This window comes from Ovis aries, chromosome 1, assembly GCF_016772045.2.
Source record: "Ovis aries strain OAR_USU_Benz2616 breed Rambouillet chromosome 1, ARS-UI_Ramb_v3.0, whole genome shotgun sequence".
Taxonomy (NCBI): Eukaryota; Metazoa; Chordata; class Mammalia; order Artiodactyla; family Bovidae; genus Ovis; species Ovis aries.
This window is the reverse complement of record NC_056054.1, coordinates 61,508,626-61,652,804: the sequence shown is the minus strand read 5'-3', so window position 1 is coordinate 61,652,804 and position 144,179 is coordinate 61,508,626. Positions and strand designations below refer to the sequence as shown.

Below are 144,179 nucleotides of genomic sequence, written 5' to 3'. Positions count from 1 at the left end.
TGCACCAAATAAAAAAAATAATAATTGAAATGAAAGGAGTGCTGTACAAATTCTTAACCATTCTAGAACTGCAGCAGTTACTGGGACCAACAGTCAAACTCCTATCTCTTGAAAGCAATCAGAAAGGCATTTAATCATCCAGAAGCTGAAAAGCAGTTTGTCAGAGAGGGTTCTTTGATGTCAGCGCTGACAACACAGAACTCAACCTGCTGATATTGTCTAGGCCCAGGGCCTGGCGGAATAATTACAGTGAGGCTCCCTGGATAATGATGGGGTAAGAGGTTTTCTAGGCACAGGCAGAGTAGTAATGGAAACCTTAACTTTCAAAATGACATTTTTTTTTTTTTAACTTAAAGTATGTCACCTGGGGAAATGAAAAGCCTTTAGCAATTTTAGCTTGATTTGAAATCCAGAGATTTGCCCTAGGTTCTGAATGCCTGGAAAAAGAATGCATTTGCATCCTTAAATTTCTTGATCTGCAGTTCCTAAAGAACCTTTCATCAGAATGGACTGTGCAGAGAATTCATACCGCACTGGCACTTCCTCAGGCTTCATCCTTGACTTGGTTCCCCCATTCTTTTCTGGTCAAGCCATCCTAAACTTGTGTTTGCAGCTGTCACTGAGACACACACACTCCAGTCCTGGCTTCTCTCCAGAGCTCTAAACACGTATTTTTGTCTGCTTGCTGAATACCTCTCATCCAAAAGGTGCCTTAGACTCGGCATATTCCTTATCAAAACATCAAGTGGATCACATTCTCCCCACCACAAGCAGCACCTCCCTCATTTGCTGTACTTTTTTTTTTTTTTTTTTTAAGATTTACTTATTTATTTGGCTGCACCAGGTCTTGGTTGCAGCATGCAGGATCTACTTCCCTGACCAGGGATCGAACCCCAGCTGCCTGCATTGGGAGTGCAAGTCTTAGCCACTGGGCCACTAGGGAAGTCCCAGTACTCCTTTCTTTATTTTGGTTAGCTGCATTGTCATTTACCAAATTGCTGGACCATAAACCCTGGTGTCATCCTAAGCCCCATCTTTTCCTTCACTGCCATCTCCCAGTGGTCACCAAGGTCTGTCCTCATCTACCCCACCCTGGCTCTTCCATCCTCATTTTCCCATTTCCCTGTCCTGCCCCTCACCTGGACCAGGGCAGCTGCTTTTTAACTGGCTTCTGGCTCACAGTATCACCTCGCCAGAACCCATCCACACATTGAGATCTCTGTAAAAAACAGCTCCATTTCTCTCTCTCTCCTGCTTAAGCTTAGCTGGTGCCCTTGTTGCCAGAGGATAAAGCCCAAGGTACTATTTGTGTCATATCAGGCCTTTCCTATCTCACACTCATCCGTCCTGATGTCCTCCTGGGACATCCTCCACCATGCATCCCATTGGGAAGATGATAGACAACCCTCTGATTTATGCCCTCTCCTTCATCTTGATTAAAAGTAACAATTATTGATCATATTTTCAAGTCTTTTGTGTTAGATGTGGCCCAGTGACAAGTGGAATGAAAGCAAAAGTATCATGAGAGAATTTTCAAAAACTTTTCCAGGAAGACACTGATGAGCATTCTTTGCCCCATTTCTTTTGTACCCCTCTCCAGCCTACAGCAGAGAAGGCAATGGCACCCCACTCCAGTACTCTTGTCTGGAAAATCCATGGACGGAGGAGCCTGGTGGGCTGCAGTCCATGGGGTCGCTAGGAGTCGGACACGACTGAGAGACTTCACTTTCACTTTCGTGCATTGGAGAAGGAAATGACAACCCACTCCAGTGTTCTTGCTTGGAGAATCCCAGGGACAGGGGAGCCTGGTGGGCTGCCATCCCTGGGGTCGCACAGAGTTGGACAAGACTGAAACGACTTAGCAGCAGCAGCAGCCACCCTACAGCCTGGAACACAGGTGTGATGGATTCCATCCTGGACCATGAAGACTAGGGGCATACCTCAGGGAAGGAAGAACAGCAAGTTGCACGGTGCCATGGAGCAGAACTGCCAGAGCCCTGACTACCGGCCTCTGGAATTTTCTGCCAGAAATAAACTTATAACATGGTTATGCCATTGTTATTGTCCCATTCTGCTGAACCTAATCCTAACTGACCTAGAACTTGGTACCCGATAGGGGATGCTGTAGGTAACTCCATGCGTGTCCTTTTCTTTCTTTTGCTCCAGAGGGAACTCAAGAAGCCAGCCAACTCCCCAGTGTCTAAATTCTTCACCCCTGCCATAAAGGTTTATTGCTATAGCCACTTCGCCTTCCAACATTTGGGTTTCCATAGATAATTTCTTTTCTCTAAGTGACCACAGAGGTAAATCTGGAGAAAAACAAAAGTATCTGTGTTCTGCTACTGCAGACAGCAGGCGGTGAGTTTTACAGGTGTATCTAGTTAGCAGAGTCACATCCAGAACCACAGCTTCAAGGCATTCTGGAAATACGAAATTTCTAGTTCGCTGGAGCAGGCGGTGCACTGGGAAGGGATGTGGAAGGAGAGTCCAGACCATTTCTTCTGCATATGCTCCTCCACCCAGCCCCCACGGGACAGCTCTTCTGCAGCAGGCTTGCCAAGACCTGCCTACCTTCTTCACGTAATTTTTGCTTTTCCTTCTGCTTTGAATCTTGTCTCTTTCCCCCTCGCTCACTCTTCTGTCTGTGAGTTTATGCCTAGCTCTTAGCCCTAGCAGAGCAAATCCATCCTGCCTGCCGCAGGAGGTGTGCAGGACTTGAAGTAATCCATGGTCATCGTCCGTAAGTGAAATATATTCCTGGCTCACCCCTCCTTCTTCTCCGCCAAAAGGTGAGCTTCTCCAGGGCCAAAATAGAAACAGCTGTCACATCTGCGCCCTCGTCTGCCTCCTACTTCTGTCTCAGTCTGGCACAGGCACTGAGGAAATATTTGTTGAACTGGTGAACATTGACAGTGGCTCCAAGCCAAGCCAGCTCCTTTCAGATCACAGGGTTAAGAGTAGAACCACCTGTGTGCAAATCTACCAGGTCCCAGCTGGAGGCATATTATGCAAGGTCTCTGTGCCTTAGTCTCCTTCTCTGTGACGTGAGTCCCAATAACACCTGCAGGGTGTTGGGAGGATTAAATGACAGCCCCTGAAAAGCACATGGCACCATACCCAGCACGCAGATGGAGCTCAGATGCCAGCTAGTATCATTTTGTGGGTGTCCTTTTGCACACTCTTCACTTTCCCTGTTTTTCTCCTCTCTCATACTTTGCTCGTCAATAACACTTTGACTCAAAGAGCATTTTCTGAGTGCCAGCACAAGCAGTCACAGCCTTGGGGAGCTTGCTGGCTTTTAGCAACGCAGACACATCCACCATGAGCTGCAACAAAGCATGGCACTTGAATGATAGAAGCTGTCACCAGTTTCCAGGGAGGCACAGGGGAGAGAGGCAGTCATGGTGGGCAGAGGTGGGGAGGGCTGGTTAGGGAACAACATACAGAGGTGGGGGTGATTCTTTAAATGACACTTAAAAGAGGAGAGGAGGCTTCTGAAGGCTAGAGAGAACAGCATGTGTAAAGGCAGGGAGGTGTCCAACACACACACTGGGGAACTGCTGGTAAAACTAGAACAATGGTTCTCACACTTGAGGTTGTATCAGGATCTCCTGGAAGCCCGGATAAACTGCAGATTGCTGGTGCCCTCTCTCAGAGTAGGGTAGAGCCTGAGCTCTTGCATGTCTAAAAGTTCCCAAGTGGTACTCATATTGCTGATCCAGGACCACACTCTGAGAGCACTGGGGCAAGGGGGCAGAACAGAATGGGGGTGTTGGGAGCAGGAAATCACGGAAAAGAGATCTGGGCTTCACAGGCTAGCTCAGGAGTTCAAATTTCATAAACAACAATGATAACAATGGGCTTCCCGGGTGGTTCGAGTGGTAAAGACCCTGCCTGCTAATGCAGGTAGATATAAGAGATCCAGGTTCGATCCCTGGGTTGAGAAGAACCCTTGGAGAAGGAAATGGCAACCCACTCCTGTATTCTTGCCTGGAGAATCCCACTGACAGAGAGCCTGGTGTGCTAGAGTCCAAGGATCACAAAGAGTCGGACACAACTGAAGCGACTTAGCACGCACGAATGCACACTGAAAGCAATGCTTAAAGAGAAAAGCCTACAATCAGCTCTCTGTGGCGTGAGTGGATGTAGAGGGCCCATGACTCCAGAAGGGAAGACATGTAGGGGGTGGAATTCGGGTGAGCTGTGGGTGGTCTGTGACCAGTTGGGCACAGATCCCCATCCTGTACTGAGTCCCCAGCCTCTAGCCCGAGCTCTCTTCCTGGGCTGCCCCCTGATCCTGAACACAGAGAAAAAAGCGTCTCTCTTATCTCCAGGGTCAAAACTTCTGGTCCTGCCTTCAGTCCATTCACCTTCTCCATTGGATGCATCCTCTTCCGATATCTTCAGCCGTTTTCTCTGCACACCTCTTCCTGTCGGGCAGAGTTTAAGTCAAACCATCAAACATGTGGTGCTGCCGGTCACACTGCTCAGCTGCTCCTTTTGACTGCTACTATTAATGTAATTTTTAAAAATGCCAATATTTCTGAACGAATGATCATCACCTGCCCAATTTCCTCACACCCAGTATGTGCCCTCTGAGTCTCAATCTGCGCCAGTGTAAGCAATGAGAGAGCACCTAGCTTTTCTTAATTGCTTTAATTGTATCACTCCTATTTCTACCAAAATATCCGAAGAGCTCCAATAAAAATAGTTAATGTTGAAAATGCCACAATAGGCTTTAATTTTTAACCCCCCAAGCAACTTCCACAAAACAACTTCTGAACAGTGGTGGAGGACACCAGGCACCCAGAAAGGCAGCCCATTCTCTTCAAAAGGAAGTAGGACAAAATATAAAAGACAAAAAGAGAGGCAAAAGAGTTAGGGATGGAGACCTGTCCTGGGGAGGGAATCGTGAAGAAGTTTCCACACACAGTAGGAAACCCTCTCATAGGCGGGTCTGTGGGGAGTTTTGGAATCTCTGAAGGCAACATAACCAGGAGAAAAAGACAACACACAGAATAGTGCCTAACCACAAGTGCAGAAAGAGAACTTCCCAGCGAAAGTTCTAGCCTAACAACCAATGCAGCCTGGCCTGATTACAACACAAAGGATTGAGCAAATACCAATGCAGAGCCAGCCGGCTGCATACCGACCCCTCCCTGCCCAGAAGCAGAGAGGCAGGCTATAATCTCAGTTCCAGAGATGGCATCTTCCACCAAACTGTGAGCAGGTTTCCAGCTGCTAACCACGTCTTCCTAAGATCATGGTTGGTAGACATATGCCAGGAGGGTTGCAGCCTGAGACCAGCTCTCCAGAGGAGACATACGGCACACCTGAGATGGTGCTCTCACCAAACACCTGGTCACCAGGGAAGGGCGCAAAATGCATACCCAACCCACAGAGACTGAGCCAGGACTGTGTCTGAGTGTCTCCTGTGGAGGTACGGGTCAGCAGTGGCCTGGCGCAGGGGCTCAGGGTGTAGCAGACCTGGGTATGGCATAAGCCCTCTTGGAGGTCGCCATTAACCCCACCACAGAACCACCAGAACTTACACAGAACCGGGGAAACAGACTCTTCAGGTCATGCACACCATGACCCAGGAGAAAGGAGCAGTGACCCCACAAGAAACTGACGCATACATGTCCGTGAGCGTCCAGGAGTCTCTGGAGCAGGCATGGGTCTGCGGTATTCGGCTTCAGGGTCGGGCACTGAGCGCAGCAGTGCGTGCATGGACCCTTTAAAGAAGGTCGCCACTATCTTCATTGCCTCCACCACAGTTTGGCCTCCAGGTCAAGCAACAGGGAGGGAACACAGCCCCACCCATCAACAGAAAATTGCATTTAAGATTTATTGAACCTGGCCCTGCCCATCAGAACAAGACCCAGTTTCCCCCTCAGTCAGTCTCTACCAGCAGGAAGCTTCCATAAGCCTCTTATCCTTATCCATCAGAGGGCAGACAGAATGAAAGTCACAATCACGGAAAACTAACCAAACTGATCACATGGACCACAACCTTGTCTAGCTCAATGAAACTATGAGCCATGCTGCGTAGGGTCACCCAAGACAGACAGGTCATGGCAGAGAGTTCTGACAAAACCACTTCAGTATTCTTGCCTTGAGAACCCCATGAACAGTATGAAAAGGCAAAAAGGTATGACACTGAAAGATGAACTCCCCAGGTCGGTTGGTGCCCAATATGCTACTGGAGAAGAGTGGAGAAGTAATCCCAGAAAGAATGAAAAGATGGAGCCAAAACAAAACAACACCTAGTTGTGGATGTGACTGGAGAAAAGTAAAGTCCAATGCTGTAATGAGCAATATTGCGTAGGAACATAAATCAAGGCAAATTGGAAGTGGTCAAACAGGAGATGGCAAGAGTGAACATTGACATTTTAGGGATAAATGAACTAAAATGGACTGGAATGGGTGGATTTAACTCAGATGACCGTTATATCTACCACTGTGGGCAAGAATAAATTAGAAGAAATGGAATACCCATCACAGTCAACAGAAGAGTCCAAAAGGCAGTACTTGGATGAAATCTCAAAAATGACAGAATGATCTCAATGTTTGTTGCCAAGGCAAATCATTCAGTATCACAGTAATCCAGGTCTATGCCCTGACCAGTAATGCTGAGGAAGCTGAAGTTGAATGGTTCTATGAAGACCTACAAGACCTTCTAGAACTAACAGCCCCAAATTATGTCCTCTTCATTACATGGGATGGGAATGCAAAAGTGGGAAGTCAAGAGAGACATGGAATAACTGGCAAATTTGACCTTGGAGTACAAAAAAAACAAAAACAAAACAGGACAAAGGCTAACAGAATTTTGCCAAGAGAATGCAATGGTCATAGCAAACATGCTCTTCCAACAACACAAGGGAAGACTATACACATGGTCATCACCAGATGGTCAATAATAAAATCAGATTGATTGTATTCTTTGCAGACAAAGATGGAGAAGCTCTATAGAGTCAGCAAAAACAAGACTGGGAGCTGACTGTGGCTCAGATCATGAACTCCTTATTGCCAAATTCAGACTGAAATTGAAGAAAGTAGGGAAAACCACTAGACCATTCAGGTATGACCTAAATCAAATCCCTTACGATTATACAGTGGCAGTGAGAAATAGATTCAAAGGATTAGATCTGATAGACAGAGAGCCTGAAGAACTATGGACGGAGGTTCATGACATTGTACAGGAGGCAGTGATCAAGACCATCTCCAAGAAAAAGAAATGCAAAAAGCAAAATGGTTGTCTGAAGAAGCCTTACAAATAGCTGAGAAAAGAAGAGACGCTAAGGGCAAAGGAGAAAAGGAAAGATATACCCATTTGAATGCAGAGTTCCAAAGAATAGCAAGGAGAGTTAAGAAAGCTTTCCTTAGAGATCCATGCAAATAAATAGAGGAAAACAATAGAATGGGAAAGACTAGAGATCTCTTCAAGAAAATTAGAGATACCAAGGGAACATTTCATGTAAAGATTAGCACAATAAAGTACAGAAATGGTCTGGACCTAACAGAAGCAGAAGATATTAAGAAGAGGTGGCAAGAATACACAGAAGAACTGTATAAAAAAGACCTTCATGACCCAGATAACAATGATGGTGTGATTACTCACCTAGAGCCAGACATTCTGGAATGCAAAGTTAAAAGTCGTCCTTAGGAAGTATCACTATGAACAAAGCTAGTGGAGGTGATGGAATTCCAGTTGAGATCTTTCAATTCCTAAAAGATGATGCTGTGAAAGTGCTGCACTCAATATGCTAGCAAATGTGGAAAACTCAGCAGTGGCCACAGGACTGGAAGAGGTCAGTTTTCATTCCAGTCCCAAAGAAAGGCAATGCCAAAGAATGCTCAGACTACCACACAATTTCACTTATGTCACATGCTGGTAAAGTAAGGCTCAAAATTCTCCAAGCCAGGCTTCAACAGTACATGAGCTGTGAACTTCCAGGTGTTCAAGCTGGATTTAGAAGAGGCAGAGTAACCAGAGATCAAATTGCCAACATTCGTTGGATCATTGAAAAAGCAAGAGAGTCCCAGAAAAACATCTATTTCTGCTTTATTGACTATGGCAAAGCCTTTGACTGTGTGGATCACAATAAACTGTGGAAAATTCTTAAAGAGATGGGAATATTAGATCACCTGACCTGCCACCTGAGAAATCTGTACGCACGTCAATAAGCAATAGTTAGAACTGAACATGGAACAACAGACTGGTTCCAGATCAGGAAAGGAGTATGTCAAGGCTGTATATTGTCACCCTGCTAATTTAACTTATATGCAGAGTACATCATGAGAAATGCTGGGCTGGATGAAGCACAAGCTGGAATCAAGATTGTCAGGAGAAATATCAATAACCTCAGATATGCAGATGACACCACACTTATGGCAGAAAGCGAAGAGGAACTAAAAAGCCTTTTGATGAAAGTGAAAGAGGAGAGTGAAAAAGTTGGCTTAAAGCTCAACATTCAGAAAACTAAGATCATGGCATCCGGTCCCATCAGTTCATGGCAAATAGATGGGGAAACCATGAAAACAGTGAGAGATTTAATTTTGGGGGGCTCCAAAATCATTGCAGATGGTGACTGCAGGCATGAAATTAAAAGACGCTTGCTCTTTGGAAGAAAAGCTATGACCAACCTAGACAATATTTTAAAAAGGAGAAACATTACTTTACTATGAAAGTCCGTCTAGTCAAAACTATGGTTTTCCAATAGTCATGTATGGATGTGATAGTTGGCTTATAAAGAAAGGTGAGCACTGAAGAATCGATGCTTTTGAACTATGGTGTTGGAGAAGACTCTTGAGAGTCCCTTGGACTGTAAGGAGATCCAACCAGTCCATCCTAAAGGAAATCAGTCCTGAATATTCATTGGAAGGACTGATGCTGAAGCTGAAACTCCAATACGTTGGCCACCTGATGCGAAGAACCGATTCATTGGAAAAGACTCTGATGCTGGGAAAGATTGAAGGCAGGAAGCAAAGGGGAGGACAGAGGTTGAGATGGTTGGATGGCATCACTGACACAATGGACATGAGTTTGAGGAGGCTCTGGGAGTTGGTGATGGACAGGGAAACCTGGCATGCCGCAGTCCATGGGGTCGCAAAGGGTCGGACTCGACTGAGGGACTGAACTGAACTGAAGTGAAGCCTTTAACTTTCCTACTTAAGACAGCTTACAGGAAATCTGCGTGATAGGAATATATTGTGAATGTTCCTAAGTTACGAACAACATAATCCAATTTGTTTATATTGATGGAGTCAAAAAAATATTGAGATTTATGTGAAGTTTAATTCCATAGAGACATGTCTTATGCTCTCCTGGTCTGTCTAGAGCTATGCTCCTTAGAAACAGGATATTTCCCTACCTTTGTACTAATTACTGTAAGAAGTGTCCATGAATTGTCCATCACTTGTTTCTACCTTTTAAAATTTTTAAAGAATTGAGATAAAAATGGTACCTAATGGTTCCTGGACTGAAGGGTCACATGGCAGTTCTCTTTCATCTGGGATGTTATATCTGTTGTTTACATCTGTGTCTCTTTTGCTATCTCACATATAGGGTCATTGTTACCATCTTTCTAAGTTGCATATATATGCATTAATATACTGTATTGGTGCTTTTCTTTCTGACTTACTTCACTGTGTATAATAGGCTCCAGTTTCATCCACCTCATTAGAACTGATTCAAATGTATTCTTTTTAATGGCTGAGTAATACCCCATAGCAAAGCCTATTCTCAAAGTTTCTTTATTTAAATGTTGTAAACAAACATGGAACATCCATTGCACTTGGTTCAGATGTAGAAGAGGGGTTGGTTTACTTCCTACAGGCAGTTTTCTGAGTATTGCTTAGTGACAGAGAGCTCACACTTCTGTTTGAACTTCTCCCTTTCTCCTGGACCATTTATATATTTGCTACAAATCCTTAATATCATATAGTCTTTTCACAGGTACTTTCCAATGGTGAGGGAGTTGAAATAGCTCCAAAATAAATTTCTAACTCAGGCAGGGTGCCTTTTACAATATCAATAGTCAGAAGAGCTAGGAAATTCTAGAAACAGAGAGGCCATTTCTTTTATTTATTTGATTTAATTGGAGGTTAATTACTTTACAATACTGTAGTGGTTTTTGCCATACATCGACATGAATCAGCCATAGGTGTACATGTGTTCCCCATCCTGAACCCCCCTCCTACATCCCTCCTCATCCCATCCCTCAGCATCATCCCAGTGCACAAGCCCTGAGTACCTTGTGTCATGCATTGAACCTGGATTGATGATCTGTTTCACATATGATAATATACATGTTTCAATGCTATTCTCTCAACTCATCCTACCCTCTCCTTCTCCCACAGAAGTCCAAAAGTCTGTTCTTTACATCTGTGTCTCTTTTGCTATCTTGCATATAGGGTCATTGTTACCATCTTTCTAAATTCCATACATATGCGTTAGTATACTGTATTGGTGTTTTTCTTTCTGGCTTACTTCACTCTGTATAATAGGCTCCAGTTTCATCCACTTCATTAGAACTGATTCAAATGTATTCTTGTTAATGGCTGAGTAATACTCCATCGTGTATATGTACCACAGCTTTCTTATCCATTCATCTGCCATTGGACATCTAGGTTGCTTCCATGTCCTGGCTGTTATAAACAGTGCTGCGATGAACATTGGGGTACACGTGTCTCTTTCAATTTTGGTTTCCTCAGTGTGTATATAGCAGTGGGATTGCTGGGTCACATGGCAGTTCTATTTCCAGTTTTTGAGAGGCCCATTTCTTATCAGTAAGTTTGCTCTTCTTCAAAAGTTTCTTCTCCACTTTATTCCCACTGTGACTTTGCAAAAAAATCACAGCTTTCTCAACTTCACTGGGAGCAAAACTAGGGCTTTAATTTTTCTTATCAATGGGAACACCAGCAATTCTTCCATCATTATCAGAATCTTCTGAGGTTAAAGGCTGCTCTCTTTTTAAAGCAAGCAACTTCTTTTAAATGTAGTTCCAGGTCCATTTATTTGATTTGATTGGAGGCATAGGGCAGAAAGCCTGGCATCTCAGTTCCCATGCTCCCTTCCCCTAAATCCCTGCAGAGCTGGAAGAGACTCATCCTATGTGTGCAGGCAGAGCCACACTGTCACATTTCTGAAGGAGCCCAAGACTTCCAGTAATATGGAGCTGGGGAGGGGCAGGGAAAGGAGAGGGAGAGGGGCAAGGAAAGGCTTATTTAACTTATATGCAGAGTACATCATGAGAAATGCTGGGCTGGATTAAGCACAAGCTGGAATCAAGATTGCCGGGAGAAATATCAATAACCTCAGAGATGCAGATGACACCACCCTTATGGCAGAAAGTGAAGAAAAACTAGAGGGCCTCTTGATGAAAGTGAAAGAGGAGAGTGAAAAAGTTGGCTTAAAGCTCAACATTCAGAAAACTACGATCATGGCATCTGGTCTCATCATGTCATGGCAAATAGATGGGGAAATAGTGGAAACAGTAGCTGACTTTATTTTGGGGGGCTCCAAAATCACTGCAGATGGTGATTGTAGCCATGAATTTAAAAGAGGCTTACTCCTTGAAGGAAAGTTATGACCAACCTAGACAGCATATTAAAAAGCAGAGACATTACTTTGTCAACAAAGGTCCATCTAGTCAAGGCTATGGTTTTTCTAGTGGCCATGAATGGATGTGAGAGTTGGACTATAAAGAAAGCTGAGCACCGATGAATTGATGCTTTTGAACTGTGGTGTTGGAGAAGACTCTTGAGGGTCCCTTGGACTGGAAAGAGATCCAACCAGTCCATCCTAAAGGAAATCAGTCCTGGGTGTTCATTGGAAGGACTGATGTTGAAGCTGAAACTCTAATACTTTGCCACCTGATGTGAAGAGCTGACTCATTGGAAAAGACCCTGATGCTGGGGAAAATTGAGGGCAGGAGGAGAAGGGGATGACAGAGGATGAGATGGTTGGATGGCATCACCGACTCAATGGGCGTGGGTTTGGGTGGACTCTGGGAGTTGGTGATGGACAGGGAGGCCTGGCATGCCGCAGTTCACGGGGTTGCAGAGATGGACATGACTGAGCGACTGAACTGACTGAACTGATAGTTTTGTAGAACTGGAGTGGTAGGGAATTGTGGAGGATTCTACGGTGAGTGAAGGTCTATAATGACCTGGAGTTCTTCAGGTATGACATCATGGAATTGTTCTCTAGCTCTCTGAGAGTTAGCCCAAGGTTAGCCCATTATAGGCTCTGGCACCGGACAGCTACTGGATAAACATTTATAGGATGAGTGAATAGACACACTGCTAGAATGAACTAAACATAAATACTAAGGATATTCTTTATATTTTCTTTCAAACATTTTGATCTGAAAAATGTATTAGCTATTTCCCACAATCTTGTCTCCAGATTGTCTCCCCAAACTGAGGAACATGATGGTTACTGGCCCAAAGGCCCTTTTATACCATCAGCAAAGGGGACTGCTATGACAAGATCCAATCTCTCTGCCACTGTGAAAGTTTAGCACACCAATAGGAAGGCTGGAAACATTTAGACCCCTGAAAATAAGTCAAACACTGTTATATTCTGAGGGCTCTCTACACGTTGCATGTAACAGTCAAGAAAACAGTCTATGAACTGCAGAGGTGGGTGTGGATGCTGCCCAGTGCTTGCTGACCTTCCTCCCACCCGTCAGATGGAGATGATCAGATGACAAAGGGACTGTCAGAATTTCTCAAGTTTGTCCATCAGAAACGCCATCCAGAAAGACCAAATTGGATAGTGCACTGGGCAACTGTAAACAAGACCAAGGAACTCAGTCCTTGCCCAGAGAAGGTTGTAAAGACAGCAGGACTGTGAACACGAGTCATCTCCTAGCCTACACTCGGGGGTGGGGGTTGGGGGTTGGGTCCCAGGATGAGAGTTCTCAGGTCCCTTCCCCAGATCAGTACCCCAGGGGGCATGGCACTCAGTATGCACTCTCCGTAATCAATGTCATATTGTTTTAATCAGTGGTTTTCAAACTGTGTTCTACACAGTCTGAGATGTTCTGCTCAGGAACCATGGGAGGGATGAAGTGTCAGCAAAAAATCAAACATCCCCTCTTCTAAATTGAACAGCCCTACTTTTTGTTTTTAAATTGATAATGTATGTTAGGTTTCTACTCTTCTGCATGCTAAGTCATTTCAGCTGTGTCAGACTCTGTGCAATCCTATGGACTGTAGCCCACCAGGATCCTCTGTCCATGGGGATTCTCCAAGCAAGATTACTGGAATGGGTTGCCATGTCCTTATCCAGGGGATCTTCCTAACCCAAGGATCTAACCCACGTCTCTTACGTCTCATGCATTGGCAGGCAGGTTCTTTACCACTAACACTATTGGTAATTCTCCATTCTTCAAATAACAATGATAGCTCATGAGGCCAAAGATTAGGGTTATGATTTTTCCAACAAGGAACCCTGATTCCTTCCTATAGGCACTTAACACACACTCATTCAATTGAAGAGGCACTGCCTTCTTTAAACTTCATTTCCAAATTGAAATGTTCAAGACTGAGTTTCCATTCCTGTGACTCACTGCAGCAAAACTGAAAAGAACCTGAAGTCAGCCCATGTCTTCCTGCTGTTGTTCACCCAAATCAGCACCTGCTGTTTATCAAACACCTAGCTCATGGTAAGCACTCTGTACTTGTTGAATGAATAAATGATTAAATGAATGATGCATGGTCCTGTACAAGTTACTTGCCCTTATCTGTAAAATAAGCCTAGGTTCACTTTTTTTGCAGTGTATAGTAAAGAGATAACGAAAGAAGATGGGTTGTTTATCACATAGTAGGATTAACAAATATTCATTTTTATTTTCTTCTCCTTCAGTTAAACAGTTGACCTTATTCTCTTTGATCCTCTTTTCCCACGAGGAAATCACTTAATATGAAATATGGCAGAAATAATTGATGGGCCAACCACATCTGATTTCCATATACAGGGTAGAAGGCATACCCTTCAGCCTTCTGTCTATAGAGAACGTGGCCGGATGTCAATGAAATTAATAAATATATTTAAATACAAGTTTGGGCTATGTAAGATCTTTGTTTACTTTGATAATGGAAAGTCATCATGTGATACCAGAGCAATAAAGAAATTTAATTACTTTTCTCTATTAAAAAATAGATGATGAAGACTTTACAACATATAGATGAGAATAACAGGCAGGAATCCATAAAGATGTTTTACATAGTTACCTAGAATTTGTCCTTCTGACTCAAAGATCTACCTGAGAGACCTTAGATAATATTTAGAAACAATTTTCAGGTAAGATTAAATGCAGGTAAAACTAGATTTAGGTTATATTATTAAAACCTGATCAAGGATTCTTGTAATGGGCCATGATGAGATAAATTAACAGAATTCTGCAGCCATGGAGGCTCTTATTATTGCACATTAGAATTCTCTAAGAGATCCCCCAAATACCCATAAGTATCAGAGTTTACCTAAAATAAATGTTGTAAGCTTCCTGCTAGCCCCAATATGCACTCTACTAAATATGGCTTTTCCTGTACTGATAACATTAGCTGTTAGTTAATTCTAAAGGATAGAAACCAAGTCAGTGTTTAGGGTATGAACTGAGGGATGGATTAGTGATTCAAGTCCTTCTCCAGTCAGATATGACTGAGTGACTGAGCGCGTGCGCGCGCGCGCGCATACACACACACACACACACACACATACACACACACACACTTGAAGCAGAATGAAGTCCACATCAAATTCAGAACGGAGATTTTGTGTTTCCCAAACAGGGTTATACGTCCACCACAGTCTGTAAGGGCTCCTCATTCCCACATAAGGGAATGTTTTAGGTCCAAGGCACACTCTTCGACAGCTATGCGAGTGTCCACAAGTGTCGCAAACTGTGCATGATTTCCTTTCCCAACATTATCTATCTCTTGCTAGTTGTGTTGCTCAAATTATTAAACTTTGTTGAGTTCAGTTTCCTCATCTATAAAATAGGAGATAATAATGACAATAAGAATACTTACATTGTAGGGTTTACAGATTAAATAAGATAATGAACATTAAAAAAAAAAAAAGAAAAACAAAATAAACCGTCCAGCTTTGTGCCTGGAACATAAGTGCTCAGTAAATGTTGTCCAAAAGTCAAGAAACTGAACTTTAGTCTACCATATTCCTCAGGTGAAAAGGAAATACAGACAGTATTTATGTATTAATATCAGTGCCTTTTATGTTTTAGACATGGGCCTTCCCTGATAGCTCAGTTGGTAAAGAATCCACCTGCAATGCAGGAGACCCCAGTTCGATTTCTGGCTTGGGAAGATCTGCTGGAGAAGGGATGGGCTCCCCAATCCAGTATTCCTGGGCTTCCCTTGTGGGGAAAGAAAGCTGGTAAAGAATCTGCCTGCAATGTGGGAGACCTGGGTTCAATTCCTGGGTTGGGAAGAGACTCTAGAGAAGGAAACGGCCATCCACGCCAATATTCTGCCCTAGAGAATTCCATGGTCTGTATAGTCCATGGGGTAGCAAAGTCAGACACAACTGAGGAACTTACAATTCCTAAATACTAGAAATTCAGAGATGAATAAGAAGCATTGTCTCTGCTCTCATGGATTTTATATTTTGATAGGAAAGATGAAGCAGTAAAGAAATAAACATACAATATTAGGATTGATGAGTTCTTTGAAGGAAAACAAAACCATGTAAGAAAGTGAGGAAGAATAGTTTAGAGAAGCTGGTCAGGACAGATTTGGGGAGGTGACAGATGAGCAGAGACTTGACGCATGTGATGGAAAAAGCCATGAGAAGCTTGCATAAGAGTGTTCCAGACAGCAAACTCAGATGTTCTGAAGCAAGAACAAGGTTGAGATGTCAAAGACTAGAAAGAAGGCCACCTGAGTTAGCAAATGAAGATTGAAGGTCAATGACAGGCAGAAGGCAGAGTTCTAGGGCATTAGAGGCCCTGATAAGGACTTTGGATTTAACTTGGAATGGATTATAAGATCTGATTTACAATTTTGAAAGATAATTTTGCCTGCTTTAGAGGGAATAGAAACAAAAGGAGGTATATATGTATATGTTTATTATCTCACATATATATTATATTGGCTACCTTGGTAGTTCGGTGGTAAAGAATCCACCTGCAAATACAGGAGACATCAGTTCAGTCCCTTAATCCAGAAGATCCCCTGGAGAAGGAAATGGCAACCCACTCCAGGATTCTTGCCTGAGAAATCCCATGGCTGGAAGAGCCTGCCTGGCTATAGTATATGGGGTCACAAAAATTTGAACACGACTTAGCAACCAAACAGTGACAACAGTAAATACAATATACATAATCTACTTATATTAAAGTGTTTTGTAAATAGTAACATAGCATAATAATTATTTATACTGTTGCTATTAATGATCATTATATCTTATTAATATAAATATGATAAAAAATAACTGAAAGTGTCATTTTTAATAATCCATATTAAAGAGGCTTTGGGGTATCTGGCTATTATTCACTTGCTAGATAATTTAAATGGGCCTTATTTCCTACCCTATAATTCTGCTAATAATCACCATGGTAAGATAAACCTTATAAAGATAATCAATGACCCTATCAAATAAATCTGGGCTAAATGACGCTAATCATTCTGCATATGATTACATTGCTTTGTTTTACCCCATTTCAATGCTTTCCCCATTCCAATGCTTTCCAGAATGACTCTGCTTGCCTTTAGAATTCTTTAAATTGCTTCCCTTTATATTCCATTTCCTGGTGCCACTAGTAGTAAAGAACCCGCCTGACAATGCAGGAGATGCAAGAGGTGCAGGTTCAGTCTCTGGGTTGGGAAGATCCCCTGGAGAAGGGCATGCAACCCACCCCAGTATTCATACCTTGGAAATCCTATGGACGGAGGAGCCTGGTGGCCTACAGTCCATGGGGTCGTAAAGAGTCAGACACAACAGAAGTGACTTTGCATGCACATTCTATTTTAGTTTTCGTTCAGTTCAGTTCAGTCGCTCAGTCGTGTCCGACTCTTTGAGACCCCATGGACTGCAGCACGCCAGGCCTCCTTATCCATCGCCAACTCCCAGAGTCCACCCAAACCCATGTCCATCGAGTCAGTGATGCCATTGAACCCTCTCATCCTCTGTTGTCCCCTTCTCCTCCTGCCTTCAATCTTTCCCAGCATCAGGGTCTTTTCCAGTGAGTCAGTTCTTCACATCAAGTGGCAGTCATATTGGAGATTCAGCTTCAACATCAGTCCTTCAATGTACATTCAGGACTGATTTCCTTTAGGATGGACTGCTTGGATCTCCTTCCAGTCCAAGGGACCTTGAAGAGTCTTCTCCAACACCACAGTTCAAAAGCATCAATTCATCGGTGCTCAGCTTTCTTTATAGACCAACTCTCACATCCATACATGTCCACTGGAAAAACCATAGCCTTGACTAGATGGACCTTTGTTGGCAAAGTAATGTCTCTGCTTTTCAATATGATGTCTGCTGTTGCCGCTGCTGCTAAATTACTTCAGTCGTGTCCGACTCTGTACGACCCCATAGATGGCAGCCCACCAGGCTCCCGCGTCCCTGGGATTTTCCAGGCAAGAACACTGGAGTGGGTTGCCATTTCCTTCTCCAATGCATGAAAGTGAAAAGTGAAAGCAAAGCCGCTTAGTCGTGTCCAACTCGCAGCGACCCCAGAGACTGTAGCCTACCAGGCTCCTCTGTCCATGGGATTTTCCAGGCAAGAGTACTGGAGTGGGTTGCCATTGCCCTCTCTGAATGTCTAGGTTGGTCATAACTTTTCTTCCAAGGAGTAAGTGTCTTTTTATTTCATGGCTGCAGTCACCATCTGCAGTGATTTTGGAGCCCCCCCAAAAATAAAAGTCTGCCACTGATTCCACTGTTTCTCAATCTATTTGCCATGAAGTGATGGGACCAGATGCCATGATCTTTGTTTTCTGACTGTTAAGCTTTAAGCCCACTTTTTCACTCTCCTCTTTCATTGAGAGGCTCTTTAGTTTTTCTTCACTTTCTGCCATAAAGGTGATGTCATCTGCATATCTGAGGTTATTGATATTTCTCCCAGAAATCTTGATTCCAGCTTGTGTTTCTTCCAACCCAGCGTTTCTCATGATGTACTCTGCATAGAAGTTAAATAAGCAGGGTGACAATATACAGCCTTGATGTACTCCTTTTCCTATTTGGAACCAGTCTGTTGTTCCGTGGCCAGTTCTAACTGTTGCTTCCTGACCTGCATACAGGTTTCTCAAGAGGCAGGTCAAGCGGTCTGGTATTCCCATCTCTTTCAGAATTTTCCACAGTTTATTGTGATCTACCCAGTCAAAGGCTTTGCCATAGTCAATAAGGCAGAAGTAGATGTTTTTCTGGAACTCTCTTGCTTTTTCCATGATCCAGTGGATGTTGGCAATTTGATCTCTGGTTCCTCTGCCTTCTCTAAATCCAGCTTGAACAACTGGAAGTTCACAGTTCACATACTGTTGAAGCCTGGCATGGAGAATTTTGAGCATTACTTTGCTAGCGTGTGAGATGAGTGCAATTGTGTGGTAGTCTGAGCATTCTTTGGCATTGCCTTTCTTTGGGATTGGAATGAAAACTGACTTTTTCCAGTCCTGTGGCCACTGCTGAGTTTTCCAAATTTGCTGGCATATTGAGTGCAGCACTTTCACAGCATCATCTTTTAGGATTTGAAGGAGCTCAACTGGAATTCCATCACCTCCACTAGCTTTGTTCATAGTGATACTTCCTAAGGCCCACTTGACTTCACATTCCTGGATGTCTGGCTCTAGGTGAGTGTGAGTGATCACACCATCGTGATTATCTGTGTCATGAAGATCGTTTTTGTATAGTTCTTCTGTGTATTCTTGCTACCTCTTCTTACTATCTTCTGCTTCTGTTAGTTTTTGTTAGATGGTATTTAATGAGGCTTCACTTTTGATTATCAACAGGACAATATTTTAAAATTTTACTTGATCTGTGATGTATTGGTCTCTGTTTTTCCACTTTAAATTACAGCAGTGTAGACTTCTATTTTATCCAGACATATTATATTTCTTATTTATTTGCCTTAGTTACAAGATTCTACCAGAGACCTACCAATTAAAATTCACATTGCCCCCCCAAATATAAGACAGGTCTTATTCCTCAAGTGAATTCTAATTCTGAAAGGAACACATTTTCGCCTGATGAAGAAAGCAAACCGTGGCTGGGAATAGACATGAGATTGAAGGAATATAAATTAATGCCATTGCTGTCTAGTTCTTGTTCATGCCAGAAGAGCACATGGAACTTTTTTTTTGTGCTGGAAAGGAATATGAAGAGGAAAAAAAAAAAAGCAGCTGCAAGTCAGAATTGGATAAATTATTTTATTCTGAATTTTCAAGTAGTAAAAATAACCTTAAAATTGGTTTGAAACAAAACCAGTATGATATAACATAAGAAAATAGTTTTATTGCCTAGTAAAGGGCAACTGGGCTTCCCTGGTGACTTGGTGGTGAGAAATCTGCCTGCCAGTGCAGGAGAGGAAGGCTCAATCCCTGGGTCAGGAAGATCCCCTGGAGAAGGAAATGGCAACCACTCCAGTATTCTTGCCTGGGAAATCCCATGGACAGAGGAGACTGGTGGGCTACAGTCTAGGGGATCACAAAAGAGTCAGACGCAACTTAGCAACTAAATAACAACAAAGGTCAACCATGAATTATAAGCTGTTTTCTTCAGGTTTGATCTTATAGCAGGTAAATTATTTTCAAGGAGTAAGTCTTCATTCAAAATAAGGGATAACACACTCAAAGTTTTAAAAACAACCACTTCCCCAACATGTATGTCAAGGCTGTATATTGTCAACCTGTTTATTTAACTTCTATGCAGAGTACATCATGCAAAATGTTAGTCTGGATGAATCACAAGCTGGAATCAAGATTGCTGGGAGAAATGTCAGCAATTTCAGATATGCAGATATGTACTCTAACAGCAGAAAGTGAAGACAAATTAAAGAGTCTCTTGATGAGGGTGAAAGAAGAGAGTGAAAAACCTGGCTTAAAACTTAACATTCAGAAAACTAAGATCATAACATCTAGCCCCATCACTTCATGGCAAATATGGGGAAAAGCGCAAACAGTGACAAGATTTTATTTTCTTGGGCTTGTCACTGCAGATGGTGACTATAGCCATGAAATTAAAAGATGCTTGCTCCTTGGAAGAAAAGCTATGACAAACCTAGACAGCATATTAAAAAGCAGAGACATCACTTTGCCAACAAAAGTTTCTATAGTCACAGCTATGGTTTTTCCAGTAGTCATGTACAGATGTAAGAGTTGCACCATAAAGAAGGCTGAGCGCTGAAAAATTGATGCTTTTGAACTGTGGAGAAGACTCTTGAGAGTCCCTTGGGCAGCAAGGAGATCAAACCAGTAAGTTCTGAAGGAAATCATCCAGCATATTCATTGGAAGAACTGATGCTGAAGCGCCAATACTTTGGCCACCTGATGGGAAGTGGAAGTGAAGTGGAAGAGAAGTCGCTCAGTCGTGTCTGACTCTTTGTGACCCACAGGGACTGTAGCCTACCAGGCTCCTCTGTTGGTGGGATTCTCCAGGCAAGAGTACTGGAGTGGGCTGCCATTTCCTTCTCCAGGAGATCTTCCCAACCCAGGGATCGGACCCGGGTCTCCCGCATTGCAGGCAGATGCTTTACCATTTGAGCTACCAGGGAAGACTCACCTGATGGGAAGAGCTGACTTATTAGAAAAGACTTTGATGCTGGGAAAAGTGAAAGTGAAAGTGAAGTCTCTCAGTCATGTCCGACTCTTTGCGACCCCATGGACTGTAGCCTACCAGGCTCCTCTGTCCATGGGATTCTCTAGGCAAGAGTACTGGAGTGGATTGCCATTTTCTTCTCCAGGAGATCTTCCCGACCCAGGGATAGAACCCGGGTCTCCAGCATTGTAGACAGATGCTTTACTGTCTGAGCCACCGGAGCTAATCCTGGGAAAGATCAAAGGCAAAAAGAGAAGGAGGCGACAGAGGGTGAGATGGTTAGATGGCATCAATGACTCAATGGACATGAATTTGAGCAAACTCCAGAAGATAGTGGAGGACATGGAAGCCTGGCGTGCTGCAGTCCATGTGGTCACAGAGAGTCAGACACGACTGAGCAACTAAATAACAACTCCCATATGTACACATAAACTGTGTCAGAGAAATATTTGCAGACCGTCAGAAGAATTTTTGTAAACGATTTTGTGTCCTATCGTCTTTTTCAAATTTACCCTGTTTGCTTCAGGATTCAAAAATGAAAGCCCTGGAAAGCAAGGAGAGAGGCAAAAGCAGTAGTTGCAACAGGAGCTAAAGCAGCAGCAGCTGCAGTGATATCTCAAGCTCTGACAGAAGCAGCAGTGGCCACCCTGACAGCAGCCCCCACAGCGAAGCACATGCACCCACCACAGCAGCAGCCACGCAAGCAGTGAAAGCGTGTCCTCCAGGGCAGCACGGTAGGGGAAGCTGAGAGTGTACCTTTGTCCAACGAAGATAGGCAGGTGGCATTTGAGTGAAAGACCCTTTAACAGTACCAAGGGTTAAAAAGGTGGTTTGTCAAATTTACATTCCTATCAACATAAGTATACAAACTCTTAATGAGTAATAAGCAATTGAGATATAATGCAGAGTATACTGAATATAGATAACAATATTGTGCTATTATGATGTAATGTCATAAATACTGCTTCAATGACAATCATATTACAATACATATGTATCAAAATAACATGGTCACACCTTCAGTTTATAAAATATAACATGTCAATTAGTTTTAAAAATAAAAGATGGTTTTTCAAGGTTAAGTTGCCTGGTAGCTTTCAAATTTTATTTTTTAAGCACTGAAAGCATTTTATTTTATTTTTTTAAGTTTAATTTTATTTTTACTTTTTTTTAAATTTTACTTTACAATACTGTATTGGTTTTGCCATACATCAACATGAATCCACCACATGTGTACATGAGTTCCCAATCCTGAACCCTCCTCCCCAAAATATCTGCTGTTTCTTAACATAATAAAGACATAACAGGGAATATTAGAATACAATTTTTCTAGTTAAACTATTTTTATTATAGAGCCCAATGTACTGGTTGAAAACATGAGAAAAATAGTCTCATTCTAACAGCCCATGATTATGTCACTGAACTTTTTCATTGTGGAAGAACATGCCAAGTCTATTACCATTACCAATATGATTAAGTCTTATCATTATTACAACTGCTTGTTAAAAATGCAGAATCGTATTCTTTCCTTTGTCTTTTATTAAAAACAAAGATCTAACTATCTTTTTGAATGACTGGAAAAATTCATAGTATGTGTAAATTCTGATGCTGAAAAGAAAAATCATATTCCAAATCCACAATAGCTAAAGATGCAGAGTTTTGCTCAGTCATAAATGTTAGCATCAATGTTTTCAACCTTGAGTTGCCAGTATTCCCCAAACCAACTTTTATACTAAGAGAAAATCAACTTTCCTGAGTAACATTAGTTTAGCTAATATAACAAGGTCCTTTATTTATTACTATGAACTCATGAAAACTGTCTCACACACTGACAGGATGTATCCAGCATAATTGATGGGGGCACCATCAATTTACAGAAAACACACACTGAGAGAGAGATCAAGCATCCTTGTAGTGAGATGGGTACAGTAGCCTGCCTCAAGTCTTGTGATCTTTAAAAATCTCCCTGGACACTTGGGGTCACTACTAGCAAGGGACCTCTACTTACTCTCATGGAGAGGCAGAGTTGGCAGGCAAGTGGCTACTGCCCCAACCCTGGCCTTGGCCTTGCTGATGCCTCAGCCTGACTTCTTCAGCTACCCAAAGTAACAGCTTCAGAGGGGCCAACTCCTGCAAAGCAAATCCAGGAATGACTAAGGCATAATCTACAGTATGCGCTTTTTCTTTCTGTCTACCTTTCACTAGCAGTGAGGACAAGTGAAGCCCCCAGGGCTGCATAACTGGTAAAGACATAGGCCTGGGAATAGAAGCTGGGGCTTTTGATGCTGTCTGAAATAAAAAGCTCTGAAAAGCCAGCATTGATACCAGTGGAATCATAGTGGTGGCCAGGTTCAATACGCTAAGGAAGGAAGCGGTAACCCCCTACAAAATGAAGTGTCGTTTGTCTGGTCCTGATTTATGGGAACAGATGTTTCTGGCTATAGAAACATGTGGAGCGTATTGAAGCATCACAGCTTTTTTCGGCCACCATTATACTATCGTGTGCAGAGTACCGAAATGCAGTTTTTCTTAGTAAAATTGCCACCACGACCAGTCCCACCGTGGTCACCATCACCATCATTACAGTCTGTATGACCATTAAAGAAAATTTCTAATATTTAACAACCAACCACAGTATAGCAGAGTCCCATTCTGTACCTGGAGCTCCATAGTAGAAATGGCCATTGTAAGGTGTATCAGTAGAGTTATGAGTTGAATTGTTGAACTGTGTTTCCTTGATATTCAGAGTTTGAAGACCTCAGAAAGGTACCTCATTTGGACAGTCCTTATCAGGTTAAAATGAAATCATTAGCCTTGGTTCTAATCCAATGTGACTGACGTCTTCATAAAATGGGGACACTTGGAGACAGACTGGCACCCAGGGAGAACCCTATTAGAATATAAAGATGATCACCTGTAAGCCAAGAGGAGAGGCCAGGAAGAGATATTTTTCTCACAGCCCCTCAGCAGGAACCGTCCTGCCAATAGCTTGATTTCAGACTCCTTGCCTCTACAACTATGAGAAAAGTAATTTCTGCTGTTTAAGCCACTTGGTTTGTGGTATTTTGTTTTGGCAGCCTTAACAAATGAGTACAGATGCCAAGTGAAATATTGTGTGTGTCTCTCCAATCTGTGGGCTGCAGCAAAAATTCATAAAGCTGAGATATCCACAGACCATGCAAAGACGGCCTCGCCTTGCTTCTCAGTGCAACCTCTGGTGTGTTGACATAAGGACACTCAGCCTTTGTTGGTCTCCATACCTGGTAGCTGGGAAGTGAACACATTTTCAGTGGTTGTCCATGCATGCAGACAAAAGCTGTGTTTACAGATTATCAATTTGTTTTCTAAATCTCCTGAACTGGAGAACATCAGGACGCATTGCCTCTGAGTATTCAGGATGGACTGTCTCAAATAAGATACAATTTCGAGGGATGAATATGAAGCCCTTTCTCAGTTGAACAAATTGACTGCATGGGTAAAGACAAAGGACACCTGGTTGAAAATGCTTTTTGTCAAACAGACATAGCAAGGGGTTTTAATTGACCATGAATATATTGTGAGCCAAGAGGGATACTACTGTCCAGAAAGTTAAGAAATCACTAACATCCAGAAAGCCTTGTCATTCCAGCTCATAGGAGGAAATATTTCTGCTCTATGCAAAACTGGCGAGATTCTGCCTGAACTGGAATATACAGATTAGCTTTGTATCACATCCTTAAATCTCATTAAAAAAAAAAAACAAACTGTGGGTGGGGTGGTTAAAAAAAAGATGTTATATGAACAGTTGATGGAACTTGGTTAATTTAATGTAGAAAAGGAAATTTGGAGATGCAGAGGAGGAAGAAATATTTGTTGTCAATCTTCAAATACATAAAGGGTACCATATGAAAAAAGAATCAGTTGTTCTGGAGTTTCCCAAGAGAAAGAACCGGTACCAATTAGGGTAATGGTAGACAATTTTCAGCTCAAGATTGAGAAACCATGTGTAATTATGTCCTTAAGATAGGATGGGCTATTTAGGGGACTGATAAGCTTGTTTTACTGGAACATACAAGAAAAGGCTGAGCACCACTTCCTATAGGAGGGAAGATGGATGCAATGTGGGACTTTGAGACCTGCTATTCAAGGATGTGGTCAGGATGGCCTGTGGGTGGAAATTCAGGAAACCATCTGGCCCAGGCTGCTAACTCTTGAGGTGGTGTCCTAGGCTATGCCACCCTAATGGTGACTGTCTTCTCCATTCCCCCAAAACCACCTACAAAATTGCTAATGTAAATAACCGTTGACCAAATTAGTGTTGCTGGTGGTTGCTGAAAATGACCCCAGTATGCTGAGTTTCTATATCTAAACTGATGGATCCTGCTCAAAGGTAGTGAGGGATGGGGTTCCCAGACACCTCATCAACCTGAGCCTGTTCTTCCCATTTGTAAGATGGAGACTGCACAACATCATTGTCAGATATTGTGGATATTGGAGCTACACTAAGTTCAAATCCTAGCTCCATGCCTTACCAGCTGTATGAATCTATTAGTTAATCCCTGATGCCCCTTTGTCTATAAACTACAGATGACAGTAGTTGAATCTATCTCATAAATTGTTTTAGAAATTAAATAAGCAGAGAGATGTTACGTATTTTGAACAGGGTCCACTTCTATCTATTTTATATTTCAATTTTAACCTATCTGCCCCCAGGCTGACATCTGTATTAAGATGTTTACTCCAACTAGTCTCTGAAATGATTTTAAAACATGGAAATGCCAACTATATTCAAACCTGAGGTGTCATCTCACCAAACTATAATTGATCCTTGAAAAATAAATCAGATTTTAGATGAAAAACCACCTGAGTGCTCAAGTTCCAATTAAAAGTGTCTACTGAGGCAAACTACAAGCTAAGCTCTATAGTTGTAGTTCTAGATTCTAGTTCTAGTTGTGGTCCCTAGATTAGCTGTATTAGCATCTTCTGGCGCCTAAGTCCATTTGGTGTGCTGTCACAAAAACTACACGGACTGGATGACTTGCATGCATGCTAAGCTGCTTCAGTCATGTCTACTCTGTGCAACCCGACAGACTGTAGCCAATCAGGTTCCTCTGTCCGTGGGACTCTCCAGGCAAGAATTTTGGAGTGGGTTGCCATTTCCTTCTCCCTGGATTGCTTAAACAACATTTATTTCTTATGGTTCTGGAGACTGCAAAATCCAAGATCAAGGCACTGGTAGATGCAGTCTTGAGGACCCACTTCTTGGTTCATAGAGAGCCATCTTCTCATTATGTCCTCATATGGCAGAAGGAAAATGAGAGTTTTCTGTAGTCCTTTCTATAAGGGCACTAATTCCATTCATGAGGGCTCTACCCACATGACCTAATTGCTTCCTAAAAGTCCTGATATCTCATTGTGGGTTAAGATTCAACTTATGACTTTCTGGAGAGAGATGGAGAAGGAAATGGCAACCCACTCCAGTTTTCTTGCCTGGAGAATTCCATGGACGAGGATCCTGGTGGGCCACAGTCCATGGAGTCACAAAGACTCAGACATGACTGAGTGACTAACACACGCTTTTGGAAAGACACAAACTTTCAGTTCATTGCACCTGGGAACCTTTTAGAAAAGCAAATTTGCTGGCCCCACCTTGGACCTATATAATCAGAGATTCTAAGTGTGGGTCCAGTGATCTTGTTAACAAGTCCTACACGTAATTTCATGCCCACTAAAGTTTGAGTTTCAATTCAGTAGATCTAAGATGAGGCCCAAGAATGTGCATTTCTAACTGGTTCCCAGGTGATGCTGATGCATCAACCACACTTTGGAAACCATTGCTCTCTAAGCTCTGGTTCCCTTTTGGAAGACCTGAGACTGACACATATGAAATAATTACAGATCACTTACATCTCCCAAATTGTGTGCTGCTGATTGAGTGGAGCAAGAGGAAAGAATGCAAAGATGCATGCAATTGAAGTGAATTCATGCAATGCAGTGAAGCCAGGAGGCTGAATGGAGAGTCTTGTAAGCAGAGGCTCACATGTGGAACAAGTGGTGACCACCTGGCCAGAAAGAAGGGCAGATAAAAGGGAAATATCAGCTAGTCTGGATTAGTAAGATCATGGAGAAATTCGGTAGTTAGGCAGAGAAATCTGGACTTAATTCAGGAGTCCACGCTGTCTCTTAAGCAGGAAAAGGACAAATGGCTTCAGGGTATTATAAAACAAAGAATGTTAACCCACATCCAGTTCTACAGTGATTATCCCTAGCCCCTGCATTTGCTGATCCTAAGAATTAAGAACCAAGACAGACCTCTTCCATAATTAGATGTATATTTCAGGAAGAATTTTGATAGGCCCAGATTTTTTGCACTTTCCCATATATACATGCAAAAACCCTGAAATCATTAACTGAGATATCTGTTCCCTGTGACTGGCAGTAATCTTTTATCATGTAAGCTTGACTGTATGTCCCCTCAAGCCAAAAAATTACGTATATAGTAGCTTTGCCCCTATGCCTTTGGGGCAATTTTTTCAGAGCTTTGGTTGTCATCTGGGATATTGTCCTTGGTAAGACTCTGAACAAAACTTAAATTCACATCTCTATGTTCTGCATTTTTCTTTCAATCTACAGTATTAGAAAGGTGAGTCTAGGCGAATTTAAGGAAGAAAAGCCTGGAATGGAGGTTGCAGCTGGTAAGTTTGAAGGTAGAATGATGTAGCTATTAGAACTTACTGCAATCAGATGGCCAGATAGCCAGGAACTGAACCCTGCCTTTATTTCTTACAATAAATTGTTTTTTGGGCAAGTCAATCTATACATCTTAGTTTTATCATCTGTAAAATAGGGCTGAGAATCACCCCTGTCTTACTTGACCATTACTATGATCTAAGAGTGAGGATTTGAAATAGGTTGATAACACATAATAGAGAGGAAATGTGAAACAGACAAACTTCTCTCATAGCTTTGAGTCCACAAGAAAGAATGATTTCACAGTACCAAGAATCACAAAGGGACTTCAAGATGAGGAAAATAAATCTGATTTCCTTTCAGAAAAAATATTTCAAACTAAGCTTTCCAAATCGATGCAAAGTAGACCTGTAATCATTTATATTTGTTTCTAATTAGCTCGAGTATTGTCCTGTTTTGAGAGAGCTGGATTGAGATAATCTTTTTGATAATATTTTGTTTATGGAAAAGGAATTTGCATGATTTTCAATTTTACTGGCATCCAGGGAGTTTGAAATAAATTTAAATTCGTATGCTTTAATTAGTGTTTTAATTGTTATTATAAGCTTTGTAGTATTTGATTTTCTTCATAGTCATAAAGAGAATTTGTATGTCTATTGATGTTTAAAAAGGAGAATCCCTAAGACACAAAATATTATTAAGAATGTTCTTTTCTTCTTATACTTATAGCATAAGGTACTTATATAAAGTAATCTAGACCACAATGGTGAGGATCTGGTGGAAACTATTGATCCTTACACATCATGTTTCTGTAGTAGAATGCAGTGCTCTACATGAATCTCTAACCTCCAAGTTCAGATGATTGGACCACTGACTTTAAACTTACTTCATTTTTTACTTGCTGTTGTTTAGTCACTAAGCCGCATATGACTCTTTGGCAACAGTACCCCATCAGGCTCCTCTGTCCATGGGATTTCCCAGGGAAGGATACTGAAGTGTGTTGCCATTTCCTTCTCCAGGGGATCTTCCTGACCCAGGAATCAAACCTGAGTCTGAGGGAAGGCCCTGGTGGCTCAGTGGTAAACAATCCCTCTGCCAATGCAGGAGACGTGGGTCATTATAATTGCCAAAACCCATAGAATGTATAGCACCAAGAATAAACCCTAATGCAAGTTGGGTGATAATGATGTGTTAATGTTCCTTAGGTTCAGTGATTGTAACAAATGTACCAGTCTGGTATCTCTGGTATAGGATGTTGATATTTGTGTAGGGGAAGGAGGTTATGCAGACCTCAGCACTTTCTGCTCAAATTTTCTGCGAACATAAACATGCTCTAGAAGTGTTATATTCTTTAAATGTTTGTATTTTGCTTTTATTTTTTAATATAAAATGAGTATTTTAGAATAAAAAGTTTAGAAACAAAAATAATAATTTAAAAATTTAACAATGGCTTTAATCTACCTTTAAAAATATAGGCTCTTTAGTTCTTCACTTTCTGCCATAAGGGTGGTGTCATCTGCATATCTGAGGTTATTGATATTTCTCCTGGCAATCTTGATTCCAGCTTGTGCTTCATTCAGCCCAGCATTTCTCATGATGTACTCTGCATATAAGTTATATTAGCAGGGTGACAATATGTAGCCTTGATGGACTCCTTTCCCTATTTGGAACCAGTCTGTTGTTCCATGTCCAGTTCTAACTGTTGCTTCCTGATCTCCCATACAGATTTCTCAAGAGGCAGGTCAGGTGGTCTGGTATTCCCATCTCTTTCAGAATTTTCCACAGTTTGTTGTGATCTACATAATCAAAGGCTTTGGCATAGTCAATAAAGCAGAAGCAGCTGTTTTTCTGGACTCTTTTGTTTTTTCGATGACCCAACAGATGTTGGCAATTTGATCTCTGATTCCTCTGCCTTTTCTAAATCCAGTTTGAACATATGGAAGTTCATGGTTCACGTACTGTTGAAGCCTGGGTTGGAGAATTTTGAAGAAGAGCTAAAGAATCTCTTAATGAAAGTGAAAGAGGAGAGTGAAAAAATTGGCTTAAAACTCAACATTCAGAAAACTAAGATCATGGCATCTGTTCCCATCACTTCATGGCAAATAGATGGGGAAAACAGTGACAGACTTTATTTTCTTGGGCTCCAAAATCACTGCAGATGGTGACTACAGCCATGAAATTAAAAGACGCTTGCTCCTGGGAAGAAAAGTTATGACCAATGTAGACAGTATATTAAAAAGCAGAGACATTGACAGCAAATGTCCATCTAGTCAAAGCTATGGTTTTTCCAGTAGCCATGTATAGATGTGAGAGTTGGACTATAAAGAAAGCTGAGCACCAAAGAATTGATGCTTTTTTTTTTTTTTTCCCAGAATTGATGCTTTTGAACCATGGTATTGGAGAAGACTCTTGAGGGTCCCTTGGACTGCAAGGAGATCCAACCAGTCCACCCTAAAGGAAATCAGTCCTGAATATTCATTGGAAGGACTGATGCTCCAATACTTTGGCCACCTGATGCTAAGAACTGACTCATTTGAAAAGACCCTGATGCTGGGAAAGATTGAACGCAAGAGGAGAAGGGGACAACAGAGGATGAGATGGTTGGATGGCATCACTGACTCAATGGACGTGAGTTTGAGTAAACTCCAGGAGTTGGTGATGGACAGGGAGGCCTGGTGTGCTGCAGTCCATGGTGTCACAAAGAGTTGGACATGACTGAGAGACTGAATTGAACTGAACTGAAAAATATAGTTATGCATGCTATGTCACTTCAGTTGTGTCTTACTCTTTGTGATCTTATGGATGGCAGCCCACTAGGCTCCTCTGTCCATGGGATTCTCCAGGCAAAATTATTGGAGTGGGTTGCCATGACCTCCTCCAGGGGATCTTCCTGACCGAGGGATCAAATCCGTGTCTCCTATACGGGAGGGCAGGTTCTTTACCACTAGCACAACCTCTCTCTCTACATATACACATTTGTATGTATTTGTACTAAATCGCTTCAGTTGTGTCTGACTATGAGACTGTATGCACTGTAGCCCACCAGGCTCCTCTGTTCATGGAATTCTGCAGGCAAGAATACTGGAGTGGGTTACCATTTCTTCCTCCAGGGATATATGTGTGTGTGTGCGCACATATATATGTATATATGTGTATATATTTCATCTGTTCTGAGTATGACTTACTGCACTTATTTTTGAATATTTAAAATTATTATTCTCAACAGAACAGAAATTATGTGAAAAATCTTGATTATAATAGCATGACTCTGCTGAAATAAATATAAGATAAATTTAATGGAATAATAAAAAAACAGAAAATCCAAACAAATCATTAGTATCTTTGTAATAATAATTAAGCGCAATCATCTCAACAGTTTCTTGATATTCAGTCATTAAAAACTACAACCTTACACATACACACACACTCATGTACATAGATACATTTATTTAGTCACTCTGAAATGTATTTTTCAAGGTAGAGAACAGCTTGTCAACTTGGCTAGAAGTTTAGAATATCCTAGCCTTGGAAGTTTAGCCTTAGAATATTTAGACTTGGAGGAGGGTGAGGCCCAGAATCCAGGTCTGAGGTGGACAGGAAGGTTCAGGTGTGGCTTCTGGGGTCTTGGCTTGGAGCTGGATGGAGGCTGGTGACAGGGTTTTGCTCTGGCTGTGCAGCGGGGACTGTCATTTCAGCTAGGCGTTGGTATACCATTCTGTGGGCTTAAAAATGCCGCCAGCATCTTCCTTCCCCTCCCTTCAGCTAAGGGCATTTTCGCTGCATTTCTTGGCAGGTTTTCCAGAGCTTCTCCCCTGAGAACCTTCTTGGGCTTGTGTGGGAGGTGGGATAGTGCGGAGCTAAAGCTGATTCCAGGAACCCAACTTGTAAAAGTGGGGTGTGGCACTCTGTAACAGGAGCTTGTGCTAGGGGGTGTTTTGCGCTTTATAAACAATAAGGAGTACTTTTAAAATCTATGCTGTGTATCAGCTCTGAAGTATTCAGAAGAGGTATTAAGTCCGTTTAGTGACCTTCAATCACTCTTGGCCAAGAGAGCTTAACGAGTTCACCCAAAGTCACACATGGCTGGCTTGCTATAGAGCTGCATCAGGGCCCATCCTTTGAAATAACACTGACATTTAGTTTCATACTTTAGGCCATTTGGAAAAAGTAAGTTGGAGTTAGATCGTTGAAAAACAGCAGATTTAGGACTGTTAGGCAAAACTAGCCACTGGTTCCCCCCTCCCCCTTCCTTTAACAGATTTGCCCATTAAAAAAAGATCTGTTGCATTCATTTCATAAACTGCAGGAATCTCATGCCTGTGGCACGAGGCAGGTAAAGTGAACAGGTAAGACGTTGAGTATGGGAAGGAATGGGAGATCATAGGGAACGTGTAAAGAGACAACTTGAGCAGATTCTCAAATCCAGCCTGCTTTTCCCCCAGTTGAATATAGGCCCACTGTAGCCAAAGGTTCCACTTCGTAAGAGAAGCCAGAAATCTGGATTTTCTCTCTAATATGGCATTTCCCAAAGTTTTAAAATGCAGGCCAAATGAATTGTGCGTGTGTGTGACTCTAGGATGCACCTCCTGTGAAAGCAGATGGTGTGGTTCTATTCCCACCCCTGTTTCTTTAACCAGCTTTTAAACGAAATATGGGCAGAAACGTTACAAAATCTGCTTAGGCAAAAGACTTTGAGCTTTAAATTTTCCATTTTTTTCTTCCCATCTGCTATTTCAAGAAAGCTATTTCTAGCAACATTACAACAGTGCTCTAGATTGGGGCATTTTTGTTTCACAAGCCACTGAGCTAAACTTCTTTACCCAGACACCTGGCTCTAAAGGACATTTCAGCTCAGTAGTGTAATAGAAGTCAAATTATATGTCAGATCATCGATGTGGTCTGACGATAGGCAATTTCCATTTAGAAATACACAAACTATTTTCCTTACTTGGAGGGTTCACTGAGGAGTCTCATTCTTACAATATTTGAATTGTATTGTTTTCAAGCCAAATGACTGAGAAATTTAGTCATTTCATACTATTCAAAACTGCAGTCACCCTAACATACAAAGTTGGGGCTTCATACATCTTCACGTCATGACAACACAAGAGTAAATGAAGTCTCTTGTGATCAGTTTGGGAGCCACAATTACTGTGGTTAAAACAAGCAAACAAAAAATTCTGTGTGCCAAAATAACCTGAACAAGAGTTCCAGAAAAACATCTACTTCTGCTTTATTGACTATGCCAAAGCCTTTGACTGTGTGGATCACAACAAACTGTGGAAAATTCTTAAAGAGATGGGAATACCAGACCACCTGACCTGCCTCCTGAGAAATCTGTATGCAGGTCAGGAAGCAGCAGTTAGAGCTGGACATGGAACAACAGATTGGTTCCAAATAGGGAAAGGAGTATGTCAAGGCTGTATATTGTCACCCTACTAATTTAACTTATATGCAGAGTACATCATGAGAAATGCTGGGCTGAATGAAGCACAAGTTGGAATCAAGATTGCTGGGAGAAATATCAATAACCTCAGATATGCAGATGACACCACCCTTATGGCAGAAAGTGAAGAAGAACTAAAGAACCTCTTGATGAAAGTGAAAGAGGAGAGTGAAAAAGTTGGCTTAAAATTCAACATTCAGAAAACTACGATCATGGCATCTGGTCCCATCACTTCACGGCAAGTAGATGGGGAGACAATGGAAATAGTGGCAGACTTTATTTTTGGGGAGGCTCCAAAATCACTGCAGATGGTGACTGCAGCCATGAAATTAAAAGACGCTTACTCCTTGGAAGGAAAGTTATGACCAACCTAGACAGCATATTAGAAAGCAGAGACATTACTTTGCCAACAAAGGTCCATCCAGTCAAAGCTATGGTTTTTCCAGTAGTCATATATGGATGTGAGAGTTGAACTATAAAGAAAGCTGAGCACTGAAGAATTGATGCTTTTGAACTGTGATATTGGAGAAGACCCTTGAGAGTCCCTTGGACTGCAAGGAGATCCAACCAGTCCATCCTAAAGGAAATCGGTCCTGAATATTCATTGGAAGGACTGATGCTGAAGCTGAAACTCCAATACTTTGGCCACCTGATGAAGAACTGACTCACTGGAAGAGACCCTGATGTTGGGAAGGATTGAAAGTGGGAAGAGAAGGGGACATCAGAGGATGAGATGGTTGGATGGCATCACTGATGGACATGAGTTTATTCAAACTCAATGGACATGAGTTTACTCAAACTCAATGGACATGAGTTTGAGTAAACTCCGGAAGTTGGTGATGGACAGGGAGGCCTGGTGTGCTGCAGACCATCGTGTCGCAAAGAGTCGAACATGACTGAGTGACTGACCTGAACTGAGATAATGTGAATTCTGATATGGAAGTTGTTAATTTAAGGCATAGGCCCCCTCTCAAAAATTATGGATAACATTAAGCAATGTTTTCTTTAATTTTTCACCAAGCACATCATAAAAATTTGAATATTCTTTGATCTTCTCAGAATGTTAACTCCATAATATTCTATGACAAATGTGTTACTAATAAGAATGCAAAAATATTGTATTACTAATAACAAGAATGCCAAGCATTTACTAACACTACCAAAAGATATTGATATGAACTGTCAGATTGTATCCTCCTAGCAACTTGTGAATTAAAATTTAGTGTCCTTAATTTTGTAGGGAAAAAATGAGATCCTGATCTGTAGAAAATCTATATTGAGAATTCCAGTCTTTTAGTTTTGCCCTCATTTCATTTGCCTTCCTGTTGGAAAATAAAATTTCTAGAAAAGGAAATCAGACTTCATGTGCGTGGATTTCCATTTGTGCCCTTGCCCTGGGGCCTGCAAATGTCAGGGGAGGCTCTGGAGATGTCAGGAGGCCTGTGGAGTTGGAAACTATCTTTCCACAATAAGGAGAAAATCTACTTTTAACTGGAGAAGGAAATAGCAACCCACTCCAGTACTCTTGCCTGGAGAATCCCATGGACAGAGGAGCCTGGCGGGATGCAGTCCTTGGTGTCGCAAGAGTCGGACTTAGTCGACTTAGTGACTAAACCACCACCAGCACTACCTGATAACAGAACAAACTCAGAGAAAAGCAGAGCCAAGAAAGGGAGAATGAGACTGAGAACTATTGATACAATTAACATTTCTGGGTCCTGAAAATCTCCCCGGAAACATTTAGTTCCTTGACATAATAAATTCCTACTTTGTGCTGAGGTCGAGTTTTCTGTCCTTGGTATCAAGTGACATGACTCATATGAAATCCCTCTTGAGTTTTGGTTCAGGAAAATGAAATATTTTCACATATATAGTTAGCAATGAGAGTGACTAGATAGCAGCATAAGGAGAATGGAAAGGAACTGAACTGAGGAGGTTTTGGAAAATGGGCTTGAGTGAACAGTGGCAGGGAAAGAGATATTACAAATGCCATTCCAGGAATGTAAATATGAATAATCACTTCTGAGCCTTATACCCGAGAGCAACCTAGTGGTCCACAGATAAACTAAAAAAGGTTCACATAATTTGTATGAACATGTATATGCTCTTTTCTGGAGAGAGAGTTCATAGCTATTCACAGATCCTCAAAACCAAAACAGAACTGTGAACTCCCATAATAAGAAATACTCTCATAATAAGTATTTCTTATTAATATCATCTTCCTACTAAATGGAGATGGTTTCTGAAATAGGGGTGAGATGTAAAATAAAAAAGGTTTATTTTAGTCTATAAAATCACTAATCATGGTAGTGACTCTCAAATTACTTGCTACAACCTACATTATAATCACGTGGGGTTGTTGTTTCAAAATTCATGTTCATGGCCTCCATACAGACTCAGTGAAGCAGAAATTCTGAGTGCAGGGCCTAGGATACTCCATTTGAAATGTATGATATGTCAATATTTTGAAATGTTACATGACTTTTCCATTTGATTGATAATTTGGCAGAATTTTAAGCAGAAATCCTCTTCCTTCAGAATTTCAAATGCAATGTTTCACTGTCTTTGAGCTTTGTGTTGCTATTGAGAAGTCTGAGGAGCTTCTGATTCTTGATACTTTGTGACTTTCTCTCTCTCTGGAAGCTCATAGGATCTGTATCTTGCCCTTCTGAAAACTCCTGTCCTTCATTCTTGGAGTTGATGATTTCTTCACATCTGGACTACTCTTTCAATATTCTTTTTTTTTTTTGGAAGAGTATTTTTGTACTTTGCTCAGACATTCTAATTTTTTCCTAATTTCTGTGATTTTTCTAATTTTCATGAACTCTATTCCCATGCCCCTTAAAAAAAAAATTGCATCCTTTTGCAGTTTTCATCTTCTGTTACCTTACTGGGGATATTACTGAGAGGTGTCTTTTTTTTTTTTTTTTTTTTTTAGTATCCCCCAGACAATGCTTGTTTCCTCCATATTCCTTTTTCTATTGTTTGTTTTATATTATTTAATTGTTTTATTTGTTCTCAGTGATTAAAAGTAAGAGATAAGAAGTAAAAAGAGAGGGAGCTCTGAGTGGGTGACTGATATTTTTGACTTTGAATTTCAAAAGGATGATCTCAGGGTATTTCTAATATCTTCAGTCAGGCACAAAGTTAGTTATATCCCTCTTAGATTAGGCTTAGGGTTAGTGGTACCCAAGCACCTACCAAAGAATTCATCCTCCCAGAGAATTAAACCTCCAAACTTCATCCTGGGTGGGAGAAGGGCAGTTGCCCAGACATAAGGCTAGAGAAAGGATCTATAGATCTAACTGCTTCTCAAGAGACTCTCATTTAATTCCCTGCATTTTCTGACATCCTAACCTCCATCCCCCCTTCATCTCTAATTTCTGAGGCACCTCTTGCAGTTCCAGTGATAGGGACAGAGTGAAAGGAGAAAGTAGATGATTAAACAGTTAATGCCACTAGGGGATTGTAAGTAGAAAAAATATGGGAGACCCTTGTTAAGTTAATGATTACTCAAGAGAGCAGGTTTGCTTAACCACAAAACCAAGCAGTCTTGCTTAGCAACAAAACCATGCAACAGACACATGAGACATGCCCCAAAACAATAAAACAATGGGGGCATGAGACCTGCGCAGTGAGCTCAGTAAATTAATGATCCCTGCACATGTTCTCTGCACACATACACACAAATGATAATTTGGGGACCACAATGGCAACCCACTCCAGTACTCTTGCCTGGAAAATCCCATGGACGGAGGAGCCTGGTAGGCTGCAGTCCATGGGGTTGCTGAGAGTTGGTCACGACTGAGCGACTTCACTTTACCTTTTCACTTTCATACATTGGAGAAGGAAATGGCAACTCACTCCAGTGTTCTTGCGTGGAGAATCCCAGGGACGGGAGAGCCTGGTGGGCTGTTGTCTCTGGGGTCGCAGAGTCGGATACGACTGAAGTGACGCAGCAGCAGCGGCAGCAGCTTGACTATTTAGGGATGAGAAAACTCCCCTGCTCAACCTGGAAGAGGAGCTGATGGAAGCAGGACACCTACTCAGGAAAGACAAAGAAAATCTTCTCCTCCCTACCTTTCCTTTGATTATAAAGCTGTAGTCCAGTAAGTTCTTGGGACTGTAGCACCCCCTTGCCCACCCACTTGAAAACATCACAGCATCTTGTTCTAATAAATCACTTCTTATCTATTACTTTGCCTCTCGATGAATTCTTTTCTGCACTGAGAATAAAGAGCTACGGTACCAGAGCTCTTTGGAGCCCCAGAAGCAACACCCAAATTGTTTCCCTGAGAACTTTTGAAGATTCTGTGAATTAGGTTGTTTCTCAGGTGCCTGCACTGTCGGGAGTTGGGGGTACTTAGGCCTCATATTTGTGCTTTCAAGCTTCCAAGATGTTGCTGTTATCTCCCTGCCCTTTTGGGTTCAGGTTTTTACTGGAGTTTAGGCATGGAAGGAAGTGAAATTAGAGTCCATATTGAAACTACCATCTTAATTCAACAGATACCCATATCTTTAAAATCTTTGGGCCATTCCTACCAGGTACTACAGTCATCCCTTCCAAGGCACCCTACTTCTCCATTTCGAGGGTTCCCAACAGTTTTAGACTCCACAAGGAAGGTACATACAACTATGACATAGACCCAAAGAGAGGCACAAAAATGGTAGGTGATATACATTTGAGCCAATGCTCTGCAGAGCACCAAGGCCCTGGCTGCCTGGGCTCGGTGTGTGTTTTGCCATAGTTTTATGTCTGTGTAAGTTTTGAAGGATTCATTAACAAAAGAAACCACTCGTCACACACAATAAACTTTCCATATTTAATAGAAGAATATTCAATGCGATTTCAATATACAGTCATTAAAAAAGAGAAACAGAAAACAGAGAAACAGAAAAAGTAACAGCACATCCTCTGGGAAATCTCATGGACAGAAAAGCCTGGTGGGCTACAGTCTATGGTGTCAGAAAGAGTCGGACACAAACTAGCAACTAAAACAACAACAGTACATCCATCACCAAATTGGGCTGTCCAACTTCCAGATTAAACAGTGCTAGGAAAAATCCCTTATTAACAGCAATCTGGAGTCCCAATGAGGAAAAAATCCTGGGCAGTGGGTCTACCCCATGGATGAGACTTCAGACTGTAGTTTTGGGGACTCCCGCTTACACTAAAAAAATACAGCTCTGGTTTTACTATAATGTTTGCAATGCTGGGTTTTTTTTCCACCTTTTTTTTTGTTTGTTTGTTTTTGAATTCCTCATATCATAGTTTATTTGCTGAAATTCCCAGTACAGAAATTAAGGCAAGAAGACAATGCTACTCTTAAACTCCCATACCATGTACAAAGTTTCCCAGAGAAATAGCACTTGAGACCTCGGACCAATACTGGCCAGGGGCTATTTTAGGTTCTTCGGTTCTCTCAAAGCAACAACTTAAAAATAACCATAGTTTGTTCTTAAAAAGAACTCTAGGAAGCTGCAACCTTTGAATACAGTAGCAGTCTAATAGGAAGAGATCCTATACTGTGGCAATAGCAGCTAGGCTTTGAGAAACTAAACTGGATCGTTGTATCTAAAATCCGCCTTTTAAGTCATAAGATTTTCCAGATACCGGGGGTCTGACGAGGTCTCCAGAGGCTCTGAGAAAATCGAAGATCCACTCCCTCTCTTATCTAAAGCACGGTCGCTTGACTGGCTGATAGGAATTCGTGTGTTTGAGACAAACACCTAGCCCAAGCGGGGTTAGAAGGCAGTCGGAAACCTCCTCTCCTGCTTCTAAAGCCTGCCTTCACGAGGCGCTTGTTGTTCGGTCGCCCAGTCGTGTCCGACTCTGCGACCCCAAGGACTGCAGAACGCCAGGCCTCCCTGTTCCTCACGCTCAACATCTCCCAGAGTTTGCCCAAGTTGGTCTGCAGGGCGCCGGAGGCTTGAAAACTTCAGATCTCCAGGGCTTAGAGACCGCAGCCTCCCCACCCAGCCCCGCCCCGCCTCCCCCCTCCCCTCCATAAAGCAGGCCCCAGCTGGGAACCCTAAGGTACCGTTGTCTGGTGAGCCGCTAGGATGGCACGGCTGCAGCTAGCGGGGAGCCGGCGCCTCGTTCCCTTGCCCCACCGGGCGCCCAGACTCGCTCCGCTGCTGCTGCCGCTGCTGCTGGCGCTGCCCGACGGGGCGAGGGCGGACTGCCCGTGCAAGGTCCCAGCGCTGTGCCGTCCCATCACCCATCGCCCCGACTTCGAGGTCAGTGGCATCCCTCTCCCCTGACCCTCCGGGTCTGGTCCTCAGAGGGCCCCAGAAAGACTTACAGTAGAAGAAAGGAGCCGGAAACAGAGGTGTTGAGGGTAGGGGGGCGGAACTAAATTTGCTCGCGCAGGACCTTTCTGTTCACGGATTTCCTTGAGGAAATTTGGGCTCAAAGGGGTTGAGTAACTCCTCCCAGGTCTCACAGTTAAGTATTCCAACCCAGGTCTGAATCCAAGCCCCTTGCATCAGCCTGCCGTGTCTCTCCTGAGGTACTCTAGCCAAACAAGGTGGCTTGCAAGGAAATAACTCCCTAAGTAGCAAGACTCATTGGTTTCCAAGAGGATGAGGATGAGTTTGAAAGAATCAGCACTGCCACCGTCCAGTGAAAGACTGAACGGTGCTCCTTACTCTGCTTTTCTATACCTGACACCCAAGAAGGGGGATAAAAATAGGTCTTTAATTTTCCAAATCATACCTAAAATATGTATATTCTTTTCTTAAAATCCTTTCCCTCGGGATAATTTCTCAAAAGGGCTTCAAGTCCTTTCATGATTTAACCCTGACTACCTCTCTCTGGTTCTTCATTGTTGTCTTTCTCCAAATTCTAGGTGTCAGCCAAACAGAACACCAGGCTCTGTGCCTCCAGGCGCTTGCCACTGTTTCTTCCTAGCTTACCCTCCCCTGCTTTCCAGACCCTGCTAATTTCTTCTGCCACCAATTAATTGGGACCCGTATATGTAATTCACTCTTGTACTCTCAGTGTCTGCCAGTGCCTGGCATATGATTGATGATTAAGTAATGTTTCTTTGGCTGGTCAGAATGGTATTCTTCCTGGTTTAAGTGAGGGTGCTTATTCCTGTTGTTCTGGCAGGTCTTTGTATTTGATGTTGGACATAAAACTTGGAAACATTATGACTGGTCACAGATTACAACTGTGGTACTTTTTTCAAATTATGACCCAGAACTCATGTGCCATGCTCATGCAAAGGGAGCCAGAGCAGTGCTGAGAGGTGAGTTACAGCTCCAACCAGGTGGGTCTAGCCAACCAGCAGGTGTAGCCGCGCCATCTGCCATCTCCAGGTTCCAAAAATGTTCATGTTTGTATGTTTAGCACCCTAAAATTAATCTTACTGCTTAATTCATTTTTCAGGTAGAGATATTTTTAAAGCATCAAGTAAACCACCATACGATTTGGGCAAAATATTGAGTCCTAATTAGCATGATGACCTTTAACTAGCCATAGCCCACAATCTCTGTTTTTAATCTGAGAATATTACTAATTATTCATAATGGTTATTTAAAGATCAGTGACATGATTTTCTGTGATTTTGATGTATTATTTCTTCATCTGGAAAACTTAAATTTGAGGCTGAGTATTCAAAAATTATGAGATGTTTTAAAGACATTTGGATCTCTTTGGAGTGGGTTTGTGAAATATATTTTATTAAAATGTGGAAAGCATGTATGTGCAAAAGATGTATATTTCTTCCATAGGAGATGTATCTGTAAAGGATATCATTAATGCTACTTTCAGAGCATCCTGGATAGCTCAACAAGTTAAGCTGGCCAAAACACAATATCTGGATGGAATTAATCTAGACATAGAGCAAGATGTTGCTCATTCATCACCTGAATATTATGCATTAACTGCTTTAGTCAAAGAAACCACAGACTCTTTCCATCGTGAAATTGAAGGATCACAGGTGAAAATTCATTTGCTGTTTTTTGGAAACCCCTTGTTTTTCCTCTCAAAATTCATTAAGGTAGAATCTCAGTTTTACTGAGTAGAAAGAGTTTCAGCACATCCTAAAAAATTTTCTGGAACTTTTGAGGTTCTTAACTAAAAGAGTTTTGTAAAATTTTAAGGTGCCAAACCTGTTCTTTATTCACATAAGGCTACAACACTGGAACTGCCCCACCCGCTTGCCTTGCAGCATGGTTAGATACAGCAGAAAGGCAGAGGAAGGACTCAGCTGGCCAGGCCCTGCTTTCATCAGTTCAGGACAGAAACGGCTTTTGCCTAAGAGTAGAGATAGTTCTGGAGAAGTGTCTCACTTGCTCCATGGACTCTGAATTACTTTGCGAAGCACCCATGGCCAAGTGAGACTCAAACTCTAATTCTAGGAACTGTATTTTTATCAAGAGTGATAGGTGGGTGCTTCTGGTCTAGTTGGTCAACATGAATTTGAGAAGCACTAGGAAGATAATAGACAACATAAAAATTGATATCTCTGTGACTGTATGCAAGTCAAGAAGGTTTGTCAGTGTGGAATTCAGTTTTCCAGACAAGTACACTTTAGATCAAGAATAGCAAATACCTGGTATGCAGGTCACCATACTCTTCTCACAGATTTTGGCCTCAGAAATTTTTCCTTCATTCTCTAGATTGCTTTGTTAATAGGGTAGAATCAATGCGAGGGAACTTATTTGCTAGTCCTGATTAAACTATAGTGAAAGAACGAAAAGGAAGAGACTGAGCAAAGACTTGGCAGTATGAATGTCTATTTCCATGGGCAAGTAGAACAATTTGGGCTACTATGTCAAGTTCATATTAGGTAAGTCAGTGGGAAGTACGGTTGTCAAGCTGAGCCAGATTGTCACACTGAACATCCAGGATGTCACACTGAAGAGTATGCATTTGATTCTATATGTAATGGGTAAAGTGTGTAGAAGGTATCTGGGGAAGATTATTTATGGTAGTATGTAAAATTGTCTAGAGGAGACTTATAAGGACTAACCCAGTAATCCAACAACTTAGAATTTATGGTTTGAATAGGGATGATGGTGTAACCCTAACCAGAGAAGGCAATGGCAACCCACTCCAATAGTCTTGCCTGGAAAATCCCATGGACGGTGGAGCCTGGTAGGCTGTACTCCATGGGATCACTAAGAGTCAGACACGACTGAGTGACTTCACTTTCACTTTTCACTTTCATGTACTGGAGAAGGAAATGGCAACCCGCTCCAGTGTTCTTGCTTGGAGAATCACAGGGACAGGGGAGCCTGGTGGGCCTCCGTCTCTGGGGTCACACAGAGTCGGACATGACTGAAGCAACTTAGCAGCAGTAGCAGCATAACCCTAATGCTCAGAAAGTGTTCACTGAATTAGTGGATAAATGAAAAGGAAGGGGCAGAACAATTGTGAGAGGCTACCTGAAAGAAAATGTGAGATTAGTTATAGGATGAGAGAGAAAGAGAGTCAGAAAAAGCCCCAAAGTCCTTAAACCGGTGAGCAGGAAAAAAAAAAAAAAAGAGCCCCTGGAAGGAGAAATGAATTTTGGGGAAAAGATGATAATTTAGGATTGTAGAATTTGTCCTTACAGAATTAAAGAACTAGAAGGGCTCTTGAAGAATTCTTTCTACACTTTCACTGTTATAGTTGGAAAACAGACCACATATTTAAAATGAAATAATCTAGTTATATGAGAGCCAACATAAGAATCAGTCTTTGATTTCTTTTCTAATACACTAACACTACCTGCTAAAAACAGTATGAGACTCACCATGACAGGAAACCCAGTGAAAATATTCTCACTGCTCAGAAGAGAGGCAAGGACTTGCAAAATGAATTTAAAATTTACCTGCTTAGAGGCAGTCACTTTCTCTATCACCTTATTATACTTCCATTTTGTAAGAGGAGAGAGTGAAAAAATGAACTTGCACGATATTTTAAAGAATTTTTAAATTTGAATTCTTTCAGTGTGTTTTTTACTCTCTAGTTGCTTATGGATCCTATCATGACCCTATTGTGATTACATAAATTTTCTTCAATCAGTTGAGTTGCCAGTCTGTAGGCATTTGAGTTTGAAACTCCTCTTCTACAGTGTGCCTGCTCCTGGTCATTGTACAAGTCCAAATATTTCCCGGTCCAAATATATGTTCATTATCTATCTATCTATCTATATATATATCTATATACACGTCCAAAATATTGTCCAAAACACATGTCTGGGTCAGTCCATGCAGGCAAAAAACACATTTCTTAGAATTGTTCTCATTCTGTACATGTCAAACTCTATGTTCATACACCTAAGTGGTTCTTTTTGGGGATAATATGAAGCAAGAGAATATATAATCAATAAAACATCTGCTGTAATATGCATATTTGATCATGTTACATAAAATGGTTTTTCTACAGGTAACCTTTGATGTACCTTGGGGTCCAAACTGCGTAGGTGCAAGGTGCTATAACTATACCGGAATTGCAGATGCCTGTGACTTTCTCTTTGTGATGTCTTATGACGAACGATGTCTGGCCTGTTCACAATGTATTGCAGGAGCCAATTCTCCCTATATTCAGACACTAACTGGTAAGAAATCACAAAGTGATCATTTATCAGTAATAGTAATTCTATAACCTCAAACATTAAGATATGTTTTAGTATTTCTAAGTCATTTGTATATGTTTTCCATTTGTAACACTTTCTTAAAACATAAAAACCTCTTAATTTGAGAGCTTTAAATTTTATAAAAAGTTTCAACATTTTCAATTACTTCTTCTAAAAGTCTTGTCAGATAGGCATAATAAATTAACCCCCCATTATAGATGAGACGAAGGGTGTTAAGATCTCATGATTGCATGACTGTTAGGTAGTGTCTGGTTGGGATTCAAGCAGGTGTTCTAACTACAAGTCACAGCTCTTTTCAGAAAGTTACTCAAAGAAGATGTTTGCTTATTTAGAATTTGACGGAACTTTTTTGTTGAAATAACCAATGTTAAATAATTTAATAGCAAAGGTAGCTATAATGTAACTATTGTACATGATTGATAGGATTGGTTTTTACCTTATTTGGCATTTACTTTTAGTACCCATGTTACATTGATAATTACATTCCTATTAAGAGTACTTCTGGTATGTCATTCATATGACATGGACTTTGCATTATCCTTTCCGAAGTTTGCGTTGATTTGTATACCATCAACCAATTGAATAAAAGATTGGTTGTTAACTTTCAGACTTAAGTGAGATTTTCTGGCATAGTTGGCACCGATTTAACTATTACATAATAAATAAAAATTCCTTTATATTTCATATAGAGGTAAAATCATAGGACCTGGCCTCATTTTATCATGTCCTAATTGTCTGGATGGGTTTCCCAGGTGGCTCAGTGTTAAAGAACCCACCTGCCAATGCAGGAGACCCTAGGTCAGTCCCTGGGTCAGGAAGATCCCCTGGAGAAGGAAATGGCAACCCACTACAGTATTCTTTCCTGGGAAATCTCATGGACAGAGGAGCCAGGAGGGCTATAGTCAGTGGGGTCGCAGAGAGTTAGACATGACTTAGTGACTAAACAACAATTTTTCTGAATAGACTAGTTTGATCATAAGCATATCCTATTTAAAATTTGAAAAAAATGTGTTATAATACAAAATAATTATTTAACCCAGTGTTTGCAAGCTGCATTTATGAAAGATATGATAATTATGTATATCAATAAAAGATTCATTATCAAGTATGTTTGCGAAATGATGCATACTCCATCTCTCTCTTGGATATTGAACAGTACATGGTAACTTTAAATAGACTCTGAAAAACGGCAAATTACTCAACTCATCCTAGCTAATCTTGGAACATGTCTTTGTGGGAAAACATATTTTGCAGCATGGGTAAGAAAGGAATTGATAGGACCATGGATTTATTCATTTTTCTCTGTTTCCTATCTATAGATTATCTGCTACCGAGTGAGATAGGGTAGCTGTAATTCATGTTTATAGTTCAGTCTCTCAGTCGTGTCTAACTCTTTGTGACCCCATGAACCGCAGCGCACCAGGCCTCCCTGTCCATCACCAACTGCTGGAATCTACCCAAACCCATGTCCATTGAGTTGATGATGCCATCCAACCATCTCATCCTCTGTTGTCCCCTTCTCCTCCTGCCCTCAATCTTTCCCAGCATCAAGGTCTTTTCAAATCAGTAAGCTTTTCGCATCAGGTGGCCAAAGTGTTGGAGTTTCAGCTTCAATATCAGTCCTTCCAATGAACACCCAGGACTGGTCTCCTTTAGAATACTGATAAAACGTGAAACACTTGTGCATTCAAGAAGCAGTTTTGAGACCCCTGCCAGAAAGTTCGACTTATACAACTTTTTTAAAGCTTTAAAATCTAAGATATCAAATCTGTGCCTTAGTAGTTAATAGACACAATTAACATGCTTTCCTGAAATGTGCCAGTGTTCTTAAAATAAACTTTGTGAATTTTTTGCTTCAATTTGATTTTGATTATTTCGAATGTTTTCTATTAATTTGCATGCTGCAATTAAAAGAGCTGCATGCCGAAAATAAAAGATTCTGTAACATGCCACAACTAACGATCCTGCATATCACAATGAAGACTCAGTGCAGCCAAATAAATAAATATTTTATAAAACAAATGACTTAGAAAGTGATACAAAATTTATAGATTTTAAGGGATGACTTTTATAGTATATTAGAGAAACACTGTAGTGTCTTGAATAAATGTACCCGTTTTTACAAACTTGGATTCTGAGTGGTTACATAGTTTGTATGAACACATTAGTAGATATATGAAGAGAAAAATAATATGCTTGTTCTGTTCCTATCTGATCAGGATATGATGACTTCATCAAGATTGGAATTAACCCTAAGAAACTTGTAATGGGTATTCCCTGGTATGGTTATGATTATACCTGCCAAAATCTATCAGTGGTAAGAACAGATCATTTCTTATATAATTTTTTCCTCTTTCTATTATATTTTTAGAGCTTGGTTTGTTTCCTCTATATAAACTTTACTATATTTAGAGTTTAGAAACTTCTCTCTATAGAATACATATACTTTATGGAGAACTTCTTTAATATAGTTTGAGACTAAATAAATAATTAAATCCCATACAAGCGTGTGAATATTTCTATATTTCTATTTAATATTAAAATTTAACTTTAATTTGTATAGTCAGATTATCTATTTATAGTTTATATTTCATGTATAATAATTTTTTATAATTTTGGATTTGACTCTGAAGATTTGCGTAATTGATAATCTATAACATGAACATTTTTGTGTTTATAGGATCATGTTTGTACCACTGCAAAATACCCTTGTAGAGATGCTGTACATCGTCAAGTGACCTATCAAACAATTATGAAGCAAGTAAATAGTTCTACTTCTGGAAGACTGTGGGATAAAAATCAGCAGTCTCCTTATTATCACTATAAAGTAAGACTATCCACAAGTTACAAATGTTTATTAGTTTTCATAATTGCATGTTTTCATAATTACATATTTGATAGTAAGGTTTTCTTCTATCAGTTTTCTTCCAGGATACAACATACAGACTGCTGTTTACATGAGTAGACTTGTGTTTGAATCTGTGTAATCAGGAACTTGACTTCCCTTGTGAGCAATTCAAGTTATGCTAATAGTGGAACAGATTTTAGATGATATAATAAAAACATGTATAGCACAAACAATTTTCTTAGGAGTTGACAACTGTAAATGATGTCTGTGGCTTTTGAAAGGACTTTGGACCAAAATAGGTTACTTGCTCTGAAAATCTCCATTTCAAAGCAGCCTCGTGATTCTTATGAGGCTGTAATATTGGAAGAAATGAGACTGAGACTAGGAGACGCATCATCATGCACTTTACAATGGAAAATTGCATCATTCCAAATTTATCGCAGAGTTCAAACTGTGATATTAAATAAACTATAAACAATATTAAAAATTAGAGGCTGAAAAATATTACAAACAGAAACTTGAGGAAACAGTAAATGACTAATAATTCTGTCAGGTAGTTTTTGATAAACAGGAATTGCCATACTGAAGGGATAAAAAAAGTTATATTATCCATAGTTTACCTTTAACATAATAAAAACTTTTCCATACCTCATAAATTTTTAAATACAAACCATCTTTGAATTTGCCTTAGATTATGTTATTAAAGGAACCCTAAAATGATATGATGAATGTTAATTCCAGCAAGAATGTATATATATATTTTCTGATAGTCTGATACCCATTTATAAAAAATGACTACATATATACATATTTAATAAATTATAATTGATGTACATGTACTGCCTGTATATCATTTATGTAGAAAGTTTTAGTGTAGAGCTTTTTAAACTTTAGAATCTAGACTCTAAAGTATAAACTTATTAATTAAACTTGGGTATATTGTGATCCTTCTCCTCCTTAAGGAGAAGGATGAGATAGTTGGATGGCATCACCGACTCGATGGACATGGGTTTGGATGGACTCCAGGAGTTGGTGATGGACAGGGAGGCCTGGCGTGCTGCGGTTCATGGGGTTGCAGAGTCGGACACGACTGAGCGACTGAACTGAACTGAACTGAACTGAATATTGTGATCCTGTCTTTACCAAACAGTATTTATAGAATTTTGTTCTGGGAACTGTTAATAATACATAGACACACACACACACATACACGCATACATACACGTGAGTGGTTACTAGTGGGAAGAGCAGGGAGAAGGCAATATAGGAGGTAGGGAAGTGGGAGGAACAAATTGTTGGGTATAAGATAGTCTCAAGGATGTATTGTACAGCACAAGGAATATAGCCAATATTGGAAAGTAACCTTCAAAATTGTGTAATTTTAAATTTTAAAGGTCAAATTAAATTCTAAAAGAATTTACTAAAAAAAACCACACACACACACACATACACACACACAAATACACACACACGCCATAGCCAAATATATCTGGAAAACACTACATACTGAAGTCTCTCTTGAAAATGTATAATGTATAACATAATATTCAAGGGTTTGAGATGTACTATAGTACATAACGGAGAAGGCAATGGCACCCCACTCCAATGCTCTTGCCTGGAAAATCCCATGGACGGAGGAGCCTGGTGGGCTGTAGTCCATGGGATTGCTAAGAGTTGGACATGACTGAGTGACTTCGCTTTCAGTTTTCACTTTCATGCATTGGAGAAGGAAATGGCAACCCACTCCAGTGTTCTTACCTGGAGAATCCCAGGGACGCGGGAGCCCGGTGGGCTGCCATCTATGGCGTTGCACAGAGTTGGACATGACTGAAGCGACTTAGCAGCAGCAGCATAGTACATAAAGTCATTTAATTGTTTAATATAGAACCTTGTTTCCCAACACTCTTAGAAACTTGCAGGGGAACAGTTTTTCATGGACATCAGTTTGGTAAATGGCTTATTTAACTAATTATATATACTTTGGAAATACATATTTTAAAATAAATAGTTTACCCTATGATGTACAGTTTTTTTGTAATTCCTTATTTTTTTCCTTAATGCATAATAAGACATATTCTTAAGATTTTAGAACTGAGGAAACATCTTGATGAGCCTTAAAAACCATTCATTTAATGGCACTTCAGACAACCATCTAGCTATAACCAACTTATTCTCCTTCATTCTTTGTAAAATTCCATAGCAACGCAAATCAAGTTTCTGTTTTAATTGAAGAGAATCACTGTGCTTTCTAATGCTGTCTCAGCAATAGCAGCTTCCTCTTGCAGTCAGTATTCTTGGAGGCATATATTCCTTAACCAGGCATATGTCAAACTTACATATACCGAGTTTTTCATCCTTTGATCCTTCACTATTTGAGGTATTTGAAATTTTTAATATATCAAAAAGACTCAAAGTACTATTGGGTTGGCCAGAAATTTCATTCTGATTTTGTAAGCTAGCATGGAAAAAAGCTAAACGAACTTTTTGGCCAACCCAATAGAATGATGATAAAATTCAAAGGGATATGTCTTTGGGGCAATATGTCTTTGCCTCTTCCACTAAAAAAATAAATCTTTTTATATTTAGGGACAAGGTTTGCAAGTTACCTCTTAATATTGAATCACAATTGATACTAGAGCATGTATGCCTTTTTCTAAACATTTTAAATAATGGGATATAAGATATAGAATGAGATACACTTATATGTAATGAATCTGCTATACTTATATATTCATGGCTTATTCATTTACCAAGTGACTACTATCCTTTGAAGCAGTCATCTTAGGAGATGATTCTAATTCTCATGGTGCTAGCATCAATAACAATATTACTGATATTCACTGAGAATTGCCTTTAAAGAGTTCCCCAGATGTATATAAAAATTAGTAAATTATTTTAAATCTCAGATCGTTCTATTTTTTACTTCCTATCTTTTCCCCCTCCTTTACCCTTTTGCTTAATTCTGCTCCTTTCCTCTTTCTTTTATCCTTTATCCATAGCTATATACCTTCTAAAAGAGACTATGGTTAGTGCTAGATAGAGGCAAGTGGTAGTGGGGAAAAGGACTTTTAAGGGTGGAAAGTAAGCATAAGACCAATTTCTAGTTTGTAGTTCTGAATCAGGTGTGTGCCTAAGTCACCCATGGGGTCCAGACCCACAGGCTCTTAGACTCAATTCTGTAAGACCTTGAAAAGGAGATATTTTCTTCATCCATTGCCATTACCTTTTGATCTGTTTCACCATAAACAAAGACACCTGTTAAGCTTCTAACTAGGTACATTCCCAGGAACTGTAAGTGAATGCAAAAAAAAAGTGTATAAGTTGGTTTTAGAGGGCAAAAGCAATGATCTTTCTTAATCTTGACTGTGTATCAGAATCACCTAATGGAACATTAAAACATAACACAAAGAAACAAATATATGTTACAGCACCAGGCCTGGAAGATTTTGACTCAATGGTTTTCATGTGGTGTGGGTCCTAGGAATCTGTTTTTAAAAGTCCTCACAAATGATTCAGATGTGAACAGCACATCTTGGTTGATAATCACCAAATCAGAGCAAGGAAGGAATCTTAGGACATGAGGAGGATTTTAAATAGGATATATTGGGAGGCTCATTTGTGTAATCTCTAGTGTTATAAAAGTGCTACAGGCAATGATATCTAGAAAGTATCACATATAGAATGATGGCCTGTATTATGCGTGTCCTGAAAGTTTTATTATTTCACTTGTATCCTATTTGAATCATTGGATTTAAGAAACACTTTTTCCTCTTATTGTGCGGACTGTTTTCAAGTTACATTTTAATTTATCTGCACAGGATCAGGCTGGCCATTTCCATCAAGTGTGGTATGATGACGCTCAGAGCATTTCTCTAAAGGCATCATATGTACAAAAACATGACTTACTCGGCATTGGCATGTGGCATGCAAACTGCCTTGACTACTCTGGAGATGCTATAGCAAAACAGCAAACTAAGGAAATGTGGAAAGCCTTAAAACCAAACCTGTGACCAGAGATGAACATCTTTTGTTAAACTATGAAGATTTAGAAAAATGATCTGTTTAAATCTATCTAGTTTCTGGAAGAGATTAAAAAATTTAGACCTTTTTCATGTTCTTATATATTTTAGTTATTAGTATTCTCAAAAACAGATAAAGAACAAAGAAATGCTTTGATTGTTTGAAATTGAAAAATACCTATGTATATCTTCTGTGTACAACAACATAAAGGTAAAGATAAGAAGCAAGTCAACGTACCATGTCAAATATTCCCCTGTAAGAAGTTTAATACTATAGCTGGGAACAATTGCTTTCAGAATTTTATTATGCTAAAACTTTGAATGATAATAAATGATATTAAAATATATACTTACAAATCAGTGACAGTTTTTAAAATATGTATAATTTGAAGTGGAAATTGCTTAGGGATAGATTTTTAAAAATTTAGTCTGGGAATCTGTTTTATACTTTTTTCAATAAATTTTAAACCTGCAATTTTGTATCTTTAGGTTAATCAAATTGATGCAAATAATTTTTCTGCATCCTGATTCCTTATAACACTCATGTTCTCTGAGTCACTTGAATGAAATTCACTTAAGTCTCCAAAGGGGGGAAAAATGAATATAAAAGATCAAAATACTTAGAAAATACAAGAAGGTAACTTAACAGTAAGTTTTGAATTAGTAGGTTAGATATATCTAATATTTACCAACTAAAATTTTTTGAGGTTATATCTGAAATGTTTACAAAAAACTTGATGTTGAACCCAGTTCTGTTCATTGTCATTTACCCTTCCAAGTTATTAATATTCCTTCACTGATGGACATCTATATATCCTGGTTAGTTTTGTTTGCATAGTTAAATTTTTTCAATTTCTATATCTGTGTTTTGATTATCTAAAGACATTTGTTTCTTAACTGTTGTTTTCTTCCTAAAACAGAAATTTTGTGCAAAGAAATGTACAGGGGTCTATGTTTCCTTTCTCAAGCCAATTTAGAATATTGTGTTGCATTTATATTAATTCCTATAAATTCTTAGATTAAAAATCTGCACTCTTAAACTCTGGATTTAGATAAATCCTGCCTTCCCTGTGCATTCTGCTCTCTTCAAATTGGGATAAATGATGGTTGAGTCTTCTGTTATGAGAATAATTCATTTCCTACTTGCATGATTGTTTATGGCAAAGTAAAACCAATCATTTTCCATAGTATTTTCTGATTACTGTTGTCTTTGTATTTTCAAAATAAATTTAAAAGATTTAAATTCTCAGTACTAATCTCTGTCATAGCTGTGAATGCAAGTTAGACTCATATTTATTAAAATAAATAATTTTTGATTTTACAGTCATACTAGGTATTATATTTTAAGACTATTTAAAAGTGAAGATGATAAAATATAGTACTATAAAATAAAATGTAATACATTTGAAACCTTAAAAAAATAGCCATAACCACCATTTTGCTTTTTTACACCTATATTTCCTGAAACACTGTATAATAGCCACAAGAAAAGCGAAAAGATGTAACACTTATAATTTATATGAAACAAGGAGAACTATGGTTAAATAAATATGTTCAAGTAAGTAAATAAAAATTAATTTTTGGCCATACCACAATGCATGTGGGATCTTAATTCCTAGACGAGAGATTGAACCTGCACTCCTTGTAATGGAAATGTGGAGTCTTAATCACTGGATTTTGACCAATAAAAGTTTTAAATTAACATACCTAATTGAGATTGAAAAGTTGTATTAAGTTTCTTCTGTGCCAGTTCAGCTTTCAATGTGCGTAAGTCTGAAATTGCTTGTTTTCTCATCTATAAAAAAGAATTCTTTCAAAACTGAACTTCCATCTTTTCTAAAATTATATAATTGTCATATAAATAAGGGTTTTTGAAATAGCTTTTTCATGTCTTCCCTCATTTGCTTTCAGTGCGTTTGCTTGCACTGGATTACTGTGGTAAATGTATAGTTCATAAGTCCTTTTGAGTAAGCATGCTTATCTACTGCTAGTTATGCTACCAAATAATTTCACTTATTAGTATATAAGCATGATAAAAATAAATGGTTCTAAAAAACTAGAGTGAGAAAGAATTTTATCTTTCATTTATTTCAATATCTTCTCAATGTGTAAAGAAAATGGTAAAAGCAAAAAACCTCTGACTCCTAAAGAAATTACAAAAAAACTTAATTTCCTGACCTTAGAAACTGAGCAAGTACTTAAGAAATATAACAGTGTGGTAAGCACTCTTTTAAGTGCATTAACCCCTTAGATTCTTCCAGAAATTTAATTGCAGCAGATACTGTTATTTCTCCTCATTTTACAGCTTAAGAAACTGAAATGCCTAGAAGTTAAGTAAATTGCTAAGGTATAAAACCGGAAAGTGGCACAGCCAGAATTCAAACTTAGACCATCTGCTACCAGAACTTGCCATTCTGAGTATTATCTGTGGACCAGCAGCATCAGCATCACCTGGGAGTCTGTTAGTGCTGAAGATTTTCAGGCTTCCTCCAGAGATCTGTTGAATCAGATCCTGCTAGTTTTAACAGGATCTCCAGGTGAGATAACATCGAACTTTGAGAAGCAGATTGTGCTATATTATTTGAATATGATTGCAACAGTCAAAAAGGTTTTCTGTTCCTTAGATCTGAATCTTATGTGTAGATACATAAATTCTTATAATGTATCTTATAATGTCTGCTATGTGACAGTTAGGCCCTATGGTTAATATAGGATTTTTTCCACCTGCAGCCTGTAAGCTGAAAACATGGTTCTCTTCTTTACATGTCTTTCCTGTTTTTTCACTATAATTCTAATTTGGGTTCAAACCATTTATATGTAATATTATTAGGCTAAAATATACAAAAAATGGTAAGAACTAATGTGTATGCTTTCCAGAAGAAAAGGGCATTGAAGAAGTTGTAATTGAAGGCCTTGATGGGTCTTCTACCCATCCAGCTATCGTTAAGTGGACAAGTTTTACGCTTGATTTCTCTCCTTTTTCTGAATACACAGGAGTTTTCATTCATTGAATGAACTTTTTTTTTTTTTTAGTGTATACTGTATAAAGATGTCAAATAACTCCTTTTTTTTGTTTGTTTAAAATTGTCCTTTACCTTTTTCCTCTCCTGTAGTTTTAAGCTCCTCAGTGCTGAGCCAGAGTTTAGTCTAGAGAATGCTGCTAGTGAGAAGAATCTAGAACAGTGCTGTCCAGTAGAGTAGCCACTTGCCACATGTAAATATTTAACCTGAAAGTAACTAAAATTAAATCTAAAATTCAATTCCTCAGTCACACAACAATCTATATATCAAGTGTTCAATCAACATCCTTATGTGGCTAGTGGCTACCTTATCAGACAGTGCAGGTCTTAAACATTTCCACTACCACAGAAAGTTGTATTGGACAGTGCTAATTCTCGACAGGGGTCATTATTCTCTGTCATAAATCTATTTCTGATAAAGAGGTGAACTGAGAGCACTCATATAACATTGTATATATATCTATGAAAATAACCAGAGTAAATGAGATAATTACCCAAGAGAGGAGAAAACATTAAAATTAAATGGGAGCTCAGAGAGCTCAATGGTTTGTCAGACTTAGGTATGAATGACGCTAATGTATGAAAATTACTTCTTTAAAAATATTTTATGGAAACTCTGTACTGATTCATGGGCTTCCCTGATGGCTCAAGAGGTAAAGAATCTGGCTGCAATGTCTCCTGGTTCTGACAGGAGACATGGGTCTGATCCCTGGGTCATGAAGATCCGCTGGAGAAGGAAATGGCAACCCACTCCAGTAGCCTTGCCTGGAAAATCCCATGGACAGAGGAACCTGGCGAGCTACAGTCCATGGGATCACAAAGAGTCAGACAGGACTGAGCACATGATGGGTGGATGGGGTACTGATTCACAAGGTTCTTTTACTTTATTTCTTACTGAAATTTTACTAAGTTTTGCTTTGGCCTTGTTAGGAATCTTTTCACTGGATTTCATTATTATTCTTGTACTTTTTTCATTCATGCTTTTTTGTTAAGGTAACAATTTTAAGACAGCCCTTACTACCTTTACCCTATTGATAAACAAAGTTAAAACACCAAAGTAGTTTATTTCAAGATAAATGTTATAATCTTATTAGGGGAATTTCAAAGTACCTTAATTTCTATTATGAGTTTCATTTTGTCAGTATCCAGTTTTCTCTTAAGTTGATCAATAGCATGTTGTACTTCAGTGATCTGGATGATAAGGTAATTCTGTATGGGACATATAAAGATGTCTTTGTTTAGTATAACATCTACCTTTTAAATTTTTAATTCTTTGTCAATATAGACAACAAAAGGATCAAATATCAAAAGAGCATATCATGAGAATAACCTATTCCATAAAATAAGCTTGTTCCTTTGCAGTAAATTATTGAGCTGTTTAAATTGCTGCTGCTAAGTTGCTTCAGTTGTGTCCAACTCTGTGCGACCCCAGAGACAGCAGCCCACCAGGCTCCCCGGTCCCTGGGATTCTCCAGGCAAGAACACTGGAGTGGGTTGGCATTTCCTTCTCCAATGCTTGAAAGTGAAAAGTGAAAGTGGAGTTGCTCAGTCGTGTTCGACTCCTAGCGACCCCATAGACTGCAGCCTACCAGGCTCCTCCATCCATGGGATTTTCCAGGCAAGAGTACTGGAGTGGGATACCATTGCCTTCTCCAGAGTTGTTTAAATTATTGAGTTGTTAATTTCTTATGCTTTAGGGATCACTTTCCTTTATGTTCTACTACCATTTTCATGTATTATAAAAATAAAGAGGTATTTGTAAAATTTACCATTAAATTAGTACCATAGAATCCAACAACTATTACTATAAGATGAATATACTAGGTTTAAGATACTTAGCAAGACTTCAGAAATTGGCATCATGGTTTATCAGTGGAATCATAATAGAATCACATTAAAATATTTAATAATGAAATATTATATTTTATAAGAAAATCTGTTAATATGAGAAAACCTGTTTTAGTTAAGTAAAGGTTACTTAAGTAACCTTTTGGTTACTTTTGTTCAGAAAAGTTTGTGAGTTGTTATTGTTCATTGTTCAGTTGTTAGTTGTGTCTGATACTTTATGACCCCATGGGCTGTTGCACGCCAGGCTTCCCTGTCCTTCACCATCTCCTGGAGCTTGTTTAAACTCATGTCTGTTAAGTTGGTGCTGCCATTCAACCATCTAGTCCTTGTCGTCCCCTTCTCCTGCTGTCACTCTTTCCCAGCATCAGGGCCTTTTCCAATGAGTCAGTTCTTCCCATCAGGCGGCCAAAGCATTGGAGCTTCAGCTTCATCATCGGTCCTTCCAGTGAATATTCAGGATTGATTTCCTTTAGGATGGACTGGTTGGATCTCCTTGCAGTCCAAGGGACTCTCAAGAATCTTCATCAACATGACAGTTCAGAAGCATCAATTCTTCGGCGCTCAGCCTTCTCCATGGTCCAACTCTCACATCCATACATGACTATTGGAAAAACCATGAGATGGTTTGGTCACTAAGTCATGTCCAAGTCTTGCAACCCCATGGAATGTAGCCTGCCAGGCTCCTCTGTCCATGGGATTCTCCAGGCAAGAATACTGGAGTGGGTTGCCATTTCCTTCCGCAGGGAATCTTCCTGACACAGGAATCAAACCCAGGTCTCCTGCATCGCAGGTAGATTCTTTATGAACTGAACTACGAGAGGAAAACCATATCTCTGATTATACAGACCTTTGTTGGCAAAGTAATGTCTCTGCTTTTAAATATGCTCTATACGTTTGTCATAGCTTTTCTTCCAAGGAGCAAGTGTTTTTTAATTTCATGGCTGCAGTCACAGTCTGCAGTGATTTTGGAGCCCAAGAAAATAAAGGCTGTCACTGTTTCCATTGTTTCCCCATCTATTTGCCATGAAGTGATGGGACTGGATGCCATGAACCTAATTTTCTGAATGTTGAGTTTTAATCCAGCTTTTTCACTCTCATTTTTCACCTTCATCAAAAGTCTCTTTAGTTCCTCTTTGCTTTCTGCCATAAGGGTGGTGTCATCTGCATATCTGAGGTTATTGATATTTCTCCCAGCAATCTTGATTCCAGCTTGTACTTCATCCAGCCCGGCATTTTGCATGTCATCTGTATATAAGTTAAATAAGCAGGGTGACTGTATACAGCCTTGATGTACCCTTTCCCAATTTGGAACGAGTCCTTTGGTTCTAACTTGCTTCTTGACCTGCATACAGATTTCTCAGGAGGCAGGTAAGGTGGTCTGTCTGGTATTCCCTTCTCTTTAAGAATTTTCCACTTTGTTGTGATCCACACAGTATAGTCAATAAAGCAGAAGTAGATGTTTTTCTGGAACTCTCTTGCTTTTTCTCTGATCCAGCGGATGTTGGCAATTTGATCTCTGGTTCCTCTGCCTTTTCTAAATCCAGCTTGAACTGGATTTTCAACTGGATTTTCTGGAAATTCTCAGTTCACATACTGTTGAAGCCTAGCTTGGAGAATTTTGACCATTACTTTGCTAGTGTGTGAGATGAGTGTAATTGTGCAGTAGTTTGAGCATTCTTTGGCATTGCCTTTCTTTGGGATTGGAATGAAAACTGACTTTTCCAGTCCTGTGGTCACTGCTGAGTTTTCCAAATTTGCTGGCATATCGAGTGCAGCACTTTCACAGCATCATCTTTTAGGATTTGAAATAGCTCAGCTGGAATTCCATCACCTCCTCCACCAGCTTTGTTCGTAGTGATGCTTCTTAAGGCCCACTTGACTTCTCACTCCAGGATGTCTGGCTCTAGGTGAATGATCACACCATCATGGCTATCTTGGTCATTAAGATCTTTTTTGTATAGTTCTTCTGTGTATTCTTGCCACCTCTTCTTAATATATTCTGCTTCTGATGGGTCCATACCATTTCTGTCCTTTATTGTACTCATCTTTGCATGAATTGTTCCCTTGGTATCTCTAATTTTCTTGAAGAGATCCCTAGTCTTTCCTATTCTATTGTTTTCCTCTTATTTCTCTGCACTGACCACTGAGGAAGGCTTTCTTATCTCTCCTTGCTATTCTTTGTGAGGTGTAACTATCTGGAAAGAAATAATTTAAGCTGCTTTCATGAAAAGGCCATTATCATATATTCAACTTGAGAAAACAGTAACATAAAAAGTTTCTATGATGCTTTAAAAAAGTATCAGCTAATGTGGAGAAAACTTTATTTAAAACTATTTGGATTTTACATTAAATTGACCTAAAATGGTAAACTTTTACTCATAGAGTAGATTGGTGGTTGGCGGAAGCAGAAGGTGCAGGTTGGGAGAAATGTGTGACAGTGGTCAAAAGTTACAAACTTGTAGATATAAGATCTACGAGTTCTAGGGATGTAATATACAGCACAGGGGCTTTCCTGGAGGCTCAGACAGTATAGAATCTGCCTGCAATGCAAGAGACCTGGGCTCGATCCCTGGGTTGGGAAGATCCCCGGGAGAAGGGAATGGCCACCCACTCTAGTATTCTTGCCTGGAGAATCCCCACGGACAGAGGAGCCTGGCAGGCTGCAGTCCATAGGGTTGCAAAGAGTCAGGCATGACTGAAGTGACTTAGCAGTCACACACAACATAAACTGAACATATTTAATAGTACCTTAGAGTCTGTGATGTTTGCAAGATTCTTTGGTCTCATCTTGATCTCCCTGACTTCAAGTTGCATGAGCAATTTTTTATAGTAAAGTTCCAAATCTTCTCGAAGTTTTGTTAAAACTTCTTCCAATGATGCTGTAACTTTCTTTGTTTCAAAGCACCGTTTTTTCCAAACACCACAGGCTTTAAAAAAACAAAACAAAACAAAACTACCAACAACAAAAAAAACACAAATGCTATAGTTTCATTCAACTTTTCAATCTGGAAAGGACCCTGGAGTAATTCAAATCATTCCTGTCTCATATGCTGAGGAAATTAGAGTTAAAAGCAAAATGTTTATTGAATTAAAAGGCCTACAAATATAGTAAAATACACTTAAATCCAGGAACCAAAATCAAGTTCTTCAAGCTTGTACTTTTTTTTAGAAAATCTTTCTTCAAAATACTACCTATAACAAAATGTATATATTTTTGATTACTTTTATCCATAATCTGATTTGAATTCAAACAAAAAGGCAAAATATATATTTTGAGATCTTCCTTATTTTTCAGCCCCAAAATGACTTGTTTTGTGAAATCAGTTGATTCTAATTCATCATTTATCAAAATTATTCCCAATATATCCCCAAACTTCTGTAGGGCAGAATTTCTTAAACATGACTTCTAGTTGAGAAAATTAGAAATTAAACTCTGTCAGTTTAAGGAATCACTTTGACACTAATGAGATTCAAAATATAAACTTAATTGGAACACAAACTGCATGCTAGTATATCAGAAAATGCTTATATTTCCTTTTTTAAGATTATCATGAAAACACCTTAAAAGTCTATATTATAATGTGATTTAAAGAAAAATAAAAAACTACATGGACCTTTAACTCAAGATTTTAACAATTCATCTCAGCCCTGTATCTAACCCTACAGCAAGTTCTACTGGTACCACTCCCAAAATCCTTTGCGCATCTCCCACATTCTCCCTTCTTCAGTGCTGCATTCCTAGGCAGTCTGCTATCATCTTTTGAAAAATGTAATTTTATTTTTTTTTCATTTCTTTTTTTTTTAACTTTACAATACTATATTGGTTTTGCCATACATCAACATGAATCTGCCACGGGTGTACACGTGTTCCCAATCCTGAACCAACCTCCCACCTCCCTCCCCATACCATCTCTCTGGGTCATCCCAGTGCACCAGCCCCAAGCATCCTGTATCCTGTATCGAACCTAGACTGGTGATTTGCTTCTTATATGATATTATACATGTTTCAATGCCATTCTCCCAAATCATCCCACCCTCTCCCTCTCCCACAGAGTGCAAAAGACTGTTCTATACATCTGTGTCTCTTTTGCTCTCTCGCATATAGGGTTATTGTTACCATCTTTCTAAATTCCATATATATGTTTTAGTATACTGTATTGGTGTTTTTCTTTCTTGCTTACTTTACTCTGTATAATAGGCTCCAGTTTCATCCATCTCATTAGAATGATTTAAATGTATTCTTTTTAATGGCTGAGTAATATTCCATTGTGTATATGTACCACAGCTTTCTTATCCATTCATCTGCTGATGGACATCTAGGTTGCTTCCGTGTCCTGGCTATTATAAACAGTGCTGCGATGAACATTGGGGTACACGTATCTCTTTCCATTCTGGTTTCCTTGGTGTGTATGCCCTGCAGTTTTATAAGGAATCTCCACACTGTTCTCCATAGTGGCTGTACTAGTTTGCATTCCCACAAACAGTGTAAGAGGGTTCCCTTTTCTCCACACCCCCTCCATCATTTATTGCTTGTAGACTTTTGGATCACAGCCATTCTGACTGGTATGAAATGGTACATCATTGTGGTTTTGATTTGCATTTCTCTGATAATGAGTGATGTTCTAATGGCCTCTCTTCTTCCATTCTTGCCCCTCTACAGGCTATTCCATCTTTCTAAAACATCTTTGCTGCTACTGCTGTTGCTAAGTTGCTTCAGTCGTGTCTGACTCTGTGCGACCTCATAGATGGCAGCCCTCTAGGCTTCTCTGTCCCTAGGATTCTCCAGGCAAGAACACTGGAGTGGGTTGCCATTTCCTTCTCCAATGCATGAAAGTGAAAAGTGAAAGTGAAGTCATTCAGTCATGCCCAACTCTTAGCGACCCCATGGAATGCAGCCTTCCAGGCTCCTCCTTCCATGGGATTTTCCAGCCAAGAGTATTGGAGTGGGTTGCCATTGCCTTCTCCAAAAACATTTTTAAAATACTTTAAAAATCACCTAAATCCAAAGGTTAAAAATCCTCTGATGTCTTCCCGTATTACTTGTAACAAAATCCTACTTCTGCAACTGGCCTGTTCCTTCCTGACCTTTTGATTTTCTCCCTCTACATTCTTTCTTACTGATGACACTCCAGCCACACTGGTCTTGGTTCAGGTCCTTAATTCTGAAAGCTTATTTCTATCTCTATATCTTGACTTTTAGTATTCCTCCTGTTTGGACTCTTTTCCCCCTATCTTTTTACATGCTTGTTGTTGTTTAGCTGCCAAGTCATGTCCAACTCTTTTTGCAATCCCATGGACTGTAGGCCACCATGATCCTCTGTCCATGGGATTTCCCAGGCAAGAATGCTGGAGGGGGTTGGGTTGCCATTTTCTTCTCCAGGAGATCTTCCCAACCCAAGAATTGAACCTGTGTCTCCTGCATTGGCAGGTGGATTCTTTACCACTGAGCCACCAGGGAAGCTCCTTCACATGTTTATCATTTTATTAATCAAACCTTAATGATATCTCCTCAGAGAAGCCTTCCTTGAAAAGCCTAGCTAAACCATCTCTCCTGCCCCACCACTCTTTACTCTTTGAATTTACTTTTAGCTCTCATCAGTAGCTGATGAGACCACCAGCTATTTGTTTATTGTCTGTATCCTCCAATTAGAGCCAACCCCTTGAAGGCAGGGCCATGTTTGTCTTGTTTATTGCTGTATCCTCAGCATTTAAAACAGTGCTGAGAACTGAGGTGCATAGTAGGCTCAATCAAAATATTTGATGGCTGATAGAAAGATTTTATCTTGAAACATTCCTGTTGAAATAGAAAGTAAGTGATAATTCCCATTTTATAAATAGATAGAGTGAGGCACAAAGAGGAGAAATAACTTGTATAAGTAAGTGATTATTCTGGTATCAGGTCCTGGTCCTGTGATTTCTAATTCATTGCTCAAATCTGTCTGATAAAATTGCTCTTTTTTTCACTATAACATGGCCAAATAATTGCCACCTCTTCTGGGGTAACACTTTAATATTATGAGGTAAAACATTCAGAAATACCTCCTGACATGTCAGATCTAGTACTAGAGCAATAATTTTGCTGTAAACTGAGAGATTCAAGGGATTAGATCTGATACACAAAGCACCTGAAGAACTATGAACAGAGGTTTGTTAACATTGTACAGGAGGCAGTGATCAAAACCATTCCCAAGAAAAAGAAAGGTAAAATGTTTGTCTGAGGAGGTCTTACAAATTGAGAAAAGAAGAGAAGGGAAAGGCAATGGAGAAAAGGAAAGATATATCCATCTGAATGCAGAGTTCCAAAGAATAGCAAGGAGAGATAAGAAAGCCTTCCTAAGTGATCAATGCAAAGAAATAGAAGAAAACAACAGAATGGGAAAGAGTAGCGATCTCTTCAAGAAAATTAGAGACACTAAGGGAACATTTCATGCAAAGATGGGCACAATAAGGGACAGAAACAATATGGACCTAATGGAAGCAGAAGATATTAAGAAGAGGTGGCAAGAATACATAGAAGAACTATACAAAAAAGATCTTAATGACCCAGATAACCATGATGGTGTGATCACTCACTGAGAGCCATACCCCAAATTCCTGTTGGCTACTTATTTTACATATGGTAATATAAGTTTCCATGTTACTCTTTCCATACATCTCATCCTCTTCTCCCCTCTCCCCATGTCCATAAGTCTATTCTCTATGTCTGTTTCTCCATTGCTGTCCTGTAAATAAATTCTTCAGAACCGTTTTTATAGATTTCATATGTGTGCATTAGAATATAATATTTATCTTTCTCTTTCTGACTCATTTCACTCTGTATAATAGGTTCTAAGTTCATCTACCTCTTCAGAACTGACTCAAATGTGTTCCTTTCTATGACTGAGTAATATTCCATTGTGTATATGTACCACAACTTCTTTATCCAGTCATCTGTTGATGGGCATCAAGGTTGCTTTGGTGTTCTAGCTATTGTAAATAGTGCTGCAATGAACAATGGGATACATGTATTTTTCAACCCGGGTTTCCTCAGGGCATATGCCTAGGAGTGGGATTGCTGGGTCATATGGTGGTTTTATTTCTAGTTTTTAAAGGAATCTCCATATCGTCTTCCACAGTGGCTGTATCGATCTATATTCCCACCAACAGTGCAAGAGCATTAAAAATTCAATTATTTTTAAAAACTGACATTTATTTATTAATTTTAACAGTCATGTATTAAATAAGTGTTTATTAAGTGCCTACTGAACTTAGTCACTGTTCTAGGGGCTGGGGAGATAGTAATAAGCCAACAAAGTCTTGTCCCTGCCCTCAAAGTGTTTATGGTCCAGTGGAGGAATGCTGATCAAGTTAAGCAGTAGTGATACATCCTGATAACTGCTATGATAAAGGAATTACAGATTCTATGCATGGGAGTACAGATGAAAAACACCTAAATTAAATGGAAGAGATCAAGAAAGGCCTCCAGGAAAAGTGGTAGATGTACTGGAATCTGAGCTTTCCTGGTGGCTCAGTCAGTAAAGAATTTGCCGTTTGATCCTTGGGTCAGGAAGATCCATTTTCCTTCCCTGGAGAAGGAAATGGCAACCCACTCCAGTATTGTTGCTGGAACAGTCCCATGGACAGTGGAGCCTGCCAGGCTACAGTTTATGAGGTCACAAGAGTCAGACACGACTTAGTGGCTAAACTACCACCCACCATGCTAGAATCTGAAGTGTGCTTCCTCTTGGCACCATGCCTTCAGTCTTTTCCCTCTGCCATCTAAATCTTATTTTCTCCTTCTATTCCTTTCTTCAGAGTTCCTGGTTATTTCCTACTAATCATTCAATCCCAGCTTAGATATCACTCTCGAAGCCTTCTTTGAGTCCCTTAGTCTCCCCTAGATGCTCCATTTTTTTGGTATGTCTGTCTGTCTGCTTTGCTAAATTGAATGAATGGGTGAATCAATGAGAGAAATGAGGTAAGAAAAATAGTTTCCTTGCAATAATTAGAAACAGATTTGTTAGAACTTATAGAAATGAAAAAATGAGAAAGGGTGGAGGAAGCATAGGATGATTTGAGAGATGTTAAATAATTTGAGAGGCTTACATTTTCAGTTGTATTAGAAGATAAAAAGGGTAAAAGGTATATATGGAATTAACTGCCTTTCTGTTCAGTTCAGTCACTCAGTCATGTCCAAATATTTGCCACCCCATGGACTGTAGCATGCCAAGCTTCCTTGTCCATCACCAACTCCTGGAGCTTGCTCAAACTCATGTCCATCCAATTGGTGATGCCATCCAACCATCTCATCCTCTGTTGTCCCCTTCTCCTCTTGCGTTCAATCTTTCCCAGCATCAGGGTCTTTTCCAATGAGTCAGTTCTTCCCATCAGGTGGCCAAAGTATTGGAGCTTCAGCTGTAGCATCAGTCCTTCCAATGAATGTTCAGGATTGACTTCCTTTAGCATTAACTGGTTTGATCTCCTTGCAGTCCAAGGGACTCTCAAGAATCTTCTCCAACACCATAGTGCAAAAACATCAATTCTTTGGTGCTCAGCTTTCTTTATAGTCCAACTCTCACATCCATACCTGACTACTGAAAAAACCATAGCTTTGGCTAGATGGACCTTTGTTGGCAAAGTAATGTCTCTGCTTTTCAATATGCTGTCTAGGTTGGACATAGTTTTTCTTCCAACGAGCAAGCGTCGTTTAATTTCATGGTCGCAGTCATCATCTGCAGTGATTTTGAAGTGAAGTGAAGTGAAGTCGCTCAGTCATGTCCCACTCTTTGTGACCCCATGGACTGTAGCCTACCAGGCTCCTCCCTCCATGGGATTCTCCAGGCAAGAGTACTGGAGTGGGTTGCCATTTCCTTCTCCAAGGGATCTTCCTGACCCAGGGATCGAACCTGGGTCTCCAGCATTCCAGCCAGATGCTTTAACCTCTGAGCCAATGCTGCTCTGAGCCAATGCTGCTGCAGTGATTTTAGAGCCCCCCCAAATACTCTGTCACTGTTTCCATTGTTTCCCCATCTATTTGCCATGAAGTGATGGGACTGGATGCCATGAACTTAGTTTTCCGAATGTTGAGTTTTAAGACAGTTTTTTCACTTTCCTCTTTCACTTTCATCAAGTGGCTATTTATTCCTCTTTGCTTTCTGCCATAAGGGTGGTATCATCTGCATATATAATATTATTGATATTTCTCCCTGCAATCTTGATTCCAGCTTGTTCTTCATCCAGCCCAGCATTTTGCATGATATACTCTGTGTGTAAGTTAAATTAGCAGGGTGTCAATATACAGCCTTGACTTACTCTTTTCCCAATCTGGAACCAATCCACTGTTCCATGTACAGTTCTACCTATTGACCTGCACACAGATTTCTCAGGAGGCAGGTCAGGTGGTATTCCTATCTCTAAGAATTTTCCACAGTTTGTTGTGATCCACACAGTCAAAGGCTTTGCCACAGTCAATGAAGCAGAAGTAGATGTTTTTCTGAAATTCTCTTGCCTTTTCTATGATCCAATGGATGTTGGCAATTTGATCTCTGGTTTCTCTGCCTTTTCTAAATCCAGCTTGAACATCTGGAAGTTCTTGGTTCACGCACTGTTGAAGTTTAGCTTGGAGAATTTTGAGCATTACTTTGCTAGTGTGGGAGATGAGTGCAATTGTAAGGTAGTTTGAGCATTCTTTGGCATTTCCTCTCTTAGGGATTGGAATGAAAACTGACCTTTTCCAGTCCTGTGGCCACTGCTGAGTTTTCCACATTTGCTGGCATATTGGGTGCAGCACTTTCACAGCCTCATCTTTTAGGATTTGAAATAGCTCAGCTGGAATTCCGTCACCTCCTCCACTAGCTTTGTTTGGAGAGATACTTTCTAAGGTCCACTTGACTTTGGACTCCTGTATGGTCTCAGGAAACTCAAGTAGGGGCTCTCAACCTATGGGGGTGGGGAAATGGGGAGGGAGATGGGAGGGAAGGGAGGTGATATATGTATACCTATGGCTGACTGATGTTGAGATCTGACAGAAAACAATGAAGTTAGATAAAGCAGTTATCCTTCAATAAAAAAATAAATTAAAATAAAAAATAATTGAATTTTAATAAAAAGCATGTTGCATTTAGTGTATAAAATAGTCAAACAATGATTTCATCTTTCCTATAGTGAATCGATATCAATAGTATACCATTTAAACTATAACAGTAAAACAGTAAATATCATCTTGTGATTTATTCTGTAAAATAAATCATAGGCACATAATTTACAGGCATAAATTCTGTAAACCTTGAGTTTCCTTTATAGAGATAACAGATATGTAATAAATTTTACCATGATAGCACTTTAATTTGCCTTGTTCCAATAGCCTTTCAGCTTTTTTGATTAGTTCTTCTCTAATTCTTTCCAGATATCTTCTTTCTTCCTCTACTTGTTTCATTTGTTCAATAATCTTCTCCCCTAATAGATTATAAGCCATACTCATAAATACCTAAAAGCCAAAAGATGGGTAAAGTCCTAAAATATAGAATATAAAACTAAAAAATGCTTAAAACAGCAAGTATAAATTTTAACCCAAACTCTGTTTTCCTACCTGTAGTATAGTGATTTGCTCTGTGGAAAACACTAAAGAGTCATTTCAGTATTTATAGGAGATTTATATATATATATATATATAAACAATACAGTATGTTTCTTTTGCATTTATACATATATGTATAAAAACTAGGTAGGCTCCCTGGTGGCTCAGAGGGTAAAGCGTCTGCCTACAATGCAGGAGACCTGGGTTCAATCTCTGGGTCAGGAAGATCCCGTGGAGAAGGAAATGTAACCCACTCCAGTACTCTCGCCTGAAAAATCCCGTGGACAGAGAAGCCTGGTAGGCTACAGTCCATGGGGTTGCAAAGAGTCGGACACGACTGAGCAACTTCACATAGAAACTAGGTAAAGCTTGTGTAGTTATATCTCTTGATTTAATTCTTTAAGTAAATTTAACTTGGGTCCAAAGTTATCGTACTTAAATCTTACATGCCATGCCAAGTCACTTCAGTCGTGTCCGACTCTGTGCAACCCCATAGACAGCAGCCCACCAGGCTCCCCGTCCCTGGGACTGTTCAGGCAAGAACCCTGGAGTGGGTTGCCATTTCCTTCTCCAATGCATGAAAGTGAAAAGTGAAAGTGAAGTCGTTCAGTCGTGTCCGACCCTTAGCAACCCCATGGACTGCAGCCTACCAGGCTCCTCCGTCCATGGGATTTTCCAGGCAAGAGTACTGGAGTGGGGTGCCATTGCCTTCTCCGTAAATCTTACATAGAAAAATGTATATTTTTGAATATATTTTTTAAAAGTAGAAATAATACTAGTGACACACATACGCAGTAATCAACATAACAATCATATACTTTAAAATAATTTAACTTTGTGTGGTAAAATATACATAATTTACCATTTTAATCATATTTAAATGTACAGTTTAATGGCACTATGTGCATTCATAATATTTTGCAAGCATCACCACCCCTTCATCTCCAAAACTGTATCTTTCCAAACTAAAACTGTACACATTAAACAATTAACTCCTCATTAACAGTATTTAACTTTACCTCATAGAATCATCTGTACTTATAGTATCATCATACTTACTCTCAATCTGTGATAAAGGTATATCAGTTATTCCTGGAGAAAGAGCAGGTTGACAAGGAAGTGAAGGAAAATCAATAAGATCTGGTATGGGGATGTATTCTGTTTTACCTAGCTGTAAGCAAACATGAAAATCAGCAAGATCTGGTAGGATGACACATTATTTTTCATCTATTTGTAAGCATCTGATAATGCCAACAGTAATGCATTTTTTTACCTATAAGGTGATGAACTCCAAAATCTATCTTTGTAACTATAGACCCTCTCTAGTGCTCCATTTTCTCCATTCCACTATTACTTGGACATTATACCACAGGAGCTTCAAACTAAAAATTTACAAAGAAGAAAAAAAAAGGAATTCATATTCCTTTCTAAGCATGATTTCCTTTCAAGATTTCTGATTTCAATTATTTGTTATGACATCTTTTAAATGTTTCTCAGATGGCTATTGAATTTTTTTTTCTTAAGCCAATTTTGACCATTTATATTTGCTTAGAAAATTGGACATCCTAGCATATTTTCAAATTTTAGCATACATTATATTCTCATAAATTTTATCACCTCTGTATTTGTGTTACATTGCCTTCATTTCACCTAATTTTTGTGTTTCTATCCTTTTGTGATAAACTACCTCAAGCCTTACCAATGTTTATGTTTCTGCCACTACCACTTTGTAGATCTTGATCTCTTTTCAATTCTACTAGGCTGTTTACTTCTGTAACTTAATAGTTTCTACTTCTATCTTCATTAAGAAACCCTTATCCCTACTTTGTTTTATTATTTTTTCTTTGTTTTATTGTTTTGTTATTTTTATTGCATTTTATTTTGTTAACTTATAAGGTCAGATTCCCACAGGATAATGGCAACCATCTAAATTAGAATCTCTTCACACATGCTTTCAACTACTATAAAAAGAAAGCAAATATAATCACCCATAACTTATGTCTGCAGTGTAACTAGGACACAGAATCTTCTAATTTACATATACTTTAATTTACATGTAAGTGGAGAAATAAACACCCTAGGCCAGCAGTGTGTGCTTAGGAGCTCACATCTAAGCAGAGTCAGATGGGGACTATGCATTAGAGAGACAATACACAGATAACAGAGTGAACATTAACCACAATTCAGTCTTAAAGGAAAGGGTCCTACATGTGGTGGAGAAATATTGAGAGATAGGGTATGAACTGGTAAATCAGAGCTCTTTCTATGAGGAATCTAAAAGAAAGGGGCTTTTAAAATGTAGAGGACCAGAGGTGGTAATTATGGGAAAACATAGTTACTAGGAGGAAAAGGCAATGGCAACCTACTCCAGTACTCTTGCCTGGAAAATCCCATGGACAGAGGAGCCTGGAAGTCTGCTGTCCATGGGGTCGCTGAGGGCTGGACACGACTGAGCGATTTCACTTTCAGTTTTCACTTTCATGCATTGGAGAAGGAAATGGCAACCCACTCCAGTGTTCTTGCCTGGAGAATCCCAGGGACGAGGGAGCCTGGTGGGCTGCCGTCTATGGGGTCGCACAGAGTTGGACACAACTGAAGCAACTTAGCAGCAGCAGCAGCATAGTTACTAGGTGAGAGGAAAATGCTTCAGAAGCAAGACATGCTCTGTTAAGCAAGGTAGTAAGAGAAAGAAAGGTGGTCAAGTTAGTTAAGAGCTCTGCTGAATTAAATCAGTAAGAAAGTATACAAAGAAAAAAGACCATTTCCCCCAAATGCCCCATTTATTTAAAAATAAACAACTGCATTTTATTATAACAACAGAAGAGGGCACTCCTAATCTACAAGCTAAACTAAACCACCAGAACACTACTCCCTGTTCCTCTGTAAGAACACCTGATACTGATTCAGAAAAATCCAACACAAATTAGCAAAGACAACATCTACAAAATAATCTAACATTCATGCTAAGTTACTTTTTGAAAACCCTTAAAATTGAGAATTAAAACAAAACAAAACCAGCAGCCAAGAGGCAGAAAAAATTAACACTATCCCAACATAGACTGTATTAAATGAATTCAAAGCATTTTAGGTATTAATGAACACCATAAATCACAAATTTAGACATCCAGAATAAAAATGGAAAAATAAAACTCCAGGAAGATGTAAAATGGAAACTGACCAAATTGAAGAAAGAAATTAAAGAAGAAAACAAAATGTCTTGGAAATGAATAACAGGTATCCAAACAGGAACAGATATGACCAAAAAAATAGAGTAAGCATAATAGAGAACAGAAATAAAAGGAGCAAATAAAATTAAACATAAAGAAATGGTAAACTTGACCTAGAAGAAATAAAAAGGAGTTAATCAATAATGAATAATGTAATAACTGAGATCAAAAACACTCTGGAGGGAAACAACAGTAAAATAACTGAGGCAGAAGATAGGATGAGTGAGGTGGAAGATAGAATGGTGCAAATAAATGAAGCAGAAAGGAAAAAAGGAAAAAGACTTAAAATAAATGAGGACAACCTCAGAGACCTCTGGGACAATGTCAAATGCCCCAACATTCAAATCATAGGAGTCCCAGAAGAAGAAGACAAAAGAAAGGCCATGAGAAAATACTTGAGGAGATAATAGTGAAAAATTCCCTAAAATGGGGAAGGAAATAGCCACCCAAGTCTAAGAAGCCCAGAGAGTCCCAAACAGGATAAACCCAAGATGAAACACCCAAGACACATATTAATCAAATTAATGAAGATCAAACACAAAGAACAGATATTAAAAGCAGCAAGGGAAAAACAACAAATAACACACAAGGGGATTCCCATAAGGATAACAGCTGATCTTTCAATAGAAACTCTTCAGGCCAGAAAGGACTGGTAGGACATACTTAAAGTGATGAAAGAGAAAAACCTACAATCCAGATTACTGTACCCAGCAATGGAGAAGGCAATGGCACCCCACTCCAGTACTCTTGCCTGGAAAATCCCATGGATGGAGGAGCCTGGTGGGCTGCAGTCCATGGGGTCGCTAAGGGTCAGACACAACTGAGCGATTTCACTTTCACTTTTTACTTTCATACATTGGAGAAGGAAATGGCAACCCACTCCAGTCTTCTTGCCTGGAGAATCCCAGGGATGAGGGAGCCTGGTGGGCTGCTGTCTATGGGGTCACATAGAGTCGGACATGACTGAAGTGACTTAGCAGTAGCAGTAGCAGTACCCAGCAAGGATCTCATTCAAATATGAAGGAGAAATCAAAAGCTTTACAAACAAGCAAAAGCTGAGAGAATTCAGCATCACCAAACCAGCTCTTCAACAAATGCTAAAGGATCTTCTCAAGACAGGAAACACAGAAAAGGTGTATAAACTCAAACCTAAAACAACAAAGTAAGTGGCATGGGATCATACTTATCAATAATTACCTTAAATGTAAATGGGTTGAATGCCCCAACCAAAAGACAAAGACTGGCTGAATGGTTACAAAAACAAGACCCCTATATATGCTGTCTACAGGAGACCCACCTCAAAACAAGGGACACATACAGACTGAAAGTGAAGGGCTGGAAAAAAGATATTTCATGCAAATGGAGACCAAAAGAAAGCAGGAGTAGCAATACTCATATCAGATAAAATCGACTTTGACATAAAGGCCATGAAAAGAGACAAAGAAGGATACTACATAATGATCAAAGGGTCAAGCCTTTGATCTAGAAGAAGATATAACAATTATAAATAAATATGCATCCAACATAGGAGCACCACAATATGTAAAGCAAATGCTAACAAGTATAAAAGGGGAAATTAACAGTAACACAATAATAGTGGGAGACTTTAATACTCTACTGACACCTATGGATAGATCAACTAAACAGAAAATTATCAAGGAAACACAAACTTTAAATAATACAATGGACCAGTTAGACCTAATCGATATCTATGACATTTCACCCCAAAACAATGAATTTCAGCTTTTTCTCAAGTGTACACGGAAACTTCTCCAGAATAGATAACATCCTGGGCCATAAATCTAGCCTTGGTAAATTTTTAAAAAATTGAAATCATTCCAAGCATCTTTTCTGATCACAGTCTGGTAAGATTAGACGTCAACTACAGGAAAAAAAAAATTAAAAATACAAACATATGGAGGCTAAACAACATGCTTCTGAATAACCAACAAATCACAGAAGAAATAAAAATATGCATAGAAATAATGAAAATGAAAACACACAACCCTAAACCTATGGATCTCAGTAAAAGCAGTGCTGAGGGGAAGGTTCATAGCAATACACGCTTACCTCAAGAAACAAGAGAAAAGTCAAATAAATAACCTAACTCTACACCTAAAGCAACTAGAAAAGGAAGAAGTGAAGAGCCCCAGGGTTAGTAGGAAAGAAATCATAAAAATTAGGGCAGAAATAAATGAAAAAGAAACAAAGGAGACCAGAGCAAAAATCAACTAAGCTAAAAGTAGGTTCTTTGAGAAGATAAATAAAATAGACAAACCATTAGCCAGACTCATCAAGAAAGAAAGGGAGAAGAATCAAATCAGCAAAATTAGAAATGAAAATGGAGAAATCACAACAAACAACACAGAAATACAAAGGATCATAAGAGACTACTATCAGCAACTATATGACAATAAAATGGGTAACTTGGAAGAAATGGACAAATTCTTAGAAAAGTATAACCTTCCAAAACTGAACCAGGAAGAAATAGAAAATCTTAACAGACCCATCACAAGCATGGAAATCAAAACTGTAATCAGAAATCTTCCAGCAAACAAAAGCCCAGGATCAGACGGCTTCACAGCTGAATTCTACCAAAAATTTAGAGAAGAACTAACACCTATCCTACTCAAACTCTTCCAGAAAATTGCAGAGGAAGGTAAACTTCATTCTATGAGGCCACCATCACCCTAATACCAAAACCAGACAAAGATGCCCCCCCCCAAAAAAAGAGAAAACTACAGGCCAATATCACTGATGAACATAGATGCAAAAATCCTTAACAAAACTCTAGCAAACAGAACCCAACAACATATTATCATACATCATACATCATGACCAAGTGGGCTTTATACCAGGGATGCAAGGATTCTTTAATATCTGCAAATCAATCAATGTGATATACCACATTAACAAATTGAAAGATAAAAACCATATGATTATCTCAATAAATGCAAAGAAAGCCTTTGACAAAATTCAACATCCATTTATGATAAAAATCCTCCAGAAAGCAGAAATAGAAGGAACATACTTCAACATAAAAGCCATGTATGATAACCCCACAGCAAACATTATCCTCAATGGTGAAAAATTGAAAACCTTTCCCCTAAATTCAGGAATAAGACAAGGGTGCCCATTCTCACCACTATGATTCAACATAGCTTTGGAAGTTTTAGCCACAGCAATCAGAGAAGAAAAAGAAAAAAAGGAATCCAGATTAGAAAATAAGAAGTAAAACTCTCACTGTTTGCAGATGACATGATCCTCTACATAGAAAACCCTAAAGACTCCACCAGAACATTACTAGAGGTAATCAATGAATATAGTAAAGTTTCAGGATATAAAATCAACACACAGAAATCCCTTGCATTCCTATACACTAGCAATGAGAAAACAGAAAGAGAAATTAAGGAAACAATTCCATTCATCATTGCAGTGAAAAGAATAAAATACTTAGGAATAAATCTACCTAAAAAAAACACAAAAGACCTATATATAGAAAACTGTAAAACACTGGTGAAAGAAATCAAAGATAACACAAATAGATAAATATACCATGTTCACGGATCGGAAGAATCAATATAGTGAAAATGAGTATACTACCCAAAGCAATCTATAGATTTAATGCAATCCCTATCAAGCTACCAACAGTATTTTTCAGAGACCTAGAACAAATAACTTCACAATTTGTATGGAAATACAAAAAACCTCGAATAGCCAAAGCAATCTTGAGAAAGAAGAATGGAATTGGAGGAATCAACCTGCCTGGCTTCAGATGATACTACAAAGCTACAGTCATCAAGACAGTATCGTACTGGCAAAAAAAAAAAAACAAAAAAAACAAAAAAAACAGATATATAGATCAATGGAACAAAATAAAAAGCCCAGAGATAAATCCATGCACCTATCAGTACCTATCTTTGACAAAGGAGGCAAGAATATACAATGGAGAAAAGACAATCTCTTCAACAAGTGGTGCTGGGAAAACTGGTCAACCACCTGTAAAAGAATGAAACTAGAACACTTTCTAACACCATATACAAAAATAAACTCAAAATGGATTAAAGATCTAAATGTAAGACCAGAAACTATAAAACTCCTAGAGGAAAATATAGGCAAAACATTCTCTAACATAAATCACAGCAGGATCCTCTATGACCCAGCTCCCAGAGTAATGAAAATAAAAGCAAAAATAAACAATGGGACCTAATTAAACTTAAAAGCATTTGCACAATGAAGGAAACTATAAGCAAGGTGAAAAGACAGCCTTCAGAATGGGAGAAAATAATAGCAAACGAAACAACTGACAAAGAATTAATCTCAAAAATATACATGCAGCTCATGAAGCTCAATTCCAGAAAAATAAATGACCCAATCAAAAAATGGGTCAAAGAACTAAACAGACATTTCTCCAAGGAAGACATACAGATGGCTAACAAACACATGAAAAGATGCTCAACATCACTTATTATCAGAGAAATGCAAATCAAAACCACAGTGAGGTACCATCTCACACCAGTCAGAATGGCTGCTATTAAAAAGTCTACAAACAATAAATGCTGGAGAGGGTGTGGAGAAAAAGGAACCTTCTTACATTGTTGGTGGGAATGCAAACTAGTACAGCCACTATAGAGAACAGTGTGGCGATTCTTTAAAAAACTGGAAATAGAACTTTCATACTACTCAGCAATCCCACTGCTGGGCACACACACCAAGGAAACCAGAATTGAAAGAGACACGTATACTCCAGTATTCATTACAGCACTGTTTATAATAGCCAGGACATGGAAGCAACCTAGATGTCCAATGGCAGACAAATGGATAAGAAAGCCATGGTACATATACACAATGGAATATTACTCAGCCATTAAAAAGAATGCATTTGAATCAGTTCTAATGAGATGGATGAAACTGGAGCCTATTATACAGAGTGAAGTAAGTCAGAAAGAAAAACACCAATACAGTATACTAACGCATATATATGGAATTTAGAAATATGGTAACAATGACCCTATATGCGAGATAGCAAAAGAGATATAGATGTAAAGAACAGTCTTCTGGACTCTGTGGGAGAAGGTGAGGGTGGGATGATTTGAGAGGGTAGCACTGATACGTGTATATTGTATATGAAGTGGATCGCTGGTCCAGGTTCGATGCATGAAACAGGGTGCTCAGGGCTGGTGCACTGGGATGACCCTGGGGGATGGGGTGGGGAAGGAGGTGGGAGGGGAGTTCTGGATGGGAAAACATGTGTGCCTGTGGCTGATTTATGTCAATGTTTGGTAAGAAAAAAAACAACACTACAATATTGTAAAGTAATTAGCCTCCAATTAAAAAAAAAAAAGAAATGGTAAACTTGATCAGAGAGAAAGTAACAGAAATAGTAGGTAAAGAAGAACCAAAAAACACAAACTGGGGTCCCTGAAAAAAACAAAAAACAAAAAACATGGAATTGATCTGCATTTATATTGTTTTCCAGATCTATAATTTGTTGAAATAAAAGAAGTCTTGATTTTCATACTGAAAGGGCCCACTAGTGAAAGTTGCTCAGTCATGTCTGACTTTTTGCGACCCCACGGACTGGATTCCCCAGTCCATGGAATTCTCCAGATCAGAATACTGGAGTGGGTAGCTGTTCCCTTCTTCAGAGGATCTTCCCAACCCAGGGATTTAACCCAGGTCTCCCACATTGCAGGTGAATTCTTTACCAGCTGAGTCACCAGGGAAGCCCTAAAAGGAGCCTCTGCTGCTGCTGCTGCTGCTGAGTCGCTTCAGTCGTGTCCGGCTCTGTGCAACCCCATAGATGGCAGCCCACCAGGCTTCCCCATCCCTGGGACTCTCCAGGCAAGAATACTGGAGTGAGTTGCCATTTCCTTCTCCAATGCATGAAAGTGAAAAGTGAAAGTGAAGTCACTCAGTCGTGTCCAACTCCTAGCAACCCCATGGACTGCAGCCTACCAGCCTCCTCCATCCATGGGATTTTTCAGGCAAGAGTACTGAAGTGGGTTGTCATTGCCTTCTCCACTGTAACCATTAGGTACTCATAAAAACCAGACCTAGAACTTTCAACTGAAGTACAGCCTGATAAAACTACTACACATTAAAAGAATACTCTGGCCTTCCAGAAGAAAATACCCAAACCAATTTACAAGGAAAATAAAATCAATTTGGCATCACACTTCTTAATAGTAATAAATAGAATAAGACATCAATAGGGGAACATTTAAATAAATTCAAGGAAAAATTGCATAAGCCGAGGATGTTACAGACAATCGAGCTATCCCTCAAGTATCAAGGCTCAAAGCAGGGATGAGCAAACTTCTGTAAAAGGCCTCAGAATAAATAATTTAGGTTTTTTAGGCCACAAATGGTATCTGTCATAATTCTTCTTTTTCCAACTTAAAAAAAATTTTTTTTAGGTCCCATGCTTCACTAAACTGGCTTTGAGCCTTGTTTGTCTATTCCTGCTCTAGACAGATTTAAATATGGAAGAAGTAAGGGAATATTGTATGTAGGAGCTGTTTTTAAATAAGTGGAACTTAACCCAGCCAGGAAATGATTGAAAAATCTTGTGCAAAAGAACTGGCAGAAAGTGTTGAACGTATTTAATTATAGATCTGAGACTAAAACAAGGGTGAGGAGAAGACAAGAAGCACAGCCCATAAATGTTCTGTTCTTTGGCAAAGTAGAAATGATACAACTAAAAGTATATGAGGGAAGAAAAGAGAGAGGGATGACTTTTTAATCACCTTGAATGTAAGGTAGGAGTCAGAGGATAATTTTAGAGGTAACGAATCAAAAATTTGAAATTTTTGAAGAAGCATAAATTTTAAAAAAGGAAAAAGGAGGGTGAGGAATCCTAACAAAAATTTATATTAGTATGAAGGTAAACACTAGAATAAGATTCAACCTTCCTACATACGAGGAAGGGGGAAAGTACAAATAAGCCACATAGTAACTATAGCAAAGTAAAATGACAAATTTGAGGTCAAATATATCAATCCCATCATAACATAAAAGGAGATAATTCATCTACTAAATGAAAATGACTTTCAGACTGTTTACAAAATGAAACCCAACTTTATGATGTCTATAAAGAGGTACCTAAAACAATGCAATCCAGAAAAGTTGGGGAAAAAAGTAGAGGAGGAAGATGAGGTATACCAAATAAATGTAAATAAGAAGAAATGAGAAGTTAGTATCTTGATTTGCAATAAGAGAAATATACTTCAAATACTTGAAAAGGTAGTTTTTCAAAAAAGTTATTAAAATGGAGCCCATAAAATATATAAACAGGATCAAACCAACTGTATGGGTAACCTGGGAAATTAAAATTCAGGCCACAGTGAAATAGTATTCAGTACCCACCAGGTGGAAAAAATTTTATTTTCAAGTGTAAAGATAGCATGTTTTAAGAGTCAGACACAACTGAGCGACTTCACTTTTACTTTTCACTTTCATGCATTGGAGAAGGAAATGGCAACCCACTCCAGTGTTCTTGCCTGGAGAATCCCAGGGACAGAGGAGCCTGGTAGGAGGCCATCTATGGGGTCGCACAGAGTTGGACACGACTGAAGCGACTTAGCAGCAGCAGCAGCAGCAGCAGCAACAACAAAACAATTATTTGCTGCAGATGGCATGCCTTTATTCCAAAACGCAAAGGCTCTGAGCTGTGATTCTTCTACCAGGACTTGTCTCAGACTCCATTCAGCATTCCAACCTATTACATATCAAGTATCATTGGACTAGATGAATGTTAACACACAACTGGCAGCACTGCTTGCTGTGTCTCTTGGATCACTTTGTGAGCTGTTTCTGCCCAAAGTTGGTAGTCTTTTAGATTACTTAATTGAAAAAAAAAAAAAAAAAAAAAAGGAAAGATTGGAGCCACACATCTGAATGCAATAAATCTCCAAATTCGAAAGAGGTCAAATGACTCTACATCGAGTGACTCATTTTCAATGGTAGCTGGGGCAAGGTTCAAATACCTGGTTTTTTACTTTAAAGGGCATATCTCAACATATATCCCAGACCATAAAACTCCCAGAAATTTCACTGAATTGGTAGGCTCCTGAATTTTCTCGAAGTTTATCTCCCCTGTCTCTAATGTATTAGGTAGAAAACTTAGGCATTTTAATCTGCAGTTTCATTTCAATTTCAGTATAAATATGGTACAATATCACATTTAAGAAAAATTTAGAAATCATACCTGATTATCCTCTCTTCTAATGATATTAGCTCTATCATCTTCATTTTTCCAAAGAAACTGACTTAAAAGGGAATGATAAAATTGAAAGTCATATTAAAAATGATTCCATGAATATTAGCTTTTCATGTTTTTAATTGGTTAACATTCTATAAACACAAATATAACATTAAAAATTTTTAAAGTCATCTCAAAACTATTACGTTATCTTTCAAACTCATTAATGATTAACATAAACTATGTTTAGCATGAATTATAAGATAATATTTCATTATGTTGTTGTTCAGTTGCTAAGTTGTGTCTGATTTCCTTGTGATCCCATGGACTGCAGTGCACCAGGTTTCCCTGTCTTCTATCTTTCAGTGTTTGCTCAAACTCGTCCATTATAGCTAAAATCAAATTACAGTCCAATGTTGATAGCAAGGTAACTAACTGGAAATTTAATAAACATACTTTGTTTATAGTAATTTTGAGAATAATTTTTTATAAAATTCCTTACTTTAATTTCAAAAGGCTGTATGCAAAGTTGTGGTTTAACTACTATAATTTTGACTGAAATTATACCAATGTGAAACACAAGCATAATGATTAGTTTACCATAACCAGGAATGTAAAAGAGCCAGAAAAATTAATTCTAGGAAACAAAAATGAGGACAGAAACTTTTCTGCCATTTAGGTTGCTCCTGATGACAAAATAATTACAATAGAATAAATTTAAGCAATACATTATCCCCCATTATATTGGAGGGAAATACTAGCATACAACAGTAAACATCAGAATCAAGGGGGTTTTAGTTAAAAATGTCATGAACTTCACTTGGTCCTTGTTTTAATTAGAAGAATCTAAGACAGTACCCTGGCTATCTCACTCTTATAGATTATGACATGCAGAATCAACATTCATACTAATTACCTTTTACTGTCGCTAAAATAATCATTATCTGAATCTTCCTGTGATCCTGGCAATTCAGGATTTCCAGTTTGATTATTTCCGAACTGATTCTCATTTGGAGTAGATTTTCCCCCAGCTGATGCTGATATCCACCCATAGCAAAGAAAGTTTACAATATTAAGAAAATACTAAAATAATAAATTTTTATATGTACATACTATATATTCTTATCCATGTTTCAATATCTCCATGAACTTTATTATTTCCAAATTGAATTTCATGAAACCTTTAGTTTATACAAAAGGAGAATTCTTTGGTAAATTCAGTTTGGGGAAAATTGGATTAAAGCAATCCTAACAGGAACACAAATCCCATAAAGACACACACCTATTGTAGGATTTCTTTTTTTTATGTACAATATATACAAGGTGAGGTAAGTTGAGTTTTATTCAAATCTAGTTATCTCTAAAAAGCTTTTGCCAAAAGTATGTTTTAAAATAGTATTCTGAGGATCCTCCTCTGGGAAGCATGGGGTATAAATACAGAGCATATGTCATTTGTTATTTTACATACACAAACATATAAGTGTTCCCGTCCGGGCATTATCACAGCATGTGCGACCTCAGGTAAGTTATTTCTCACTTCAGTTTCCTTAGCTCTAAAATGGTAATAGTGCATAGAAAACACTTTCTGCACAGTATGCAATCGTTAGAAGTCTTAAGACTTCAAGTTCTGATTTCCATTCCATAGCATTTCCCAGTTCAGGTCTTTATCACCTCAGTCTATTTTCCATATTGTCTCCCACATTGTTTTTCTGGAACTGAAATCCAATTACACCATTCCTGTTAAAAACTTCAAATGGCTTCCCATTACCTGCAAAACTTTTTAGCTTTGCAAACAAGGATTTTGCAGCTAAATCCCTATGTACCTCCAGTTGTACTACGTGGTGTTTCTTCCTCCCTTTCCTACCACCAAACTATAATAATAATAGCGTGTGTGTGTGTGTGTACTCAGTTGCTTAGTTGTATTCAACTCTTTGCCACCCCATGGACTATATATAGCCTGCCAGGCTCCTCTGTCCATGGAATTTTCCAGGCAATAATAATAGTACTATTACTAATGAAAGTGAAAGTGAACTCGCTCAGTCGTGTCTGACTCTTTGTGACCCCGTGGACTGTAGCCTACCAGGCTCCTCCATCCATGGGATTTTCCAGGCAAGAGTGCTGGAGTGGATTGCCATTTCCTTCTCCAGGGGATCTTCCTGACCCAGGAATCAAACCTGGGTCTCCTGCATTGCAGGCAGATGCTTTACCGATCAACTACCACATTAAACAAAGTCTGAAAGCTCCATTCATATCATAATCTATGTGAAGAAAGCCTTCTGGAATTGGGCTGCATGGCCCAACATTTGTAACCCGGATCTGAAGTCAAGAGTATGAATAGTTCTCTATGCCTTTTTAAGGGGGCTTAATCAGTGACTCTTTCAAGGGTTTTTAAGTAGGAAGATAAATAATCCAACTTGTAACAAGAAGAATGATGCTGATGGCAGTCTAGAAGATAGACTAGAAAGGAGATATAAGCAGAAGGCCACTCAAGATGGTTTTTAAGTTTCCTTTAAACTAAGAATCTATCATTTTACAATAATGAAATTTTCAAAGCTTTAAGTCTGAGCAACTGGAAGAATGATGGAATGAAAGAAATAAGAAAGTGTACTGGCTTGGGGGCAACAACAATCAAAGATTAAACATGATAAAGTTGAGGCATGTCAAAAAATATAGAGATGTGTAGTGCTGTAAAAGAATAAAAGATAACTAATAGAAACGACTATCCATTTTAATATGAAAAAATAAGAAATACATCTTTTCTTCTTCATTAAAGAACCAATGGAATATACTGTGCATATTTTTACCAGTTATATTTTGATAATATCACAATGTTAGAGCTCAGATATTTTGTATTCTCAAGCACCACTAAAGAGCAATCTGACAATTTTAAGACACTACAACTATCATCAATAAATGATAGTGCACATATGATAAAAATTAAGGAACTTCATCTCACATCACACATAAAAATAAATTCCTGGTATATTAATGAACTAAATGTGAAAAGCTAACCATAAAATATTTGTAATATAATACAGAACCATATCTCCATGCTCTCAGGGTAGAAAAGGGATTTTTTAAAGGAGACATCTTAATACAGAGCAGCACTAACCATGAAAGAAAATGCTGACAAACTTGACTAAAGAACTGCAGATCCACTTTTGCTGAGGATATAGAAAGACAAAACTGCTCCCAGCCCAACAAGGAGAAAAACACAATCTATAAAATAATAACTGGACTCATCAGAGTTAAGTTTATAAGAAATTAGATTCTAATTTCCTCCAAGGAGAAAATAAGATGTTTCATTTTTGGCAGAGCATTGGAGGAAGTAATTGTGATTGTTTGAAGAAGTAAAAAGGAGGCTTCCTTGATGGCCCAGTGGTAAAGAATCCATCTGCCAATGCAGGAGACATGAGTTTAATCCCTGATCCAGGAGGATCCCTCATACCATGGTGCAACTAAGCCTATGCATCACAGCTATTGAACCTGTCTGTGCTCTACAGCCTGTGCTCCACAACAAGAGAAGCCACCGCAATGAGAAACCCACACACCACTAGAGAGTAGTCCCTGCTTGCCATAACTGGAGAAAAGTCCACAGAACAATGAAGACCTAGCATGGCCAAAAATAAATAAATATTAAGAAAAAAATAAAGGAAGAAGTAAAAAACAAAAGAGATAAAATTTTAAGGAATTCTAAAGGCTAATATGGGCTACTAAGATAGGAATTTCTAGGATCCCCAGACACAAAAGGTAGTCAATATTCATAGCAAGGTCCTTTCCATGTACCTGTATCACACACTCATAAGAAAGACTGGGGGTAGGGCAGGAGACCCAAAAGAGTCATCTGTGACACACAGGTATGAATGTGTGTGAATAAGAAACCCTATCTTTCTTAACACTCTTTTCTCACAGAAAGCAAGAGCCTTAAGCCAATGGGAAAGGAGCACAAAACTCTCCCATCACAGGGATTGGACAAAAATCCACTGGCTCTGGAGGAAGAATACTTGCAAAAGCCATATACCCTAGAGGAAAAAATAGGTAACTCCTCTTCCACCAATTTCAGCCTTGTAAATTTTTATTACTGAGGAGGGTATAGGAAATCTTCCCACTCCTAGTCTTAGATAAAGCCTAAAGGAAGAATGGAAGCAAAAGCTGGCAGGGCCATCTTGAGCCCAGGATCACAAACATACAAAGCATTGGTTTACTACTACTACTAGGTTAGGGGAAAGAAATTCTCTGCTAAATTTAAAAAAGTCATTTCCCCCTTTTAAAAATTTCTTTAAAAGATAATGCACAGTAAGAGCAAAAACCATAAAAATGTATTATGGAGTTTGTAACATACATGGGGTAAGATGTCTAACAATAGCACAAAAGATTTGAGGGAGGGAATAGAAGTATATTACTGTAAGCTTCTTATACTATATATGAAGTTGTATATAATTGAAAGTATACTTCAAATTTAAGTGTATATAATGTATATGCTAGAGACACTACTTAAAGATACAGACAGCAAATATTTCAGGCTAGTAGACCATGGTCTTTGTCACAACTGTTCAACTCTATCATTGCAGTGCAAAAACAGTCATTGACAATATGTAAATGAAAGGGCATGGCTGTGTTCAAGTAAAAGTTTATTTATTAAAAAAATAAGCCATAGGGCATGGATTTAAATTTAAAAAAGAAAGGTGTTTTCTGACCATCAACCTACAGTAACCACTAAATGCTTTTTAAAATGAGGAATAACTAATGAGCCAATGGTGGAGATAAAATTGAATAAAAAAAAAAAACTACTCAATCAAAAAAAAAAAAAAAAGCCAAGGAAGAAACAGAAAACAGATGAGACAAATAGAAAATAAATAATAAAATGGTACATTTAAAACCAACCACATCAGTAATTACATTAAATGTAAATGGTCTAAACATGCCTAATATTAATAAAAGGTATAGATGGTCAAACTGGATTAAAAAGTAAGGTATAAATGTATGTTGTTTACAGGAAACCCATTTTGAATATAAAGTCAGATAAAAGTGAAATAGAAAAAGATATACCATCAAAAAATTAATCAAAAGAAAGCTAGAATGATTATATTAATATCTGACTAAGTGAATTTCAAATTGAAGACCATTACCAGACATAAAGAGAAACATTACATATAACATAGAAGTCAATTTTTTTCAAGAAAACATAACAATCTTAAATTGTGCACACATCTCATAACAGAGCTTCAAAATGCACAAAAGAAAACAAAGCTGAAAATGTCAACACTCATCTCTATAATTGTTAAAACAGCTGACAAAATTTAAGAATTCCTTTCCTTAAAAGAATATAAAGAGAATAAAAAGACAAGCCACAAACTAAAATCTAGAGTGAATTACATAGAAATATACCCACATGCATACACACACACACACACAAATGCTGGAAAAATATCTGTACATATTGTCACCCTGCTTATAATAACTTACATGCAGAGTACATCATGAGAAATGCTGGGCTGGATGAAGCACAAGCTGGAACCAAGACTGCCAGGGGAAATATCAATAACCTCAGATACGCAGATGATACCACCTTTATGGCTGAAAGCAAAGAGGAACTAAAGAGCCTCTTGATGAAAGTGAAAGAGGAGAGTGAAAAAGCTGGCTTAAAACTCAACATTCAGAAAACTAAGATCATGGCATCCGGTCCCATCACTTCATGGCAAATAGATGGGGAAACAGTGGAAACAGTGACACACTTTATTTTGGGGGGCTCCAAAATCACTGCAGATGGTGACTGCAGCCTTGAAATTAAAAGATGCTTGCTCCTTGGAAGAAAAGCTATGACCAATCTAGAGAGCATATTAAAAAGCACAGACATTACTTTGCCAACAAAGGTCCATCTAGTCAAAGCTATGGTTTTTCTAGTAGTCATATATGGATGTGAGAGTTGGACCATAAAGAAAACTGAGTGCCAAAGAATTGATGCTTTTGAACTGTGATGCTGAAGAAGACTCTTGAGAGTCCCTTACACTGCAAGGAGATCAAACCAGTCAATCCTAAAGGAAATCAGTCCTGAATATTCATTGGAAGGACTGATGCTGAAGCCGAAAAACTCCAATACTTTGGTTGCCTGATGCGAAGAACTGACTCATTAGAAAAGACGCTGATGCCGGGAAAGATTGAAGGCAGGAGAAGGGGATGACAGAGGATAAGATGGTTGGATGGCATCTCTGACTTAATGGACATGAGTTTGAGTAGGCTGTGGGTGATGGTGAAGGACAGAGAGGCCCGATATTCTGCAGTCCATGGAGTTGCAAAGAGCCAGATATGACTGAGCGACTGACTGAACAACAATGACAAAATGAGTCAATATTTAAGAGAACATAAAATAGGCAAAACACTTGAATGAAGACAAATCCAAACGGCCATGAAAAATATGAAGAAATGTTTAAGCAAAGAGAATGACTAGAAAAGAGAAATAAATAATTTGGAATTATAAATTCAGTGTAAGGATTTAATAGCAGATAAAGTGAAAGAGGAGAGTGAAAAAGTTGGCTTAAAGCTCAACATTCAGAAAACGAAGATCATGGCATCCGGTCCCATCACTTCATGGGAAATAGATGGGGAAACAGTGGAAACAGTGTCAGACTTTATCTTTTCGGGCTCCAAAATCACTGCAGATGGTGACTGCAGCCTTGAAATTAAAAGACGCTTACTCCTTGGAAGAAAAGTTATGACCAATCTAGATAGCATATTCAAAAGCAGAGACATTACTTTGCCAAATAAGGTCCGTCTAGTCAAGGCTATGGTTTTTCCAGTGGTCATGTATGGATATGAGAGTTGGACTGTGAAGAAGGCTGAGTGCTGAAGAATTGATGCTTTTGAACTGTGGTGTTGGAGAAGACTCTTGAGAGTCCTTTGGACTGCAAGGAGATCCAACCAGTCCATTGTGAAGGAGATCAGCCCTGGGATTTCTTTGGAAGGAATCTAAAGCTGAAACTCCAGTATTTTAGCCACCTCATGCGAAGAGTTGACTCATTGGAAAAGACTTTGATGCTGGGAGGGATTGAGGGCAGGAGAAGAAGGGGATGACAGAGGATGAGATGGCTGAATGGCATCATTGACTCGATGGACGTGAATCTGAGTGAACTCTGGGAGTTGGTGATGGACAGGGAGGTCTGGTGTGCTGCGATTCATGGGGTCGCAAAGAGTCGGACACGACTGAGCGACTGAACTGAACTGAAAAAGAGAATTGGTAAGGTAGATTTGGAAGAAAGAGGTGACTAAATTATCCAGAATGTAGTCTGACAGTAAGATTATGGTTCAACGGGAACTTTTTGATACAACTTTTAGAAACAACTTTTTGTTATTGGGTACAGTCACTTTGGAAAACACATGGAAATTATTTAGTAAAGTTGAACGTGTACATACAATGCTAATTCTAGGTATACTTTTTTGAGATCCTTTTGCACATATGCATTTAGGACTCATGTACAAGAATGTACAAAATAGCATATTTGTAATAGCCCCAAATTGGAAACCAATTGTCTGTCAGCAGAATAGGTAAATAAATCATGATATGATCATATAAGAAAATATTATACAACAGTAAAAAGAAATGAAATAGCATTATACATGACAACATTGTTGAATCTTTCAGTTATAATGCCAAGTAAAAGAAAAAAGTTTCAATATGATTATAAATAAAATTCAAAAAGAACAAAACTAAATTATTATTAAGGAATACATATTGAGGTTGTAATAAAACTATAAAAAAAGTAAGAAAATAATTATCTCAAAAAATCAAGTAGGACTTCCCTGGTGGTCACTGGTTTGGAATCCACCAGCCAATGCAGGGGACATGGGCTCGATCCCTGGTCTGGGAAGATTCACATTCCATGAGGCATCCAAGCCTGTGCGCCACAACTACTGAAGCCCACACACCCTAGAGCCAGTGCTCTGCAACAAGAGAAGCCACCACAATAAGAAGACCGTGCACTGTGACTAGAGAGTAACCCCTGCTGACTGCAACTAGAGAAAGCCCGCACACAGCAACAGACTCAGCACTGCAAAAAATATATAATTTAAAAAAAAATCAGAGTACTCTTTTTACTGGGGAAGGAGGAAGATTCACCAGAAAGAGGCACACAAGGTTGGAAAGCTCTTTTAAGAAGCATAGTGAAATATGCCAGTCAGAGAAAGACAAATACTATATGTTATCATTTATACATCCCTGGTGGCTCAGACGGTAAAGCGTCTGCCTGCAGTGCGGGAGACCTGGGTTCGATCTCTGGGTTGGGAAGATCCCCTGGAGAAGGAAATGGCAACCCACTCCAGTACTCTTGCCTGGAAAATTCCATGGACTGAGAGGCTCTTCAGAGCCTGGTAGGCTACAGTCCATGGGGTCGCAAAGAGTCGGACACGACTGAGCAACTTCACTTCACTCACTATACATAGAATCTAAAAAAGAAAACAGATGAATATAAGAATAACAAACAAACAAAACACATTCCCTGAGAAACAGCCATTAAACTTCTAAAAAGATAATAGGATAAATGCATGTATTTAGAATGCATAAATTTAGAATTTATTTAGAATAAAAGCATTGTATTTAGAAAAGTGTTGCTTATAGCACCATTCATAATAGTAAGAATATTAAATCAAGGTTATATAAACAAACATACCACAAGAGAATTCTATAATGATGTAGATCTATATTTATTGGCATGAAATGTCTATGACATTTTCTAAAAGAGGATTTAAAAGAGTTTGTATGTATTCTCATTTTTCAAAAGTTAAAAAATATTTATATGAACTAAAAAAAAATTGCAGGAATATACACCAAAATACTAACAGATACTAATAGCTATCGGCTTCCCTTGTGGCTCAGCTTGTAAATAAACTGCCTGCAGTGTGGGAGACCTGGGTTTGATCCCTGGGTGGGAAGATCCCCTGGAGAACGGAAAAGCTATCCACTCCAGTATTCTGGCTTGGAGAATTCCATGCACTATATATAGTCCATGGGTTGCAAAGAGTCAAACACAACTGAGCAATTTTCACTTTCATTTTACAACAGCTATCTCTGGATGGTGAAACTATTGTTAATCCTTATTTTCTTCTTAATAGTTGTTGACGTTTCTAGAACTTTTTAAAACGGGCATACACTAGGCTCTCAGTTAAATTATAGTTAATTTTTTTGATGTGAAGTACCAAGAAATTAACACTATTTAAAAATTACAATTACACAAAATTCATGATTAAATATTCTTAATAAAATACTTTTTTTTGGGGTTTTGTACAAGTAGCATAGTTCAGGGACTTGGCCAGTAGCCTAGGGTATAAAATATGATACTACTCATAACTTTATGTAGGGTAATTGCCTACTTCGTTAGTTACTCAATCTTGTACTTTTCAAGACTACTGGAATTCCACAATTAACTTTTTTCCCAGGTGTTTTTTCATTTAACCTCTAATTGATACCATGACTGAAAGCCATATATATAACTGCAGGGATATACCTAGATAAAAAAAATAAGGTAAAGCCTCTCACTGATCACATTAAATGTGTGTATGCTCAGTCTTTTCTGATTCTTTTGAGACCCCATGGACTGTAGCCTCAGGCTCCTCTGTCCTTGGGATTTTCCAGGCAAGAATACTAGAGCGGGTTGCCATTTCCTCCTCCAGGGGCCTTCCCAATCCAGGGATAGAACCCGTGTTGCTTGTGTCTCCTGAATTGGCAGGCGATTCTTTATCACTGTGCCACTTGGGAAGCCCATGTTAAATGTACCTAAGGTTAAGCACAAACACACACACACACAAACACACACACACACACACAAGAAGGGGCTAAGTTTGGAATATCACTAGGCATAGTATAAACTTAGAATGCAGAATGCAATAATTGTTATAACCGAAGATGAATAAAAATGCAACTAATTAAGAATAAGTGTATTTTGAAGCTGTAAAGACTGTTGTCATTAATTGAGGGGGGATTCATTTAATTCATAAATTTTTAGTATATTTGGTTTTCTATCACAGTTTATTTGCTGTATGCAACCAGGTAAAAAAAATCCAACTGACTTATTTCAATATATTCTTAGAGTGTAGTTAGTACCAGCTTGGGAGAAGGCAATGGCACCCCACTCCAGTACTCTTGCCTGGAAAATCCCATGGATGGAGGAGCCTGGTAGGCTGCAGTCCATGGGGTCGCTAGGAGTCAGACACAACTGAGCGACTTCACTTTCACTTTTCACTTTCATGCATTGGAGAAGGAAATGGCAATCCACTCAAGTGTTCTTGCCTTGAGAATCCCAGGGACAGGGAGGCCTGGTGGGCTGCTGTCTACGGGGTCGCACAGAGTCGGACACGACTGAAGTGACTTAGCAGCAGTACCAGCTTAATTTATCTAAGTTTAATTTTGATTTTTTAAAAACCTACCACTTTTTGAGAACTAAATTACCAGTAAGTTGGTATGTGTAATCATACAAAAATTTTTAGTCTGAAATACAAATGTCTCCCAATATTAAAGTTATTTTGCTTTGGCCTGATACTGTTTGCCTGGATAAGATACTTCTGAACTTAAAACAATAAGGTTTTATGTAACAATCACTTTCCTTCTCCTTTAGCCTTAACTTTATCTGAAACTATTATAAAAGGTGGTAGACTTTGTGTTGTATTTTGATTTTATTTTAGCATATTATTTAGATTAGTCTTTATTTTTCCTCCCAACTCGTACAACTATTTTTAAAAATTCCCAAATTGAATTGGAGCTTTCCTATTATATTGCCTGTATTTGTAAGGCTAGATTTGCCCAGAGTTTGCTCAGACTTGACTATTAAAATGTACTATAACTACTTCATTCCAGTTGAAATCACCTTCTTCCTGATTCTTGTCAAGAAGTTCTTTCAAAGCATTTTCTAAAAAACTAGGATCTGTTCCAGGTTCTTCCTTTGATGGAGTTATACTAAGTGGTCTGTGTATTATTCCGTCAGGCTCAGCAACACCATTGTTAGTCTGCTGTTCATCTAAAGAAACTGCTGCTGATGCTGAATAAATATTTCCTAAATGATCCATTATAGGAAGCAAATATAATTCTGGTTGAAGAGCCTAAAACATACAGGAAATTTAAAAATTAGTTTATAGTTTAAAAAGCAATAAGATAAAAAATTGGCATAAATTTAAAATGTCAAATTACACACATATGGAGGAACAAATGATTTGAGTTTCAGTTCTGATTCTTGCTTTGTCTTCACCTACAAACAAATGAAAAAATAATTAAAGCTTTTGTAGCATTTTCTTTAACCTCACTGTTTTGCAGAAGGCATATATCTGTGATATAAAAATCACATCAAACAGTTGGTACTAAAGCTGGTAACTAAGCTAGATTCTAGAAAAGGTTAGAATATATCCTACTTCTAGTCAGTGTGCTAAACATAATTGAAACTCTATGTCATTTAACAACAGTAATTATGGCTCTCACTTGCATGGACTTACTATGTGCCAGGGCCTATTCTAAATGCTTTACACTTACATATAAAGCTCAGTTAATCCTCACAGTTCCACGTGATAGGCATACATATTGTCTATATGAGGCACAGATGAGAATGAGGCAAAGAGAGGTTAAGTATTTTGCCTAAGATTGTAGAAATAGGAAGTTTCCAAATTGGGACGCAAAACCAGGTAATCTAGTTCCAGAATCCAACTTTGTAAACTTTACTTCCTAAATGTTAGACCCACAGAGTTAATTTGTTACTTGTTTATTCATTCAACAATTATGGAAGGCATACTATGTATCAGGTAGTGTTCTATAGGGGATAGTAAACAATGTGAAGTCCCTGCTCTCAGGTAGCTTATATTCTACTTGGAGAGCAGATGTTAAAATAAACATGATTTAAGGTGATATGTGATTTATGAAAATAAAATGGAGTGATGTAATAGAGAGTAATTCAGAGAAAGAATATCTAAAAATTAGGTGGTCAGGGAAGGCCTGTTTAAAAAAAAAAAGACAATAATTGAACTGAGAACTGAATTATGAAAAAAAGAAGCAATCTATTTGAAAATCGGGGGAAGTGATTTCCAGGCAGGTACAAAGATGATGAAATAGATGTGAGTTTGGCTTCATGTGAGGACCACAGGAAGATTTTTGTGGCTAAAATGTAGAACCAAGAAGAAAATAGTAGTAGATGAAATCTGAGAGCCAGCCTGTTCCTGAGACTCTTCTTATCTTTGCATAGCCACTGTAAGACTCCTGGTTACAATTCCTGTCTCTGGTTTCTTAAGACTCTCATCATGTTATCTTCTGCTCAAAAACTACAAAAGTTTCAGGAAAAAAAAAATCCAAATGCATTAATCTGGCATTCAAGACCTTCAACAACCTACATTTACAATTGTCTACTATTCCCTTTCACACAATCAATGCTCCAGTAAAAACTGAACCAGTCACTTTTCTGTAGTTGCCTGCTTAGCCACTTCCATGCTCATTCTCCTTTCTCTACTCAGAAAGCTTCTCCCACCCAACATTTTTGCAAGATCAAATATTTATCTGTCAAAATCCAAACTGATGATCACCTCTTTCCTAAAGTTTTCCATTTCACCTCTTCTTTTTCTGGAAGCAGTCTCTTTTTCTTTTAAATACAGAGAATCAGTTCAGTTCAGTTCAGTCGCTCAGTCGTGTCCCACTCTTTGTGACCCCATGGACTGCAGCATGCCAGACCTCCCTGTCCATCACCAACTCCCAGAGTTTACTGAAACTCATGTCCATTGAGTCGGTGAGGCCATCCAACCATCTCATCCTCTGTTGTCCCCTTATACTCCCACCTTCAATCTTTCCCAGCTTCAGGGTCTTTTCAGATGAGTCACTTTGCATCAGGTGACCAAAGTATTGGAGTGTCAGCTGCAGCATCAGTTCTTCCACTGAATATTCAGGACTGATCTGGGGCTTTCATGGTGGCTCAGATGTTACAGCATCTGCCTGCAATGCGGGAGAGGCCCATGTTCGAACCCTGGGTTAGGAAGATCCCCTGGATAAGGAAATGACAACCCACTCCAGTATTCTTGCCTGAAGAATTCCATGGACAGAGGACCCTGGTGGGCTACGGTCATGGGGTCACAAAGAGTGGGACACAACTGAGCAACTTCACTTTCTTTTTCTTTCTTTCTTTTTTCCTTTAGGATGGACTGGTTGGATCTCTTTGCAGTCCAAGGGACTCTCAAGAATCTTCTCCAACACCACAGTTCAAAAGCATCAGTTCTTTGGTACTCAGCTTTCTTTATGGTCCAACTCTTACATCCATATATGTCCACTGGAAAAACCATAGCTTTGACTAGATGGACCTTTGTTGGCAAAGTAACGTCTCTGCTTTTTAATATGCTGTCTAGGTAGGTCATAACTTTTCTTTCAAGGAGCAAGTGTCCTTTAATTTCATGGCTGCAGTCACCATCTGCAGTGATTTTGGAACCCCCCCAAATAGAGCCTGTCACTGTTTTCACTGTTTCACCATCCATTTGCCATGAAGTGATGGGACCAGATGCCATGATCTTAGTTTCCTGAGTACTGAGTTTTACGCCAACTTTTTTACTCTCCTCTTTCACTTTCATCAAGAGGCTCTTTAGTTCCTCTTTGCTTTCAGCCATAACGGTGGTGTCATTTGTATATCTGAGGTCATTGATATTTCTCCCAGCTTGTGATTTCAGCTTGTGCTTCATCTAGCCCAGCATTTCTCACGATGTACCCTGCTGCTGCTGCTGCTGCTAAGTCGCTTCAGTCATGTTCGACTCTGTGCGACCCCATAGACGGCAGCCTACCAGGCTCCTCTGTCCATGGGATTTTCCAGGCAAGAGTACTAGAGTGGTGTGCCATTGCCTTCTCCGGATGTAGTTTGCATATAAGTTAAATAAGCAGGGTGACAATATACAGCCTTGACATACTCCTTTGCCGATTTGGAACCAGTTAGTTGTTCCATGTTCAGTTCTAACTGTTACTTCTACCTGCATATGGATTTCTCAAGGGGCAAGTCAGGTGGTCTGGTATTCCCATCTCTTTAAGAATTTTCCACACTTTGTTGTGATCTACACAGTCAAAGGCTTTGGCATAGTCAATAAAACAGAAGTAGATATTTTTCTGGAACTCTCTTGCTTCTAGAGTTTTGCCAAGAGAATACACTGGTCATAACAAACACCCTCTTCCAACAACACAAGAGAAGACTCTACACATGGACATCACCAGATGATCAACACTGAAATCAGATTGATTATATTCTTTGCAACCAAAGATGGAGAAGCTCTCTATACAGTCAGCAAAAACAAGACCGGGAGCTGGTTGTGGCTCAGATCATGAACTCCTTATTGCCAAATTCAGATTGAAATTGAAGAAAGTAGGGAAAACCACTAGACCATTCAAGTATGACCTAAATCAAATTCCTTATAATTATACAGTGGAAGTGAGAAATAGATTCAAGGGATTAGATCTGAAGGAGAGCCTGAAGAACTACGGATGGAGGTTCATGACATTATGCAGGAGGCAGGGATCAAGACCATCCCCAAGAATAAGAAATGCAAAAAGGCAAAATGGTTGTCTGAGGAGGCCTTACAAATAGCTGAGAAAAGAAGAAAAGTTAAGGCAAAGGAGAAAAGAAAAGATATACACATCTGGATGCAGAGTTCCAAAGAATAGCAAGGAGAGATAAGAAAGTCTTCTTCAGTGATCAATGCAAATAGAGGAAAACAAAAGAATGGGAAAGACTAGAGATCTCTTCAAGAAAATTAGAGACACCAAGGGAAAATTTCATGCAAAGATGAGCACAATAAAGGACAGAAATGGTATGGACCCAACAGAAGCAGAGGATATTAGAAAGAGGTGGCAAGAATATACAGAAGAACTATACGAAAAAGATCTTCACGGCCCAGATAGTCACAATGGTGTGATCACTCACCTAGAGCCAGACATCCTGGAATGCAAAGTCAAGTGGGCCTTAGGAAGCATCACTATGCACAAAGCTAGTGGAGGTGATGGAATTCCAGTTGAGCTATTTCAAATCCTAAAAGATGATGCTGTGAAAGTGCTGCACTCAATATGCCAGCAAATTTGGAAAACTCAGCAGTGGCCACAGGACTGGGAAAGGTCAGATTCATTCCAGTCCCAAAGAAAGGCAATGCCACAGGTTGCTCAAACTACCTCACAATTGCATTCATCTGAGACACTAGCAAAATAATGCTCAAAATTCTCCAAGCCAGGCCTCAATAGTATGTGAACCATGAACTTCCAGATGCTCAAGCTGGATTTAGAAAAGGCAGAGGAACCAGAGATCAAATTGTCAACAAATTGTGATCATCGAAATATACAGAATATGCTGTTTTAATTATTTTTGTATTTTGTTTTCACCACTACACTGAATATTCTTATTATTCTTATTATTATTTTTTTACTTTACAATATTGTATTGGTTTTGCCATACATCAACATGAGTCCACCATGGGTGTACATGTGTTCCCACTCCTGAACGCCCCTCCCACCACCCTCCCCATACCATCCCTCTGAGTCATCCCAGTGCACCAGCCCCAAGCATCCTGTATCCTGAATATTCTTTAAGGGAAAAATCTATGTCCAATTCTTTTCTTTCTCTCATTTTGTATAGAGAAAAACATCAATAACTATTTGTTGAAAATAAAAAACAAACAGTTATTAGAAATAGTTTAGAATTTGATTTTAATTATTGTCAGATCGTTTCCAATTCAGAATTCTGTGGCTGATATTTATTTTACATATCATGAAAAAGAACAAAAATTTATGGGAGTAATTCTTTTTCTTCCGAGATTAAGGGAAACAATCTTATGATCAATAAATTAATGTTCTGTGTATGGAACAGAACTCTATGCCAAAATGTTTAAATCTAGTAGATAAGCCCAAGAATCCCAATAGCAAATTCCTCTACAGTACTACTTTGGGGGGGATGTTTATTTTTTTCATTATTACTCATTATTAATTTTTTCAATAAACATTTAAATGCCTAAGTGCTAAAAGCCTTGTCAGGCATTTGTAAATAAAATAGTGAATAAAATAAGGTCTTTGCTCACAGGGAGCTACAGTCTAGGCAGAGTTAAACAAATAACCAATAAGCAAATACATAATAATAATATGTTTAAACTAGAGTAGAATAGAAATAAACTGCATTTTACAGTTTCAATTCAGTTTAGTCATTCTGTCCTGTCCAACTCTTTGTGACCCCACGGACTGCAGTACATCAGGCTTCCATGTCCATCACCAACTCCCAGAGCTTGTTCCAACTCATGTCCATCACGTTGGTGATCCATCCAACCATCTCATCCTCTGTCATCCCCTTCTCCTACTGCCTTCAATCTCTTCCCAGCATTAGAGTCTTTTCTAAAGAGTCAGTTCTTCACATCAGGTGGCCAAAGTATTAGAGCTTAAGCTTCATCATCAGTCCTTCCAATGAATATTCAGGACTGATTTCCTTTAGGATTGACTGGTTTGATCTCCTTGCAGCCCAAGGGACTCTCAAGAGTCTTCTCCAACAACACAGTTCAAAAGTATCAGTTCTTTGGTGCTCAGTTTTCTTTATAGTCCAACTCTCACATCCATACATGACTACTGGAAAAACCATAGCTTTGACTAGATGGACCTTTGTTGGCAAAGTAATGTCTCTGCTTTTAAATATGCAGTTTAGGTTGGTCATAACTTTTCTTCCAAGAAGCAAACTACTTTTAATGTCAAGGCTGCAGTCACCATCTGCAATGATTTTGGAGTCCAAGAAAATAAATTCCGTCACTATTTCTATTGTTTCCCCATCTACTTGACATGAAGTGATGGACTGGATGCCATGGTCTTCGTTTTTTGAATGCTGAGTTTTAGGCCAGCTTTTTCTCACTCTCCTCTTTCACCTTCATCAGAGGCTCTTTAATTCCTCTTTGCTTTCTGCCATAAGGGTGGTGTTATATGTATATCTGAGATTATTGCCATTTCTCTGGGCAAACTTGATTCCCACTTGTGCTTCATCCAGCCCTGCATTTCACATGAAGTACTTACCATATAAGCTAAATAAGCAGGGTGACAACATACAGCCTTGACATACTCCTTTTCCATTTGGAACCAGTCTGTTGTTCCATGTCCAGTTCTAACTGTTGCTTCTGGATCTGCACACAGATTTCTCAAGAGGCAGGTCAGGTGGTCTGGTATTCCCATCTCTTTCAGAATTTTCCACACTTTGTTGTGATCCACACAGTCAAAGGCTTTAGCGTAGTCAGTGAAACAGAAGTAGATGTTTTTCTGGAATTCTCTTGCTTTTTCTATTATTCAATGTATGTTGACAATTTGACCTCTGGTTCCTCTGCCTTTCCTAAATCCAGCTTGAACATCTGGGAGTTCTTGGTTCATGTACTGTTGAAGCCTAGCTTGGAGCATTTTGAGCATTACTTTGCTAATATGTGAGATGAATGCAACTATGTGGTAGTTTTAACATTCTTTGGCATTGCCTTTCTTTGGGATTGAAATGAAAACTGACCTTTTCCAGTCATGTGACCAGTGCTGAATTTTCCAAATTTGCCGGTATATTGAATGCAGCACTTCCACGGCATCATCTTTTAGGATTTGAAATAACTCAGCTGAAATTCCATCACCTCCATTAACTTTGTTTGTAGTAATTCTTCTTAAGGCCCACTTGACTTCACATTCCAGGATGTCTGGCGCTGGGTGAGTGATCACACCATCATGGTTATCTGCGTCATTAAGATCTTTTTTTGTATAGTTATTTTGTGTAATCTTGCCACCTCTTTTTAATATCTTCTGCTTCTGTTAGGTCCATAAAATTTCTGTCCTTTATTGTGCCCATTTTTGCATGAAATATTCCCTTGGTATCTCTAATTTTCTTGAAGAGAGCTCTAGTCTTTCCCATCCTATTGTTTTCCTCTATTTTTTTACATTGATCACGTAGGAGGTCTTTCTTATTGTATCTTATCCTTGCTATTCTTTGGAATTCTGAATTCAGATGGGTATCTTTCCTTTTATCTTTTGCTTTCCTTTCTCTTCTTTTCTCAGCTATTCTTAAGGCCTCCTCAGGCAACACTTACCTTTTTGCATTTCTTTTTCTTGGGGATGGTTTTGATCACCACCTTCTTACAATATTATGAACCTCTGCCCATAGTTCTTCAGGCACTCTCTCAGATCTAATCCCTTTAATCCATTTGTCACTTCCATTGTATAATCTAAGGGATTTGATTTAGGTCATACCTGAATGTTCTAGTGGTTTTCCCTACTTTCTTCAATTTCAGTCTGAATTTGGTAATAAGGAGTTCATGATCTGAACCATAGTCAGCTCCCGGTCTTGTTTTTGCTGACTGTATAGAGCTTCTCCATCTTTGGCTGCAAAGAACATAATCAATCTGATTTCGGTATTGACTGTCTAGGGATGTCCATGTGTAGTATCATCTCATGTGTTGCTGGAAGACGGTGTTTGCTATAACTTGTGCGTTCTCTTGGCAAAACTCTGTCAGCCTTTGCTCTGCTTCATTTTGTACTCCAAAGCCAAACTTGCCTGTTACTCTACGTACCTCTTGACTTCCTACTTTTTCACTCCAGTTGCCTATGATGAAAAAGACATCTATTGGAGGGTGTTAGTTCAACAAGGTTTTTAGGTCATCATAGAACCATCCAACTTCAGCTCCTTCAGCATTAGTGGTTGGGGAATAGACTTGGATTGCTGTGATATTGCTTTTCCTTGAAAACAAAGAGGTCTTTCTTCTGTTTTTGAGATTGCACCCAAGTACTGCATTACTGCATTTCTGACTCTTTTGTTGACTGTGAGGCCTACTCCATTTCTTCTAAGGGATTCTTGCCTACTTAGAGTTTAAGTAGGGAAAATCTTGATTAGAGAAATAAACCTTATATAAATAAGAGAAACCAGAAACTTTGAGATCTCATGGTTTGCTGGGCTGAGATTTCAGCTAGGAAAACTCTCTATTTAGAAAATCCTGCCACTGAAGCTACAAATAGGAGTGTTCAGTTGAGAATAGTTGATTCCTGCCCCATCAAACACAGTATATTGGAGCCATTCCACATCAAACAAGGCTAGTTGTGGCCTAACAAATGAGAATCCATTTTTTCCCCCACAAATGCTCATTTATACAGCTTCTAATGCTATTAAATTTTAAAATATATGATCACATTTAAAATTTGTCTTTCTTTTCTCCCCAGGGAAATTTACACACCAACCCCCCCACCCGCCGCTGCCCTGCTATATTTTAGTGCACAGTAATATACCAGAAAGGTCCATCTTTTCTTGATGACCTGTGTGCTAAATGATATTTCCATTTTGTTATGATTGAAATTACATATTGCATAGTATATTAAGGAGTTGAGTTGATAAGCATTTAAGAAAGAAAATTTGTTAAGGTATGCTTTTCTATAATCAAAAGGAAAAATTAATAAAACTTACTACAGTTAGATTATTTCCAATGCATTTGAGAAATAAAAATTTCTCTGCAACAGCTTCTTCACCAAGGAACTCACTGAGATGCTCCCTCAGGTCTTGTAAAGTTAGGTGAGGAGATACTCTGAAATATCATGACATTGCCTTATAATGTAAAATAAAATAGATTTCAGCTATAATAAAGATTCAATAGCTTTAGTCTTTTATCTCAAGTCTAAATACTAATTTAATAGATCACATATAACTTAATATATTGTGTTTCTACATTGCTTGGAACTTTGAAGGCTTAAAGGCTGTAAATTTTTTTACAAAATGGTTAAAAGTCACTTAATAAAATCATTAAAATTTTAAATTATCCAAATTTACAGTTTATAAAAGTCCTTTCTGTACTAAAAGACTTATTTTCTTTTCTCATCTACCTTCAATTTTACTTTTCTCATCTACCTTCAGTTTTTTTATTAAAATAAAACCATGCAATGATATTTATATAATATTATATGTATCTTAAAGAAGGATTTAGCCACAGATATTTATTTTGGAAGTTTGACAGTGTTAGCTAGTGCTTAAGACTTTCTTTGATGATTGAATGTCATCAGACTATACATCTTTGCTTATTGGGGTCTTTGTTGCTATACAGGGCTTTTTTCTAGTTGTGATGAGTAGGAGCTACTCTGTAGTTGTGGTGCTAGGGCTTTTCATTGTGGTGGCTTCTCTTGTTAAGGGGCATGGGTTCTAGGGTGCCCTGGCTTCAGTAGTTGCAGTTCCCAGCCACTAGAGCACAGGTTTAGTTGCTCTATGGCATATGGGATCTTCCCAGACCAGGGATCAAACCCATGTCTCCTGCAATAGTAGGCGGATTCTTTACCATTTAGCCACCAAGGAAGCCCAATTTAATAGATCATATATAGCTTAATTGGAGAAGGCAATGGCACCCCACTCCAGTACTCTTGCCTGGAAAATCTGATGGATGGAGGAACCTGGTAGGCTGCAGTCCATGGGGTCGCTAAGAGTCGGGCACGACTGAGCGACTTCACTTTCACTTTTCACTTTCATGTATTGGAGAAGGAAATGGCAACCCACTCCAGTGTTCTTGCCTAGAGAAACCCAGGGACGGGGGAGCCTGGTGGGCTGCTGTCTATGGGGTCGCACAGAGTCGGACACGACTGAAGTGACTTAGCAGTAGCATATAGCTTAATATATTGTGTTTCTACATTGCTTGGAACTTTGTAGGCTTGAAGGCTGTAAATATTTTTTTTACAAAATGGTTAAAAGTCACTTAATCAATAAAATCATTAAAATTTTAAATTATCCAAATGTACAGTTTATAAAAGTCTTTTCTGTACTAAAAAAGACTTATTTTCTTTTCTCATCTACCTTCAATTTCACTTTTCTAATCTACCTTCAGTTTTTTTATTAAAATAAAACCATGCAATGATATTTATATAATATTATATGTATCTTAAAGAAGGACTTAGCCACAGATATTTATTTTGGAAATTTGACAGTGTTAGCTAGTGCTTAAGACTTTCTTTGATGATCAAATGTCATCAGACTATACACCTTTGCTTATTGGGAACACTTCATTCCTCAACATCTAAAATTTAAAGCTCTTGTTCTGAGTCCTTATTTTTCTAGACTTTTAGGGGAATATTATATAATTAACTCATTCAATTAACAAATATATACTGAGCTCCTGTTTGTGTCAGATATTGTTGTAGGGTTGAGAATAAGGCAATCAACAAAACAAATATTTTTGCCCTTATAGACCTTACAATCTAATGGTGGAAGTGAAAAATTAACGAAGTAAGTAAGAAAAAATTTAATTCGTAAGACACTGCTAAGTACTATTTGTTGCTGTTTAGTCACTCAGTCCTATCTGTTTCTTTGTGACAGCATGGACTACAGTCTGCCAGGCTCCTCTGTCCATGGGATTCTCCAGGCTAGAACACTAGAGTGGGTTGCCATTTATTTCTCCAGGGAATCTTTCCAATGCAGGGATCAAACCCACGTCTCCTGCACTGGCAGGCAGATTCCTTATTGCTGAGCTACCAGGGAAGCCCAGTACTATAGAGAAACATAAAGCAGGCAAGGATGAGTATTCTGATGAGAGAAAATATAAACAAAAAAGTACTAGTGGAGAAAAGACATGAATGAAGGCGATGAGATAGCATATGTAAAGGCACAAAGAGCATTTTAGACAAAAGAAACAGCAAGTACAAGAGTTCTGAGGTAGGGCTATGTCTAATGTGTTCCAGAACACAAAGGAAGTTCATGTGCTTGAAAAAAATGATGGGGAAGATTAGGAAGACTGAGGTGTCCTCGAGAGAAATAATAGGCAATTAGAACACATAGTATCATGTGTGTTTCTGTGAAGGTGAAATAATATATATGTTATGTGCGTGCTCAGTCGCTTCAGTCGTATCCAACTCTTTACATCCCAGTTGACAACGGCCCATCAGGCTCTTCTGTCCATGCGATTCTCCAGGCATGAATACTGGAGTGGGTTGCCCGGCTTTCCTCCAGGGGATCTTCCCGACTGAGGAATCAAATCCGTGTGCCTCACGTCTCCTGCATTGGCAGGCGAGTTCTTTACCACTAGCGCCACCTGGGAAGCCCATATATATGTTATATGTATATATATATATATATATTGTGTTTCTATTTTTAAATAGTTCAGTGAAAAAGTCATTGTAGATATACTGGTTTAGCCACTAGTCACAGCTCTTCAGTAGGTTTCTAATTTCAGGTAAATATGGTCTTAATTCTCTTTGTGTATAGCCTGGTTACTACACAGGTTAGTTATAATCTGTTTTCTAGGTGGCAGTGCTATGGCTAAGTGACATCTGTTCCTATGGCACTTTTTAACAGTTACATAGTACTATTTATTGATAGTATTCATCAAGACAGGGACTGGATCCATCACATGAACAAGATATTTTTCACTTACAATTTTTGAATTTCCACAAAGCATTTTTCTCTGCAGAAAAAAAAGATTGCTTTTTCAGACACATTGTAATGTGACTACAAAATACTTGCCTTATAAATCCAGCTGAAATGAATTTGTTAACAACTTCGATTGAAATGGTATTTAACTTATAATTCCATGATCCTTCAGGGACATAAAAAACATAAAGTTCCACCAACTGAATAAATTAAGAATAAAGTCAGTTAAAATCATTTTTAAGTGAGAAAAATCAATTAATATCCTCTAGAATTTGAGTTTAATAAACATCATTGAAATAAACAAGGTATATATGTATCCTTCTGAACAAACACATACAAAAAAAACAAAATGAAGAGCCTGAAATACGCTAAGTTGGCTACTAGGCACTGGAGCACATTTTCCCTTGGAAACAATGTCCTAGATGTGGTGCTAGATTTCCTTAACATATATATGACACACAAAACATTTGTGGCTTGCAATAAGGACACTAGGTTGCCAAGATCAGATTTCCTATTACCAACCATTGCCCCTTTCCCTGACCTCTACCTACACAGTTTAATTTGTGTGATTTTATGGAATCCTTCTTTATATATATATATATATATAGTCCTTATTCTATATATATAAAATCCTTATATATATAGTCTCCCTAACACAGCTGTGATGATTGCTAGTTCCAACCTGCTGAAGTCGGAATACAGAGGTTTGGGGAATATTTTTGTTTACCAGAATTTGAGGAAGAACCTATTCCTGACTAGTGATGGAAAAGGAATTGTTGTTTCCACATAGGGCAGGTCTGTAAGCTTAGATTGTTTGTGTTTATATGTTGTCTGTGCTTATATGTACTATCATCTTTTCTATTGTTTTATGACCTCAATTAGAATTCATCCACTGAGAAGAATATTTAGATTTCTACAAAACAGTTATAGCAAATAAAGACTTTTACTTCAATGAAAGTTTGCTACTCATCCATATTAAAAGTCAAAAGCATTTAAATGATTATACACTACAGTATAGTGAAAAGTGAAGTCGCTCAGTTGCGCCCGACTCTTTGCGATCCCATGGACAGTATCCTGCACCAAGCTCCTCTGTCCATGAGATTTTCAAGGCAAGAGTACTGGAGTGGGTTGCCATTTCCTTCTCCAGGGAATCTTCCCAACCCAGGGATCGAACCCAGGTCTCTCACATTGTAGACAGACACTTTACCGTCTGAACCACCAGGGAAGTCTGTAACTGAAAAAATGTTTTTTAAATTTGAAGTAAATAAGACCTCACATTAATATTAGTAATTCTTATAGGAAATGAAAATGGCTGTTGAATGAGTAATTTGCTCAAGTTGTTTTTATAGACCAAGCGTGCTGCTGCTGCTAAGTTGCTTCAGTCGTGTCCGACTCTGTGCGACCCCATAGATGGCAGCCCACCAGGCTCCGCCGTCCCTGGGATTCTCCAGGCAAGAACACTGGAGTCGGTTACCATTTCCTTCTCCAATGCATGAAAGTGAAAAGTGAAAGTGAAGTCGTTCAGTCGTGTCTGACCCTCAGCGACCCCATGGACTGCAACCTACCAGGCTCCTCCGTTTATGGGATTTTCCAGGCAAGAGTACTGGAGTGGGATGCCATTGCCTTCTCCGATAGACCAAGCATATTATCTATATATTTTGATGTCAGAATATTAACTAACAGTTTAAGATGTCTGCATAGATTGAATAGTGAAGTTTCTTATATGCTGTATTTTGAATTTCAGGGCATTTAAAGATTACTCTCAGCAAACGAAGCAACAGACAAAGAATTAATCTCAAAAATATACAAGCAACTCCTGCAGCTCAATTCCAGAAAAATAAAAGACCCAATCAAAAAGTGGGCCAAAGAACTAAAGAGACATTTCTCCAAAGATGACATACAGATGGCGAACAAACATATGAAAAGATGCTCAACATCAATCATTATCAGAGAAATGCAAATCAAAACCACAATGAGGTACCATTTCACGCCAGTCAGAATGGCTGCTATCCAAAAGTCTACAAACAATAAATGATGGAGAGGGTGTGGAGAAAAGGGAACCCTCTTACACTGTTGGTGGGAATGCAAACTAGTACAGCCACTATGGAGAACAGTGTGGAGATTCCTTAAAAACTGGAAATAGAACTGCCATATGACCCAGCAATCCCACTGCTGGGTATACGCACTGAAGAAACCAGAATCGAAAGAGACACATATACCCCAATGTTCATCGCAGCACTGTTTATAATAGCCAGGACATGGAAGCAACCTAGATATCCATCAGCAGATGGATGGATAAGAAAGCTGTGGTATATATACACAATTGAGTATTACTAAGCCATTAAAAAGAATACATTTGAATCAGTTCTAATGAGGTGAATGAAACTGAGCTTATTATACAGAGTGAAGTAAGCCCGAAAGAAAAACACTAATACAGTATACTAACACATATATACGCAATTTAGAAAGAAGGTAACAATAACCTTGTATGCAAGACAGCAAAAGAGACACAGATATATTGAACAGTCTTTTGGACTCTGTGGGAGAGGGTGAGGGCAGGATGATATGGGAGAATGGCATTGAAACATGTAAAATATCATATGTGAAATGAATCACCAGTCCAGGTTTGATGCATGATATAGGGTGCTTGGGGCTGGTACACTGGGATGACCCAGAGGGATGGGATGGGGAGGGAGGGAGGTGGGAGGGGGATTCAGGATGGGGATCACATGTATACTCATGGCAGATTCAAGTCAACGTATGGCAAAACCAATACAATATTGTAAAGTAAAATAAATAAATTAATTTTTAAAAATAAATAAATAAATAAAAGATTACTCTCTGGTTATACCATCCTCTTAACAGCTAAAAGCTATACTATGTACTAATACTATAATAGTAAATATTAAAGCTATAATAAATATTTATAAAACTTTCAGAAATTTGAAGTAAATATGGCCTTATCATTTATATGAATATATCAATATTTTATAGTAGAAAAATATTTCTTGAACTAAACATTTTACTCCATTTTCATAAAGCAAGTAATTACTTCAATATTTTTATACAATTCATGAATTATAATTCAAAGTATTTGTATATACTTTCATTCCATAATTGAATGAGGAGGCAAAATAAAGAAAAAGTAATTATAATAATAAAACATTTCCTGGCCTTTGAAACATTTTGTAAAGTAAATTAATTTATGGAGAATTTTAATTTATTCATTCATTCAACAAACATACCTACTATGTGGAAGTACTGTTCTAGGCACTATGGGTATGTAGTGAATAAAACAAAGGTCCATGCCTGCATGTAGCTGATATTCTAATGAGGTATCAGGACAAGAAGGGTGAGGCAAGTGAAGCACTCACCTCAGGTACAAAATTTAAAGTGGCACCAAAGCCTCAATCATTGAGGTAAATAATATTTAAAGACCTATTCAATGAAGAAAATTCATGATGAACAAAATATCATAAATTTAAAGGTAGAATTGTACTATTATAGCCTGAATAGAAAAAAAAGAAAAAAGCAAACTGCTATATACAGGCTTTTTAAAAAATACGTTTCTTAATGGCTAACTTTTTCCAGAACAACATATTTGAAAAAATATTGAAAATTTTGCAAGCCTGTATTAAAACTCAGGACATCACTTTAAGGTTAAACATTCTATTTATATCAAAACTCAACTTTATTGTAATTTTACTTTCCTGGCTTTAATGGAAGTAAACTCATCAATAATATTCTCATTAAAACTATTTAAAAATACATTAAATAGCACAGGAAGCTATACTGAATATTATGTAATAACTTCTTAGGGAAAAGAATCTGGAAAAGAATATATATATACACACATGCATAACTGAATTGCTGTGATGGGGCTTCTCTGATGACTCAGAGGGTAAAGAATCTGCCTGCAATGCGAGAGACCTAGGTTCCATCCCTGGGTCAGAAGATGCCCTGGAGAGAGGAATGGCTAACCACTCCAGTATTCTGGCCTGGAGAATTCCATGGACTGTATAGTACATGGGGTTGAAAACAGTTGGACACAGCTGAGTGACTTTCACTTTCATACCCAAAACATACCTGTGGAGTGCTCAGTTGCTCAGTTGTGTCCAACTCTTTGGGACCCCATGGACTGTGTGGCCTGTCAGGTTTCTCTGTCCACAAAATTTCTCAGGCAAGAATACTGGAGTGATTTGCCATTTCCTACTCCAGGGTTTCTTCCTGACCCAGGGATCAAACATGCATCTCCTGCATGGTCAGGCAGATTCTTCAACACTGAGCCACCTGGGAAGCCCATCTTAAACTTACACTATATTGTAAATCAACTATGATTAAAAATTTTTTTAAATAAATGAAAATAAAATTAACTCTTCTACAATAAATAAATACACAAAGTAAAAATACATTAAAAGATATACAGAGGGATATATATTTTGCCTTTTGCCTCTGGCTCCAAAATGGCTAGGCATAGCATTATTGAATCCTGTTTCTATTTAAAATATTGATATCCTGTTCATCATTGGTTTTTCCATTAACTTTTCATTTTAGAAATCTTTTATTATTTATTTTAATAACTTAATTTTTTTGGTGCCTCTTTAAGTTTTGCACCAAAGACAACTGACTACTTTGCCTCAGACTAGTCTCAGCCTTGTGAGGGACACAGACAATAAACATTAAATATAAAACACTGGTAAGTGATATAGAAAATTAGAAAGTGAACATCCCTGGTCAAAAATAATTAGTAGAGCAGGGCAAAAAAAGGGGGGGGGATAAAAGAGGGAGTAATTTTCAGTTTTAAATGGAATAATTCAAATACACATCTAAGAAAACAATTCCTTAATGTCAACTGATATCTAGTCCATATTCAAATTTCCCCTATTGTCCAACTGTCCTTAGAATGTTCTTTCAATCTAGAATCCAATCAAGGATAACATATGCATTTGGTTCTCATATCTTTTTTATTTTAATTGAAGTACAGTTGATTTATAATTTTCTGTTTCAGGTATATAGCAAAGTGATTCAGCTATTTTCTTTCAGATTAAATTCATCTCACATGCTAGCAAAGTAATGCTCAAAGTTCTCCAAGCCAGGCTTCAACAGTACGTGAATTGTGAACTTCCAGATGTTCAAGCTAAATTTAGAAAAGGCAGAGGAACCAGAGATCAAATTGCCAACATCCGCTGGATCATCGAAAAAGTAAGAGAATTCCAGAAAAACATCTACTTCTGCTTTATTGACTATGCCAAAGCCTTTGTGTGGATCACAATAAACTGGAAAATTCTGAAAGAGATGGGAATACCAGACCACCTAACCCGCCTCTCGAGAAATCCGTATGCAGGTCAAGAAGCAACAGTTAGAACTGAACATGGAACAACAGACTGGTTCCAAATCGGGAAAGGGGTACAGTCAAAGCTGTATATTGTCACCCTGCTAATTTAACTTATATGCAGAGTACATCATGAGAAATGCTGGGCTTGAAGAAGCACAAGCTGAAATCACAAACTGGGAGAAATATCAATAACCTCAGATATACAGATGACACCACTCTATGGCAGCAAGCAAAGAACTAAAGAGCCTCTTGATGAAAGTGAAAGAGGAGAGTGAAAAAGTTGGCTTAAAACTCAACATTCAGAAAACAAAGATCATGGCATCTGGTCCCATCACTTCACAGCAAATAGATGGGGAAACAATGGAAACAGTGAGAGACTTTATTTTGGGGGGCTCCAAAATCACTGCAGATGGTGACAGCAGCCATGAAATTAAAAGACACTTGCTCCTTGGAAGAAAAGCTACAACCAAACTAGACAGCATATTAAAAAGCAGAGACATTACTTTACCAGCAAGGGTCTGTCTAATCAAAGCTGAACTTCAGTGTTGGAGAAGACTCTTCAGAGTCCTTTGGACTGCAAGGAGATCCAACCAGTCCATCCTAAGGAAATCAGTCCTGAATATTCATTGGAAGGACTGATGTTGAAGATGAAACTCCAATATTTTGGCCACCTGATGTGAAGAGCTGACTCATTTGAAAAGACTCTGATGCTGGGAAAGATTGAAGGCAGGAGGAGAAGGGGATGACAGAGGATAAGATGGTTGGATGGCATCACTGACAATGGACATGAGTTTGAGTAAACTCCAGGAGTCGGTGATGGACAGGGAGGCCTGGCACGCTGCAGTCCATGGAGTCGCAAAGAGTCAGACATTACTGAGTGACTGAACTGAACTGAGTGTCCAAGAAGTGAAGTTTGGTAAGGCATTAAGTATGACTCCAAGGTATTTGGCCTCAGATATTAAAAGGATGGATTTGCCATAAACTGAAATGAGTAAGGTCATGGTTAGTACAGGTTTGGGTTGCAGGGAGAAGTATAGTTGTTTCAAACATGTTGAGTTTCTGTTGTCTATTGGTCATCCAAGTGGAGATTTCAAGTAGGCAGCTGACAACATCAGTCTGGAATTTGGGAAAGAGGGTTGGGATGGGGATATAAATTTGTGAATACGTAGCATAATGTTGGTATTTAAAACTACTAGATTGGATAAAGATCACAATGAGTGCAAACAGAGAAGAGAACAAAGAGCTGACCCCTGAAATTCCCCAGTATCAAGAGATCAGGAAGAAGAAAAACACCTAAAAGAGAAGAAGACAGAACAGGGACTTCCTTGGTAGTCTAGTACTAAGACTCTATTCTACCAATGCAGGGGACCCAGGTTCGATCTCTAGTCAGGGAAACAGATCCCATATGCTGCAACTGAAGATCCTGCATGCCTAAAGTACAGATCCCATGTGCTGCAACTAAGACTCGATGCAGCCAAATATATAAATATTTTTTAAAAGGAGACTGAATAACAAGGAATTATGTCAAGGAAGAGAGTGATCAATGGTGTCAACTATTGTGCACATACAGATCAAGCGTATGTGAAATAAGAATTAAACAATAGCTTTAGTAATGTAAAGGTGAACAGGGCAGTCGGTTTTGGTGGAGTAGAGGAGTGAAAACTTGTTTGGAGTTAATTTAAAGAAAAAAATGGTAAGAAGGTACTGGAGTTTGAGGAGGTATGAAATAGTTGTCTAAAACAGTGGAACAGAGAATAAGTAGGAGGTAGTCTTGTTGCCTCCTAGCAAAAAGTTCCACTTGAGATTCACGCTCATTGAAGTGAGAATAGTCCTTATGCTGGTATATTTTTCTCCAGCCATGTGCCAGTGTCGGTATACATGAGGAACAGATGAAGATTAACCAGGGTTTTTGTTTTATCAAGGAGTACAATGAAATGAGAGGGAGTAATGAGTCAAAATTATGTGCAAGAATGATCAAGAATGCTCCATGATATTTAAGACAGCCAGAGAGGGTATCCTGAGAAGAGAAACAAACAAACAAAAAAAGATTATAAGGTCAATGCACTGGAGGTACCAGTATAATTGGGGTCCTTAGAGATACAAGATCTGTAATCAGATAATGGGATACAGAAAATTGGGTTCACAGTGGAGTTAGTATATAATACTTTATATAATCTATATTTTTGCTTTATCAAAACTTTTAAAAACCAATGGTAGATAGGTGTTTCTTATATTTTAGTACAAAAAGATTCTCTTACCTCTGATGAAGAAGGTCGAGTTGGACTGAGGGACATATTCACCAATGTCTGAATAGGGTAATTATCAGTTGGAATTTTGTAGCGTTTTTAAAATTTTTTTCTTCATTTAATATTTAATAAAGGTTATAACAGATTTTTGGTTTGGCTTGCTTAAGTTATAGCATTCCACTCATTTCTGGTCTTTGATTCATTCAAAAAGTAAACAGAAAAAAAAAAAGGCTTTAAAATAGAGTAAAAATGAAAACTTAGATAAGAATGCAATCTTATATTAATAATTTAAAATGACATACTACTGATAAGTAGGGCTGCTAAATGCAAAGAAAATCATATATCCCATACAACAAAGTGGTAAATTATTAATATAGTAGACTTGTGACTAGAACTCTTTTTACTAAATAATTCATTTCTCTCAGTCAAAAATTAAGGTTAAATATATATAGCTTTTTACATAAAGTAGAAATACACCTTTGGAAGTAGAAGGACTAAAACTATAAAAATGGCTGCTGTGAAGAGTCGGACAGGACTGAGAGATTTCACTTTCACTTTCATGCATTGAAGAAGGAAATGGCAACCCACTCCAATGTTTTGCCTGGAGAATCCCAGGGACAGCAGAGCCTGGTGGGCTGCCGTCTATGGGGTCACAGAGTCAGACACGACTGATGCAACTTAGCAGCAGTAGCAGCAGCTGTTCAGTCGCTCAGTCGTGTCTGACTCTTTGCAACCCCATGGACTGCAGCACACTAGGCTTTCATGTCCAACACCAACTCCCAGAGCTTTCTCAAACTCATGTCCATTGAGTCAGTGACGACATGTAACCATCTCATCCTCTGTCATCCCCTTCTCCTCCTGCCTTCAATCTTTCCCAGTGTCAGGGTCTTTTCTAATGAGTCAGTTCTTTGCGTCAGGTGGCCAAAGTACTGGAGCTTCAGCTTCAGCATCAGTCCTTCCAATGAATGTTAGGACTGATTTCCTTGAGGATTGACTGATTTGATCTCCTTTCAGTCCAAGGGACTCTGAAAAGTCTTCTCTAACACCAAAGTTCAAAAGCATCAATTCTTTGGTCCTCAGCTTTCTTCAGAAGGTCAACTCTCACATCCATACATGACTGCTGGAAAAAACAAAGCTTTGACTATATGGACCTTTGTTGGCAAAGTAATGTCTCTGCTTTTTAATATGCTGTCTAGGTTTGTCATAGCTTTTCTTCCAAGGAGCAAGTGTCTTTTAATTTCATGGCTGCAGTCACTATCTGCAATGATTTTGGAGCCCCCCAAAATAAAGTCTGTCACTGTTTCGTTTCCCCATCTATTTGCCATGAAGTGATGGGACTGAATGCCATGATCTCAGTTTGTTTGGTTTTTTTCCTAAGCCAGATTTTTCACTCTCCTCTTTCACTTTCATCAATAGGCTATTTAGTTCCTCTTCACTTTCTGCCATAAGGGTGGTAACACTTGCATATCTGAGGTTATTAATATTTCTCTGGGCAATCTTGATTCCAGCTTTTGCTTCATCAAGCCCAGCATTTCAAATGATGTACTCTGCATATAGGGGCTTCCCTTGTGGCTCAGCTAGTAAAGAATCCGCCTGCAGTGCGGGAGACCTGGGTGTATGATCCCTGGGTTGGGAAGATCCCCTGGAGAAGGAAAAGGCTACCCATTCCAGCATTTTGGCCTGGAGAATTCCGTGAACTGCATAGTCCTTGGGGTCACAAAGAGTCGGACACAACTGAGCAACTTTCACTTTCACTCTGCATATAAGTTAAATAAGCAGGGTAGCAATATACAGCCTTGATGTATTCCTTTCCCAATTTGGAACCAGTCTGTTGTTCCATGTATGGTTCTAACTGTTGTTTCTTACCTGCATACAAATTTCTCAGGAGGCAGGTAAGGTGGTCTGGTATTGTCATCTCTTTAAGAATTTTCCACACTTTGTTGTGACCCACACAGTCAAAGGCTTTGGTGTAGTCAATAAAGCGTAAGTAGATGTTTTTCTGGAACTCTCTTGCTTTTTCAATGATCCAAAGGATGTTGGCAATTTGATCTCTGGTTCCTCTGCCTTTTCCAAAACCAGCTTGAACATCTGGAATGTCACAGTTCACGTACTGTTGAAGCTTAGCTTGGAGCATTCAGCGTTTTGAGCATGACTTTGCTAGTGTGTGAGATGAGTGCAACTATGTGGTAGTTGGAACATTCTTTGGCATTGCCTTTCTTTGAGATTGGAATAAAAACTGACCATTTCCAGTCCTGTGGCCACTGTTGAATTTTTCAAATTTGCTGGCATATTGAGTGCAGCAGTTTCACAGTATCATCTTTTAGGATTTGAAATAACTCGGCTGGAATTCCATCACCTCCACTAACTTTGTAGTGATGCTTCCTAAGGTCCACTTAACATCACATTCCAGGATGTCTGGCTCTCAGTGAGTGATCACACCATCGTGGTTATCTGGGTCATTAAGATCTTTTTTGTATGGTCCTTCTGTGTATTGTTGCCACCTTTTCTTAGTATCTTCTGCTTCTGTTAGGTCCATACCATTTATAGGTGTATGAGGCTTGCCCTGTGGCTCAGCAATAAAGAATCCACCTGCAATGCAGGAGACACAGGTTCAATCTCTGGGTTGGGAAGATCCCCTAAAGAAGGAAATGGCAACCCAGTACTCCAGTATACTTGCCTGGGAAATTGGATGGACAGAGGAGCCTGGCGGGTTACAGTCTATAGGATTGCAAAAGAGTGGGTCACAACTTAGTGACTAAACTATATATATATATATATATATACATATACACATATATATATATATACACACACACACACACACACACGTGGCAATTTATCAGTTAAGAATTAATGGTAATAATCTATAATAAATACAGCACATGGGTATTCATTAACTAGTATGCCAACTGGGAGACTAGAACTTTCATTTTTAGTGGGTGCATTAAAAATTTGATATTTTAATTCAGAACTAATTTTTGATTAATTGAACTCAAGACAGAGCAATCAAGACCTGCTTTACTATTAATATTATCCTAAGGTAACCTGTCCTACTATAATATCCCTTCTAAAGGAACAGCAAACAAGTCATGTGTTGAGCTACAATTTCCTCTGTCATATCTGACTGGATCAATACTAAAGACAAATCTTGGCTGCCGGAGACAAAGTGACCTGATATGAAACGATGAATCCTTTAGGAATTAGAACTGGGAGAAGAGCTCAAGATTCAAGTATATAATTAGTAGATACTGAAGCAAAACGAATGTAGAAAGGGAAGTCCTGAAGTAGTATCATATTCATGAGGCAAGCCTATGTTATGAGAAAGCTGTAATTATTTGTAAAGCACAATAGAAAAAGAGATCAAGTCTAGAGACAATGACTAATTGAACTGGTAGGGAGATGCCAATGAAGAGACACATAGGTGATTCATGTTTATAGCTAACCTCTAGAGGAGTCAAAATTTTTTTTGCCTTTGAGGTCCCTAACTTGTATCTGCTCCCAGTTTGGCCTATCAATGTAACAGTCCGGTTTTTTTTTTTTTTTTTAAATTTCTATGGGATAACTGTGTCCACTACTCCACTACACTATGTTGATCTTTACAATTATCTCTTCATTGCTTGAGGTAACTTGAATAAATGTTTTCTATCAAAGGCTTCATTAGCTTCTTTAGATATGCTTAGAATTTGCAGTTGATCTTAACCAAATCACATTTCACATAGTTAACTCCTAACATAGTCTCTGGGGTTTTCAAATTATTTACCTATTATTAATTAGCTAATGAACAAAATAATGGCAATCCAACTTAAAAAAGACAGTGGATAACCAAATGATAATAGTATACTAATCTTTCATTTATTGCATCCTTTTGCTTTATGATCCCTCCCCACCCCCACCAGGAATGGAAAATTTGCTTTATCTTACATATTAAATCCCATCAACAGGTTTTGGGTGCACAACAGTGAATTACTGAAAAGGATCTCAAGGTCACAATGGGCCTCTGTAGGAAGGAGTACCTAGTGAACTGTGGCTTTGATAGACTTCTTGTTTGTGCTTTCTGCTGCTGCTGCTACTGCTGCTAAGTTGCTTCAGTCGTGTCCGACTCTGTGCGACCCCAGAGACGGCAGCCCACCAGACTCCACCGTCCCTGGGATTCTCCAGGCAAGAACACTGGAGTGGGTTGCCATTTCCTTCTCCAATGCATGAAAGTGAAAAGGGAAAGTGAAGTCACTGAGTCGTGTCCAACTCTCAGTGACCCCATGGACTGCAGTCCACCAGGCTCCTCCATCCATGGGATATTCCAGGCAAGAGTACCGGAGTGGGGTGCCATTGCCTTAGGATTCTCTTGGTTAATCAAACTGTTTTTACAACAAGCCTGTCTTTAACAACCTGAAAAATGAACTTTTATGTCTGTAAGGTTGATAAGGTCTTTGAAGTACTTTGAACTGTTGTGGAAATTCAAAGAACATGGCTTGTTCAGGAGAGATTTTTGACTCATAAGCTGCATTTATGCGTAATCACTTCAGATGGTAATGAACTTAAAATGAACTTTTTTTCCTTCTCTCCTATACTGAATTAAATTATTAGATAGACACTAGATAAAAACTAAGAAGAAAGGATTGGACTACATACTCCCTGAAATCCCTTCTGGCACTGACATTTCATGGCTCTTATGAGTTTAGAAGTGTATTTTATAACTACTGTGAACATGCAACGTTCTTTGAGTAAATATATTTGTTTAACTGTACAAACCTATAAAGCATGAATGAGATTAATTAACAAGGCACAAAGGTCAGATAATTTGAAATACTACTAGGGAAGAGGGAAAAGAGACATTTATTGAGATACTTGTCATACTCTTTACATATAAAATTTCATTCAGAAAGACAATTCTGCAAAGTAAGCTTTATTATTTCATTTTGAAATGAGAAAACAGAAGCTCAGCAAAGTGGCCTGCCCAGGGAAACCAAGGTAAGAGACAGAGACAGAATTCAAACTCTGGTTTATAGTTCCAGTCAAACAAACTGTACATTGCTGTGAAGTGATTTAAACTGTTTTACAAGTTAGGTTTTGTTGAGATAGAGCACACGACATACAGATTTTCTCACTATACAAAACAACTGAAATGCATTAATGACGAAATTATCCACGTTTCTAGAAAACATTAGTGTATTCATTGACGGATTATACCATAGAACAAGAAACATCTGTCCTAAGTGCGTGACATACGTTCCCATGGGTGAAACATGAAGTGGCTGAGCCTCTTTCGCTTAGTCCCATCCTACTATTTCTCCTGAAAGCTCCTCTGAAGGTCAATTTCAAGCATCAGGTAATAAGCTACACTTGAAGCATAAAAGAGCAAACTTTCTCAAGACAGAAAGTTTTTATTTCTTAAAGTAAACGTTTATCCACCAAATGAAATGGACAAGAAGAGATAAATATAATTTTTAGTCAGCACCTTGGCTTCTTCACAATCGTTTCTAGAAAAACTAGAGGTAAGAGGCGCCAGAAGCCAAACCTTGTGAAGATCCCCTTTTCTCTGGCGAACCAGCGCCCTCGCTGCCCGCCGCCCGGCTCCTCTCGGTCGGTTACAGAGACCTCGCGCCCTCCTTCGGCCTCGGGGGTCTGTCGGTGGGAAGCCATCTGCGGAAGGGCCGCCCGTTGGACCAAAACGGGTCATTTAGGGACGCGTCCCTAAGCGGACAAGGTGCCAGCGACTCAAGCCCATACTTCTAGCTCCTACGCCTCAGTGGGGCTCTCCCTTCCCTTTCCTCCATCTCTGCCGCCAATTCCGCCAGGGACACTGGAACCGCCTCGTTGTCCCGCCACCAAGACTGTTAAAGTCTCTCAACAATTGACTTCCCTCACCGCTCCTCTTCGGAATCCCTTTCGGGGCTCGCAGGATAACTACGACCTCTTTCCTTACCTCTCCCAACTCTGCCTCTAGGGAGGGGGAGGACGGAGAGGGGCGTCCTTTCCAGTCGGCGTCGCGTAGCTGCCGCGCCCACCGTCCGCTCCGCCCCTTCTCGCTCCCAACTCTCCCCTCGCCCTCGGAGGCTCGCGCTCCCTTTCGGGTGTGGAGCCGAAACGGCGGGCGGAGGAGAGCGCGCATGCGCGTTGAGGGTGGAGCCGCTGGGTAAAGGACCGGAAACTTAAGAGACAAAGTTCCGAGCCTCACCCCCAGCCCCGCCGACTGGCCCAGCGGACCCACCGCAGAGCTGCCGACGGCCCGCGGATCTGCCATCCTTTCGAGTGCGCCATGTCTGGTTCATCCAGCGTCGCGGCTATGAAAAAAGTTGTTCAACAGCTCCGGCTGGAGGCCGGGCTCAATCGGGTGAAGGTGAGCGGGGGCGGGTGGCCGAGGGGGAGGGGAAGGCGGGGAGGTGGCGGGTGGGATACTGCAGGCGAGCTGACGCGGCGCCCGCGACTCGCCCCTGGGGAGGACGCCGGCTCGGCGGCCGCGATCTCGGCCAGCTTTAGAGAAGTAGCGGCACGGGTCGGCGCTGTGGTTTGGGGGGCCGGTTAGTGCACCCTTACGTCCCAAGACGGTCTAAGGCGGGCTGGCCCCGGGTTAAACGGCCGCTTTCCGCATTCCGGCCCTCGTCCCTGTCTCTCCCTCCCTCGGCATTGACTCCGCGGCTGGGCTCCCCAAGAGCTGCGCCTCCGCCCGCGCCTTTCCCGGCCCTCGCGACCGTTTCCCCCGTTTCTTGTCACCGGACGGAGTTTTATCCGCCTTTTGATTCAGAACAGAAGTATTTTTTCATGTCAGAACTTTCCCAAATCCACTCCCTTTAGTAGTCGAGTCTTAACTTCCAGCTCCACTTACTCACCGAACACACACTTGAAAACGAATTCTTGCATAACTTTAATTGTAGGTTAAAGAAGCCTGTTTTGGAAACGTTTACTGTTGTCTAAGATTACCACTGGTACCCTGCGCAACCTCGGACAAAGCGTGCATTTCATATCTGTTTTGCACTTTGCTGTGATCTGACCTTGGGCATATCTCCTGGTCTGCATACCCGAAAAAGTAATTAGGGTGGACCAGTGTTATTTATTTTGGCGTCTGGTTAGTAGCATTGACCTTGTCCTGGGGTATTTACTTTGGGGAAAAAGTCGTGTGTGTGTGTTGATGTGACAAGCTGACGTTAAGTGCTATTCAAGTTTCTTGATTTTTTAAATCCTTCGTGGACTGGCTTCTTTCTGGTGCACTCGGTTTACATGTGAAACACTGTAATTAGAAAAGAAACAGAAGAATATAAACCATGCACTCTGGTTGAAAGAAACAGCCAGTTTCCAAGATTTTGATTCTTTACTCATCACATTAGTTTTTACTTCCCCTTGAAGTGTTTTGTGTTTTAAGAGTCTCTCCCGTTACCTATTTCCTTATGTAGAAATGCCAGGAACCTAGTTTACCCAGTTGTGGTCATCTCTGGAGGGAAGGGAAATTCCCGTCAATCTTGGGATGGGATTCCCCTCCTTTCCTGTCCTTAAAGTGCTATAAACTCCGTTGCTGTGTTGAATCCATTTCTCTTATTTCCAGATTCTTACCTCATCCAGTGATTAATGGTTAGCCTTGCCTGGATTTAACTCTGAAATCATTGTTATTATTCAGGTGTGCCTTCATCTTAGGTTGGAGTGGCCCGGGAAAGAAAAAAATGAGAAGGTGGCGGGAGGAGGGGGGGCAAAAAAAAAAAAAAAAGGCTGATTGAAAGCAGAAGTGTTAAGTAGGGGTATTTAGTTCCAGTCTTAAAAGAAAAGAGTGTACTCTGAGGTGAAAGTGAAGTCGTTCAGTCGTGTCCTACTCTTTGCGACCCTGTGCACTGTAGCCCACCAGGCTCCTCCGTCCATGGGATTCTCCAGGCAAGAATACTGGAGTGGGTTGCCATTTCCTTCTCCAGGGGATCTCTTTACCTTAAAAACCCTAGCCCCTGCAATAACTCTCCAGCGAGGTGCCTTCCTCCAGTACTAAAGGTTTTGGTTGGAATCATTAAAACCTTCACCAGGGTTTGGTTATAGAAATCTCAAGTCTAAATGCGAGGGCTGTGTGTAGCAAGAAGGAAAGCACCTCACCTTGGGGGAATTTAAATGAGCTTTTCTTTGGACATGTTGCAAAATGTGGTGAGTTAGATTTCATTTTGTGTTTCTGTTTTACCCATGACTTTTATAGATGGTTTTGTAGTGACATTTTACTTTTGAATTAGCACGAGTTTATTTTTTAAAAGCCTTTGTTTGAGTAGTTGATAGAAATTATCACAGATGCTCGACAAACTTCCCCAGTGTTGGTGACCATACACTTTGTTCCCAACCCAGGGCACTTTTGAGAGTGAAAGAGGGCACTGATAATTATGCCAGGATTATAGGGTTTCAACCTCTCTGATGGTTATTATTATAGTGTCTTAGGGGCTGGCAGCTTGTTTGAATTTTAAGCCTTTGTCTCCACTCTCCCCATTGATTGGAATTCTCACTGGTTATTTTCTCACTGATGGTTCCTTGGCTGGATCTCTTGTCACTGAGATCTCAATTTAAATGTCACCTCCTTGAAAACACTTAGCCACAGGTCCTGATCCAGCAAACTATTCTTTTTTTTTCTGCAGATCATCTTGTCTCTTTTCATCTGAACTGTTAGCTCTGTAACAGGGACCTGATTGTTCTTACATAGTCTCAGGGCCTAGAATTTTATTTGGCACATAGAGGTGATGAGAAGTTTGTGAAAGGGAGTTTAAGTTGGGAGTCTGCCTACATTTTTGGCAGAAAATTAACAGATTCTTTCTCATGTTTATGCTCAGTCATGTCCTAAGCATAAAGTCACAACTCTTTGTGACCGTATGGACTATAGCCCACAAGGCTCCTCTGTCCATGGGATTTTCCCAGCAAGAATACTGACTGGGTTGCCATGCCCTTCTCCAAGGGATCTTTCCAGACTCAGGGATCAAACCCACATCTCTTATATATCTCCTGCATTGACATGTGAGTTCTTTACCGCTGAGCCACAGGGGAAGCGAAGTAGATTCTTTACTGCTGGTTAATGTGAATGAATGAAACCGTGTTATAAGATAGTGAAAAATGATACCACTCTTCCCCCACTGTAGCTACATCTTTGAGGGGGAGCAGGGTGCCCATTTCTTGTAGTACTTGGAACCCAAAACTACTTACACAGTTGCTAATAAATTCATGAAACTCTTTATCCTGGGCTGGTGTATAAACCAAACAGATAAGCAGATTCCAAGAAGAGTTTAGATTCATCTCACAGTGATGGATCCGTTTATCAGAAGCTGTCATCTGCAGAAATTCTTTGTATAGAGAGCGCTTGTGATGCCCTTAGCTCCCTTTCAGAGGGTAAATATTACCCAGCCAGATTGGACACCTGTTCTTATCCTTCTTGTGGATAGTTAAAACAGAATACAATAAATGATTGCCTTCCCCATCTTCCTAAACCACAATTCAAGAGTTAGGATACTATATTTGAGGCATCCTTTAGTCATTCATATAATATATATGAACTATTCAGTTTATTGTTTTGGTGTCCTGCACCACGCCTTAACAGAATATATATAAATAGTAGATGTTGAAGTTGGTATAAAGTTGTTTTAACTGTGAAACCACAGAAGTTCTGTAAGTCCTGTTTGAATGGCTTTGTATATATATATATATGAAAATTATTAAGTCACATTTAAGGCAGTTTCTTAAAGGCAGGCTGCTCAGTAAAGTTCTTTAACTGAAGCTTGCTAATAATCAGCCTTTGAGTCACATGTCACTGAGCAGAAACTCATTGTCCAATTTTGTAACATAGAACAGCTGATGGTATGTAATACCAAGATACTCACAGCATTTTCTCAGTATACTGCTTTCAAGACAGAGTGATAGTTTACTAGCATTTTAATTTATCTTTACCCTATAATATCCTGTGTACTGCTTTTAATAAAAAAAAATTTGAGTACCTTCATGGTTACACTAGAACATCCTGTTGATTAGTAAACTAGCAAGATGTGCTATGCTTTGCAGATAAAACGGAGTTGTACTGTTTGTGCTTGTTTTATTTACATGGAGTGTTTTGACTGTATATGACTATATGTCAAACATATGTATATGTTGACAGTATATGACTGTTGATGAGCTTCCTGGTGGCTCAGTGGCAAAGAATCCACCTGCCATGCAGGAGATGCAGGTTTGATCCCTGGGTCGGGAAGATCCCTTGGAGAAGGAAATGGCAACCCAGTCCAATATTCTTGCCTGGACATGGACAGAGGAGCCTGGTGGGCTACAGTTTACAGTTGATGGGGTTGCAAAAGTCAGACATGATTTAGTCAGACACAGTTTAGCCACTAAACAACAACAGTAAGACTGTTGATCTTCACTTAGTGTATATATTTTTTGAGTTGTTTATTGGCACATATTTTTATTTAAGATTTGAAAAAACTTTCATTAAAACACTGTCATCACCTCCTGCCCCCTTCCCCCACTGCTTGTTATATACAGGTTTCCCAGGCAGCTGCAGATTTGAAACAGTTCTGTCTGCAGAATGCTCAACATGACCCTCTGCTGACTGGAGTATCTTCAAGTACAAATCCCTTCAGGCCCCAGAAAGTCTGTTCGTTTTTGTAGTAAGACAGATCTTGACAAGGTAAGTTTCCTTAAATTAAAACAACAAAATTAGTAGGGATAACTAGTCAGGTTTCTTTCTTTGTAGCACTTTGTAAGTTGAGCAAGCTCTTAGCATACTTTTGTTTTGCACTTGGATTTTCAAGTCTTGTTTTGTGAAGATTGATGAAATTTGCTGATTTAGTAATCATAAAGACTAGTTGTTTCTATTTTATCAGAGGGTTAAGTAGAGGATTCAATAACCATAAGAGGATATAGGGGTTACTAGAAAATTTCACTATTGTGACAAGCCATGTTACCCTTTATAGTATTGCCTAATGGTGTACTTTGGTGCCCCAAATACTAATTTTTTTGTACCTAGAAAATATTTAGACATTTAAAGAAATCTGCTTTGTTCATGGTGGTGACTTTTAAAATACTGTCAGTGGATTTGGATTAATTATGATCTACTAGAATAGCATAGACAGAGAAGGCAATGGCACCCCACTCTAGTACTCTTGCCTGGAAAATCTCACGGACGGAGGAGCCTGGTAGGCTGTAGTCCATGGGGTCGCTGAGAGTTGGACATGACTCAGTGACTTCAATTTCATGCATTGGAGAAGGAAATGGCAACCCACTCCAGTGTTCTTGCCTAGAGAATCCCAGGGATGGCGGAGCGTGGTGGGCTGCTGTCTATGGGGTCGCACAGAGTCGGACACGACTGAAGCGACTTAGCAGCAGCAGCAGCAGCAGCAAAGCATAGAAAAGAAGTAGTGAGTGCAAACGGAGGAGATAGCTGCATAAGCTTACATAGTGCAGGCATTTGGAGTTGGAGACAAAAGGTTTTAACTTTATTCTTTTTAGGTAAAGATTACAAGAGAGGGAAATGAAGTATCTAAGTTTATGGTGGGAGACAGCGGGTTGGTTTTCAGAGGATTAAGAAAATAAAATTTGGGTGGGTTTAAAGCATACTTCTATATGTTAACCTGTACCTTGCAGAACAGATGTCAATGTGTACAAAAATGTATGTTAATTCACGAGAGGTGGCAAGACAACATGAGGTGTGGATAATTGAAAATGTAATCTGGCCAGATAGCATGATGTGTGGATAATTGAAAATGGAATCTAACTGTACTGCCTTCATGAAGTCATAGGACTTTAGTCAGAGCATTCACTTGTTATAAAGACAACTCTGTATATGTTACACACCCTCTGCAAATATTCTGACTCCTCACAGTGCAGGAAGCTGCTTCCTAAAATACATGTTGCATAGTTGTGCCCTCCCTAATTAAATTTAGTAGACTTGGGAGTGTCCAGGAAGTCTATAAGTAAAAGCATGTCTCTAGTAAATACCATGATTAGTTGAATTGGTTAAGGTTCCAAACCCAGAGGGGAAGAAACCACCTTTGAGTTTAAGGAAGTAATTCTTTTCAACATTCAAGCACCTTCATATTTAATAATTAAAAAAAGTTTTTTGCTTTTGGCAATTTTGAGAAATTCCAAAATTGTTATGGTTCCTCTTGTATTTTCTTTATAAGTTTATTTTCATTTAAAATACTGGTAAGTGTGGCTTCTTAACTGGCTGTTCATAGTTTCATTTCATAGAATACAGATCAGTGCCTAATTAACTTGGCTCTGGTTGGGATAAGAATCCAGATTTCAAAGTAAAATAATGGCTATTAATCCTGGCACTATAGTAAAACCTGCAGGTTTATGAATATTATGATTTGAAGCACTTTTGGCTAGGAAGAGTATTTGGATGTAAAAGCATTTCTTCTCACACATGAATGTAGCTACAAATCACGGTGTTAAAATAGAGACTCTAAAACAATAGGTCTGGGATATTATACTGATGTTGGCTGTCCTTGGCACACTGAGTGGCGTCGATGCAAAACATCTATATTTAAATCTGTATTTGTCTTCACACTCGTAACTTTTAAAACTATATGTGTAATTTAAAGCATAGATATTTTAGCAATAAATAGTCCAGAGTATTAAAATAGAATTTACCATGATTTGCACACCTAGAAATAACCACTGTTAACAGATGTTTCCTTTAAAAAAAAAAAAAATTATTGAAAAGTGATTATAGTATGCAGTTTTGTTTTTTTGAAGTTGAATTTTCTTGTTTCATTTAATAGTCTGTAAATTCCCTGGTGGTCTGGTGCTTAGGCTTTGGTGCTCTCATTTAATAGTTTTTGTAAATGAGATTTTTCTGTGGTTATACTATAACTTAAATTATACTTCATCAAATATTGAGGTTTCCAAATTTGAGGCTACACTGAGGTGAACATCTTGGTACCTATAAGTATACTCTACCCATTTCTTTAAAATAAACTTCTGGAGGTAAAGTTATTCTGTAAGGAATGACATTTAAAATTTAATAACCTTGATAATATTGCCAAATTAAACTTTGCTGTTCCACCTGGAGTTTAAAGAGTACTTTTGGCTGAGCCCCTGCCAAACAGATCACAGACTGTTTGCTACTATTTCCTGCCTATCTCAGTTTTGTAATTTGCAAAACTTGAGGCTAAACATTTTCACCACTGATTCTGTTTATGCTTCTTGTAAAACTTTTTGTAATGAAGTAACAGAAAATTTTAAATCAGTATAAAAAAACAATTATTTACTATCCTGAATTAAATGGTTTACCTTGTTAGTTCTGAGCTGTGCAGCTTATGGGATCTTAGTTCCCCAGCCAGGGAGTGAACCTGGTCCCTTGGTAGTGAAAGACCAGAGTCCTGACTATTGGACCACAAAGGAATTCCCAACCTTGTTAATTTTTATAAAGAAATGATACTTTTTCTACCTTTGCATATAAATAACTTACTCTGGCACTGTTATGCCCATGTATTTATTGTTTTATAGTTCTAAAATCCAGCTGTTATTTTTAAGGAATGACTGTTAGTGCATTATTTTTGAGATTTGTGTTAATCCATACATTGTTTAGTCATTTAAATTGTTGTATTCCATCATGTTTATAAACCTTAGTTTATTTATTCATTGTCCTATTGAGTTGCATTTAGGCTATTTGCAGTTCTTTGCTATTTAAACACTGCTGCTGCTGCTAAGTTGCTTCAGTCGTGTCCAACTCTGTGTGACCCCATGGACGGCAGCCCACCAGGCTCCTCTGTCCCTGGGATTTCTCCAGGCAAGAATACTGGAGTGGATTGCCATTTCCTTCTCCTACTATAGTCAATATCTGTGTGTATATTTTTCTTTGTGTATAGATTTATGTGGGTAAATAGAAGTGATTGCATCTTGCTCTTCTCAGTTGTTGCTCATTTTCTAGAGGTGTTCAGATATCTCCCATCGTAAGAGATTTTTATATTAACCTTTTTAAAAATTAGAGTCCGCAGTTGTTTTTTTTTTTTGGATATATTGGCAAGTTACTCTTTAGGTCCTTTGATTCAGGCATGTTCTATCTGGTTTCTCATTTCCTATCCACCACCCCCCCGTACCCGCCCCCCCCCCCAAAAAAAAAAACCAACTGGGATGTCTTTAAAAAAAAAACAGGCTTAGTTTAATTGAAAGCACTTTATAAGTTGACATTGAAATAAATACCCTAAAAGTGATGTACTATAAGATGTACTGCTACTCATAAAAAAAGCTATTGTTCTTATGATACCTTACCCTAATTCACTTTTTCCCTTTTTCCATTTCAGGTTTTCCAAACCACGTTTCATAAACCAGTGAATATTCAAAGGAAAGCTAAATTTGAAGCCTGTACAAAAGCCTCTCTGTAACGTGCCATACTATACAAACTTCTACTTTTGTCAGTCCTTAATGTCTACCTCTCTGAATATTCATAATTTTCTGTTTCACAAGGGCAATTATTTTATATACACTGATGGCAATATACAATAAAATACTTAGTATAAAAATTTTATGTATTAATTTGTTTTGAACACTTAAAAAATGAAAATTTCCCCATCATACTTTTAAGTGGTTAAATTTTTAGTGTTCTAACAACTCATCTCATAACTTTATGCCATGTATTTATAAGATTACTAGAAAATTAAAGACTGCAAAGTTATTTTTTTAAGGTCAGGAGAAGGCTGCTAATAATACTAGTTTCTATTCATGAGTTACTTACATGGTTAACTTTTTAATAAACTCCTTTGTTGGGTGTTAACTTTGTATTATTTACTTCATATTAGGTGGCTCTCCTAATAAGGATAGTAAAGACTAGACATAATTCCATTTTAAGATGTGAGAAAAATTTCAGAGCCTGAGTTAATTCCTGAATGGAGCCCTACAGTACAATGTAATGAGGTAAAGAAGTACCAAGAAAAAAGGAACCAAAAAAGTAAGCATCAATAATTTGTAACTTTTGTTCTAAGTCCTTAGGAAACCATCTTGCTTTAAAACTTTTTATCCTTCTTGAAAGGCTTAAAGAAATGTTAAAACATCTTAGAAACCTGGTCCAAAATATGTGTTTTCAGGAAACAGAATTGAAACTATGAATACTAGTCTGATAGAAAACCAGTAGGTTACACAGTATCTACCAAGCATTGTATTTCTCAGCAGCCCACATGTTCCATGAAAGTACAAATGGGAATGTTAGTTTGAATCTTGATTCCAGTTTATTCGGTTACCTAAAAATAAGAGAATTAGATTTTAGGAAACTTATAAACTCTTAATAAAATGACCTTTTTATTTGCTATATAAATAGTGGTAATTCATGGCACTTGATACTTTGTTCAGAGATGAAAGAAGGTTTATGAAATCGGTAACTGCCATTTTGAAAAGTCTTGTTTCATAAACTCCAGACAGGCGTGTTCAGCACAGTTTAATACTATCCTCTCAGTCCTTTATAAATGGAATTTTCTTCTACTTGTATCCATTTCCCGGGGCTGGAGGGAGAAAAAAAAAGTTAACATTCTGTAGGTAATAGTGCAAAACACTCTCGGTTTGTCTCTGAGACCGAATTTAAGTCTTCAGGTCTGTGTGTGTGTGTGTGTGTGTGTATATATATATATGTATATATATATATACACACACACACACATATATATATATATAATTTTAAAGTCAGGCCTATGTATTTTTAAAGTATTTTCATTTATGATTTAAAATGATCTCCAAACTTCTCTGTAGCAATAATTCTCAAGCATGCAGCAGAATCATCATAACAGGTTTATAAACAGACTGCTGGCCCACTCCCTAAGCTAGTGATTGAGCAGGTCTGTGGCCCAACAGTTTGCCTTTGTAACAAGTTCTTAGGTGATGCTACTGGTCCACCTTTCAAACCACTGATCTTTAGGGATGTTTCAGGTGAACCAAGGTTAATCTCTAGACCAGAATGCTGTATCAGAGATTAGTTTTAACTCATGGGAATAAATGCACAAGCATAATTTAAGGTATAAATATTCAAAACTTAAAGTGCATGGTTTTATTCTCATTCCATCCTTTTTAAAATTGCCTAACTGGCTTTTCATAGAGTAAGCACATACCTTATGGACCCATTCATATTCTCCATATTTAGAATCAAAGGTTCCTTTCTGAAGAGATCTTAATTTTAAGGTAAAACGTGGTCCCAGTTCCTGAATTCCCACTTTCTTTTCGCTCTTGAATATGTATCTTAAAGAAAAAAAGAGTTAAGGAAATCAGTCTGAATGAACCCAACTATTCTTTAATATATATATCAGTTTTAATTTCTCATCTACAGTACTTGTCAGAATACATTGGGAAACAGGTTTATATAGAAAACATGTTTCATAATTGAAGTCAAAGTCCAAGGAGTTAAAGTACTTTCCTTACCTGTGAAATCTGAAGAAGATATAATCCCGTTGATTATGGAATGTGGCAACCTGCCTTCCAATAAACTGAGGATTATGGGGAAAGAGAGATGCAAACATACGTCCAATAGAGTGACCCAGTCGTGTTGTAAAATTGTTCAAAATTATTTCTGGTATGTGTTCTGTTGGGTCTTTGCCTCTTCTCTAGAAAAATGATGAAAAATCACAACAGTGGCAAAAGTACATCTCATTGAGGTTTCAAGTTTTAGAATTTACATGACATTGAAACATTTTAGTTATCTTAATGACAAATTACTATAGATAACGCCTCTGATCTGGGAAGATCCTACATGCCGTGGAGTGGCTAAGCCCACGTGCAGTTACAGAGCCTGTGCTCTAGAGCCCTTGAGTCACAACTACTGAAGCCTGTGTACCTAGAGCCCATGCTCCACAAGGAGACAAGCCACAACTAGAGAGAAGCCCTCATTCACCCCACAGCATCACAAAACCAACCAGCCCCGCCCCCAAATTAAATCAATGAACCTATAGGTTATAGCATTTACTAATCAGACACTGTGAGGAGACCAGTGCCAGTCAAGGAATGCATAAAACTCACCTTTATTTCTTTACGCAGACGAACACTGCTCATTTTAAAGTGAGCGGTTGGGCCGCTGGGCAGGTGACTCAGAATTAATCCATCTGTTCACAAAGCTAAGGACACACTGAACTCTGTAATCTAAACCTTGTTTAAATAACTAGTCCTTTGTATACCCAAAGGCTCCTAAAATCTGTAGGTAATTCACCTATTAGGTGAATAGGTGGATGCATGTATTCCTTTGACTTGATTTTCACACCATACCCAAAACTCAAAAGACATAAATCAACCCGAATCTTTCACAAAGATTATGTTAAGCATTGAAGTAAGCGAAAAGAGCTAAAATCCACTACTATAATACAGGAATAAGGATAAGATTCTAGCATAACTGTAGCACCACAAATGGAATATAGTCTGTATATACATTTCATACATTTGTAAGGCCAGGATATGCAGTTTTCAATATCACGTAAGACCAGCTACATCTGGAAATCAAGGTTATTAGTGTTCCCAAGAGACAAGGTCTTAATTCTTGGGATTACTGTACTACAGTTTAAAATCAACCAATTAATTAACCCTTACAGACCCTACAAACAGAATTAAGCTATAAACTAAATTATAAACGAAATATAAGAAAACTACCTACAATCAAGGCTAGTCGACCAAGGGCTTTCAAAGTTTGGAATGCAGCTCAAGCCTTTGTAGCACAACTTGATTCTTTCAAATACTTAACCTTAAAAGGAGGTCAGAACTAGACTTATAAGTATCTGCACACAATATAAGTTTTATAAAACAGATGTTGCCATCTTTAAAAGACATCAACATTCTCCCATTCATCTATTAAATTAGAAACTATGGTGGTATCATCTTCAACTTTCTCCTCTCCCACCACCAGATCCTGTTTACTGCTTTTACCTTCATAAATTCCTCACTTCAATAGCTGCCTCTTACTGCAGGTGTTATTGTCTTATTTGAGGTCCTTGAGATTTTTCCGCCCAGATTAGGAACAGTATCCTGCTTGGTCTGACTTCTCTTTCACCACTTCAAGTACATCTGTCTCCTAATATAGACTAATCAAGTTGGATTTAGGCCTTGGTTCTGTAAGTAATAAGCTATGGGACTCAGCCGTGCCATTGTAGTTTCTCATAGCTTCTTATGTGCTAAGTGAAAACCTAGATACCTTGATAGTTTTGCCAGCTATAGGTAGTTTGAAACTACTCTCACCACAGACTCATCTATAGATTAAAAACATCAGCATAGCACTCATACTGTGGTTCCGCACTACCATTTTATTAATAACCTATCTCTACATATTGTTTTATAACTGGTAGACACAGTCTCTCTAATACACCATAAACAATCCTATCATGTGTTTTTTGCTTATGCTATTTCAAGTATCTACAATATTTTACTCATCCATTAAGGCCTGCTTCAAATGCCATCTCTTTTTACAGACAAAATTCAGCTCTAAATATTCTCAGCTCTCACTGTTACTATAGCAGTTGTCATTTGAGTTTTAGTTACACAAATGCCTTTCTTCCCAATGAATCCATTAACTCTAAAATCTACTTCTGACAGATACTATGCCTACTACCCAGCAGATTATCAGTAAATGTTTGAATTCTTCCCTTCTCTTTAAGGTTTGGCTATACTCATGAGGTACAGCCATAAGTATTTCTGTATCATTTGTACTACCAAAAAAAAAAAAAAAAAAAATCAAAATCTTAAGGGGATTAAGAGAAGTAGAAGTCATTTAACCTAAATCAAGGCTTGAATCTTTTCTAGAAATTTGCACTAAATTGTGGTTTGTGTCAAAACAAAGTATAAAACCCAAATGTATCAATTCCTAAGTACCTGCACTGTACAAAAGGTGTTACTAACGTTATTCCTAATCTCTAATACAAACCATGCCACATAGGACTCATCCCGATTTTTAGTAATGATTTTAGCAATGAAGAGTTTGAGAAGGGTCAGGCAGATTCATTCAAGTACTACATGGCATATCTAAACTGGGGTGGGATTACACCTGAGTCCTATACCTTAGCTGTTAATTTGCAGTCAGAAATATATAGGGGCATTTTGTTACCACTGATGTGAAAGTTACTTTGTTATGACCGACTCAAAAGGCCAGGAATGTAAAACACCCTATATAAGCTGCTCTCTACATCAAATTTCCATTTAGAAATAAGGAAGAGGAAAAAAGTGAAAGGAAGTACTGCCCCAAACAGAGGAACAAAGGTCTTGAAACCTCATTTGGGGTGGGGTGGAGGTGGGGACGACATGTTTTAAAAAGGCAGGGATTAGTACCTTCAAGGCAGATCTCTTCTGGAATAGATTAAGTACTCAAGACACTTTTTTTCTAAACTCACAATCCAGCCAAATTATAAAATGACTAACAATACAAAGCTAGTTTAGTCTTAAGTCTCTGAAAAACAACTGGTGCAAGGGGATACTTGGAGAAGGAAATGGCTACCCACTCCAGTGTTCTTGCCTGAGAAATCCCATGGACAGAGAAGCCTGATGGGCTACAGTCCATGGGGGTTGCAAAGAGTCGGACATGACTGATCAAGTGGATGTCTTTAATTAACTTATACTGAAAACAATAAATGCCATAAAAGTTATTTAGATGGAAAAAAATAGATTGTAAACCATTATTTTTTAAAAAGCAGTGTTCATTGATTTTTAAAAATGTTATCCTCGCAGCATGGAAGTACTATCCCCATTGTTTATAAATCCTTGGTAATTTTAATAATTTTGACATTCAGTTGGCCACTTTTAAAGTTACTGAGGTCACAGGCAATGAGTAAGTAAAACAACATAAATGACAAAAACAAATCCAGGGATCCTTTATGTGATCTCTTATCTCAAAATAGGAAGAAATATCTAGGGTTGAGGTAACACATTCACCTTGGATCTGAGACTCATAGTAAAAGGATAGATTATTCTTGGTATCTGCAATACATAATATGGGCCCAAATACCTACTTCAAAAATGCAATCTTGTGACACCACTTCTGGCAACACAAAATCTAGCCACATCAAAATAGCTGCAGATCCCCAACTGGGAGAGGACCTTCATGCCTCTATCTTTTCAAATGATTATGTTTTTGCAATAAGTATTCTTCCTCTGCCTTACCTCATTCACCCATATCCACCTAGACAGGGTTTAGGCGTCTTTTTTCTGTCAAGTACTTTCCTAATGTCCCCAGGGCAGATTTTTACCAAAGTTTGTACTGTATACTATATTTCACTCTGTAATTGTACTGTCTACACAATATTTTTGTTTCTTTACATATCTATTTTATCCTACTAGATTATGAATTCCCCGAAGCTGACTTTTACCAGGAAACATTTTCTTATTCTTTTAAATATATCTTAAAAGGGGGTGAAGGGGAGACAAGAAAACGCCTTAAAAAGAACAAAGGATACTTGGTATTTTACGATCTTCATTAATAACAATCAGGTCTGTGAAATCTCTTGAGATGCACTGTGGAATAATTTTTTTCAGAGCCAGTCCTCTTCTGTAATAAACATGTGAATTTGGTATAACTGTACAGAGCTGTTCACAGAGTCGTACTGTTCTCTATAAAACAAAATAACAAAATCCTCAAAAATCAAAAAGAATAAAAATCTAAGTGGCATATACTTATAAGGAAAGTAATCATTATAGTGTTACTAATAGAGAGCAAGGCTAGGGAAGAATCAAATCCAAACAGTTTCATCCTCCATCAAAGGCTGATCTACCTAAAGCAGTCATTCTCAACTAGGGACAATTTTGTCATCAAGGGATGTTTGGAAACATCTGGAAACATTTTTGGTGGTCATGACTGATGGTAGTGGTAGAAGTTGGCTGCTATCAGTATCTAGTGGATAGAGGCCAAAATGCTGCTAAACATCCTGTAATGAACAGGACAATCTGAACAATAAAAAAATCCAGCCCCAAACGTTTAAACAGTGCTGAGGCTGAGAAAGCCTATCATGAAGAATCACACTTGGTGAACCTACATCACATCACTGATACATTTTATTTAGTTTATTTACAGACATTACCTAAGGCAATTACTAAAAATTTAACTCTTCTGAACGAAGTTATTTTAAATAACCTAAGTAAGAAAATTAAGAATTCAACAACTATAGTAACTGATATATTTACCCCATGAGGTCTATCTGACGTAGTGATGAGAATCTTGGGAGAAGTCTGTCTGTTGAAATAAGAAGCAAATTCATCTGTAGCTTCATCATAAGCAACCTGAAAACAGAGAGAGAGAACTTTACATCAAACACTCTACTGGGCCAGCATTTTACAAGCAATTCGAATAGGATTCTGTAACACTGGGTTATCTAGCTGACTCGTGGTTTAAAGAGGGCCCAGGAGGGACAGGTTAATGGCAACATGAAGAGGTTGGATAATTTTCTAGCTGAAGAATACTAATATGAAACTGGGGAAAAAAAAACTGTCAAAAATAATTTCAAGAAATTGAGATGCATTCATTGAAAAATGGATCCATTTGTGGGCAAGAACATCAAGAATCTTGCCTAGAGCTATTCCATTTCCCATGTCAACCTGGGTGGTGAAAACAGTAACTGTATCAACTTCAGGACTAATGGTAAGCGAGAACCAGCAATCCTGGATCCAGAGGTGGTAGACCAGATTCGAGGATGGGCAGGCAGGTGGTCTTGGACTTGGACTTGGCTTTGCCAGTCCAAGGTTACAGGCCTGGTTCAGGGTAGGTATGGATCAGCCAAAAATTTAAATGAGAGCTCTGGAAGTGAAAAAATCATAGACGAACTGACATAATCTCTCCCCAAATCCTTGACTGACAACTAAGCTCCACATGAGAGAGACCTGAGAATCCAGTGCACATGAAAGACAAGGGAGACTGGAGAAATGGCTGCAACTTTGAAAGCCTTCCTCAATCCACACACACCTCAGGTGGCAAGGGGAATGTATGTCTTAGGGGCCCAAGGTTTCACGATGCAACGTCTACCCAAATCACTAGCTGGCCACTGAGTCACACAAACACAGGGAAAAATCTCTAGGAAGGAAGGTTAAAAATAACACAAACTCATCAGTAGTGTAATGCTACTGTCAGAGAGATTCCAGTTTAAGTCCAGACAAGTTACTAAAACAACAAAAAAATCAATAACCTGTTAAAAAAAATAATACTCCAGAGTTACTGCAATGTTTTCTAAAAGTGTCCAATTCTCAACCTATTAGATATACAAAGAAACAGAAAAGTATGCTGTATAATCAGGAAAAGAGAAGTCAATAAAAACTGACTGAATGGGTCCAGATGGTGAATTTAGTGACAATTTCAAAGCCATCATAACAAATATACCCAAGGAATTAAGGAAAAATACAGGCTTTTTATTTTTTAGCCTGTAAAAATACTATAAAGTAGATCTAAGATGCAGGAGAATCAATAATCCTGAAAACAGATTACTAACAATCCAATCTGAAGCATGGAGAACATAATCATAGCAAAAAGAGCAAAGCTGCAGAAATTTTTAGGATAGTGTTAACCATTTCAACAGTGTGTTAGGAAATCCCTCAAGGAGAGAAGAGGGCAGGAAAAAAAAGTATTTCAAGAAATAATGGATTAAAAACTTAACTGACAGGTCCAAACTCAACAAACATTAAGTAGAATTTAAAAAAAGAACAATACCTAAACACACTAGTGTCAAACTGGTAAAAGCCAAAAACCCAGAAAACTTTAGTAAATCATCTGGTTTTAGTAAAACCAGAAAACTTTGGTAAAACTTTAGTAAAAAACCGGTAAGTCATGACTGGTTTCTCAAAAGAAATAGTGAAGGTCAAAATTCAATGGAACAAGTTCAAAGAAAAAAACAGGTCAACCAAGGATTCTATGTCCCACAAAAATTTTTTAAAAATAAAGGCAAAATAAACGCTTTTATAAAGACAAAAACTGAAATAATTAGATCTTAGACCTGCTACAAAACAAAGGCTTAAGAAAATCCTGCAAGCTGAAAAAGAATAATACTAGATGATCCAGAGGCAGGAAAGAAGAGGACTGTAAACAGGTAATGATGAGGGTAAACATAAGGCTTTGTGGGTGTGTTTTGTGTGTAAACTCTTTTAAATTTTTTTTTTTTTTAAACACGAGGATGTTTAAAGTAGTAATTACAACATTGGGTTTATAACATAGACAGATACATAACAACATGTGCTGACAATTAACAGCATGAGTAACAGTGGAGGTCACAAAGCTATACTGGTGCAAACTTGCTGTATTCTACCAGAATTGTGTCAGTATTTACTAGAAGTAGATTGTGATAAATCATTCTCCAGAACAGATCTTATGCTAGGACATTTATTCAATTGAAAAGGACTGAAATGAAACAAAATATGTCCCAGACCACAATAAAACTGAATTAGAAATCAACAGCAGAAATCAGCAGAAATCAGGGAAATCCTCAAATATTTGGAAATTAAGATACTTCTTGAAAATTGTAAGCCAAAGAAGAAATCACCAGAGAAATTAGAAAATATCTTCAACAGAATGAAAATGAAAACATCACAAACACACCAAAATGTATGGAAGGTGGTTAAAGCAGTGCTTGGGTGAACACCAGAGTTTTATATGCTTATATTAGAATGAAAAAATAAAATCAATAATCTAAGCTTCCATCTTAGGAAGCTAGAAAAAGAAGAGCAACTAAAACCCCAAGTAAGCAAAAAGAAAGAAAAAATAAGGATGGGATGGGGTGGGGTGGGGGGGGAACTAATGAACTTAAAAAATACAACAAGCAAGAAGAAATCATCTTTCATTAGAAGAGGTACTCAGATGTAAATGATAAAAGGAATCCATCTTAAAACTTGTGGGCGATAGCAAATGTGAATTTTATGACCATAATTTCTCATCATAAAAAGATGAAAATGAATCACATAAAAAAATAGAATAAACTCAGAGTATAAAAGAAATAATAAAGGTAAGAGGAGATATAAGTGAATTAGGAAACATTTAATAGACAAATAAAATAGTAACTTGAAAAGAATAACAAAACAGGTATGTCTCTGGTGAAAGCTCAAATAAACAAGATTAGGAATGAAAACAGGGTATTACTTCAGTTTCACTCATGAGCATATTCTATCTAAACAATGCATTTAACAAACCAAAACAATATTTTAAGAAGATAAAACACCTTAACTAAATTTGATTTACCCCATGAATAGAACAGGTTTAACACTAGAAAGTCCATTTCATTTATTAAATTACTGCAATAAAGGAGAAAACTGGATATTCATCTCCATATTTGCAGAAAAGTATATAAATTATCTTAATATTTGCAGGAAAGACATCTAACTTTCTAATTCATTCATTAAACAAACAAAGCAGCAAAAAAAAAAGAATGGAATTTCCATAACTCATAAGGAAAATCTACCATTAATGACACATACATTAATGATGATACACTGGAAGTATTCTTTAAAATTAGTAACATGGCATAGAGGATAATGCTGCTTTTTAAAATTTATTTGACATTATGGTGCGATTCAAATAAGCACAAAAGAAATTGTTAATGGTTTGAAAGAAACAAACACATATTTGAAGAAATGATTATCTAAACATGAAATGAAAACATTTAGAAAAATTATTAGAAGTGAATTCTACTGATTAAAAGATCATGATTCAAAAAGCAATCTCATTTTTGTAAATCAGCAAATCAGATAGTTTTCAGAGACATGTGATTTATACTATCGAGAAAAAAAATACCCAGATACCCAGGAATAGTTGTAATAAGACTTGTGTGTATAACTTGTATGAAGAAAACAATGATATTCACTGAAATACATTTTCAGTATTTAAAGGCCCAGTGAAGCAAAATTTGAGATCCCAACGGAACATTTCATGCCAAGATGGGCACAGTAAAGAACAGAAATGGTATGGACCTAACAGATGCAGAAGATATTAAGAAGAGGTGGCAAGAATACACACAAGAACTATACAAAAAAGATTTTCATGACCCAGATAATCACAATGGTGTGATCACTCACCTACAACCAGACATCCTGGAATGCATATCAAGTAGGCGTTAGGAAGCATCACTACGAACAAAACTACTTAAGGTGATGGAATTCCAGTTGAGCTATTTCAAATCCTAAAAGACGATGCTATGAAAGTGCTGCACTCAATATGTCAGCAAATTTGGAAAACTCAGCAGTGGCCATAGGACTGGAAAAGGTCAGTTTTCATTCCAACCCCAAAGAAAGGCAATGCCAAAGAATGCTCAAACTACCACTCATCTCATTCGCTAGCAAAGTGATGCTCAAAATTCTCCAAGCCAGGCTTCAACAGTCTGTAGACCACGAAATACCAGATGTTCAAGATGGATTTAGAAAACGCAGAGGAACCAGAGATCAAACTGCCAACATCCACTGGATCATGGAAAAAGCAAGAGAGTTCCAGAAAAACATCTACTTTTGCTTTATTGACTACGCCAAAGCCTTTGACTGTGTGGATCACAACAAAATGTGGAAAATTCTGAAAGAGATTGGGAATACCAGACCACCTGACCTGCCTTTTGAGAAATCTGTATGCAGGTTAAGAAGCAACAGTTAGAACTAGACATGCAACAACAGACTGGTTCCAAATAGGAAAAGGAGTACGTCAAGGCTGTATATTGTCACCCTGCTTATTTAACTTCTATGCAGAGTACATCATGAGAAACGCTGGGGTGGATGAAGCATAAGCTGGAACCAAGATTGCCAGGAGAAAGTATCAATAACCTCAGATATGCAGATGATACCACCCTTATGGCAGAAAGTGAAGAGGAATTAAAGAGCCTCTTGATGAAAGTGAAAGAGGAGAGTGAAAAAGCTGGCTTAAAACTCAACATTCAACTAAGACCATGGCATCTAGTCCCATCACTTCATGGCAAATAGATGGGGAAACAATGGAAACAGTGGCAGACTCTATTTTTGGGGGCTCCAAAATCACTGCAGATGGTGATTGCAGCCATGAAATTAAAAGATGCTTGCTCCTTGGAAGAAAAGCTATGACCATCCTAGATAGCATATTAAAAAGCAGAGACATTATAGTACTGTCAACAAAGGTCCGTCTAGTCAAAGCTATGGTTTTTCCAGTAGTCATGTATGGATCTGAGAGTTGGACTATAAAGAAAGCTGAACACTGAAGAATTGATGCTTTTGAACTGTGGCGTTGGAGAAGATTCTTGAGAGTCCCTTGGACAGAAAGGAGATTCAACCAGTCCATCCAAAGGAAGAAAGTCCTGAATATTCATTGGAAGGACTGATGCTGAAGCTGAAACTCCAATACTGTGGCCACCTGATGTGAAGAACTGACTCATCTGAAAAGACCCTGATGCTCGGAAAGACTGGAGGAGGGAGGAGAATGGGACAACTGAGGATGAGATGGTTGGATGGCATCACAGACTTAATGGACATGAGTTGAGTAAATTCTGGGAGTTGGTGATAGACAGAGAGGCCTGGCATGCTGCAGTCCATGGGGTTTCAAAGAGTCGGACAAGACTGAGTGACTAAACTGAAACAAGATATATATACATACATACATATATACTAAGACTTCCCTGGTGGTTCAGACAGTAAAACATCTGCCTACAATGTGGGAGACGGGGGTTCAATTCTTGGGTTGGGAAAATCCCCTGGAGAAGGAAATGGCAACCCTCTCCAGTGATTCTTGCCAGGAAAATCCCATGGATGGAGGAGCCTGATAGGCTACAGTCAATGGGGTCTCAAAGAGTTGGACACAACTGAGCCACTTCACTACCTACCTACCTGCATATATACTATATATATATATATATATATACAGTGGATATATACACACACACACATATAGGGTTGGCCAAGAAGTTCATTCCGTAAAATAGTCTGTAAGATGGCCCAGAAAAACCCGCATGAACTTTTTGGCCAACCCAACAGTACCTAGATTCTGACACTGATCTGATTTAGTACGAGTCACACTTTTATACGGAAGATGTAAGATCCAGGAAGATAACACTGTTGAAGAGAGGGATTTGAGGATGGGAATGGCGAGGGGCATCTTTCCTTCACAGCTATCAAAACTTACCATGAAGCTAAATAATCAAGAAACTAAAGAACCAATCCAGTAACAAGCTACCAAAAAAAAAAAAAAAAGACTCAGCACATATGGACAACTAATGTATCACACAGCACTACAATTTACTATGAGATAGACTACTACTTCAAAAATGGTGCTGGGAAGCTGGTTATGTAAGAGGGAGAAAGAGGGAAGACTGGAAGAAAGAAATTGATTTCCTTTCTCACTCTAATAAGAGAAATCCATTTCTGATAATTAAGTACATGAATGTGTACCTTGACTCTTTCACTGTACTGTTGCAAACTAAAGGGAAAAATGAAAGATTATCTTGAAACCAAGAGTTTTATATCGACACACGAAAAAATAGCATCAGATTACCTTAGCTGTCAAAATGTATAACAAATACTAATGACATTAAAAAACACTAGAAAAATTATTCATTGACAAATAAGTTTATCTAAGCATAAAATACAACACCTTCTGAGAAAATAATTTATTTCCTTTTTCTACAGCATTGTTGGAAAACCTAATTATGAAATAATCTTTAACAAATAATAAGATAATATGCCAGCATTATAGCTAAATCAATCCATTATATAATTTCACCAGCTAGTACTTTAAATTAAACACTGGCATAAGAACAGATAAGTTATCAAATGCAATTATCCAAATTTATTTAAGACTTCTAACATTTACCTCTTCATCATTAGGATCTACTATGGTTTCATCATACACTCGCTGGTTGTCAATAGTCTTGGGTACAGGCTTTGGTGGAGCCTAAATAAAAGAAAAAAATGTTAAGTCTGGGAAGCATTTCACATTAATAATTTTGCATTATGCTCGGGGAAGAATAACAAAAATCTGGAAATAATGCAAAAACTCAATCTGTTTCCCATTCAACCCACTGCTACATCAGTCCTAGTAACAATATTGAGTAAGAGGCTTTTTAACTCTTTAAGCACACAAATGCACTTACTGGAAGAACTGCTGACAGGATAAAATGGCTTAAAACCAGGCAAAAGTAGCAGAAAGAGAAAACGGAATTAATAATTATTCACGAAGATGAAAAATATCAAACATAACAGAAAAATCACAAAGGTACATATTTAGGTAGCTTGGTTCGAATACTTTCAGAAAACTATTCAGAAATATCTAACAAAGGCTACAAATCTGTATCTTTCTGCTGAACTAGTAATTCTAGTTTAGAGAATTTACGGTAAGGAATAAAAAGGGGAGCAATTTATACAAAGAAATATGTATAATCACTATGGTTAGTGGAAATGAACACTAAATAGGGCAAATGTCCAACAAGAAGATAATGACTATGGCATTGCCAACTTAATGGAATAGCATTAGCATCAGCAATCACATACACTCAGCTTAGATCAAGAAATTGTGTAAATGAAATTTTAAGGAGCAAGAACACAAAACCATAACCATACACTGATTAAAACTAATCTAAAATATATGTACACTAACAGAGATGAATATGACCTGACAAACTATTTAGGAATTCTTTTTTATTATTTTATGAAATGAATATTAAGTTTTAAGTAATTTTTTTAAAAGAGGCAGTTCTAGATCATCTATCAATCCAAAAACAAGAATGGTGATATTTTCAAATGGTGATCAGCATATTAATTTGCTATAACTGATTATTGAGTTAAAAAGAGACTAACACTGCTTGATAGGATTTTGCAGGTGAAAACAGTCTTAATATTGAAATTTCCTGTGATTTAATCTAATACTATTCAAGAGAATTCATGAAAAAGTAGTATTTAGTTTGTATACAGTATATGTATATAGTCTGTAGTTTTCCCTTCCTCAAAAATGCTTATTATTACTTGGTACTCCATCTTAAGTAAGAGATGGCAGGAGGGGGAGTTGAACATTTTTAAAATTTTGCAGGTATAAAACGCAACCTGAAGCATTCAATAGTTCTTTTAAAATTTTTCAATAGAGAGATTTCACTTTTTGTCAGCATCACAAAAACAGCTAAATCCTTTCTCGATGCTCTTTTCTTTGCCACAGTCCACTCAGGCGTTTCACCTTCCTCCTACTCCCCATTCTCACTCTTCACAGGTTTATACCCTCTGTGTCAGCTCTCATTCTCACACATCCCAACCCTACAACAGAAGAGGCTCTATTATGCCTTTCTTCAGCCTAGCATAACAAAATGCCTTTGCTTCAAGTCTGAAGAACTCCAGTTACAGGCCTATGGTGGGGATCTTCTCCATTCCCAGTCAGGGATAATGTGTCTCTGCCTCTCAAACACATGAAATTAAGTAAAATAAGCAAGCTGGAAGTATATATACCATTTTGAAATTTTGAAAACATGCAAAATACCACTACTACTGTATTTACTGTTTATACACACAAACATAATAAAGGAAACAAAGAAGTGCATGGAAATCATAAAAAGCAATTTCATGAGTTATTGTCTTTTTTTTTTTCGACTCTGCTTCGAGACAAAAGGGATCTTAGTTCCCCAATCAATCAAGGATCAAACCCTTGCCTCCTGCAGGGCAAGTGTGGAATCTTAACCACTGGACTGCCAGGAAAGTCCCAAAGAGTGGTTGTCTTTGGAGGGGCAAGCAATCAGAAAATACCACATAAGACACTCAAACACTATTTACTAATGCATAATTTCTTGCGTAAAGGATAGAAAGGGGTGTGCTGTATTGTTTTTACATCATTTTAAACATTCAAAATATTTCATAATAAGTTTTAAAATAAAGTGATTCAATGTAAATATCAGGGAACATTACTTAATACAAGATATAAAGCAGAGGACTAAAAAATTTTTTTACCTTATCACCAAGAGCCTCTCTCTCTTTTTTAAGTTTTTTCTTAGCTGCCAACTTTTCCTAAAGGATTTAAAAAAGAAAAGAACAATATTGAGCAACTAGTTACATAGCAACCACATAATGAAATTACTAATGCTATGAATATTTAAACTGACCAGTCTTAGAACTGTATTAAAATAAACATCCAGACTTAGATTTTCACACCCAAGTTATTGTAAACCAGATGAACTTGCTCCCTCAAAATAATCTAAATTGACAAGTTTGAATATTTAAAATTTCATTAGCTTTATCTTTTACTCTAAAGCCTCAAATAAAGTGAAAGTGCAAAATGTATACTAAACAAGTTAACAAGCTTTTGTTATTTTGCATTCCTAACAAGTTGCAAACTAAAGAAAAGTTATGGCTATTCTGGCGGCCTCTTTTGAAAAGCGCTAAAAATAATGAGAGTTTTCACACTGTTTACAATAAATCCATCACTAGTTATTCAAACATTTTATAATCAAAATATGCTTTTATTATTCAGAATCTGCAGGGTGTACTGTAAATCTGTAACTTCTGGGGACTTCTGAACAGTATGCTTGACACACAATATAAAATAAAAATTTTCTTTTCCCTAGCGCCTGTTGATCCTCAATCCACCAGGTCTCCGATTAGAAATTAGACCCAAGAAATCTAGGACACCCTTCCCCCATACGTGCGCACCAAAATGGGTTTTTTGTCCCTTCCAGGTACTCCAATAGCACTTGTCACCTACGACAAATAAGACACTGTGTAGGGCCTTAACAAGTCTAGCAAGAGGCAGCAGGCAAGTAAAAAGAATACTGTGTATGAATTTTCGCGATATGCAATAAGCAACTTGGTTCCAAGCAAGCGTAATTTAACCATAAATGAGCACCGTGACTTCGGGCTTTATCTCTATGTGTATACCTCCTAGATTGGTATAAGGACAATGCGGGAAAGAGTAAATCCAATTTCTAGAAACTTTACAGTCTAACTTCGGTAAGAGCGGCTACAGTAATCAGAGAAGGATCCTTTTGGATATCTGTACTGCCTGTACTGCAGATTTTAGGCATTAACCAACGTTAGGTTGACTGGGGAAACAGGAGACGAAAATTCTTGCCTTCTAAGTCTGGCGGGGGTGGAGGGGGCAGAGGAGCCGGGTAGGAAAGTAATTTTTAATACTAGGAGAGCAAGAGTTCTTGCTTTCTTTCGCAACCAAGGACAACAGAGCTGGCAAGGAAAGCAATCCTTGCTACTCAGACGGAAAGCTGAGCCGAGAGTGCGGTAAAAACGAGGGTGCAGGAACCAGGGCAGGGCTGCTTGGCCCCTACCCCTTCCGGATTAATAAGCGCCGCCTGCGACCCGGGCAGGGGTGCCCGCGCATGTGCATCGTCCAGCCCGCCCCACCCCACTGGCTCTAGAGCGACACCGCGCACGCGCTCTGGCGACTCCGCTGCCTCATACCTTCCGCTGCTGCTGTTTCCACCGCGTGAACATTAAGTGTCGCCGCTGTTTGTTCTTAATTTCCGAAATGCTGAATCCTGGAGGAAAGGCAGCGGTCTTTGGGGGTTGTACCCCGCTTTCCGTCGTCCCATCCTCACCGACTGCAGCCTCCTGAGCTTCTTCAGTAGCGGCTTTGCGTTTCAGGCCTTTTTTTCCGCTGCCGCCGCTCTTGTCTCCGGCCTTCGCCATGGTATTTTTGCTCCTTGTGGTCTGTACGGAAACGGAAGTAGCTTCCTCGTCCCACCCCCGTCCTTAAGCTTTTATTTCCGGGGTCGGGAAAATCTTAAAGGAAAGTGTATGTTTGCTGAGTTTTATCAGTTTTAAGGAGGTGCTGAAATTTAGGCTTGAGAAGAATATACGGAGCTTGCCCAGGCATGTGAACTGTGAATTGAGTTGCTGAAATCCATTATTGACTGTTATCCATGCGAGAGCCCTTCAAACCTAAGTGTTAGTTGCTCAGTCCTGTCGGCCTCTTTGCGACCTCATGGACTGTATGTAGCCTGCCAGGCTCCCCTATCCATGGAATTCTCCAGGCAAGAATACCTGAGTGGATTGTTATTTCCTTCTCCAGGCGATCTTCCCCACCCAGGGATAGAACCTGGGTCTCCTGCATTGCAGGCGGAATCTTCTGAGCCACTATGGCCTAAGTACAAAACAATATAGAGTTTACATTCTACTAGAAACTAAAATGATCTCCCAAATAATTACTGTGGTAAGCTATTAACTATGCATGGTGTTGTAAAAATAGGACAGGATAAAAGAAGATGAGGGGATAAAGGGATGGGTTACAGCTCTTAAATAGGATTCTGAGAGTGGTCTTAATTATTGAGCAGAGATTTGAAGGGCATATGGGTTTCCCTGGTGGTTCAGGGGTAACGAACCTAGCTGCAATGCAGGAGACCGGGGTTCCATCCCTGAGTACGGAAGATACTCTGGAGAAGGAAATGGCAACCCACTCCAGTATTCTTGCCCCAGAATTCAAATGGACAGAGGAGGTTGGCGTGTTACAGTCCATGCGATCAGAAAAGAGTGGAACACCACTTAGTGACTGAACAGTAACAACAAATGGAGCATACAGTGCAGTTATCTGGGGGAAGAGCTGTTAATATGAGAAAAGCAAAGCTTTTTATCTAGGAGAAAAGCTGTCCAGGCCAAGGAAACGTTCAGCTCCAAGGCTTCAGTCAGTAGCGAGCCTGGCTTGTTCAGAAAACCTCAGTGAAGCCAGAGGTCAATGAGAGAGGAGAGTCAAGGTGGGCATGGGAGGTGGGCATGGGAGGTTAGGGTGACAGATTGTGTAAGATTTTGTAAGGACTTTGGCTTTTATGTGAGATGCAGATTTCTTGGAAGATTTTGAGTAAAGGAATGGTGTGATGACATATTTTAAAAGCATCACTCAGATTCTTCTAAGAGTAGACTGTAGGGGAGGGAAAGTGACAGGAGGGGAGAAATGAATGTCTTGAACGGGTGGTACTAGTGGAGGTGGTAAGAAGTGAACAGATTATTTTGGGAGGTAGAATTCCTGACAATTGAATGAAAGGCATAAGAGAAAGAGAAGAGTCACAGATGACTCCAAGATTTTGACTGAATGACTGGAAGGTTGGAGAGAGAGGTATGGGCTGGAGATCAGAATTGGGGAGTCATCAGCTAATGGATAGTAATTCAAACTATTATAGTGAGTGTAGATAAAGAACTGAAATTGAGAAGAGAATGATGAACTGAACCCTGAAGCAGTCTCACATGAAGAGCTAGAAAGAAAAGGAGGACCTAGTAAAGGAGAATGAGAATGGAAAATCAAGAGAGTAGAGTGTCATGAAAGTGAACATGTTTTCCCAGTGAGTAAATTTTGCCATATTCCTCATTCTAATTTTAGGAAAATGACCTCCAAACAATTCTTTTTGGTTTACTGTCAGCAGTTGATTTTCCAGAAATTACCTTAATTTCAAGTTATATGTTTCAATATTGACATTGGGTGTTTTGCTAATCTAATATTTTGGTTTCCATCCTTCATTTTCACCTTTTCAAGTTCTTTTCAACTGGATGTTAAAGATATCAAAACTGTAGTTTAGAATACAAACCCCACCAAAACCTTCTACCAAGCTACAAGTCCAGAATTGTGATTAGAAAACAAAACCTGTCTGCTTAGATCCAAAACTGGATTTGAATTATACAATACAATAAAAAGGAAAAAATAGTGTGGAGCTAAAAAGTCACTAGCCTACAGGTTTGGCTTCAAGCAGTCATAAAAATATTACTTGGCTTATTTAAAGAGGAATAATCAGATTGTAATTGAGGTGAGAGGGCAGCAGGAGGAGATAGACCAACCTTTATCTAAAAAACAGACTGAAATATTTTGGAAGTCTCTTATAGTCTTAATATTTTCTGTCTCTCTACATATAGTATATTCGTTCCTTGTAAAAATAAAATAATCCTGAAGTGAATAACTGTCTTTATTTATTTAGAGGTACCATATAAGAACTGTTTATAGAGGCTGCCTTCATTGTTTGTTGCCTTCCTTGCTTGTTGGTAGTGATAGTTGTATGAGTTGAATAAAATGATTTATATGATCAGAATAGAATTCTTATCTGGAAGAAATCACAGAAGTGTTGACCAATTCAGCAGAAGTGTTTAATACTACTCTAATGAATAGGGACAGCAAGTATGATGGAAACAGTGGGCTCTGTGTTCAGATCTGTGTTTAGATTTTGATTCAGTCACATAGGTGCTATAAAATCTCAGTTAAATCAATAATCCCTCTGAGCCTCATTTTCTTCATCTGTTAACTGGGCTAATATTACCACATAGTTTCATCGGAGAACCCCAGGGACGGGGGAGCCTGGTGGTCTGCCGTCTATGGGGTCACACAGAGTTGGACACGACTGAAGTGACTTAGTAGTAGTTTCTTCGGATAATGTACATTAAAGAAACATACATGTGCAATAAATACTTAACTAGTTATTTTTATTACTTCTAGATCTAGAGGCTAAACTAAACATTGTTGAGGAAAAAAGACATCATACTTGCCCTCAGGTAGCTTACAGTTTGGAAGAAGATAAAACAGAATTCTAGTGTAAGTATTCAGTAGTGTTCGATGTTCAATGCTTCTTAGTTTGAGGTCCATTTCTTCCATGCACTTCTTTTCAGTAACTGCTTTATTGTTTATTATTTGCAAGGCCTACTCCTAATAGAGTATACATTATTTTAAAATAACACATTTAATTTTGATATATGAGAATTAAAATATACATGATATTCTGGAATACCCTGGAATACAACACATGGACACCAGATGAGTTCAGTGATCCAAACAAATATAACCTAAGATTCTGCTGAGAAAATTTGATCTATGTTTACAATATGACTTAAGCTCTTTACATAACATAAACCATTCCAAAAGTACAAAATATTAGTCTATTGCATGAAGAAAAAGAAATACCAGGTTTAGGGATAAAAAATTTTTTGTTTACAATGTGCTATAACTCTTTAAGAAACACAAAGTAATAAATTAATGCTCTCTGAGCTTGAATTATGCCATTCAGTTTGTTATTGGTTAAAGAAAAACCAAAATAGAAGCCTCATTTTGAATATACTGCTGGACCAAACACTCATAATTATATAACTAAAACTTTTAAACTGTCCAGATTTGCCCAAAGTCTAACTCTGATCTAAAACTAAAACAGCTTTTTTTCAGGTCAGTATGACCTTAAAGCTTCTCAGCAAATTGCTATAGACAGTTAAGCTTACACAGTGCTGCTACTATATAAAGACTAAGTTTCTAGTAACCAGTCACACACACAACACACACACACATGCTTCCTCATTCATGCTTTTTAAACTCAGCTGTCACTGCTGCATACTGAGCTTCTAACCACGTTTCAGCTCAAAATTTCCCTGTTTTGAGCAGTGTTTCCTGCTTAATAAAATGCTTATATCAAGTAAAGCTCTCCAGATTTTCTTTTGACAGGACAATAGAACTATTACAGAGCTAGTTTTTCATCTGTGAATATTTCCCTGGTATCCAAGACCTGTTTTTGGCAATTAAATTACTTATCTCATAGAAGTTTGAGAAGCCTCTTGTTTGTTTATTGTATACCTTAAATTGTCTTAGTGACTAGTGAAGATGGTAGAGAAGTTATTACAAGAATTCACAGTGTCAGTACAACTCTCAGGATGTCAGCTCTCCTTTGAAAGAAGTTAAAAAAGTCAATGAGTAGAATGAATACAACTTTGTGAGGTGATATTAGAGCCACACACACTCCTACCCAAAACTGAATTAGAGTACTCAAATATGAGAACTTCTGAAATACTGAAAACCTGGAGATTAATTGTATGGTTAATACTGTCATCTCTATGTACTCCACACTATGAAATAGGCATAATGCATATCCTGGCCTTTCCGGAAACCAGAAATATATTAGAAAACCAACAGTTTTCTTCCAGAAGTAAGTCTTTATAGGTTGTAATAATTTCCTTGAGACTTTTAACGTTTTTTCAGTAGACACTAAACTCGGCCATGATAGTGCTGGATGGAAGGACAGTCCTCACTTTATTTTCTGAGTAGTCTTATCCTTAACATTAAGATGGGCTGTTGGCATAAACAGGGTTTTGTTTTTTTTTTTTTCTTTTTTCTGCCTGCTAATTTTGCAGAGTGCATGTAGTTCCACCATATCAGAAATGTTTCTGATCCTTACCAGGAAAACACCGCAATAAAAATCCAGTTTCACTAAAATATCATCTCCTAAAGTGATTTCTTGTTATTTGAGTTCATCACAAAAGGTTTTATTTATATTTTTGTAATGCATTCAATGCCTCTGGATGATATTTCTGACTGTGGAGCAAGCATAAATATAATTTAAAAGTCATCCTGGCATGACTTTTATAGATCTAAGTATTTAGTATTCTGTTGATTGATTCATTCAACAAATATTTATTAAGTCATACTTAATGCCAGATCCTCTGGCTTTTTTAAATGTATGTATTTATAGAATTAAAAAACAAAAGCAACTCCTTGTCCTCAAAGAACTCCAGTGGGGAGAGCCCAAGTACAGAATCAAATCCCCAGAGTGTGAGAAGTTCTATGACCATTACCATGTTTTATAATCAAGACCAAATTTCTTCTCACATCTTCTTCAAAGAACCAGATTAGGTGTATTTGCAAGTCACTTGTGGTAGCTCAGAATATATTTTCCATAGATGTTAACCCATGTGTTGTGATTAGATCACCCAAACCAGAGATACAAATATCAGTTGCTTACAACAAATACTGTTTATTTTTCCCCACCTTTATGTTCTAATTTTCCATTATCATAGAATTACAATGTGACGTAAAATATTTTCTACTGTTGACATTTCACAAACAAAATATAGCAAGCATTCTGTATAATTATCAGACAATATTAAAAAGAAGTTGATGGAAGCATAGCCCTTAGCTTAGGCTGAAGTGAAATGGAGTGAAAGTCACTGTCATGTCTGACTCCTTGCTACCCCATGGACTATACAGTCCATGGAATTCTTCAGGCCAGAATACTGAAGTGGTTAGCGTTTTCCTTCTCCAGGGGATCTTCCCAACCCAGGAATCAAACCCAGGTCTCTCACATTGTGGGCGGATTCTTTACCAGCTGAGCCACAAGGGAAACCCATAGCTTAGGGTAGCAATTTTCAAGCTTTTATCCTTAAAAATTATTGGGAAAAAATTTTTTAAATAAAAAGCTTAAAAAGAACTATTGGGGACTCCAAAGAACATTTGT

At 38.6% G+C, this 144,179-nt stretch overlaps 4 protein-coding genes across 5 annotated transcripts; 2 read left to right on the top strand and 2 right to left on the bottom strand.

Moving 5' to 3' along the window:
* The first annotated feature begins 38,936 nt into the window (after positions 1–38,936).
* Positions 38,937–51,605, top strand: CTBS (chitobiase). Its single transcript, XM_015092069.4, has 7 exons — positions 38,937–39,137; positions 40,012–40,150; positions 40,635–40,843; positions 43,279–43,450; positions 45,709–45,806; positions 46,170–46,316; positions 50,156–51,605. The coding sequence occupies exons 1-7, from the start codon at positions 38,961–38,963 to the stop codon at positions 50,345–50,347; spliced, it is 1,134 nt and encodes a 377-aa protein (XP_014947555.3). The 5' UTR covers positions 38,937–38,960; the 3' UTR covers positions 50,348–51,605.
* Positions 46,328–113,145, bottom strand: SPATA1 (spermatogenesis associated 1). Its single transcript, XM_027973170.3, is given in 14 exon segments — positions 46,328–52,091; positions 52,093–52,151; positions 54,487–54,585; positions 57,973–58,151; positions 65,533–65,658; positions 66,839–66,950; positions 77,216–77,276; positions 78,126–78,240; positions 88,063–88,294; positions 88,387–88,440; positions 96,634–96,751; positions 99,664–99,770; positions 107,164–109,740; positions 113,075–113,145. Coding segments are annotated over 13 exon segments (1,326 nt in total). The 5' UTR covers positions 107,200–109,740; positions 113,075–113,145; the 3' UTR covers positions 46,328–52,063.
* Positions 113,146–113,302: 157 nt separating this feature from the next.
* On the top strand, positions 113,303–121,861 carry GNG5 (G protein subunit gamma 5). Its single transcript, XM_015092070.4, has 3 exons — positions 113,303–113,488; positions 117,625–117,769; positions 121,392–121,861. The coding sequence occupies exons 1-2, from the start codon at positions 113,408–113,410 to the stop codon at positions 117,748–117,750; spliced, it is 207 nt and encodes a 68-aa protein (XP_014947556.1). The 5' UTR covers positions 113,303–113,407; the 3' UTR covers positions 117,751–117,769; positions 121,392–121,861.
* RPF1 (ribosome production factor 1 homolog) lies at positions 121,227–138,640 on the bottom strand. Of its 2 annotated transcripts, XM_004002139.6 has the most exons (9): positions 138,397–138,640; positions 136,936–136,992; positions 134,822–134,902; positions 128,215–128,310; positions 127,491–127,644; positions 124,084–124,166; positions 123,490–123,671; positions 123,183–123,309; positions 121,227–122,582 (listed from the first exon to the last, which is right to left on the bottom strand). In XM_004002139.6, the coding sequence occupies exons 1-9, from the start codon at positions 138,622–138,624 to the stop codon at positions 122,541–122,543; spliced, it is 1,050 nt and encodes a 349-aa protein (XP_004002188.2). In that variant the 5' UTR covers positions 138,625–138,640; the 3' UTR covers positions 121,227–122,540. The 2 variants fall into 2 exon arrangements, with proteins under 2 accessions (XP_004002188.2, XP_060267275.1); XM_060411292.1 differs by having other exon boundaries at positions 121,227–123,309.
* Positions 138,641–144,179: the final 5,539 nt, after the last annotated feature.

Bases quoted from the DNA above. Each gene is read 5' to 3' on its own strand.
- CTBS (XM_015092069.4), top strand. From the start codon at position 38,961: ATGGCACGGCTGCAGCTAGCGGGGAGCCGGCGCCTCGTTCCCTTGCCC. The intron at 43,451-45,708 runs GTAAGAAATCAC...CTATCTGATCAG, and splicing joins CTATATTCAGACACTAACTG to GATATGATGACTTCATCAAG. The intron at 45,807-46,169 runs GTAAGAACAGAT...TTGTGTTTATAG, and splicing joins CCTGCCAAAATCTATCAGTG to GATCATGTTTGTACCACTGC.
- GNG5 (XM_015092070.4), top strand. From the start codon at position 113,408: ATGTCTGGTTCATCCAGCGTCGCGGCTATGAAAAAAGTTGTTCAACAG. The intron at 113,489-117,624 runs GTGAGCGGGGGC...TGTTATATACAG, and splicing joins CCGGGCTCAATCGGGTGAAG to GTTTCCCAGGCAGCTGCAGA.
- RPF1 (XM_060411292.1), bottom strand. From the start codon at position 138,624: ATGGCGAAGGCCGGAGACAAGAGCGGCGGCAGCGGAAAAAAAGGCCTG. The intron at 134,903-136,935 runs GTAAAAAAATTT...TCTTTTATTTAG, and splicing joins GAGAGGCTCTTGGTGATAAG to GCTCCACCAAAGCCTGTACC. The intron at 123,310-123,489 runs GTAAGGAAAGTA...TTTTTCTTTAAG, and splicing joins ATCTTCTTCAGATTTCACAG to ATACATATTCAAGAGCGAAA.